Source organism: Neopsephotus bourkii, unplaced genomic scaffold, assembly GCF_033783945.1.
Source record: "Neopsephotus bourkii isolate Nb327-2 ecotype Australia unplaced genomic scaffold, CSIRO-AGI_Nbou_v1 NB_973, whole genome shotgun sequence".
Taxonomy (NCBI): domain Eukaryota; kingdom Metazoa; phylum Chordata; class Aves; order Psittaciformes; family Psittacidae; genus Neopsephotus; species Neopsephotus bourkii.
In genome coordinates, this window is record NW_026901467.1 from 644,725 (window position 1) to 767,101 (window position 122,377).

General features: G+C 41.3%; 1 protein-coding gene across 1 annotated transcript; it reads left to right on the plus strand.

Moving 5' to 3' along the window:
• The first annotated feature begins 42,568 nt into the window (after positions 1-42,568).
• Positions 42,569-95,550, plus strand: NPSR1 (neuropeptide S receptor 1). Its single transcript, XM_061359411.1, has 9 exons — positions 42,569-42,932; positions 53,149-53,281; positions 79,694-79,797; positions 80,096-80,189; positions 84,521-84,722; positions 92,325-92,401; positions 92,830-92,919; positions 94,879-95,059; positions 95,176-95,550. Exons 1-9 carry the CDS (start codon positions 42,786-42,788, stop codon positions 95,267-95,269), a joined length of 1,122 nt encoding a protein of 373 aa, XP_061215395.1. The 5' UTR covers positions 42,569-42,785; the 3' UTR covers positions 95,270-95,550.
• The last annotated feature ends 26,827 nt before the right edge of the window (positions 95,551-122,377 follow it).

The following is a 122,377-nucleotide window of genomic DNA, read 5'->3' on the forward strand; positions in this document are numbered from 1 at the left end:
GACTAGAGAAGTGGACCCGTAAGCAGAGATTTCAGCTAGACACCAGCCCCCTTTTTTTCTCATTTTAAACCTGCTTTTGGGGGGAGGAGTTTTACAAGCCTGTTTTCTCATGCAGTGGAACAGCAACATCACTGTGGGCAAAAGAAAGGATAAACAGAAATGTGCACAGATTTAATGTTTAGATTTAATTGTAAGATTTTTTAAATGTGTAATTTTTAAGAACCCTACTTGAGTGTTGTATGTCAACAGATTCCTCTGTTTCAGCACTGTATTTCACACTCTCCTTTTGACAACAGTGAAATATCTGCCCTTTCTCTGACTTTGCAAGCAATTGTACTTTTCTCTCCCTTTATCCATATTGTCATGGAATGAATAGGAAACAAGAAAGTAACCAAGCTGTCAAGTGACCTTCCTTCCTCAGGTAGTTTCACTCCTATGTTTTCCAGCACTGCAGCTGAGAGAGATGCCCTGTAGCTATTCCTTTCTTTAGATGTCCTGGAAGGAATGAATTGCTGTGAATTCAAGCAACAGGCTAATCTTCAGCTTAGCATTTAAAAGCTGAATGTCCAGTTTGAGTTGTCATCTAGACTGTCTCCCTTGGCTAGGCAAAGAAAGGTAATTTCAAGGGTGATCCAATACATCCTAAAAGAGAGGGTAAATTCATCTATAAAACTCTCTTTACTGAAAGCAAGTTAAATTACTAATTTTCTTAGTCCAAACGTTTCATTTCTTATCAGGTTAGACTTAAACAGGATAAATGTTTGTTTGGCTTAGGAGCCAGCATTTCCTGGAAGTGGAAATGTTCAGTTCCTTCAGTCCTCAAGCTTTGTTAGGCTACATCTGTCATAGGTGAAACCCAAAGAGTAACCAGTGAGGCTGCTTCATTTACCATATTAGTGGGAAAATAAGCATTATGGCAAAGAGTGGTAGAACAAAGGATTGTTTCTGATTTTCATTTCAGGTTTCTCTTGAACTTGCACCACTATCATCAGCAAAATAAAAGCTTATATAAACTCAGCAGCAGCGCAAAAATCCCTGCACCTCAGTGCTCTTAGCCTTGCCCTCTCCTTATCTAAATGGAGGTGTTAGTATTCAATTATTGCCACTATTTTTGGCACTCTTTCACTTCAGCAACACTTGTCCTTTCAAACACAGACTATTAGAAATGACAAAGGCACTGGGCAAGATTTTATTTTTTCCTCATATATTTTCTTATTGTACAATAAGCCAATTTCAGGCAATGTTAATATGTTAAAGTCCTACTTTAATACAGGGTATGGATTTGATTTCCTAACCAGGATACCTGCAAGAACAAAGATAGATTGTCTGAGGCTGAGAAGATACTGAAGAACAATACAGAAGAGATGAAAACAGTAAATGTGATAGGTTGCTTTACAGAACTCTGGAGATAATTTCATTCTGACACACCAAGGCCTTGGCTGTGAGGACATAAAAATGAATAGCTAAATCAAATCGACGTATTTCCACATCATGAGTCAGGGCTATTGGATAGGAAAACAAGAATGGGTTTAAAACACAGAACTGCCATGGAAAGAGTGCTTATTCAACCCTCATCTCTGCACCTAAATGGTGCTTTCTTCATGTGCTTTCTTCATGTGCTTTCATGGTGGAGGTTTGGGTCCAGGCCACCTCAAAGATAAAGGGGCAAGTGCCAGGTTCAGCTCTAGACTTAGTTTTCTTTCTGCAGTTCACTTTTTGGATCTCATCTTTTGGTTTCAGCTCAGATTTTTTCTCCCAGTAAAGTCACTGTAGTGATTAGAGGTTACATTGCAGTCATGATAGTCCTAAGAAAGTCATAAAGGTCCTAAGGAATATTTGTACAAACAGGTAAGAGGAAAAAAAGTAGAAAAAGGACTTCTGGGCACACAAACCCTTCTTTCAGTCTCAAAGCCACAAATCTCAAGCTAAACTATTATAGACAAAGTTGCTTTGGGAATGGTTTACTTATGGCAAGAGAGTTGCAGACATACCCAGCACTGGGAAAGCAGGAGTGTTAGCAGTGGAAGAGGGGAAGTCTTGAGACCAGTGGGGTAAAAGAAGACATGAAGAGTTTTAAAGCATATATCAACAGTAGATTTGTATAAGCAGAGGTGCAGGAGTATAATGAGTAATTGAATAGCTACCACTCTCCCTGATATGCTGCAGAAGATTACTTAATCTGTCTATATTCTGGTCTCACACTTCGAAATGGGAGATAGTTTATACATACCTCCATGAGGTGTGAATTAGGACTCATTAAAGGCTGCGAGCTATGTGCACTGAAATGTCTTGGATAAATTGTTTTTAAAAGCCAAGGTAAATGCAGAGGTACTCAAGTAAGTTGCTAGGTTTCTAAAAGGAAACATGTTGATTTTACATATTTGTTTTTCTGAATACGGTGAATTCATGCTTTATTTTGCCTTACAGCTTACACTGTGGCATATGCTTTACTGATTACAGGATGCTGAGACTGCAAAATTCATTACTTAGAGGGGAAAGGATATTTGCAGCAAAGGTAAGAAAACTGGTTGGTTTTAAATTTGTCTCGCTGCAAGTTCAAAGTGATTGGGAAGTTCAGAGAGCAAACCTGAGCCTTCTTGCTAGCAAATCCACTTGTAAAGGCTGAGATTAATGAGTTTGTTGAGAGTCCAGCCTCAAAGCTCTTTGTTAGGTAGTATAGCTGTGCAAATATTGGAGACAAATTTTAACGCTTCTAGGCAGGACTCTGTGGGCTGATCCTTTAGCAGTCAGACTATCCTCAACAGCCCTGCAGTGAGAAGGCTTTGACCTGGATATGTGCATCTAACCACCACAGCAGTCTATTGTTAGTAACTGCTGTGAGGTAAGAATATTGTAGCCATTTGTATGAGCTGTTCCTGCTTTTGCCAAGATTTTGAGCCACATGGAAGTGTTTGGTGCTGTTATGAATAATGGTAGTGTTCTCTTGATATCAGGTGTGGGGAGGAGGGGGACAGCTTGTTGGCAACAGCTCAGGAAGGTAAGCTAATGTTTTTCCAGGAAAAATTCCTTAGAAAAAAATTACAGTGCCTATGGGTCATTATGGCAGAGCTGGAGGTGCTGGTCAGAGGCAGTACAGCGGTAGCTACCGTGGCTAGCAAGCATCTGCGAACTGAGCTATGAAGTCCATTTTAAGAAAGATTAAAACTACTCTTTCCTTTCTGAATAATGTGATTAGCCTACTAGTGTCAAACAACCCATTAGTGTTTCTTTCTCTTAATGAATTTGGAACCAGAGTCTTTTTAAATGAGGTTATATGGGCACTGTGCACTACTTGCATGCTTCTGGATCAACGTAGACTGATGGGCCTCTAGAAATTATTATAAACCTGGGGACAAGGTGAGTTACGAACACCTAGGTGTTACAAGCAGCCCCACTGAAACCTTCTTGCACCAAGGTGTTTGTTGTTCATTAGAAATAAATGCAGTTCTGCCCACCAACAAAAGATTTCCCCCTTCCTTTTGTTAAGGCTATCTGCTGGTGTAATTGAGCATAGGCAAATTAGAAATAAACTACCTTTCTCCAGTCATCTGTCTGTAATTTGATCCAAACACCTGAAGGTATGTGTCAGCACTGATAATTAGATACATGGGCACAATTTTCTGTAAGACTGTTGGTGGAGTCCAGGCAGTCTGCCCCACTTCAGACATCAGTAGACCACCAGAAGGTTATACTACTCTGGACCATGGGTTGGAGTCCAGATGATACCCTAGAATATTACAGGGATGCAGCAGGCAGTATGAGGCATAATCGTTGCTGATTGCTTCATGTCCTGAGGGCACAGGGCTGGGGCAAACATTCATTAGCCACATTCATTAGTTTTAGGGTTTTGGTGCTGCTCCATCCCATTTTCACAGCACTCATTTAGAGCGTGCTGCTTCTGGCAGTTGGTCAATGAAAGAACTGATGGGATCAATAGAAATAGCATAAGTTTAACTAAAAAATGAAACTGGTGCTTGGCAGGAAATATGAATGACTCGTGTTTTCTTCAGGTCAGGTTTTAAAGGTATTTAGGTGCTTAAAGGTACAGGTAGGTACTTGGAAGATTTTTCCAAAGTAGCTATATGCTCAACTCCAATTATTTTTTAATGAGACTTACATGCTTCTTTATTTCAAAGACACCTGATAGGAGCATGTGTGATGGTGAAGTACTGAAGGGCCTTTACAAAACTGCTATGATATTACTATTGAAAATGGGACTTCATCATTTAAGCATTACAAGACTGATTTAACATTAAAATGATCTGTAGATTGTATTGATGGCTTTGACATTTTAGTGGGCTTATGGTCTTCAACACTGAGTAATCAATCTGGAAAAAATAGTATTTTCTATTCAATCAGAAGAATAATTATACCTTATAGATATGGGCTGCAATTACGCAACTGCAGGAGTGTGAGGGAGGAGGAAAGATGTGCTTATCACAGAGTGAGACACCAGAGTTTGTTCTGAGACAGCTGCCGGGAGAGCCTGTGCCTTCATGCTGTTGTCAGAGGAGAAGTGGACCTCAGGTTTAAAGTCTCCTTTCAGTGTCCTGAAGGTAATGTTGCCAAGCACATGGACATGGAGCTTCGCACCAGGCTCCTGCCCAAGCATCTGGGCTACAAGAGCGCATGTACCTGGCTCTTCTTTGCTGGTCCAACATTGCCTTACTTGGAAGGTGTTTTGAGATATCCCACTGAGTGAATCTACTCATCAAGAGTCGCCTTTGTGCAGTGAGTTCTGTGCCAAAAATATATGAGCCCAACTGTGTATGGGTTGGGAGCAAGAACAGTCAATGGGAATAGGCACCTTTTCAACCAAGGAAGGTAGAAAACTCTGGGTATCCTCATAACAAGGGACTGTGACAAGTTTGCCTTTGCTCATCCACATTCATGGTTCATTTTTGGCTCTCACATGCACAGAGATAAGCACGCATCACTGTCTCTCCCTGGGGAGCTCCCTTGCATATGCCATTTCCACGACTGCAAATACGAAGTTTAATGCTAGACAAAAAGCTGTGTTGATAATGATGCCAGTAAAAGCTATGGCTTTTTAAAAGCATAAGTGTTTTTTCAAATGATAAATGATAAGCAGTTATGGAAGTGCGGAGGGAAGGTAGTTAAAAGCAAACTGTACTGATTGAAGATTAAAGTGTGAGCATACATGTGAAATGGTGTGCATTAGTTTGGGTTTAATTCTCTTGGAAGAAGGAGATGCTGATAAAGAAAGTACCGAAATCTGAAACTGAGACAAACATCAGCATGCAGCTGAATAATAGCACAAAGGGTTAGAAAGAACAGATTGATAATGGTAATTGATGAGATCATAACCATGATGGCAATGTCTTTGATCACTACTTTTTTCTGATGTGACTCTGAAGCCATGTGCCACGTTTTGACCTTGGAAGTCTCATTCTTCCCTAAAATAGGGGGGAGAGGGGCTGTAATATTGCATCACTGTACCTAATTACTCGGTTGATAGGTTAACTGGCGTGCAGGATGTGGTCCCAGAGGTGGCAAGGTCTGTGGTGCTAGCGTATTAGTACTGCTTATGTCTGTATGGAGTTCGGTGAAAATCTTGATTTTGCAATAAGCATACTATCCAGGGTGGCTGAAAGTATTTGTGCAGAGGTCAGTGAATGAGCTGACTGGTGTATAGCCATAAGCAAAAAGAAAACTGAAAGCAGAACTGTGGATCTTGTTAAATCAAAGCATTGCAATACTGTTCCAAAATTACATTCTTCAAAACCTATCCTCCTGTGCTCTTGAAAAACAGTGCAGGACACTCCCATGATTAGTGAAACAGTTTGGTTTTGTATAAAACAAACTGTTAGTAATACATTTATGTCTTGACCAAAGCACAGAAATCGGGGTTCTGTGTGCCAGGATGTGTGTATGCAATAACTGAATTCAACCAAGATAATGAAAAGGTGCAGTTTTGAAAGGAAGATAACAAGACTTGAATCTCGTGATGGTTTAGCTGATGCCTTTTGTGTTTTAATTCCTTTTGACATTTAGTACAGACCAAACCTAGCAATTGCCTATTCCTGGTTTGCTCTTTTTGTCTGTTATCTCACAGGGACTGTCAATACAGTCTTTTGAAATACTACAATGCAGAAAATAATTTTCCTACGTTTTCAGGGGTTTTTTTTCATGTAATTAGACTTCAGAAGAAGTGCAAAACATTTCCATAACAACAGTCCAGTGCATCTTTTTAATTCCAAGCACCAGGGAAGATCTCTTCCCATCTCCAAAGGACATGATTAATATAATGTTGTTTTATTTATATATACAATATGCAGTAGCTAGCAGCTTTTCATACAGTTAACACCTGAGAACCTGGGCATCTGAAAACAAGCAGGGCACTGGAGATGTGTTAATCTTCAGGCGGTATTGCTTGAACATACCGTGAGATAGTGCAGGTCACTGATCTGTTATGTATTCACATTACTAGGAGGCTGGTCTGAAATTTAACAGGTATGTGTAGTATACAGTTTATAAGAAAAGGCCTTTGCATGTTCACAGGATAATATGTACTGGTAATCTCTGCTTCTTGGCAAGATGGAGCAATAAACTGTAGCAAGAAATGTACATCCAAAACTGGAGTTGAGCCCATGATCATCTATCTATAGGCCAAAGAAATGAGCAGGCAATGGTTTTTGAGATGTGGAGACTTCTGTCTAATGCTGCTGCTTTGAGTGTCCTTAGCACTCACCCAGACAGGATGCGAGCCTCTCCATTCTCTTGTGAGAGCAGAAAGTTTACTTCCTTTTGCAGAGGGGTGAATGGTCCCTCATGGTTTTTATTGACGCTGAGATTTGATGCTGACCTTATGGAACTGAGAGGGACTTTCTGGTGGTAGTCCAGCACTGAAGTCAGCAACATCTAGCAGTTTCCTCTAGAAGATGATTTAATTTAACATGGTAATCTGTCTCCTGGGTTCTCCTAGAAACTAGTTCCACTTTTCTAATTCCCCAATGATTATAGATCTGGAAAGTTTTTCCAGACTCTGTTTGCTCACTGCCATTTTGAGTTCTTTTGCTCTTGTTCCAATGTCATTTTACTTCAAAAGCTCTTTTTTTTTTTTCTGGTGAAGAATTGGATGTCCCTTTCCTCCAGTGTGATTACTGAAAGTAATCTTATTCTCTCCCAGTTGTGCCCCAACAGTTTTCAAATGCTTGAAATCAGGTGTGATTTTTCTACATAAAACACAACCAAGAGTCGATGGAATAAATAACAAGTAAAAAGTGTTGAACAGTGCAGTGGAAGAAAGGATATATGGTACCATTATGATCTGTTTGATTAGTTCTTCAGTTCTTGGCAGGAAGATTTTCAGGTTGGCCAGACTTCTAAATTAATTCCTCTTTTCTGTCCTCTCTCTCCTTTACCCTTTACCCCCACACACTGTGTATCATGGACTAGAACTATATTTCGGTACCACCAATTAAACACAGAGGGTAGTGTTTTCATTTGGATCAGAGTGCAGGTTTTGTACCATGGAATGGTCTCTTTGCTTATAAGCTGTGATGTTTTAAAAGGAAATTAAGGTGGAATATATGCTGGAGTGCAGTACTTCATCCACAAATGGGCATCCAGACAGGAGGCTGGACTAGAAATAGTCTGAAAAATAAGCACAGTGCAATCTGGAAATGAAGCCCTCAGGACCAAATGTTTCACTCCATGGGTCCACCCCCATGGTTCACATTACTTGTTACTGCAGATGTAGTCTTAGCCTTCTGCACCTGTCTGTCTGTCTGAGGGGATGGTATAGATAGATGTACCTGCATGAAGCTTTCTTCCGCCCTTATACTATCTTTGCATTCATCTGTATGCATCTTCTACAGAGAGTTTATCCTACCTTTAGACAGACAAAACTATCCAGAGGAGAGAAAACTGGCTGTTCCTCCCCAGTATGAATGCAGTCTCGCAGAAGAATGTCACTGGTAATCAAGACTAGGAGCCAACAATGCATTCACCTCCTTGAAACGGATTCCTTTGGATGGTATCCCTTGGTTACCTACTGACTCATAGATACCAATCTGGGGATAAAGAAGACTATTGTACTAGTAAAACCTACACTGAGATAGGTAGATTAGTATTTAAAAGCTCAAGTTAATATGACAGATTTAAACCTTGCATTTACATATATTCACTTTCTTTCGTTGGTGCTGTAAGCCTGAAGATTTGTCTTTAAACCTTGCTCATTAGCTTAAAAATGCTGTCTTTTAACAGGAAGAATAACATACAAACTGGTTATATGCCTTCTAGTCAGGTACCGTTACCAGAGCTTGGAGGAAGAATGGGTAGCCTTTTCAATAGTGGTTCATCTCATTCAAGATGAGCTTTGGCTGTAGTCCCTGCATGGGGAGAGGTGAAGAACAGGGCTTGTGACTGCGGTGCATAGGACCTGATTCTGCATTTACTGTACTTGAGGTGTTCTGACCTGAGAAAGAATGGCTACATTTTGAATGAATATTTGAAAGATAGAAGACTTGTATTAGCAGCTGATTAATTACTCTAATACAAGCCATGGCCTGTGCCTCTAGCCCAGCAAGTGAATCAGCAGAGTCTAAATGGATGTTTAAGATTCTGTGTGGGCAGGAGTGGAAGTTCCTTTAGCAGTAATGGCAGAATTGTTCCTGGTGTTAATACAACAGTGAAGACAAGCCTGAAGCAATAACTTTTTATATTTGTGTAATCTAGCTTCATTGTGGAATGACCGCCACTTCCAATGAAAATGAATTCCAAGTACAGTACTTTGTTGGTTGACTGCAAAATTATATTATGCTAAATCAGTCCTTCTTTCTTCCAGTTTATCAAGTTTATGGACTTGGTTATGAAAGGGGGATGAGTGATAATGGAGAATATGAACAAGGAAGTTGTATGCCTCCATGTATACTCCTGTTCATGTAACTTCTGCAGATGTAATTCATCCATGCATACAGAGAACATAAGCTGGATGATTGTATGGCTCTCTATAAAGCATCTTACTTACAATTATTGCCCAAGGTAACATCACAGTTAATTTTTAGACTCTTGTACAGCTCTGTCTTTGGACAAAGTGTGTTGTGTTTGACACACTAAATCTCTGCAGATTTTATTTCATTGTTAATGACAATTTGCATAAGAAGTGGAGATACTCTCACTTTGTTGTCATGTTCATTGCAGGGGCTTGTGACAAAGACCGAGATTTGTGTTTCTAAGAACTCTTCTGAAAGTGGGCTTAAAGAATAACGAATCCACCACAGAAAGTCTGATTGGCAATTCTTGAGAAACTGTTTCTTTCCACTACTTGATCCAAAGCTTAGGTAGGGAGTCTGTGGTATCCTGCCTTGAGGGAGTGCTTTCACCCTCTGTAAACCTGAACTATTTGTGAAATTTGATGCGAATGTGAATATGAACGCACTCACTCCCATGGGGATTGTATTTTTCTTGTTTGTTTGATGTACTTACTCCTCCCTGAGCACTGGTTTGCATGCCTTGCTGACACCCAGATCCTGCAGGATGAGCCCCATAGGAAGGCAGTGCTGGTTGGCGCTCACCTCTGACAGCTCTGGAGCAGTGGTACACACTGTTGAATGGAAGGCAACGGGAGCAGGGTACTGATGTCCGATCTCTAAGCCAGCCCACAGGAGTGAAGAGAGGCCTGCACAGCACCCACTATCATGGCCCTCTCCTGTCCTGGGAATGAGGAGGCATGTGGGAAAATAAATGTTTCTCCAGGTACCCTGCCTGCTCCTTATCCAGTTGGGAATGGCTTCACAGGAGATGCATGAGGTTGTTAAAGCAGAGACTGGCACACTTTCCCCAGGATACAGTTCTGGTTTCAGCTAATTCTTTCTTGTATGCCTTTTAGTGCAGACTATTAATTTGGAGGCAACTGTTTCATGAATTGTTTCTTCCCTTCCTGATAAAAGATTCCTTTTTAGCTGCTTTAATCCTGCCAGATACTGACAGTTCAAAGGACAGCTTATTTTCTTGCCTTCAGAACAATCTGAGGGATATAACGTTCAGTGATAACACAGCTAGGAACTCCCGAAGAAAAGCAAGAGAGAGTTGGGGGTGAGGGGGTGCAGAAGAAAGCCAAGTGACACATTGAAAGTGGTTTTTCCAAAAGATCCTAGCTGTCCATGGGTACATCTGAACTGTCGTTGCAGACATGGCATGGGAAATGTCCTCTTGTTTCTTTCACCCAACCACCACAGCTTTGATTCTCTGCAGTTTAGAAATGTCTTCTCATGAAGACCTACCTATAAGTTCTACATACACTAATGATGACAGCAGAATTGCAAAGAGCACTGGCTAAATATTGTGAGAGGGGATTAAATACAGGCTAGCTGGGCTTTGATTCCCTAAGTCTTTTTATTCCCTGTTTCCCCACTTACTGGATGTGATCATTTGATCCTAAGCTGTATCTCTTCTTGGAGTGCATCCTACTGCAGACTTTGTAGAAAGCTTTGCTTTCTGGCAAAGCTCATGTGCAGCATTCTGGCAAACATCCTTCCTTTTATTCAAAGTAAATACAAATGAACAACTGCTACTGACACCATTTCAGCAGTGTTACATCAGGGTGACCTGATGTGTAGGCCACTCTTATGACCTCAAAAAAGATTAGGCCTCCATTAAAAGAAAATCACTAAATTAATGGTTCTGCCATCCAGACAGAAACTTTCCTTGTGTCTCCTGTGTGTTACTGTTGTTAAGTTCACAGATAAACCCCAGGATTTTCAGAAATGGCAAGTGCTTTCTGAATGACGTGGGTTGCATTTAAGATGACATTTTAAAAGGACCTAATTCTCTGTGTTTGGCAGCACTTCTTGGAGAATTAGGCTGACCCCAAGAAGCTCAGGCTAAACAGGGAAACCAGAAGAATCCAGTTTCCTATAGGTTTCTCAGACTGACATCCAAATTTTGTGTAAAGCTTTCCTCTCTCCCTTGTCCTTAGACAGTGACTTCATAGATGTGAGAGTTCTTTATTTTTTCGGTCTTTCAGTTCCTTGTTTTCAGCTGGATGATATTTGCTTGGATCCAGTGCCTTGAATTTGACTTCTGGTTTTATTTTCATTTTCAGTGTTTTATAAATAAATCCATGCATTTATTTTTAGTGCAGCTATTTTAAGGAGGTTTATCACATGCTGCACAAAGGGACGCGCGGCCCTGCTGTGCAAGTCATCTTGCAAAGATGTGCTAGTAAATGCATTTATAGCAGTGGAATTCATGTGGGACCCTGTGGGGGAGCAGAAATCATCCGTATGAACCATCTGGAGTGAGTCCCTGACTGTGAATGACGAGTACTGGATGCAGCAGTGGTTCCAACGTGCTGCCAGGGAAGCTGCTCGCTGGGGCTGGGGCATCATTTGTGGCTCCAGCCTGGAGCATCAGACACCTCCATGGGGATGGCTGAGGCCATGCTGGGACATCAGCCTGTGAACATCAGCCCACAGGAGCAGTGGTTTTTGTGGCCTTGAAAGGCAGGGACACAAAAGGATGTTCGTACCCTCAAGGCCCTGGCAGCATCTCTAATGTCAGTAAGACTCACAGAGCCATCAATAGTTTGGGATTTGTGGATAACATGCTAGCAGTAAATGAGGTTGAAATTTGCTAAAGAAATTGGCCACCACTGATAACTTACCTTGATCAGATTAATGCATTTTGGGATGATAGCACATGGTTACCTCTCCTTGGAGATCATTTTAGGGGATAGATGCAGGCAGCCATAGCCTCTGTGTGTATGTGTGTGACAAGACAGGATGAAATAATAGTGGTGAGCTGCTTATATGTGGTTATATTTGTATTTCATTGCTTAAATGGATAAGCCCTTCTGTTTTGAATTTGGCACACTGGTGGTATTAGAAGTGCCTTATAATGCTTTGTCTTTCTGAGTCTTTCTTCCAAGGATTATCAGGCTGTATTGCTTGCTCCCAGCTGTTGTTTATTGCTGTACTTTGCTAAGCTGCTGTACTGCTTCACCCCAGAAACTGCTGCTCACCAGTCTCTGATAGAAGTGTCCCTGCCATGCTTTTATACCCACCAGATATACATTCATTTCACAGAGCCTCATAGTCCAAAAAGTGACACAGCACAACCCAAAAGGATGTTCAGGATGGTTCATAAGTGAATTAACTGATTTAAATCAACACAGTCTTCACAGCATTGAAAGACTTCAGTCTGATCTTTAGCAGTTCATGTATTTTTCAGCCTGGGCCAGAACATGAGCAGGCTTATGCATCTCTAACTTCACTCTGCATTATGATTCAATCTAGCCAAAGAGTCATATTTTAGTTGAGGGATGTTAGTTATTTCTGGTTTACTGCTTTGTGTTTATTCCTTTTCTTCACTGGTTTCCAGCTAGGCATGGAAGAAGAATTGCTCAAACTGCAGAAGAGTTTGTATTATGTTTCCTCTAGCAGAAACACCATATTTCTGGCCAGTATTGTACACACATTCACACACCATATTCTTTTTTTTGTCCCATTTTGCTGCCTTAAGAGGTACAGATGCATTTGAAGGAATATCCAAATGCCTTGAGGCATAGCTGACTTCCAGCCTTGACTTTCTGAAAGTTCACGGTAATGAAATTAAGTAATAAGGTGCCTGAGAAGTATGACATCTAGGTTGACAAGGAATTTTTGCCTGTAAGTACAATGGACCAGTAGGGGTAGATCAGTTGGCACTGAAGACCTCACATCCAAGATGCGCACATTTCAGGGTGGATTGGTCTGTTCTGGTCCTGTGGAATCCACATCTGTCAGCAACTCATGTGCCATGGAGGTAGCCGTGGAAAGCTTCTTACAGAAAGTCTCATGTGAAAGACTTCCAGTTTGTGTTTTCCACAAGTGCTCAGCCACATGAACCAAAGCGTGGTAACTGGGGGCAATTGGGAAGTTCACTTCAAAAGGGCACTCTTGATCTGAATTAAAGGCTAACATAGACTCACCTGTAATCTTTCTCAGACTGTTCTGGATGTCTAGTAAGTAGTTTAGGAAGCTGCTCTACAAATCTGAAAGCTCTACAGAGGGCTCATGTGTTACTTATCACAGTGCTGGCAAAGGTATTATTTTTCACAAGCTAAATGTCCAGTTATGGCTCATGTAGTTGATTTAACCGGTGATAAAATTCATTGTGTGTGTGTGTGTGTGTGTGTGTGTTAGGGTTTTTACAAAGGACAATTTTCTGCAGTCGAGCAGCCCACACAGACTGGTTGCTTGAAAGCCAAATTACTGTTTATATTCGAGTATCATTAAGGGCATGTAAAAACTGAAGGAATTTCTTAAGACACATGGGGAAGAGAATCTGCATTTAATGAAATTTGCCAGAGGAAGAAAACTCTGGCTTATGCTTTCTGTGGCGCTCATTCTGCAATGCAATTGCCAAGAGGGTCTTATGGAACTGTGATCCAGAAGCAAATGGATCAGCTTTAATTGTGTTTTCCTGTGGAGCAGAAGCACAAGCTCAAACACCAGCCTTTCTAGACTGAAGCTTTCATCTGTTTTATACTGTGGGGTGTTTTCCCCTAGCTGAAGGTGAATAGATGTGAAGAAAGCCTTTCAAATGTGTAAGAGCTGAGCGAGGTGGATGGAATGCAGGAATTGAATGAATGTTTTTGTGCTGAACTTGCTGGTGTTTTGTGGATGATTACAGAAGTCATGCTCTTTGTATGTTGTGGTCTGGGTGGCTGGAGGAAGGTGAGGGCCCCATTCAGGATTCAGAACATTAAATTGTTTCCCTACTGGAAGCTCAGCAGGGTTTTGTTAATAACATCTGTAAAGTCAAGATCTCATGCGCAAATTTAGATGGTTCTGACACCCTATGGTGACTTAAAAAAGGTGAAGTTAGCTGGGAAAGAAAGGAAGCAAGGTAATACATTTAGTGTCAGAGATAGCTTTTCAATAAAGAGAAGGAGCCTGGGTAATGGGACAAGATGCTCTAAGATTTTGTCTGGACAACTGTGTAAACTTCAGAGTCTTCCCTCCTGAAAGACAAAGTCAGACTGGGACAGTCCAGGAGGGTTGATGAGGGGACCAGTAAGCCTGATGTCCATGTGGAGGACATTGAAAGAACATGGTTGGTTGGCCAACTGGAATAAAAACTTGTTGGAACATGATGTCTGTAAATACCTAAGAGCACCAACTTCCCAGTCAGAAGGAAAAGTCCAAGTGAAGGAACAAGAGTGGCACATGAACAAATGGATATTAAAAAGCCAGGAATAAAGTTTAAATGCAAATTGGATTCCCTGCCATCAGAAGCATGAGGTTCCAGACTGGCTTTCTGACAGTAGTGGGGGCAAAACCAAACATGTCTAAGAGCTGGATAATATTTGTGAAAGGAATAGTGTGACACTGTACCTGCAAGAGGAGGGAACAGGATACAATATGGGATATCCTTTCAATTTCTATGTTCTGATACAGAGCTGTTGGAACATGCTAGGAAAACAAAGGCAAAGTTCAACTTGTGCAAAAGCAGATTTTCTTTATAAAAAAGCAAGTAAGTTTGGCTTCTTCATTAGGATCACATTGTAAATGTCAAATGCCACCAAAGTAAAGGCAGTGTTCTGCTCTTTACTGATAGAAATGCATTATCCCAAACAGAGGTCAAATGATAGCTATGCTCTTGCCTGGGCATTAGGTTTCTGTATATTGCACCCTTTTTCATTTGCCTAGAATCTTGCTTGAGACATGTATATGCTATAGCAATGCTACATGTTCCTGTAAACAGGAAGGTTAATTATTGTAGCAACACAGATGAGGCAATGGAGCATGACTGTTGGGAGTGCAAAGGGTGAACAGGTAGATAACAGACTAACAACTGAGAGTTTGTAGCCTGTCAGAAAACCAAGAGTTCTACGCAAACTGCCTGCACTATTGTGTGCTGGGGATGTGCAGGCTGGAAATGGCCAACTGTAGCAATCAAAGGCACATGGTTTAAGTTGAACACATGCTGCTCGTAATGACTGAGGCTTGACTGTGTGCTTAATGAAACAGAGCATTTTAAAGCACAGGATGCAGTGTTTGAAGGTTTGATTACATATATGCAGGCAGGAGCTATGATCTGGTTTCTGTCTTGAGTAGCTACAGCTGGAACCTCCTAGATGCTGTTGAGCTACCAAACATGCTAGATGATGTCCAGACAAGGTTTTACAGTTGAAGATGGTCTTGAGGGAAGACTTTGGTTAAAGGGGACTGAGAATGTAGGATTCCTTATCAGTGATAGTTAGTCTACTAATTGTGGCTAGTGGGTAAGCATTTGTCGAGCAGTCCCTGGTGCGCAGCTTCCGTGGCTCCAAGGACTCCAGTGCATTAAGAGACACTGTAGAAAAGACTTATACATTAAAAAGAACTTAATACATATTTATTATTTAGTTTAATAAGGGTAGATTATTGTAAAAGATGGCTTTCCTTTCCCCTCCAAGACCTCTGCAGTGTTTTGCACTCTTAGTATCTTCAGGGAAGAGTAACTCACAACACAAGTACAGTGCAGAGAAGGTTGTACAATATTAATCTGTATTGTAGAGATCTTTCCGCAAATAGTACCATGGAAAAAGTTCCAAAATTACTATTTTAGGCAGGATAACAGACTTTACCTTTGACACTAGAGGAAATACAGTTCAGTGTGTTACATTGCTCACAGGTGATATTTCGGTGATTTAAGCACAACACAAACCAACTCAGTAAACCTGCTAATGAAAGCACTCCTGTGATTAAAATTGCTCAGTAAAGTGGTCATGTGGAAATTTAAATGGGAATCATGGTTTGCAAAAAGCAAAGAAAAAATGCAAAGCTTTTTTGCAGTATTGGTTTCAGGTGAGTATAGCGCAGAACATCAACAGGTACAAGTTTGAATGTGGTGGCATTGTCCCAGCAGGCCCAGTGCAGTTGTTGGACTTCGGACTTCGATAATATTAGTATTGTACTGCAGTGGTCTTGTGCCTGGGATTATTCCCTGAGCTGAGGGGGGCAAAGTCCTCTGCAAGAGTGTATTCTCATAAGGATGCTGGAGAAGACAGAAAGATGAGAGAATAGCCAGCCTTCATCAGGGCAGAAGTGAAGTGCTCCCTCCTTTCTACGCTGTGTGCTTGTAGGACCCCAGGTCCCTTTGAGGAACTGCTGTGCTATAGATACCTCTATGAGCAGGGTGCTGGAGTGAGTCTAGGCTGTCCTTTGAGGAAGGTGAAAATGAGGGCTGTTTAGGCAGCAAACCTCGATATATGCTTACAGCATAGCAGGTAGAATGCCTCATGGCTTAGTAACAGGTGAGTTTGGAAGGCACTGAGCAAGCTGCCTGCAGGGTTCCCATGTGCCTGGGGAGGAGGCTGTTGCTCACCTGAGATAACCTTGATAATTCTGCTGAAATTAAAGACCAACCCTTTATCCAGGGCTGAGTGAGTCATGGCATTAGAAGCTGCTATCTAATGGTCCTGAGCTTACCATCCAGCAAAGGGTTAAAGCAGAAAATCAGTGGGAAAGCATAGTTTTGTTTGAACCATGGCAGATCTTCCAAATCCAAACCAGAAAGAAAACCTCAGACACATTTAAAAAGCCCTCAAAACTTTTTTATACTTGAAAGTGGTTTTTAGTAGGGATTTTGTTGGGTTTGGTTTTGCATTTTTTAAAATATCTAGTAGAGATTACTTTATAAATCTAGGCTAGGAGCAATAAATGGAAGGCGGGGGGGTGCAGAAAAGCACATGGTCACCCTTTGCCATTTGGAGAGCTGATTTTTCACTCAATCTACCTCTCTGGGCATGAAAGGGAAGAAATCTTGTGTACAGCACTGGATTTGAAGTAGAAGGACCATGCACAGATCAAGACCACTGTGCAGCACCTCAGAGCTCTTTCTGTTATCTTGCAAAAATACACATTCCTATCCCTAATTCAGTTGTGTGAAAAATTCAAGCAGACATCTCTCCCACCTCCAGTTAATTCATGAAATGATACTTGCAATGTATGTTACAGCAACAGTTGAGCAACAGTGAGGGAGCGAATGGAAAGGAAACATTCCTCGGGAATGTTCTTTGACAGTGCTAAAGAAACCAATTCATGGTTAAGTGAGGGAACCAGAGGAGCAGTCTGCTGGTGGGAAGACTCACTCAAATACATCAACCTGAGAAATCTGCTGCATTAGTCTTTTTTTCAAACCCTAAGCAACTCCTTCTTTCAACAAGTTCTTGGTTAAATCCGTATCCAAGAAGGCTACTGCAGCACAAGCTTTGTATTTCATGGTCATTTAGTTGCATCTCATAGTCACTACTACAAAAAGTGCAGCAAAAGACCTCCTCTGTCCTCTCCTAGATTTGGTCACTCTAAGTGTTCATCAATCAGTATGTTCATCAATCAGTATCCTGCAAAACAATTGACCCTATGCTATTAGGACTTGATACTTTGACGAAATGCTGAAATTACTAAGACTTGAGATGAGTAACAGTGACAGCAGTCATTACCATCAACAAAAATGAAGGGAAGGCAAATTTCACTAACTGACTATTTCGCCTCAAGACCAAAAAGAATAAATGTGTTGTTGCAGGACAGAATGTTCTCTTGGCACTAAAAATGATGCACTTAAAATAAGAAGGAGTTGTTTTCCTTTAATTTTTCGAAGTTTGAATTAGTGCACTCTCTCCTATCATTCTTAAGGCATGATATGTATGTCTCCTTGAAAAAATAACTGTGAAATACCACACTCTGTTGTATACAGTGTGTATACGCTACTGGATACAGTAGTCTTCTATGTTCCTTTCTCTCTTTGTATATCTTTGGTTGGGCAGAAACAACCATGTGCAATAGATTGTTCATGCATTTTGATGGTTTTACATGATGGTGCATTTGATGGTGCATTTTGGTGTATCTTCTGTATCTACATGCGTATATGTAGATATTAGGTGGCCTGCTGTTGCCCAGGAAGATGGAAAATCATTACAGGATTAAAAAAGCATTCTCCTTTGTGGGTCCTCTGCAGTGACACTAATGTTTTTTTCAGTTGATGTTCATAAAGTTTTAGGATATTGTCCTGGGTTTAGCAGTAGCAGTCAATTTTTCCCCTTCTTGGTAGTTGGTGCAGCATTGTGTTTTGACTTTCAGCCTGGGAACAGTGCTGATAACACCCATGTTTTCAGTTGTTGCTCAGTAATGTTTACCCTGACCAAGGACTTTGTGAGTCTCATGCTCTGCCAGGGAGGAGGGGAAGCCGGGAGGAAGCAGAGACAGGAATCCTGACCCAAACTGACCAAAGAGATATTCCATGCCACAGCACATCATGCCCCAGTGGGGGGTAACTGGGAGTGACCCGGAAGGGTAAGGGGTCTTCTGGGTCAGACTTGTTTTTCAGCGGGTGGTATCGTATTCTCTTCCCTTGTTATTTTCTCTTATCATTGTTGTCATTGGTGGTAGTGGTGGTGATTTGTGTTGTACATTGGTTGCTGGACTGTTCTTGTCTCAACCTGTGGGAGTTGCATTCTTTTGATTCTCCACCCCATCCCTCCAGGAGTGGGGGGGGGGGTGGGAGAAAGTAAGAGGGAGGAAAAGGGGGGGGGTGAGAAAACGAGCTGGCTGGCTGGGTTTAAACCACAACAGATGTTAGTGTCTTGGACACAAGCAGCATTTTGACACATGCAAGTTGCCAATGAACTCAAAATTAAGGGGAGTTTGAAAGATAGACATTTGGTTATGTAGGTTGTTTTGGGTTATATTTCAATAAAAGAAGGCTAAAAGCCCTCATAGTTTGTCCTACCAAATGACTTTCAAATTAAAGCATGTTTAAAAGACTCTCTGGGCCTGTAGATTTCTGCCACCCTATAAAATATCTGGCTGCCACATAAAATGTCCTGAAGTACGTATCGCGGAGCAAAAATGAGCATGGAATACCAATGAAGGAATTATGATAGTGCTAAATCCTGCTAAAACAGCAACAAAGATTCTCCAAGGTGAATAGTGCTATGGGGAACTTCGTGGTATTTTATTAAAAGGTCAGTTATAACCATTCAGTTGTTTCTTTTTCTGAAGCTTTATAAATGTCATTGAAAAATGATGAAGAGCAAACACTGTATGAATATATGCATTTCATTAGATGTGCATAGTGGTCGCATAGTAGTCCTACTCTCAAATTTGGGCAATGGTAGCATACAGTTTGGTCTAACGCACATAAATGAAGAGAGAGATACTTTGCTCAGAGAACAAAAGTAATGACATCCACAATCGACATTAAATATACTTGACCTTGAAAGTACAGATGAAGAACTGGAATTTCTTTCCTCTAATTTTAAGATTTCATGAACTGTGCAGAGATCTGTATGGAACAATGCTTTGAACAAGTATCTGACAAATGCATTGCAGACTGACCACAACTCAATAAACAAGAGATCACACTAACTTTCTGGAGCCATCACTGAAATAGCATGATCCGGGTCTATCAACTAGCAAAAATTCTTCTTTCAGGTCCAGCTATGTAAGAGCATGTTGCTGGCATCTAGTGTTGTCAGTGTTTCTGAGGTCTCAAACAACTAAGTAAATAAAAAATATATGTTGCATAAGACTACTTTATTCATCTATGAATTTCTCAAACACATTTTTAGTTGCAAAAGTCTTTAACTTGTGAAATTTGAACATAGTCAAAAGGCCTCTTTTATTTCCATTTTAAGTTCCATCTTTCTCTCTTGGGTGGAATAGGGATTGAACTTGAATCCATTAAATATGAATGAACTGAAGTCTGAGTTGAACCTAAATAAATAACGATTGAACTCTTTTTTCTGTTCTGAAAGGCTAAGCCATATTTTATAAGCTCAGCCTCTGAATATCCTGGCTCAAGACATCCTTACAGGTATCACTCTTCTGTGGAAACTGTATGTATCGCTGAGTTCAGTAGAAGTAAGATGTCTCCTTCAGTCTGCACTTGGGTAGAGCCACCATACACAGCCCTCAGAGCACTTAATAAGCCTTGCATAGCTTTCACAAAGTCCTTACCTTGTCAGGGTGCATGAACATGTCTTTGCATTTTCATTGAAGTCAATGGAACTTCAAGTCTTCTGAGATTCCGTTCATAGAAGTCTTTGCTCAGTCATATTCAAAACCCTTGTGTGTGCTTTCACACAGGGTTTGGTTTTCCATTTTCAGTCTTGTAAATCTGGGCTTGCTTATGGCCCTTAGGTTGGAAAACTGCAGAGCTCTGCAGTCCAGGAGGACATCCTGTTCTCTTCCCTCCAACTTCATTGTACATTATGGGGCACGGAGACATTTTCCCTCTGAACATCTGAGACAAGTGACACAAAACTTTGCAGCCCTGGATCGTGTAAGCACAGCTTGTTTGGTAGACAGTGGAAGGAGAGCAAAGGACACTCTCGGAAGTCCTATCTCCTGGTTCTTCTAGCTGATTAGGAAGCAACATGTTGAAACACAGGACTGAGAGTAGTAGCTGTTAACTTAGTGTTAAAGAAATGATGACAGACCATTAGTGTTAAAGAAATAGTGACAGATCAGCAAGCATTTTTGTCACACTCTTTTGCTCGTAATAGGGTGGGAGGAGAAAGAAATAGAGGGAAATAGCAGAAAAGAAGCAGTATTCCATTTCAGAAAAATGACAAAAAGGCTATGTTTGCATTTCAGCAACTTATTTCAAGATTGATGGGTAGCTGAAGGGTCGCTGTTGACTTATGGCAGTATTTGACTATTGCCCTGAATTTATGTTGCTTGGCAACAGTAACACACATTAAGCAAAAGTGCAGCACACCTCCTGGCTGGTCCAGACTGTATCCCTTCAAAAATGCAAACCGGTATGTGAGGCAGAGGTCAGATCTGTGGCCTCTACCAAATTCCTTGTAAAATTCAAGTGCAGCTGCTTCTCACAGAATTAAAGGTTATTTAAACTATATTTCTTTGCCAAAAATACTTGTCATAACATGGGGAGTACCCTTGCTTGTCTTTCAAAGCCATCAGATGCTTAGCCCATCTTGTTTTGTTACGCCTCTCTGCAGGGCACAAAGCACTGTGTTACACAAACTCTGCCAGGATGGAGCTGCATTTGATGTGCTTTCGCTGTGTTCTTGGAATTTGTCATTTACATGGCAGGTGTGGACTCAAAAGTTTCTCTTCGTGTTAAGGGACACTTGTATATGTATAAAGAGAGTCTCTACCTATGGTGGGTTGACCTAGGCTGGCTGCCAGTCATCCACTAATACGCTCATTTATTCCCCATCCTCAGCAGAACAGGAGAAGAAAATACAATTAAAAAGATCATGGATTGACATAAGGACAAGGAGATCACTTACCAGTCACTGTCATGGGTAAAACAGACTTGACTTGGTGAAGAGCAACTTAATTTATTGCCAATTAATAACAGAGGAAGATAGGGAGAGATAAACCACAGCCATCTCCTCCAACTCCCCATTCCGTTCTTCCCAAGGTCAACTTCATTCTTGAATCTTCCAATTCCTACCCCACTGCTCCGGTGGCACATGGGGATGGGGAATGGGGGTTGTGGTCAGTTGATTACCTTTCTTTCTGCTGCTCCTGCCTCCTCACACATTCTTCCTGCTCCAGCATGGGGTCTACCTACAGGAGACAGTTCTCCACGAACTGCTCTAGTGTGGGTCCTTCCCATGTACTGCAGTTCTCCATGAAGTCCTCCAGAATGGGTGCTTTCCACAGGGTCCAGTCCTTTGGGAATGGAATGCTCTAGCATGGTGGGTCCCCCATGGGCTGCAAGTCCTGTAGCAGTACTCTCTGAGCAGGGTATTTAGAAACAGCCCTGGGAAAGCTGTGGAATGATGCACCCTTCTGTCTCTCTGCCATTGGTGGCAATGCGCTGCCTGAAAGGACAAATGAGTTACATCTGCCACTTCCGATCAGTTCAGAGTGGCTTTCAAGGCTGTATTGAAAGCATGTCTCCTTGAACAGGAGAGGAGATAAACTTCAGGAACTTTGAGTGGTGACAGCTTCAGCAGCTGAGGGTAGACAGAGGAAATAAATACACATATAGCTTCTGTGAGGGGAAGAGAAGGGGTACATCGCTTCTCAAACAACTATTTGAAAGCATTTCAAAACTATTTAGTAGAGTTGTGAGCTGAAAGGGAACCGCAGTTGAAATGTAGTAAGGAATGCAAAGTCTTAACATTTCTCTCCCATATGCCATTGCATTAACATATAATTAAACCACTGCTAACTGATTAGCTTATATCAGTGAATGTGGAGGAAATGGAAAAGGAGAGAATAATGACAAAACATTTATTCTGTATTTGGTTTACAAAATGAGAAAGCTGTGTAATAGTTTAATAAGACATTATTTCAGTTATAATGAACTAAGCTGTATTTGCATGACAATGCAGTGCAACTTGGGAATGCTCTGCAGACACCTTAAACATTTCATGAGGAGATAACTTTTAAACAGTTAAGGTCTAAAGCTCTACACTTACACCAGGCCAAAGCCAAAGTCACAATGCCAAGACCACTCATTTGAAGCTTTCTGAATGTCATTCCTATTACTCATTCATTAAAAAACATTGCCTTTCATTAGAAGCAGGACTGAGCATAGCACTTGATAAATCAGAACTCTTGTGATTCAGTCTGAGGGACTGAACCCTCAGTTTTGCTTGGCTTGCCCCAAGGCAAGTCGGGTATGTCAGGTTAACTTAGAAAATCAACTTTGTAAAAAAAAAAGCATTATCAAAGAGTAAATATTTGCCATTAACTTCTGGGGGCTTAATTCTGTGAAGACACTCAATAGACAAAATTATAGGAACAGGACAATTGCTGTGAAATGCTAGTAAAAAACCAAACCAAACCACACCAAACTAAAAACCAAACATGGTTTTCCCCTCTAAGTGAATCAGGAATACAGTGAGAAAGAGAAAAGAATGGGAAAATAAAATGACTCCAAAAGTAATGTAACAGTAAAAACCTGCAAATAAAAGGTGCTTCTTGAATATGTTCTTAATCCAACATAGCTGGTGGAACAAGTCTTTGTTTGAAAAAATACTGAAAATATAATGTGGTCAGCCAGAATTCATGTGGGTATTTTTTGTTTCTTTGCTGCAGGAGGGTATTGTTATACCTTAATATTGTTTTACAGTTCTAAGCTTCTCAAGAAACTTATTAAAAGGAGCTGGTCAGGAAGACAACTGAAAAGATGGTGATTCATGATGTTAGATTTAGATTAAACTTTAAAGTTATGACAAAGTGGCTTTTAAACCAATGGCAGAAATGCAGTTCTATTTTAAAAATACAGTGCATTTTTCTGTTGACACTGTTTTCATTGTGCTCATTCTTACCCTGACTTCAGAAAGGAAAGGAGAACAAAACAGGAAAATGGAAGCTGACTGCCAGTCAGTACATCTTGTTCTTTGGGAAGGGCAATTGTGAGAAGTTATACAGTGGCTACAAATACAGGCAGGGGAGAATTGTCAGGAATGTGCAAAAATCTATAGCAAAATAAAAACGATTTTAAGAAATGCTATAAAAACACTCAAGCTTCTTTTTTTTTGAATTGCTGGTATGTGATACTTTGTAATTGGGTGTTTTCTTATTATAAGGCAAATGCTCACCATCAGACGGCTATAAAATATACTGGTGGTGTAACTGCATAGGTGCTGGGTTTCATTGCAAATGAAAAGTCTTTGATGAAGAGCTCTGCAGCTTATACAGCTTAAGTTTCTTCTGGGGAAATCAAAATACTACCAGAGTTGTCTCTCCCTAGTCAAAGACCTGTACCTACCTACGTGTACTGCTCTTGTAAATTGTCTTTGGCAACTGTATACTGATGACAGTATGGCATGGTAAGGGTTTAGAAGTTGGGATTTTCTGATGTCGTGCCAAGATGCTTTGGTGTGGGATGTGCCTACACTATGGATAATGGATGCCAATGCAGCAGTATATAAGGGTCTTTAAGGAGCTCCAGAGCAGAGTATGTGAGGGAACAGGTCAATCAATAAGGAAGACTTTTACAGCTGCCCAAGTACAGACAGAAAGGGTTCCCTGTTATCACCAGAGAAGACATTATGTTTTTACTGTGCAGTAACTGTACCGAGTGGAGGAAGGACAAAGCTGTGACATGCACAGTCATTACTGTAAACGGTACATTAACTAGTATAAAATGGTGTTTCCAAATATTTTAATGGTGGATTTTAATTTTTAGTTTGCTTGTTTCTGGCATGAGAAACGAATATTTCTCTGACCAGTTCCTGTTACCGTTTTAAGTACATGGAGATGTGAAGAAGGATATGTATGTCTAAAATCTGGTAATGTTCCTGGGTATGAACCAGCACTTCAAAAACTGCTGTTCTTCAAAGGATGAAATTGTCACCCAGCTGAATTTGGTGGAAGTTCTGCCTTAGATTTCAGAGGCCCTTTACATTTTTTGAATTTTGAAGTTTGAAGATACTTCATGGTTTTATTCTTGATCTCCCATGACATGTAGGTAATGAAGACCAAAAATAGTTCTCAAGTCCTACCCATGAAAGACCCAGAAGGATGAGGAAGTTTACTTAAATAGGAAAGACATAAATGGTGCCATGGATTAAAATAGGTTTGTTGTTTTTTTTTTTTAATGAGTCAGGAAATTGGTATGAAGGTGATTTGCTGCAACATAAAACACAGATTGAATTTATGGATTGGATATTAACCTGGAGGTTTGTTCCATCTATATCCTGACCCAATATAGGAATGGAAAAGCTCTAAGTTGAATACATTTGAAGTGAATCCCTAAAGAGGGAAGAGGGTCTAGGAAAACATATCCCCTTCAGCGCAAGACAAAGTCAGTAAGTAAGGGTTAGTACCCCATTCTATTTTTTGCTATCAGCAAAGTTCCCTCTAAAAATGAAATATTTGTATGATGACCTCTAACATTTCTGTGCTGCTTCTGGTTGGAAAAGAAGTCAAATATGTACATAGGTCGTGACTTTTAAATGAAATGGCACCACATATAAAACATATCCTGAGGAATAGCTGGAGAGAATTACTATAACATTTTGCTACTGGAAAACAAACCACTATTTATTAAATTAAAACCAGGATGCATCAGGTATGTCTCTCTTGCAGGAAGGACACTGACAACAGTGTCACTTTACCTAGATAATTTCAATCCTGTTAGGACTACCAAGCACAGATCACTTTTAAAGCTTGGCATAAATAATAAATGGGTGATTAAAAACCCCAGAGGAGGATACAATAAATCTCATTGTCTTCTCTTTGCAGTCTGTTGTTTTGTGCAGCTGTTCAGAGCATGTAAAAGTAGCTACCATGTGGTCCTGGCTGTGTTTTACATGACTTTTGTAGCATCAGTGTAATGAATTGATCAAAGCACCAACTGATGGAGAGATAATGTCCGATACTTGAACTGTGGACTCTTCTGTTCATTGCAAAAGCCCTTCCGAATGTTGCACTGGATTATTTCCAGAGTTGCAGACAAGGTTCCAAGCATCAGTGGCCAAAATCCTACAGATTCTCATGCTGAGTCAAGCAAACATTGCTGCAATAATTTTCAGATTGGTCCAGCTGCAGTTGCAGCTGGATTGAGTTAGCTGGAGAAGTACCTACCATAGAGCAGATGTGCCAAATTGGCCAGTATCTATTGGTCTTCAGCTATTTGTGCACAGAAAAATGTGCTAAAACTGCAATAGTTGGTCATTATTCCTTGTTCATATCATTCATTGTCTATGGCTTCAACTGATATCATAATGGTAGCCTAAAAACCTCCTGAAACTAGTTTAGTATAAAGACATTTGAAAAGCTGCCAAAGAAACCTTACTTGAACCTATTTCTCCTCTGAAATACTCGTGTTCTTACATCCTGTGGTGTCATGTCTTTGAGGGGTAAAGATTGCTCATTTTTGATTATTTACACAAAGCAGGATGCACTTTCCTTAATTGCAACAAGAACAGGTAGGTAATTACAAACGTTTTCAGACAGGCTTGTGAAGAACATAATTTTTATTCCATTTTAAACTTCAATGGGTTCAGGGAATTCACATATGCCTGCACTTTTCAACTTCTAAGGGATCAGTGGGAGTACTAAGAAAAGCAAAGCAATCATCAGAGGCTTAAATTCACTGAAGACAATGCATGTCTTCACAGGAAAAGCTTTATGGGGTCTTCACACTGAGAAAGACTAGCGACTTGCATCAAGCACTAGAAAACAGTTTCCTCCTTCAGGCTATTTCTCATTTGATTCATAAAGTCTTCCTTTATTTCTGTGCAAAAACCAAGGTTATCTGCTCAGATTCATTACATGATCGAGTTTGAAACTCCATTTTATGACTAACATTTTGATGTTAATCTCTGTAGCTGCTTGGATTTGCAGCATTTAAAGACAGAGTATGAGTCAAATGGCTTTCATTGCAAAGACTGTCACATTATTGTAGATTCAGGCTAAAACTAATTTAATGAATGAGGATGGTTTCTGTTTGTATCAAAGATGTCTTCCGACAGTGAGTTACATTACCTTACATCACCAATGACCAATAGTAGGAGCTAGTTTTGCTAAACCAAAGCATATGTATGGATGAGAATGCGAATGAAATCCATGGTCCCTCTTGAGCAAAGAACAATCTTCCAGTAAGAGAGAGCAGGTGCATTTGCATTTATCTTAATAAATGGAAATTACCTGGGGGCTGTAGATGTTTAAAGTTATCTGTGGGAAATGTCTCAGCCTGTGCCAGCCCCATGGGGTGTTTTGTAGACTGTAGGACATCTAGGCAGCTGATTTCTACTGCTGAGGTGACAAAAATGCGTGCATTGTAGAGGAAGGGAGCCAGAACGGTACAAGAACAATGTAGCATCTGACTGGCATAGAGAAGCTAGAACAATTTCTCCTCCATTACCCTTTCCTCTATAACTTTTCTCCATTATGTTAGCTGTTACCCTAGAATTAGAAAAAAAATATGAGCATGTCAAAAGATCTGTCTCCTACCCTTGTGGCAAGACAAATTTATTCCTAAACCCTTTCTGATTGATGTTTCATTACCCATACTAGAAAAGCCCATGGGATGGGCTTCCGTTACATCCCCAGGCAATCTGCCTCAGAGATTTTCCTTGCCTTACTATTAGAGAGGCCTTTTTCCTCCTAATGTCCACCTTAACATCCTTGTTGCAATTACTGTCCATCATGTCTTGTCCCATCCCATGTTGATGGATTTGAAGACTGGTTAATATCTTTCTCCACTCATTTCCTCTCCTGGTTAAACAGTTCTTCCATATCTTTGCATAGGCCACGTACCCTAAGTTTTTGATCATTAGTACTGTAAGAGTACAAATGTTTTTATTTTAAATCAGTGCAAAAGTTACCATCTTAATACAACAATTGTGCTATATTTTAGAAAGATCAAATCCTAATGGCCCTATGAACAGCACTTTTGATGAAAATGCCAAATCTGGAGTTTTCTTCAGATAAATATTGAAATTGTTATTTAAGGTAATGTATATGCATACACACACACACATATATACACACATTAAAGGAACCCACATACATGCAAAGATAGAGACTAAAGATATAAATTTCATATTTCATTCCTGAGTTTCTTGATTTGTTGCTATAGTATTGCATAAAAATGAAGGGTAAAGAAGAAAGGTTTACCTGTAACAGCTCCTAGATGTATTTAAACCTCCTAAAGCAGTTTTTCATGAGCAAGAGCACTTTAGTGGATGGTGAAAATGAATGCTTACAGGAATGCCACTAATGCAGTCTGAAATGAATGCTAATAGGGTTTATTCTGTCAGTGATATTTGTTATCGACTGAGATGCACCTATGTGTTTGAGAGCCTTATGAATGTCCCTGAAAACATTGCTTATCCTGTAGACTTGGATGAAAATCATCATAAATGTCATCTTCCTTTAGATCGTGACACACCAGAGCAGTTAAGAATATGCTTAATTCTGAGTAAAAACTTCAATTTCACTACGTCAGTAAGAAACAAATATGTACTTACTATTAAGCACATTTTAAAAGGTATTTGCTAAATCACAATGCTATTTTCAGGTGGCTTCTTTTTCTTTAACATTCAACAGTACAGTGCTGCCTGATTTATTGCTTGTTACAATGCATCTTTCAGTGCTACCTTTCATTCTCCTTTATTGTTCAGATGTGCGCCGCTGTTATAAATAAAGCTGTTGTGCGAGTAAGAAAGAACAATTGCCTCCAGCCAATATCATTGTATGTTGTCACTACTTTTGTGAAGGTTAAAGATTAATGCTTAAATAGGGTACTTAATAATGTTCACATTATATATCATGTATCTTCTACTCGCTAGATGATTTTTTCCTCTTTTAAAAAAGGGAAGAGGTGTTACTGAATAAGAATGCCTGCAATAGCTATTTGAAAACTGCTGCAGATGCTTCAGACTTTTGAAGTTTGGACCTTTTACTGAAGAAACGACGGGCTTGTCTTGCTTTTCTCCCATTTGTTAAATAGTTTCTTTGGAAGAAGAGCTCATCTTGCCTTGTAATGCCTCTTTACAGGTAAAGGAGGGGCTGTCAATGTTAAGTTTCTTGCAGCTGAGAATACTGAATTTGTAAATATGTCTGGATTTAAGCAACACTGTGTTTCCTCTTAGCTCAAGTATTTCCTTGTTCTGCTTGCCAGATTTTAAGATATTTGCTCTAAGCCCTTAACTCTTTCACCACATTATATATGGAGCCTACCTGCCTAAATCAGTGCTATCTGTTGTACTAGCTGGGTGGCATATAGGGTAATAGAGAACAGTGGTGCAAAGCCTAAGTCCTCTTGTAGATTCATAACTGTGCCGACAAAGTTGGTGTATCACTGCGCTGAGTAGGATCTATAGATGAGCAGATGATACCAGCAAACGCCTGATTTAGGAGACACTGCCTTTTATGGCACTGATATGTTATAGACAGTAAAAAAGATCATTACTGACTGAGAGGCAGAACCTGCTTGAAAAACCAGCTGCTGCTAAAGTAGGAGGCAGGATTATCTTTTACCAAAAAGCAGCGATTTATTTGGAGGACTGGCTCTCACACACATCAGGCTTAGTGTGCTTTTTCTGAGTCCTGCAGAACTACACCAGAGCTTGCAGTGTCTCTGAGTTTAGGAAAACAAAAGCTCACAATTTTTTGGCTCTCAGAACACAGCTGCTCAGAGGAGACCTTTGGCTTGTCAATTTGTGCAAACATTTGGAAAGTGGAAGAACAGGGATTGTGGGAGTGAAAGGAAGAAAGTATCCATGAAGCAGAAATCCTGCTTTTTAACTTTCTCCTTTACAAGGCAGAATAATGAAATGTGTCACTGCAGCAGCTGGAAATACTTGAAGGTGTAGGTATAGGATCATAGAACAGTTTGGGTTGGAAAGGACCTTCAAAGATCATGTACTGCAACCCCCGGAATATGCTCAAGGGTATGAGACAGCAGAAAACTCAATGATAATGGATGACTGTGCAGTAGTGTGACTAATACTGTGGTGAGTTTTATGTTACTTGCCATTTGTGGCCTTCTTCCAGCTTTTTGCTGGAACCACGTGGACAGGACTGGTGTAACAGACGCCTATAATCACCTTGAGAAACACATCCTACTGCCGCCTGAACCCATAGGGAATTTTCTGTTTGTTTCAATGAACAGCATGTGGGGTTCCTGCTGGGGATGCTGGCATGTGGCTAGATGAGTGCTGTTGCTGATTTTTAAACATCTGCATAGTTAGTTTTCGGTTCTCTTTTTCACAGGTTCCTGCTGTAAGAGTCATGAAAAACTAGCTTTTCCTCAAGACCCTCCTCTGTCAAGCCTCTATTAGTTCTGCAAGGTAATGCACAAAAGTTTAGCTGGGATTTAAATGCTGGCTTTGTCCTCAAACTTCCACATGAGTTTGGAGACAAGCGTGATGACTCATGCATAGGCAGCAACTGATTCCTGCCTTCTTAAGTCTATGCCCTGTGTGCTTTATTTTCAGACAACCCATAACATTAAACTGATCTTAAAAAGTTATTTGAGGGAAAAAGTGTTACAGTACTGCAAAATACTAGAATCTGATCAGAAGCTTGCAAGCTGACGTATTCAAGGTTTCTTATCCCTGACAGTGGCAGTATGCTTCTGGGAAAATCACTGGTTTTGGTAGCATCGATGTACCTTATGAAAAAGGCACTCCACAGACCAGTTATGCTCTTTATTCTTTTAATCTAGTTACGGGACAATGATTGTGTGCAAATGGAATTTAGTTGTATCTCTTCAGGCTCGGGATCAAACTGAGCTTTCACAGTGAGCTCAAGAAAAAAATCACTTTGGTTTTGGTCTCCAGAAAAAAAGGTATGAAAGAGGTGCAATGTTTCATTGCATCATTTTCAAGTCACACAGTGCTGCCTTTTCCCCACTGTACATATACATGGGATACATCAGGGCAAGCTTGGCAATTCATCTACAGGAGCGGATTTGGTTTGCTCGGACCCACAAGCAAGTTCCTTGTCCCCAGAGAGTCTGTCCTGTTACAGCTGAAACCCTGTCAGCAGCAGTCATTAATGAAGTGTCATTATGGAGGTAGGTACATCATCAGAACATGGCCACTTGGGCACTGTGGTGACTTCATAACTTGGCTGCTCTTGCACATATTACCATAGGTGGCCTTCAGGATGCTCCATACTGTGGAATTAGCAGTTGCCCACCACTTTAATTTGAATTGTAGGTGTTAAATTGTCAGGTTAACTCTTCCATTTGAAAGGCAGCAGTAAAGGTGCATAAACCACAGATAATAGCTGAACACATTGTTTATCCACTTTATAACATTCAGGAGGGACATTCCAACATGGTTTAATGGTCTATGCTGTAAAAAAGCATTTAAAAGCCCAGGAGCTATGTTTAAGATGCAAGTGGTCAAAAGCCTTAATGTACCTGCCACTTGAACTACATTCCTAACCCTACATGACTGTGTTCCCTAAGCTGGAAAACTTAAACCTGACAGGGAACACCCTGACGGGACTGGAGGTGACCCTTTTTACATTGTGAGTAAAGGAGCTGAGCCCAGGTGAGGAAGGTGGGAGGATGCTCCCCTTTCCCCCTCATCCAGCTCTTCTGATGCAGGAACAGACTGGAGGAAAAATAGCCTGCCTCTGTCCTGAGCTCACACCTCCTCTGCTCACCATTTACTAATGGAGTTCCAAAAAGTAGCTTAGGAGAAGAGGTGTAAAAGGTGATACGGGTACCCAGTCTCAGGTAGACTAAGCTATGGGTACACTATGATGTCAGTTTTGCACAGGTACCCCAAAGGTTTCACTATAACTTATTTAATGTAATTAATGACCTAAGACTGAATATCTAGAGAGTCTGGGATGAATTAATAATACATACATTCTTTTTTTTTTTTTCCAATTACAAAAATGGAATGAGAAATTGTACATATAGGTATGCATAATTTACTGCTCAGTCTTTGGACTCTAATCTATTTGACAGCCTGGAACAGTGATTTTAAATTCACCTATTCCTAGTTACTTGATCTGCTCCCTTGGCTGTCTTAACCTTCCTCAAACAGAAGAGATTTATCTTTAGAGCATGTTGGGATTTGAACAGAGCAAATCAGATGCTGACATGACTTTTTAAAGTGCAATTAAAATGTATGACCAAGTCACACTCCCATACCTTTTAAAAAAAAAAAAAAAGCATTTTATTACATTAAATATTTAATCCAGGACAGTTAATCCATATTTATCTTACAGGAGGATGGCAGTGACTGTAAAATTGCAGGCCACTGATCCTTTCTTTAACTCCTTGGAGAAGATATTAAGGGCCAAAACTGCATTATAAAGTTCAGGCAAACACTCCTCAAAGTAGAGCAGTGTTTAAATCAGTACACCAGATCATCCAGTATTGAGCTCCACATTGTCAGATCATCCAATATTGAGCTCCACGTTGTCAGATCATCCAATATTGTTCTACACTCCATCCAAGACATGTCAGTCCCTGGCATGCTGACTATCTGACTATCTGGTAATTCAGTAGGTATACTGTTTGCTTTTTTTCTTTCTTACCTGTGCTGTGCTGCAGAACTGACATCTCATCCACCCGACCACGGAACAGAGGTGATCATCAAAAAGGGTAGCAGAAGTTGACAAGCATTTGCCTTAGATGTTTTGCATTTGGAGATTGAAGGAATGAGCCAAATGCAATATAGGAAAATCCAGTTGAGGTCCTGGGCTTCTACAGAGAGATGCTGTGCAGGAAAGTCTGTAAAGTTCTTCGTTAGAGCCTTTGTTCTTGATTGCTTCTTTAGATCTTACTCTCAGTTTGCCGTTCATCACTTCTTACCCTTCTGGTATGGGATATGCACAGGCTTTTAATTTTTTTCATAAACTAATGCTGAATTCCCATAGTATAGAATCAGCCAGGTTGGAAAAGACTTTTAGGATCTTCAAGTCCAACCATTCCCCAGCACTGCCAGGGCCACCACTAACCCATGTCATTGAGGGCCTCATCTACTCAGTGTGTAAACACTTCCAGGGATGGTGACTCCAGCACTGCCCTGGGCAGCCTCTCTACCTTTTGATATACATTTATTGGGTGTCAAAAGCTTGTGCAGGCTCTGAACCGTTTAAATATCTACTCATTTTATATATATATATATATGTACGTAGGTATGTATAAGTATATATACATACACACACATATATATATTTAAACATTTCTGTGTACATGTATAACATAAATTTATGTATAAAATTTGGTGGATATTTCATTTAAATAAAGGTACAGTGTAAGGACTGCTGGTGCTGAACTCCTCATAAAGGGAAGGTGCTACAAGAGTAATAAATATAAGTATACTTATATTTACAAGTATAATAAAAGCATTCTTGTAAAATAGCTTTTACAACACTGCTTGTTTGCTATAAGTAAAATTAATCAGTTTGGGGTCAAATACTCTTGAGAAAAATGTGAACAGGAATTTTTTCATCTTCATGGTTTAAATGGATATTTTATTGGTTTTTTAAAAGCCATTTTTTCAGTAAAGTATCTATTTCATTTAGACTTTCATGTTAATGCTGGAGGGAATTTAGACATGTCCGCTGGCATTTTCATCATGAAACAAATAATGGGTGATTTTTAATTCTTTTTTTTTCCTTTTTTGTTGTTTCACAATGGCCATGGATTGCTGCTTTGCGGAGAGAGAGGGAATAGAGAGAGCCAGGCACCAGCAGGTTTCCCATGAGATGCTCTAGTTTGTGTCGTTCCTGTCATAAAGTGCAAAAAGCCATTTCCAGACTTTCAGACCCTGAGGCAGTGCCAGATTGGTTGGATTTTAATCTGAGCTCTTTAAACATCAGGTCTGCAGATAAACAAAAAAAACCAATCAAACAAAATCAGTGTGTGTGTGTGTGTGTGTGTGTGCACCCTTCAGTTTTTTGATGATGATCAAGGCCTCTCATTAAAAGAGTAGTAAAACCTTTTAGGCATGAGAAAAAATGAACCAAGGACAGATCCTTAGTGATGTCTTAGCAGTATTTTCTTAGCTCCTAACAATAGATTCTCAAAGTTTCCTAAAGCAGACTCCCTTTTGACATTTCAAAAGCTTGTTAAATTCCCTTCAGCAACTCCTATGAAAACAATCTTAAATTACTCTTCTTTTAAAAGGAAAAGCTGTGAAAGGAGAAATCATCATACATATTTTATTTCTGCAGAGAAATAAATCAAAAGCTTTACATACACATGAAATTGTTTTGCTCATCACCTTCCCAAAGAAGAGAGACTTTAATTAATCCTTGCTCTGAGAAAGATATTAAAGCCTCATCTAATCCCCAAGCAGCAGTTCTTATAAAGTCAGGAATCATTTTGCATGCTCATAACCACAGAAAACATTATTTTCTCCTAAAGCAGACTGTTCTACAAAAAGCGATGAATGCTTCAAGTGCAGAGATGTGTTGTTTTTTCTTCATTTAACCTCTCCCTGGTTTGATACACATGGGGATGCAATAGCAACCTTTTTTCCTTTAAATTCTCTTTCTGTTTCAAGGAGCAAAACTAAGGAACTCTTCAACAATTTTGGTCTTTTTAAAAGTTCTGAAAACTTAGCTCTGAGCAACAGGAGCAACAAATACCTCTCACACTGATTTCGGGTTTGTTTCTAAGGACTTTAGAAATTAGATATTGTATTAGCTATTTTGCATAATCTGCCTGCACCACTGGAAACTTTTTGCACTCCTGTTTCCTAGATGGTGCTTATTATTTTATCCTGTATAGCCTGATTACAAGAACAATATGACCTGTTTCAGAGGTATGTTTGGAAAAAGACTGGGAATTTCTTGCTTAACTGACGGAGATATTGTTTTGTCTGTATAGACAGTAAATCAGCTGTTTATACATACAAGCATATAATCAGTAACATGAAGAAATCAATAGCCAAGTGGAATCAGCAAGCCAGATCATCAGTTTACATGCTTGGGCACAACTTGTATGCTGAACAGAGTTGAGCTCATTTATTTCCATGAAGATCTGGCATTGCTTGTCCATAGCTTATTGCAAATAGAGCAGTTGTCCTTGGCTAGATAGCAAAGGCTGCCAGGGTGTAATGTGATCAACTGGGTAATTGTACCCATTCTGAAAGCAGCAAAATACTGACATTTCTCTGAGCATTTGTATCATAATACTTACATTTACAGTGGATAGCAAAAAGTCATTAGAATAAGATACCCAAATCATTGTGCACATCTTATTAAAATGATGAAAGTCTAAGAGACACAAATGTCTATGAAAATCTGAGGATATAAAAATACTGGTCTGAGTTGATTTGCCCAGTTACAATTTGCTGCATGTTCAGTCACTAGGGAACACTTGCATCAAGTGTATCCAAAACTTTATGTCAGTGGATAAAGTTCACGGTTTTATTTAGACATCACCATTTCTTTGAACTGTTCTGTCTGTTTCCAAGTCAGCATGTGCAGCAGCCCTGTTACACTCCTCTTTCTTCATTGGATTGGTTTTATTTATGCAGAAATTGAAGTTAGTGCAATGGGGCTCGTAATGTAATCAGGAACATTAATGTACCGCCTTTGGTAGTCTAAAGAATCCCAAACAACATCCAAAGAAGTATGCCTGAAAAATGTATTAGCAAAAGATGATGGTATTTTGGAAATGAAGTTCAGGATCACATCAGGCTGACTAATTTACATCTATAATCTAGGCTAGGAAGAGCTTGTTTGCAGGAGACTATTTTTCTGTATTATCTGTCTAATACTAAAAATAAAAGTTATTGTGTACAGTGTACCAGCTCTGGATTGCTGTTCTGGCCAACGTATGTTGTTAAGCACTCTGCTTGTGGCAGTATGCAGCAACATATATCAGCATGAACAAAAGAATAAAGACTTCATTCACGTGAGCTCCCTGATGAAGCTGAGACAGTTTCTTCTGTATTTCTTCCCTTCTCCCTGCTCCCTCTCCCTTTTCCCTGCTCTGCAATCCAGTGAATGCAAAGTAAATGCTGGCACAACGCTGCTGGGATTTGTATAGCACATCCCTCTTACCTCCTGACAACATACATCATTGTCCTTTAGGAAAATGACCTGGAACACAATTGCATATTGTGGCCAGTATTATCTTCTGATCCCCTATACCAGTTCTGACTTGGGATACGTTTCACCTGCTAACAGTTTTGGGTATGGTTTGGTTATTCTTTCCCCATTTGTGTCTGCGCACAGCTTTTGGAGGGGAGAGCAGTGTGTGAAGTGTATCTTTCCCTGGAGATCCTGAAAACTGAACTTCAGTAATTGAGGAAGTTACACTGTTCAAACTTTCTTCAACTTGCCTGTTAGTGGTAGCAGTGGAGTACATTTATTTTACTCTACCTTAGGCTTTATTAAAAGGAAATTGGATGTAACTTGTCCCTCTTCTGCACAGTGGCTTTCTTTATTTCTCTGTATTTGTGTCTGTGTGCAGGCAGTCAGAAGCATGCCTGCTACTGCAAAGGATTTTTCGTCTAGCCCTATATAATTTCTTTAGCCTTTTTATAAGTGGAATTAAGCCAGAGAGCAGTTAGAATTCAACTGACTGCTTCTATATTTAATAAATAATAACCCTGCCATGAAATTGTAATTGGCAATAAAAAGTCCTGCAATTCATCTAACAGCTTTCCACCTCCGTTGTAAATCCGTACTTCCACTCTGCTGCTCGTCGCCAAAAGACAGAGTGTATTCATCACTTCAGATACAAGTTCCTCCATAGCAAAGGAGAACTGGGATGCAGGCATTTTAAATTCTCCCTTCCCACTCTTCCTTTCATTCTCTTGCTTCCTTGTGGGCACAGAATTCCTCCTTTTATTTTTCACCTACATTTTGGTTTTTGATGTTTTTTTCCCCAAGCTTTTAGTGTTGATGGATTTGACTAATATTTTTCTGGATCACCCTCTTCTCTTTCTGTAGCATCTGTAGCACCATTTGATTGGAGACTAGTTCTGGCAATATAGTCTTAAGACATGTTCTAATTTGCCATGTTTTTAACTTTAATTTTAAACTTTACCTAGGTTTGTATTTTTTAGCCTCTTCTGCCCAACTCATAGCAGAAGTTCAGTTCACCGTGAACAGCTCAATACACAATAATGTGTGGGTTTACCTTCCCCTGCTTTGCAAAGGAAGCTCAGCACAATTTTTGCTCACTGCTGATTTCATCAGTTCACATTCAGCACCCGTGGGCCATAGTGTTGCAAGGTCATACCCTTCTTTCAACACAGGATTAGGTCCCTGTTTATAGAGGGTTTCTCAAAAATCATAGTTGAATGCTTAGCTTACTCCAAGTGCTCTCTGTGCCCAGAGTGGGGGATAAATACACAGACAACAGAGTCCATGCGGGTGAGGAATTGCAGCCAGAAGGCTGTGAGTTTGTTTCACACCTTCACTTTACAAAGCTCTTCCTTATGGGAAGGGGGATCATGTGGCCAGGGCCAGAAAGAGGATTTGCAGAGGAACATGGAACTCATCTTCCCTGAACTCCAAGCCTGTGTCTTAGCCATTGAGTTACTCTTCATGCCCTGCAGAAGAAGTTTATCAGCTCCAGGCATCCTCTGCACTCTAACAGGGGAGAAACTCCTAAATCACTGAAGGCTTCAATGGAAATAATGCAAATGACATTTTGTCTGCAGCCACCAGAGTTAGCAGACAGTGGGGTAAGGCATGGGGGGAGAAGAGTATTTCTCTCCCAAAGCAAACATGATGTGATATCCACACACTGTAGTCTAAGATGGACTAACAGCTGGTTAGTACAGGACAGGAAAGGGCAGGACAGTTACGTTTGGAAGGGACCTACAATGATCCTCTAGCCCCCAGCTGCTGTTAAATTGGTTTTAGTTGAATCAAACATGTGCAAAGGGAAGAAAAATGTCTTTAAGCAACAATAAGAAAACTGCATTGAAAAGAGTTCCTATTTATATATGTTAAAGGCAATACCTGTCAGTGTTTGCTGTTTAAAACTCTCCAAGAAGATGGCTTGTGGAAATGCTGAACTCAGTTTTCCTCCAGTGACTTTCCTGTCCTGTGTGAAATAGAACTGTGGTGCTGCTGAGGCTCTGGTTTGTAGCTCAGAAGTCTATATAAGTGAACAAGCTGCTGATGCAAGCTGTAAACAAAATGTGAACTAATACCTCTGTCTGCCCCCCCACCCCCCCTTCAATGTGCATTAGTGTTCACTGTAGTTAACTGAGACCTTAAGCAGAGGGAGGAGGACAGGACATCCATATGCCTGGTGTTTTGTTCTCTGTGGTTGCCCTGTTAATGAGCATATGGTCTGCTGGTCAATGCAGCCGGGTGGGCTGGCTGTGTGCCCGATGGATGTGATGGGAGCCTGACAGGGCTCACCTGAAGCCACCTTTTCCATTTGGCAGCACAGCTTTAATTTCTGAGCTGTTCTCCCTTTCCAGCTGCAGCTCTTTGAGAAGGGCAGACGGTGCCTTGGCATTTGGAAGCGGAAAGTTTTGAAAGGAAAATCTTTCTGGTGCCGATGTGAGCTGTGAATTTATTCTGCCCATCTACAGGCATCCCTATGCGTAACTACTTGCCAGGACCTGATGGATGTCATACATGTTGGCCACCTGCTCAGCTCCTTTAAAGCAGAAATACTCCAAGTGACTATGTTGACTGCCTCAGTGTTTCATAGGAATGCGTGTTTATCAGGCATCTGTTTCATTTCATGGGGCTTGGCTCTTTTTTCCCTAAAGCTACTTGCAATTCCAGTCACTGAACAGGAAGCAATCCTGCTCTGCAACAGACTGAATGAATGAAGAATCAGGCCCTTGAAGTACCTGGTTTTCTTGATGGTTCTATTGAAGGGAACAGAGCAAAGGGATTTGAAATTTCAGTTCCACTGACAGTTCCACTAAGACAATGTTCATATTTAATAGCATTCCTCTACGTGTTTTCTTCATCTGCTTGCTTCTTTTCAAAAAGAATTCCTTAAGGATTGCTTATTCTTCTGCAAGAGTTTCTTAGCAAAAACAGATAAATTGCTGTGTATCCTTTTTGTAAAATGGACCAATTTGAATTGACTATAAACAGCAGCAAAGATGTGAAAAAAGTCCTTCTTTTCAACTTACCTATGGAAGAGAAACAACATGCTCATATTTTCTCATTCCTATGATAAAAATGTTCTGTCTTTTCTATGATTCTGGTGCTTTACTATGGGTGAAGTCTAGATTTTTGAGAAAGATCTGATCCAAAACTTAATTTAAGATGAAGAACTCATTTGCTGGCAGTCTGGGGATCTGTTTCAAAGCTGGATAGACACTGATGAGTCAGAGATCAAGGCTGGAGCCCAGCAGAGAGCAGTCATCTCATTCAGTGATGCTTTCAATGTTTCAAAATTTGAGTTTGCTCTGATTCGGGGTGAAAATCAAACGCACATTTCTGAGCTCCAGCTGCCAGCCTTTAACTCCAGAACTCAGGAATTTGAAGAACCAGTGAATGGAACAGGCTGTGGCATGAGATGACCCCATGTGGTGCAGTTGAGACAGTCACAAGTTGAGTCTTTGCAGATTCACACATTCCTAAAGACCAGCTGAGGCTGGCAGTGTCAGCATGCTGTGCCAGGCTTCCAGGCATCACCTCCTTATCCTGCTTTGGGATACAGATCCTGAAGTAAAGAGCTTGGGAGTGAGGTTGAAACCAGCTTCTGAAATCTTGCTGTGTTCCCTGACTCTTCAAATCCTGAGGTACAGCATCTTCATTCAGAAAGGTGGAGAATGGGAATCTAGTAATTGTGTATTTATCTCACGAAAGAGCGTTGCTATTTCAAGTCTTTGAAGACTGAGAAACTTGATGTTGTCTCCTCTGGAGGGGCTAAGAAGTATGTCTACATGTGAGTGCAAATGTGGTGGGGGAATAGTTACATCCTAGCTAAGGTATATATGGAGCTCCCTGCATTGCACACAGCTGTGGTCTCTAAAGAGTCCAGAAACCCAGGTGCCTCTTCCCAGCCTCAGCCCAGGCTCTGGGGCCACTTGCAGCCTTGGTTGGTTCCAGCTCCAAGGGCAGCACTTCACTCTGTGTATTTCCTACCCATGCTGAACAGATCCATGCCCCTCCAGAGGCACAGCACCAAAAGAAAACAACATGTGTGCTAAGCAGCTTGTAAGTGAAGGAAGATGAGCTTACGTGAGACAACAGGAACTGTGTCATTAGTGTGTAATTTCTGCTCCATCCTTGCTCAGTAGGGATGCAGGAACACAGCTCTCCAGTGGTCCTGAGCTGCCAGAGGCGGCAGCTGAGCTCCACTGCTCTGCCCCAGATGTTCAGCTCCTGGGAAAAAGGGCTATGCATTGGGAAGAGCAGACTGACATCCCTTTTCCTAAGCCAGCATTTATAAATTCAGATAAGCATGGATCTTAACAGAAAAACAACTAACTTGCTGTTCTTTTAGAAGTAAGGAATATCTCATTCTCTTTCTTCCTGCAGTCCCATAGCATTATTTCTTCTTTTCACTGAATAGGATTATGCCCAGCTACTCCAGGGTGTAGGAAACTCCAAACAGCAAAAATCCATTTTGTTTTTCCAATTTTACCCCAATAATAAAGATAAATCTGCTATAAATTTTCTGCTAAAGTAATGCAGACTTGAGCACATCTATTTGTGCCTAATCTTTTAAATAATTGGACATATCAAAGCATTTAGATTTGCTGACATTTTGCAAATCATCATCATGCACAAGAAACAGTGCCACATGACATTTTCTGTCAGGGCAGATAAAATAAGGAAGTGCACAGCATAGGAAGGACTATGTATTCCTACAGACCCTCCTCCCCTTGCTGCTGGGTTGAGAGCAACGTGGCTGTGATTGCACCTCTGCCTGCCACAAAGTGTCCACTCTGTCCTGTTCAAAACGACCCATCTCCATCCATTGTGTTTCACAGCTGCTGTGCAGGAAAGACCTGAGTCTCTGCATGAGGAATTTCATGTTTAAATAGCTAAAATCAGTATTTGCACTTGGGCTTCAAAAACTTCGACTCATTGCTCCTTTTTCCCAGGAGTACCTGCCTTCAGTTGTCTCGTCCTATCAGTCTTCTGGTTTCCACAGTTGTACATGGTTTCCTCTTCTTGTCAGTCAGGAAAATCATGCCACCGTGGGGCGATACAAGATATGTGTTGCAGGTCTCCCACCATGTGTCTGTACATGGAGGGTATGAGTTTTGTTGCATTCCAGCTTTCACTGTAGCCATTTACAGTCTCAGGTTTTCTGGTCTTTTGGTAAGGCTTTATTTAAGAAAATTAAATTTGTTGAGACCAACATAAAGGGAATGGCAAATGAAATGGCATCTAAAACAAGTCCTCTCAATTCCTCTTCCAAATAACCCACTCTTTTTGCTTAAAGAGTATTCTCAAAATGGCTTAATCTTTCCTACTTCTGAAGTATGCTTGTGCTCTGGTGCAATGCTAAAGTGTGAGTTGAAAAAATGACATAGCAAAAGGTTAAGAAAGCAGCATCAGATTCTATTACACATATTTTACACACAAGGAAAAAAATATTCTTGGAATAATAATTTGAGAACATTTTATATTAAAGCAGAGAGAAGACTCAATTTCTCTCTCTGTAAAACTGTCTCAACCTCTTCACCACTGAAAGTTCTTGGAGACTTTGCAACATCCTGGCTGATGAAAATAACAGTCACCTGTGGGAATCAATCCATTTTCCTTCCTAGAGGATTGCTGATTGATCTCCTCTTCCTTCCTAGAGGAATTGCTAGGATTTGATCTTGCCTTTTACAGGCTCTTTAGATTCAATCATTAAAGTCTTTTATTTTGCCATTAATTTCAGAGGTATTCAAACAATTTGCTTATCCATCAAATCCATGCCTCTCCAGCTTAGAGACAAGGATGTCGTGCAGGATATGTGTGAAATGCTTCAGACTGATACCGGGAAATAAAGGGTTAACATTGTGCCTGCTTGCGTAAGCAGTGGCTGTGCTTGGTGAAGCAGAACCGTAGGAGTTAAAGTTGCTGGAATGGTGAAGCGGAATTGTAGCAGTTACAGCTGCTAGGCAGAATTGTAGTAAAGATTCATAGCTTAATATTGAAGGCATTCTTGTTCAAATAGTATCTTTAGAAAGAAAAGGAACAAAAGATAGCCAGAGTAACAAAATTTACAAACTTGACAAGTTTCTACTTTAAGATACATAAAACCAGCTTGTACCGAACCTGACGTTTGGAAAGGAGCCGAAACCCTACTGACTCTGCGTGAAAGCAAGAGGTTACTCGTGGTGATGAAGACGAACGACCACCACCAGGAGGCACTGCGCAGGCGCACCAATGGGACAAATGCCAGAAAACCAATTATAATACTAGACAGGAATAGGTTTGGCATATGTATTAGGCATGAAGCAATCTCATGTTTAGGTAATTATTACATGTAATATAAACGAACTGAGTGGCAAAGGGGGGCGTGCATGCTTTTGGAGGAGAAACCCCCATGCGCCTCAGCGCTGAATAAAGCATACCTACTTTACAACTCTAACGAGTTGTGGAGTCCGTCCGCGTGTCAGGACAAGCCCAGGTAGATGACATCAGTCACTCTTCCCTTATCCACCAGTGCTGTAATCCTGTCATAGAAGGCCACCAAATTTGTCAGGCACTATTTGCCTTTAGTGAAACCATACTGGCTGTCACCAAGCACCTTCTTACTTTCCATGTGTGTTAGCATAGTTTCCAGAAGGATCTGCTCCATGATCTTCCCAGGCACTGAGGTGAGACTGACTGGTGTGTAGTTCCCCAGGTTCCTCTCTGCAAAGGAAAGTGTGAAGGCCTATTTGTGATATTTTTTTTCTTGGTGAAGGCACCTTTACAAGTCAGATAGATAAACACTTACAGAAACTGTGGTATCTTAAGTCTAAAAACCTAATAGGGTTTTGCTAACACAGGTGCTTGTATATAGATATATCATAATCCTGCAGGTAATTGACATCAAAGTGGGCTGAGCCAGGGTAAGTAACCAAAGTTGCTAGTGGAATAGCCAGGCTCCTGAACTTAAAGCAGGAAGGATGTCCATGCTGTCCCAGGTGTGCCTGACTCCAGAGCTGACACCTTGGAATGCAAAGCAATCCAGTGTCCATAAGACACATGGCTGGATGCATGCGTGCTCCCTTTCTTACTGGCTGCTGCTCCTGCAGCATGTAGGAGCATGTGGAGGGCTGTCGTCAGAGTTGTACTGAAGGAAAGCTCAAAGGGACAATGCCAGCTTGGCTTTTCTGTTTTTTTAACTCTCCTATCACTCAGCTGCACCGAAGCCCGACACCTCTGGCAGCCAGTGGTGAAGCAGTGAGAAGCTGGTTTTGTTGCTGTTCTTTTACGAGAGAAGCCTGGCTGCATTAACTCTTAGGGAGACAAGCACCTAGACATCTCGAACAAAGCCCAGTGATGGAGGTCGGCTCCACAGAAGGCAGCAGCAGCCCCCAGGGAAGCACCGTCTGGCTGGATCTCACCCTTGTCACCTGCACTGAAACGGTGACTTTCACTGAAGTGGTGGCAGAAGAGGAGTGGGGATCCTTTTACTATTCTTTTAAGGTATCCTTCTAAAGTGTGCATTACTTTTCTCACATGCTTGCAGATCTAGTGCTTTTTCAGCACCCCTGCGGGGAGGCAACTGGGATTATTGAACTTTTCTTGTCTAGATATGGGTGTTTCCCCCCCCTGCAAAGACAGCAGGCAGCATGTGTGAGGCATTTACTGAAAAACAAAACAGTTGTAGGAATTGGAGTTCAGAGTTTCAGGTCTCAGTCAATTGTATCCCCTTCCAAGAGGGGATGGTGCTGTTTTTTTCTGTAGAGGTGCTGTAATTATACATGCATCTTTAATCAAAAGCTTGTCTTAGTTTGACACATCCTTTATGTCATTTCTTATAACCATCATCTTGACATAAGGGATTTCTTTTCCATTTTCCAGCTGCAACAAACACTACACAGGTGAGAGGGGTTTGTGTTGGTTTGGGGGCTTTTTAACCACAAAGGGCAAGCTCTAATTAATTGGTATGTTTGTTTTTAACTTGAGCAGGGGATAAAGAGTCTCTGTAATGCTGCTGTTAAGAATGCACTAGATGAATCATTTAGTAGTGAATGCTGTTGAATGACATGGGAAGTGTATTCACTTATCTCCAAAACCAAACATCACCCCCTGCAATATGGGAATGTAGGGAAAAGAGGAGCTGAAATTCATCTTTCCTTCAGATTTCTGTGCCTGTTGTCAATTCTATTAAGCAATGAATTAGGAAATTATTAATTAATTAAGTTATTTGTGCTGCATGCCATGTATCACTCTACTGTTGTGGCACATTGTACAAGTTAAGTTCAAGTTACTACAAAGTCTGACAAGGAGTACCCTGCCATTCATTCTGGAGCTCAGGCCCAAAAACATCACTTCCAACTGGAAAGATACAGGCACTTAGCTCGTTTGAGAATATGTTAGGTAAAAGGGTGTATGTTCAGAGGCAGTTTTGATTTCTGTGAGATCGTTCGTGCTCTGGCACAATGCAGAGGAAACAGTGGAGTTACAACAGGTTTCCATACCTGTTGAGGAAAAGCTTCAGTGGTAGCTCTACAATTAACTAATGAGAGCCTCTTTCAATGTATCACTGATACATTTTTTCCTTGATAAGACAGTATTTTCTTATCTAGGATTTCAAGGATGAAAATTTTTTTTTTCCCCTCTTTTTTCCTCTCCATGTTAGACTCCTCAAATGCTCTTGATTGATAAAAATCAGAACTGACAAGCAAAATATTTTTAACAACTTTCTCTTTATCTCCTTTGTTCTTTCCAAAGTTAGTGCTGTGAAACTGAGCAATGTAATGGGAGCAGTATTTTATAATGGTAAAAGTGACAATTAATTCTGATTAGAAAGTCCCCAGGCAGAAAAATGCTCATTAATAAGTGAGATTGAGTAAATTACAATAATTAGGAAACCATGGATAATCATGCATGCTCATCCATTGCTAAAGGAAACTCGATTTTGTTAGCTGAGAGCTTCTCATTAGGCTTGGACTCCTATGTTGGAAGTCTATCTATCTCTGGCACACATAGCATGAACTTTATGAGGAGGTTCACTGATTTCACATCAATTACTAGCTGTTAATAGGCATGGCAATATTTTGGCTGTGGTGACAAGTGACAGCTGGTGCTGCTGCAGGAAAGGAGGGATAAAGCACCTGCTCTGATGGTGTAGGGAAGACAGGGCTCCCTGCCAGCAATCTCAGCGCTCTGTAAAAGCTTCTCATGTAGACGGTGCTGCTCATACCTGCTGACTCAGTTGGCTGTCCTCCACCAGCGCTGCCCACATTGTGTCTGTATCCTTGCAATCTCCAGTAAACCAAGGAGCATCTCCTTCTTCTGCACAAGGATCTGGCTAAGCAGCTAAAGTAATAAAAGTTTCAACTTGGAACAGGCTGAATGGATTAAAGACCAGAGCTCAGTGCTCAAAATGTAGCTACAAATGGGGGTTTCGGTCTTTTATTGGGATTTTCAAACACACTGTAGCCCGTGGCTGACAGTAAAGGCAGCCTGGGTGAATGGCCACAGCAAAGGTTGACCCCAGTGCCTGCTTGTCAGGAAGCAGGCAGGACATACAAGCTATTTCTGCTTGTAACCTGTCTTACCAAAGCTGTCGTAGGAAAACATGATTCAAGCAGCTAAGTGGCAACAAGGGAGTGATGCTCACCCTGCATCTGGAGCAGTTCCTGTGTTAATGACTATCAATTTTGCCCAATTACAGCTACGTAGGGTATTTCTCACAATGCTTGAACTATGGGAGCATGAGCTGTTTCTTCTTCTCCTCCCATGCTTCAGAAAGACACATAAGGAAGAAATAAGACAGGACACATATAGGGAAGAAGTTCTTCCCTGTGAGGGTGCTGAGGTCCTGGCACAGGGTGCCCACAGAAGCTGTGGCTGCCCCATCCCTGGCAGTGTTCAAGGCCAGGTTGGACACAGGGGCTTGGAGCAAGCTGCTCTAGTGGAAAGTGTCCCTGCCCGTGGCAGGGGGTTGGAACTGGATGAGATTTCCCACACTGTGAGTGCTTCTCTGCTGCCTCTCTCAGAAGCATTTGAGTTTCTGTCTATTCCTGTTCATAGCTTAACAACTAAATCCCCACTGCTCCTGATTAGAAAGCATTTTGTCCTTTCAGTTCTATTTCTTCTCTTTATTAATTTTGGCTGGGAAATGGAGCATTTCATCCACTTGGAGGATTGCACAATTCCCTTCTGATAGTCATTACCAGAGCTCCTTGGCCAGCTGCTCACCAAGTCTTTGCCTGTAAGTCTGCTCTGGGGACACAGCCATGTGTGCTAGCTAGGCTGGGTCTTGGCATGCAGAGTTGCAGCCTTTGGGGCAGGACTGGGTGCACCTACACATCACTGAGTATGGAAGAGGAGCTGGTGCATGGCAAAGGCACAGGCTCATCCCCATCTTCATTATACACATCATATACATTCATGTCTTGCAGCTGTGTTATGGCAAATGGCCCCTGAAACCTAGACCATATTTCTTCCTGTATGCCTGTACATGAGGCATCCAGGTAGGTCACTGTCTTAAACCACAAGAAGTCTTGCTGACGGGTCAGCACCAAATTCAGAACAGATGTTCAAAGGGGTATTAACTACAGCTCCAACCTCCCAGGCCAAAGGAGAGTTAATTGCATCCCTTTACAACCTCTTCTGTAAGAATTTAGTCTATGCGTAAAAGGGCTTTAAGAAGAGTGTCAACTTCCATGTGCCAAAAGCAGTAACCTGAAAAGAACAGAGATCCTCTGAACACATGTGGCCTTCCTCTGTTCTAGGACCTTCTTAACTCTACAAACCTGACAAGGTAGAGACCACAAACCTGCCTGGAGAGAAGTTAAAATCTCAGAATAGGTTTGTGCTGGTTGTCCACAGGGTTGGGAGGCTTCACCAGGCCTGGAGGAGACATCTCCGCTTGCCAGGCCCCCAAAAGACCCAAAGCTTCCCCAATGGTAGGAGCATGTGCTCCCCTCAGAGGGGATTGAGTAGAGGTCATATCTTTTTTAAGGGGTGTGCTGATAAATAGGATGTCCTACTTTTATGCAGTAGAGTAAAGGCTGGAGTGCTCAAAGGAGAAAAGTTACAGCCACTGTTTCTTTCTTGGTGATACTGTTCTCACCATCATCTCCTGCCTCCCAGGAGAGAGGGCTGACTTCCATCACCTATTACATTTTCTCATTGTGTTTTCTGCTGTGTGGAGCTGAGCCCTCACCTGTGCAGCAGGACACAAAGGGTTTGTAGTTTACACTCAAATTTGTTTGGGAACCCCATCTCTCCCCTGCGAGGTGGGAACCCCAGCCACTTCTCCACATGTTGACATCCCCCTTCCTCTGGCCACAGAAAACCTGGTCCCTGTGCCATGCAACATCACCACAGTAGTGACGCTGAAGTGCTAGAGCTCTTAGAAAGAATGTTTCATTAGAAGGAAAGGAACATCTGTTCCTCAGAAGGAACAAACCAATCGAATCCACCACAACTGGTTTTATACGTATAATCTGAATTCCCGTGTTTGAGGAAGGACAGTTTGCCAGTACCACACTGGTAGCACTGCTTAGGCCTGCATGTTTTAGCCCACATAGCTCAGATACTAAACAGGACTGCATAGCTATGCCAGAGTAAGCACAAATCAAAGCGAATGTGCTGCTTATCCACGGAGCCTAATGCTCTTGACAAAGGTCAGGGCTTACCATCTTCAGCAAAGGGCTGAGGAGACCAGTTTGTGGAGACAAAGTTTGCATAAACTTGTTTTATAAGACTTCCAGGTATCAAGGATTTGGCTCCAGGTGCCCTCAGAGCCTGTTTAAGTCAGAATCTGATGTTCATCCAAATGCAGGAGCCTCTTTACCTCCTGGAAAGCATTTACCTATGCTGTTGCTTATTCTGATTTTCAATCAAACCTCAGAAAGCATGCCTTCATTGAATACACAGTAGAAAAATAATAATGGGTGCTGTAAAATTTCTGGAGTAATCTCTGCAAATGCAATCATACCTTTTAGAAAAACAGGCATATCAAATAATTCATAAATAACTTTACAGTCTTTCAGTGGTGGGGAGAGGAGAAGAATTACATCTACACAAATAAGGTGTCAGGAACTCCTGAAAACAGCCTCTGCAATGTAATGACTGTTGCTATTCCTAAGATGCTGTGCTGAGAATGTAATAGCTGATCTCTTTGTGACACTGCTGCTGCAGCATTGGCTAGGCTGGCTTCATCTAGTAGTTTAAATGCAACACAGAAGTGATCTGGCTGCGTGACAGCCCGACAGCTCTGAGCCAACTGATTCAGGTGGTTTTATACTAGCAACCCTCAAACTTCTGACTCCATGGTCCACACAGCCTCAGGGTTTGTATTTGTCTGCCTCTCCTACATAAACATGCCTAGCAAGGACGATGTCTCCATTTTTCTGAGATGTTTTAATTATACAGATTAGCTATACTTAACCATTTTACCTCTTTTCATGTTTAAACCAGCATTTGACAGTTTTGAAAGAGCTATCCATATAATTATGCATGGGCCATTGAGTGACCTGATACTATCTCTTCAAGTTGAAAATGTTCAAGTAAAAGGTAGACAGGTACACCATGAAAAATGTATCCACCACAACTACAGGTGCAATAGCATTATATACACAAGCTCATACAAAACTGCATCTCAAGTTCAGCAGAATAGAAAAAGTCAGCTGGAGTCCCTTCCAGCTGTGCCTTGCTTCCAACCGTAAGGACCCAGGGGGAAGTGACTGTTGCCGGCACCTCTGACACGATGTGAAGGCCTTGTGTGGCAATGCATCCCAAAATGACCTGTAGACATGTGCTGGGAGGATAACACAACCAGTGTGAGAAAGCACCTCAGTAAGGCAGCCTCTGTGCAGGTGTTATGAAAGCTATCAATCTGACATGGCTGGTGCCATTGAAATGGGAAAGCAAGTCCCAGAGATAAATCTGCGGCTGAACTAATATTTATGCACTTTGAATCAGGCTCAATTCCTATTAGCAACTGCTCTGATATCAGGCAAAGGCTTCTGCACCTCAAAACCTGAGCAAAAGCACCTCTAATGGGGTGGGCTATCTGTTATAGTCCCATTCCACAGCTGCAGCTGATGCCCCCAACAGAGGGGATACATAATGTGAGAAATGAGTGAGCAAGGGAGCTGTATGGGGAGAACAAGAAGGAGGAATGGCATCATGGCCCCAGGATATACCCGATGGCTCTGAAAGATTTAACTATGGTCTTGATTAAAGCTGCTCTCAGGGATGATCATTGTCACAAATATAAAGCCTCTTGCTAGACTTAGCCTGGATTCAGAAATTTTGATAGACAAAATAACAGGCCTCTTTCTTCTACAAGCAAAGGAAAATGTACACATTCGTCAGACAAGTTTTCTGGCTTATATTTCACCCAAGAAGAGTCTTGCTTCATTGACTAAAGCTCGTTTTAATCTTAAAGCAAATTAGCAAAACATGAGTATGTGCTCGAGAAGTCAAGCACTTCCATGCTCCAAAAGCAGCAGCCTTGTGGAATAGCAGTGCATGCAATGGTTGTAGTCAAGCCAAAGAAATGCTTTTGACTTTGATTTGTTCTGTAACCTTAAGTAAGTCACCAGCATCTTTAATTTTTCTATTCTAAAAGAACTGGTGTTATGAGACTAGTCTCTCTCATGGCATTCTTATGTAATGTAGTTAGCAATGCCCATTGCAAAAGTAGCCCTTGCCCAAAGCTTCTATGCAGGGGTTCGGGAGGTATTATTAGTTTGCTTTTTATCCAAAATGCCTCAGATGTCTGTGGAATGTCACTAAACAGTGGATTTTTTGTAAATCACCTTGCTGAGGATTGTCACTAAAAGGATTTTTGTTTAATGGACAAACAGGACATGAAATGAAACACCTGTATGTTAAGCAACCTTGAGATGCTGAGTAAAAGAAAACTATAGAACGTGCAGCTGAAGTGAAGTTCAAGGATCAGTCAGCTATCTGTCTAATCTAGTAACTATTTTTAAGACTTTCACAGATGGAGCTTTCACTGACTCAATCTATCTATCTATATATATACATACATAATGTATATGTATATAGTATAACTTAAGATGATGAACCAGAACTCTGTGCTGTGGTTTTGGTTCACTGATTTTTGGTCAGTCTGCAGTGGATCTGAAGAAGAGACTATTCTTTCTTTTTACACCATTCTTTTTGTGTCTTCAAGTTCATATTTTCCTGCAGTCTGCTTTTTGCTAGATTAAGCAGCTTAATTCAGTCAGTTAATTCAGTCTCCTGGATATATCCTCTAGACTGCTGTCAACTTATTGCTCTGTGTCTCTTGAAGCACTGAGCCCAGGAGTGGGTGTAGTAGAGTGGCTGAATACAGTGGAAGGATTAGAGACAGCTGTCAATCTGTCTCATGAGGGTGGTTGTCACTCCCATGGTAGGGTGACATTATTAAATCAGGTTCCACTTGTGGGGCATTATGCGTGCTGCATGCAGGGGGCATGTTTGGAAGACTCATCCAACTCTATACGATTACACCCACTGCTCTGTAGAGTCCTGCACTTGTCCTTTGTTGAACAGTACTTTGGGGTTTTTTTCAGTGCATGTTTCCAATTCATCAAGATAATTTTGAATTCTAATCATAGCCTCTGTGAAGGCCTTTATCACAGTGGGTAACCCTTTAATAGCTACAGAAGTTTTCATCATGCTAACACAAACTGAGAGAGGCTGCAGTGATTTAAGTGGCCTGTTATTATAACTCCTTAATCCCTAAGAATGAGCTCTTTTTCTTTTCTCTCTAAATGGCAACGACCACAAATATATTAATAAAACTTTGGCTTTGTTCTTTTATCTATGGCCTTTAAAACTTACCTTTCCTATATTCAGCTTTTGCATCTTTTCAGTTACCTTTGTAATCTGATTTAATTGTATATTTCCATAGAGGCTTAGCCTAAAATTGCTTAACTGTACAGCACTGCTTTTTAACTTGGCAGGAGGGGATTTATACTGGCTGTATATGCTGTGCCCCTATGTTAGGGAAACACCCCTCTAACACAGTCTCTGTTGCTCCAAAGCTATTTCTTCTGTGGGAATCATAAGAAGTTTTGAGTGTCAGATCCTTGATCTGTTTGTACCTGTATCAGTATAATATAGGACTACAGAGTTTCTTCAAGAAAACACTCTCCTGATTTTACACCAGAGACAATGAGAACAAGTTCTGCTCCTCAGTTGTCTTCATGTGTTAAAGACTTTTTCTGAAATGGAAAGGACAAACTGAACCCTGAGGAAAGGCCACTGATTTCAAGGATAAAAGTGATGTGAAATCATATGTTTTTTAACTGCCTTCTAAAAAGACACTTCCTTCCAACTCCTGTACAAAGCAAAGCATCCCCATAAAAATAGCTCCACATGTCTCTGCCACATATTTGATAGGTAAATTGTTTCCAATAAATTCAAGAGATTTGCAGACACTCAAAAAAGGTGGAGGTTTGGGGTTTTTTTGTCTAAAGGCTAAGTATTCAGCCCATACAAGTTGTCTTATCTAGGTCATTCTATAATCAGTGGAAACAGGCCATCCTAAGGTAAGTAACTCATCTCTGAGACGCTGCTATTATCTAGACTACGGGATGACAACTTAGAGCAGTTCTCTTTCTTTAGAGCTTTGCAGTTAGGTGACATGACCCAAACGGCAGATTATGCTGGGAAGTTGTCATGCTGGGAAAAGTGAAACAATCTAAACACAGCCTTCATTGCATGCTTAAACTAATCTCTGGGTTTAGGCACAGAGCACAGCCTCGAAATGCTCATACACGAGGTTTTGCCTTCCCTGCACACCCACATAACCCACAGGGTAGTGTGGCTACCTACCTTGAACAAAGCTGAGGCTGGTTCCCACAGGTGGCTTCCCATCAGAGAAGGGACCATGGCTGCTGGCCAGGACACTGAGAAGAGCTAAGGCGGCACTAAAGCCCATGGTAGAGCAAGAAATTCCTTGCTCCTCTTCCTCCTTTCCCTCCATTTCACCTTCCCTTCCTGCACTCACAGCTGAGCCATTTTCTCTTTGAAGGCAGCAGGAGCCCTTTTTTATGCTCACACATGAGAAAATCATGGGTTAGTGGCTGCCAAATGCTTTTAATGAGTGCTCTCCCTGGTTTCTGCTCCATCATCAGCCCAGTCAGGTAGGCATAGGTCTCACCAACAGCCTCATAATGATGCCCTGGGGTCATTTCTGTAAGGCCAGCAGTGGGGATCCCTCTTTAACTGCAGCCTTTGCCCATCTTCCCCATTTTTCACTAGCTACCACATTATGGGTTTGGTGTCAGGAACTGGAAGATCCCAAACTGCATTGACATAATCCAAAACTCATCCCAGTTTCTAGGATGTGACTCCAGGCAACTAATACACCTGAAGCATTGGAAAGCCACAAGAAGGTAGAACAGGGGGCTGAAGGCTCTGCTATATTTCTCTTATGCTGGGGTCTGATCGGGAGCAGCTGGCTCTGAGAGAAGGGTCCCTTATGGAAATTGAGTTTTAACTTTATCAGTTCTGCTGAGACAGATAAGCATTTTTCCTCTCTTCAACTCTAGTAATAATGAATATAGTATTGCTGTTGGATACATTAGGATTTTTATTTCCTCCTGAGTTTTTCTGCTTTACATCCTTCAAACCTGTTCCTGTGAAAAATACACTCTTCTCTACTTGTCTTCACAGAAGAACAGTAGAATCACATTCCATGATGCTACATAGAGCTTTACATCCTTCAAACCTGTTACTGTGGAAAATACACTCTCTCTACTTGTCTTCACAGAAGAACAGTGGAATCACATTCCATGATGCTACATACAGCTTTACAAGGGACAGGGTTTTATAAGTGAGAATTTTACAGAAATGAAGAATATTTTATCCAGGCTGACACTATGTTCACCAGGCTCAGAGCTGGCTGGTTGCTATGGAGCAAACATAAACTTCACACTAGCATGGAGGGGGAAACCTGCAGGGTGGCCACTGGAAAGTGATTATCCTGCATCCAGCAAGGGTTTTGTTAGGCCAAAAGTAGGGAGATCTGGCATATGTTCACAACACAAGTAAATGCAGATATATACACCCCTGATCTTGCAGCCTAAGGATCCTGACTCTTTGAGAGCACAAATAGCTTTTCTAATTCCTTTCTTTTCATTGTAGGCAGTACCACTAGGGGACGTTTTGTCATCACGTATCACTCTCTATACGATTTTCCTTACAGTGGGTCATGCTTGCTTTTCAGTCTTGGTGCATATCTAGATCATGGAGTGAATGTTTGAATTTCATAGGGCTTGTGAATGACCCGGACTCACTGGAGCTGGGAAAGAAAGAAGTATTTATTTCCCTCATTTCTCCAAAGGAGCCCATCTATCAATATTCCTTACAGAGTGAGGAAGCTGGTTATTTCACAGCTTGCTGGAGCACCATAAGAAAACAAGGCTGCCTCTCACTTTAATGTTATGTGCCAAGCACAGATACTGCTAGTGGGTTTGTGAAGATAGAAGTAATATATAACCACTGCAGTCAAAGTGGAATGAATATCACCAGCAGTGAAGCATGTTAAGTATTTGCTGAAAGAACGAGGATATCTTTTAAACTAAATAATTGAAATCTATTGTCAAAACTCACATTTCACTCCTCTTTTCCATTCTCATCTCATTTGTCCTAGGATAACTGACTGGCTGAACCCAAGTCACCTACCAATACACTTTTCTTTCCCTTCTCTTCAATGCAGACAGAGCAGCTGGTGACTCTGTGGATTCTCTTTATTGTCACTATTGCTGGGAATGCCATTGTGCTCTTCTCTACCTGGAGGAGGAAGCGGAAATCTCGAATGACCTTCTTTGTTACACAGTTGGCAATCACAGGTAGTGTATGGAAGAGATCACTATTAAAATGACAAATAAGAAAATGCAAGTTGAATGGTGAAGAATTCAGTTGCCACCTAATGTCCAGTTGCAGGCTGCCATAAGACAGATGGATGGCTGCTTACCTCAGGGCTCATTCTGCCTCCCATCTGAAAAGATGTTGCTAATTGTAGTAGGGTCTGCATCAGATGCAGCAGCTACAACTCATTGATTTCACTGAATCTTATCTTCCAGTCTGAACATTCATCCACATTTCCCCAGTTGTTGTCATGGAACTGTTTAAATTAAACTGTTTTAAAGTTATTATCTTGTGTTTTTCTACTAAGCCCCTTTCTAAAGTACTTCATAAGGGTATTTATTGCTCCATCAATTATGTTCTTGCATTGGCAAGTGAAAATTACTTCATCTTGTCTGGTTTAACCAAGTTAGGGAAATATAACAAAATGTAAAGGTGGAAAGGAATGCATTTAGCTTTTTTTTCTGAAAGGGGGAAGGATGCTGGTCCAAGAACTTTGCAGTTTTTAAATGAAATGTAAAAATGCACAGAAACCAGGTTTGTAGAACTTCAATCTCAGCAACTAGGAAAGGAAAAAAAGAGCATAAGCAGCACATTGTTTCTCTGTGGCCTTGAATGGGCTAAATCTGTGGGGATTTAAGTTTCCCAAGGGAAAATATGTGCTGTTTCTGTAATGGCGTCCTGCTACTAATCCCAGCTTACAAGAGAGCTGAGTTGTAATTTTTTTGTGTGTAAGATATATTCATATGCTTTCTGTTGATTTTTTTTTTTTTGTGAGCTATGTAGGAATTACAGCACTTTTCCACTACTTAATATGTGATTTCCCATACTCCTTTGATGTCTGTTGCGTATCTATCTGTTTAAACTGGAAAACAAAGGACTGCACACCCCCACTGTCAACATGCATTCTTTGCAGGTAAATGAACTCCTGTTCATAGTCTCAGCCATGTCTGCTCAGGAGCTTATCCTGTTTTTCAACACTACTCTCAGTTGAAACAGTTAGAACAAGTTGTGCAAAGTGATGGAAAGGAACTGTCTCATAACTACAGGTGATGTAAGAATTGTTGCAAGGTGAGGAAGTGAAGGTTTGCAGTGACTCTTCTTCTGAAGTGCTGGCAGCTGGTTTTCCTATTTGTCTGTAAGTCACTTGTAATTCACTTTTTATCTCGATTGTGACTATCATGTCACTCCTTTCACGTACCAGTGATATTGTCCATCATGTAAGGTGTGTTGATACAGCCTCACAACACAGTTTGGAAGCACCAATCACAGATCAAGCATTACAGTGTTCACAGGAGTCTGAAAATAGACAGTCCCTGCTCAAAGAGCTCCCAGTCCTAGACTGGGATACAGAGGATGATAAAAGGTAGGCAACAAAGCAGTAGTACAGGGAAAGAGCAGAAGAACAACTGAAGCCACAGGTGGACACTATCCACTTTCTGTCTATCAGCAGCAGCAAGCAGAATACTGGGGGCAACTGTCATAAGAAGGGCTTTGGAAGAGAGAATGGTGGAAAATGACCCTGTCTGTCTGGAACAGAGCACACAAGGGCTGGGCTTGCTTCCAGAGCAGGGACACAAGTAATACATATACCATCACAGTAATAGAAGATGGGTCCTAATAGGAAGAGCTCAACTAAACAGCAAAGGATCTTTTCCTAGTAAGAAAACAACTGTATTTGCTGTAGCAGAGAAAGAACCAGCATAAGGACATGGATGTTCAGGACAAGGAAATAAAACAAGAGCAGACAGAAGTGTCCATAACAGGATAGCTTAGGAGAAGACTGGTCCACATGAGGTGAGCTGGGATGAGGCTACTCCTATTGCTGTGCTGGGTAAGCCCTGAGTGGGAGTTTTGATATTTTGGACCCGTAGGAAAGGCTGCTTTTTGGATAAGAATGGAGGTGGATAGAGAGCTATTCACTAGGGTTTCAAATACAGGAAGGGAGGGGAAGGCATTGCAAGTGCGGTTTTGAGGGAGTTGGAATAATCAGTGGCAAAGACAACAAGGCAAATACCCCATTAGAAGTGAACAACAAATAATGTATGCAGCTGACATTACAATATTGAACGAGGTCCATGCTCCATTCACTGATTCTTCTGACCTTCCCGTTCCTAAAATTATTCCTGACTTTTAAAATCAGAGCTTCAAAGTGCCTGAGATCAACAGTCTTTCCATTTCATGTTATGGAAATAGACATTAAAAAATCACTTGGCATTCACATCTGCAATGTTAAAAGAGGTAACACCAGCTTGAACAGCAAAGCTTCTCTCAAGCAATGTTGACTTCTTTTGCGATGCAGGAATCAGAACTTTAATTTATCTTCCTGCACCAAGAGCTCCTGTCAGTATTTTGGCACAAAGAAATGACTTCATTCCTGAAATGGAGCCATTTCACTTTCTTATCTTCAAAAAATATTAATAAGAACAAAGCAAGCTGGCAACAGTCATCATCTTTTCACAACAAGTTATGAGGTAGATGTAGAATATTATGAAAACACTGGCTTGTCACATTGCTTTGACATGCCAGGCATATTTAAATCCTACCAACTAAAGCCTAATCTCCTGGCAAACAGTTTCTGCTTAGTCAATATTACTACTTCTATCTATTTTGATATTCTTAAAGTATTTATTATTTCTGCCCCAGTAGCATAGAGAAGAATAATGGATACAGTTTTATCAATGCAGGCATTTCAAAGCCATTAAAAAAGTTTTTGTCTATTGATCTGCAGCTTGGTATCTGAGTAGTGTCCCCAATTCTCATGTCTTCCCACTAATGTAGTACCAGAATGAAATGAAAATACAGCCTTCGTGTTAGAATAAACAAGGTATTCAAAGCAAATTGTGCATAATACATGAATAGGAAATGAGCACTGTTGTTCTCCTTGACTGGTTGCCAAGCCAGATGCAGTAGAGACGTAGCTAACTGATTGAGGCTCCTTTCAACACTGCCAGAATGGAGTGGTTCAACCCACTCAGCAAATGTAGAGATAAGAATCGTACTGATCCCTCACTACACCATAATTGAACTTGGTGCTCGAGGCTGCAGGGATCTGTAGGAATGTGAGTAACCCCTTCAACTTCAGTATGCTTAAAAATGTTGCTGAAGCCTGGATTCAGAATATTTCATGTCGAATATATGCCCATACAATGCCTGTGTCAGTACTACATTTATGTCTAACTCTCAGCTCATGCATAAATCTCTGAAATTATCTGAATATTAAGCACTAGGAAATCACTTAAGAGTTAACAGCTGAGTTGAACAATATTACTAATCACTCAGCATCAGCTAATTTAACAAAGAGGAATATTGCCATATTTGCCTTGTGTGCAGTTTGCTTTTGGGCATTTTCCTTTATTGTAAAAATGTTTTTCTTAAAAACAAGCTTATCTGTGAAGACTGAAACTAAAATTCAGTTTCCTACAGATTTCGATCTCCAAGGCAATTTAGTTTCTCAGAAACTGGAAGCTCTGAAAATTACCCTGTGAGGAGGGTATTTCTAAACATCTTTTCCCAAATAGATTTCTTTTGAGTTTAGCACAAGTTATGCTCATGGCATAGCTATCTCTCTTGGCAGGAAATTTCTCACATCTTCCCCTACCTGATGTCATTTCACATAACTTGAGAGTCTTGGTGTCTTTAAGATCTTTGCCTTTTGGAGATCAAAGAGTGGGGTCTGACGGGTAAGCTCTCAGATGCAGTATTACACTGGAAAGCTTCAAGCAAAATACAGTTGTTTTCAGAAAAGATGGTTTTCCCACATATTTATATCCATTTAGATCACTTTATCTATATGATCTACCAAATAAATACCTTCTTAACTCTACTTTTCAAGAGTAAAAGCAGCAGACACGAGCCATACTCAAATACTATTTGAGTATCATTGGACAAGGAATGTAATTCATTGGTTAAACAGTCCATTCAAACTGTTATTATTTGACCAATTCAAAAACCAATCAAGAAATATATTTTATCTCTGCTAAAAAGTATTTTACTTCTCATTATTCTTCATCCAACTTCAACTGCTGCTGACAAAGGAATGTATTTAAGTTCCTTTAAATGACCAAACATGCATAGCTTATTGAGGTTTTTTTCACCAACAGTAATATCTGGAAAGTTGGAGGTGGAAATGTTATGGCCATTAGCTCCATGACTTTCCCCTCTTTCAACACAGAAATCAGTACCTTAAGAACGCTGTTAGATTGTGTGCATTGTTAGGGGTAGAAATACATGTAGGCACTTTACTGCATGCTGAATTTAAGCCATAGGCTGACAGACTTAGCTGGAAATGTACGTTCACTTGGGTATTGCTGTGGCTGTAATGAAGAGAACAAAAAAAGATGGTAGCTTACATATAAATAGAAAAAAACCAAAAGATGACTTATAAAAGTATTTATCTACAGTCTATATGGTGATATAAATACCAAACCTTAAGGGATGATTTGAGAATGACATTAAAAAGACAAGGAGGTATTTTTAAAAGGATATTTTTATATCGCTACCGTATTCTTCAGTTGCTACAGACAGCTGGATGATAGGAAGCTTTGGGCTTTAAGCAATTTTACACTCATTTTGCTTAGTGTTTAGTAAAAAGCCAATATGCTTTCCACAAGAGGGTTATGTGAGCAAATAGGTGGAATTGGGCCCTGCTAAAGCAAAGATGTTTAATTTCTGTGCTGCTTCTGCCCAGAGAGAGCACGGTTGTAGGACTAAAACCAGCTGTGCTCTGCCACTGACTTCTGGGATGGCTTTGGCTAATATGACTGAAGGCAGAGTCTGCCAACTAATCTACTAATTAAACGGTACTGAATAGGTGCATCAAAATCTACTACTAGAACAGCTAAACATGAACAAACACATTAGAAGTTGTCCTTCCTTTCTTCTTCTTCTTCTCCTCCTCTTGTTTTTTCCTTACACCAAAACCATTATGACACTGACAGCTTTAATGGACTGTGCCTGTCCTTCAGTGTTTTTCTTCCTTGCCTCTGTGACTTGAAGGAATGAAGATGACTTGTTACTCCCTGAAATGAACAAAAACTTAATATAATAACACCATTACCAAAATTAACTGATAATTGTATCTGTTACAGCTTTTCATCTGGAAAATGGAACTTGTAATATTCCTGCATATCAGAGAAATCATACATAGGAATTCATCAGTTTTACAAGTACCTTAGACTTCACAGTTATTATGAGCATTGGAAGTTAATTGCATAGCGCCAATTAGCAGCTAACTCAGCAAGTCACCTTAATGGAGGTGGACTGCTAGCAGCCAAAGAGCCCATAGATCTCCCACTTGTACTGGAAAACTCACGCCTTGCCAGCTGAGTCTTGGCTGGAACCTGCCATCTGATTTACATAATTGCCCACCCCAGACACAGAAGCCTGATGCAGAAAGCTGAACTGAAATAGAGTTTATTTCAACAATTCACAGAAATCCGTGGCTTTCTTCCCTTTCCGCACCTTTATTTTCTGCTCGTGTGTGGGAAATGTCTGAGGAGAGGTGAGAAGCATCAGTATCCTACCTGCAGAAAGAAGACTTAGAGGAAGTTACAATTGTACTGCAGAGTTCATTGATAAAATTGAGAGAAGGATATCTGCATTCATGATGTCATAGAACCACTTGAGAGTGTAATTAATGAAATAATGTACGGTAAGAGAAAAGTCTCCAGTAATGCATCATCCTCATTCTACACTACATGTTCCCATCACTACCAAAAGAGATAAGTCAAAATTAGGAAGGGTGTCACTGACACTGACATTTGCCTGAGTCCCTAGTAGCATCTAAAACCCCCAGTTTTGGAAGAAGCCTGATTCTGGAACACCAGCTGGAATTCCAGCAACTCTGCAAATCACCTGAGTGCATACACAGCTTGAGAGCTAGGGAAATAAATAGATTATTTCCACCTTTCCTCTGCAGGCTAGAGAAACCTAAGCATTTAATACAACTGTTCATTTTGCATTCACAGAACAAATGAGAATCAATTTACCAAGAGCAAAAATAGTCTCCAGGAGTAAACATGACAACATTAACATTACTTATTCAGTGTATCCTATGAAACTGTGTCAAGTTGTCTGGACTGGGAGTGAATAAGAATATCCACTGCATGGCTGTATTAGCTGCCTGAAGAAGAAACAATCATTTTCCATACATATCCTGCCAAAAAGACTAATTCAGTAGCTGGAAAACAATATGGGACTTATTTTAAGTTAGGTATGGATTAGTGTATCCCCCAAAAAGAGAGACATGATGCGGGATAAGATATATGTGGTTGCTGCCTGCAATACTCTGTGGTATCATGTGGCAAACCAGATTGGATATCCATTGCCATGTCTGGCGATTCAATACCTCCTTAGCAGAAACTCAAATTCTTCTTTGAACTTTAGCTTAGATTTGAAGATGATTCATACTACCCTAGATCTTAATGAGTAACTTGGACACTGACGATACACAATTCCAGTCTGATATTATGAATCATGCTTTACTATACTCTCAGGTCAGGTTTCTTATGTGAAGAGCCAGGAATATTTCTGTATTTCTCTACATAATCATTCTTGTCTGCATATACAGTTAGTCAACACAAGACTCAGTCTTTCCCGAGGAAAACAGAAAATATCCAATACATGCATCCCTTTTAAAATGCATTTTCTCCAAAACCAAGGTAGATGGGGTAAAGAGTGGAATAACCTCAGGAGTCAGGCAAGGAAATCAAGAGTGTGCATTAGCATGAAAACTGAGTGACAGAAAAAAGCTTTGTGTAAAGGAGACATGGTCTCTTTTGGGGTATCAGGACCTCTATTTCACGGTGTTTGGTCACACAGCCAAAGAAAGATGACCATGGAAAACAAAGTACAGTTCGTGGTTTAGAGGTGAAATCATGAAGCTAAAGGTCTCACATAAATAACTTGGCATCTTAAAAACACATTACTCCAATCCAGTCTAGTAGTGTAGGAACAGTGAATCTGGGACTGGCACAAACATTAGGTCGAGTTACAATTTCCTTGTGAGGTTTAATGTAAAAGAAACTGGTTTTGGTTCAAAATGAACTCTCCTTGAAAAGGTAAAGTTACGCTCCAACAACACCAGGGCTCTAAGAAAAAAAGGTGGCCTTCAAGGACTGGCAATAAACTTGTGTTCTAAGGCAGTTGGATTGACTTTGCCTTTTATGTATGCAGAGACTTGGAGTCAAGGAAGTGTGTAAGACACAATGGAGCTCATCCTAATGCAGTAGCCACAGTGTTTTAGTCTAACATACGCTACTCCAAAAAGCAGGCTGGTTACTGCCCAATGAGGGAGCTCTTGTGGAGGTGGAATACCCCAAAAGCAGAGAAATGAACTACGGCTTTTCTGACAACTACTTCTGCTTTAGTTTCCAATTCCAAATGAAATTCAAGGTGTTTTTAACCAGCCTGGACACAAGCCTGTGTACTTTATGTTTTGACTAATGCTCACATATTTTTAGGTACCTTCTAAAGGGCTCACTGGGGAGTCCAGGGCTGGGCACCATATTCATGTTTGCTGTGACTATCCATTGTAGTTCACTGCAGTAGGGAACAGTAGCACTGGCAGAAAACCAAAATAAGCTTAAATGTATCTATCTATAACAGTAGAATGCAATGTCCCTCCCATTAGTGGAAATATAAAGATAATGAGCTCTCCAAATTTGCTACTGGAAGCAAGAATGGTCATCCACTTAAAAACCCTGTAATGACTGTTATTTATATAGCCTACTTTAATCTTACAAACGCAGGAACAAGTTGTCTATGATTCATGGTTTGTAATTAACGCAATCACAACCCACTACACAGACATCCTTAAACCAGCATTTCTGAGCCTGTTGTCTCTGAGCACTGCTCTTCAGACCCCTTACAGGTAGCAAAAATCGCTCTGCAGCACAGCTCTGAGTATAGAGCTGAGGTCCACACGGGGAAGGAGAACTCCTGAGAAAAATCCCTCTTCCTTCCTCCATGAATAGCATCTTCGTAGTGTACTTAATTGTTCTGGAAGAGGACACAGTGTGTTCATTGTTCATAGGTGCTCAGAGTGGGATTTTCAGTGCCTAGTAATATAAACTGTATCCCCTCTGCAACTGCAAAACAGCAGAAACACTCTCCCATCTCGCCAGTATCTCCAGTACCAATTTCAGTGTAGGATATGGTAATGTGTTTTTTTCCACGTTACACAGAACCACCTGGGACCCTGAAAATTTATCAGCAAAGAAGAGATGCCCTCATTTCATCTGCATCTCAGTCACTATAACACTCTCAAGACAGAGAAATCCTTTTTAACTTTCATTTTGTGAAGCCATGATATATTTTCAAGTAGAGCGATGGATTCCTGTACTAAGAATTTGAGTCTTTCCTGATACAACATTCAGGGACTTAACAGACTTTAGACCACAAATACTCCTGCTTCTAAAGCAGAGAAAAGCTAGCTACAGTACACCTCTATGTATTCAATATAGTGCAAAATGGTTATTCCTTTGCAGTGTATATGTGTGTTTAAAATTACAAGCAGTCACCAGATTTCTGTTCCTAAGTCACCCAGGAGTGCCTTTTATTGCCATCCCTAAGGCTTGGGCCCCTGGTCACCCACAATAGAAAAAATAACTCCTATTTACCAAAATTCACCTTAAATCATACTTCTTTGAACTAAGATGGAATCAGTCACTGTTTGCTTTTCCTGGGTAATAAGTCATTTCTGATAGGATTAAACTATGATGAATGGACCTGAGATGCCCTATCTATATCTAAAAGCACCATCCTCTCATTTCATCAGACACACACAGCCTAAATGTGATTCCACTTATCCACCTACAGCATTCCACATAGGAGATCCACATTTACTCTTCTATTATTTTAAAAGGAGCTGTCATTATTTCAGATCTTTGCATACAAATGCTTTTCTGACTAGACATCTGTGTGACTAAAATGAAAGCATTTCCTTTCAGCCAGTTTTTGCTGGTAGCTCTTTCCCCCCCCTTTCACCTTCAAAGTAATTTCTCTTACCCTGCACAGGGACCCGCACTGTGCAGCTAAATTACTGCTCCATCACAGCTCTGCTGATACCAGTAGGGCTGTGTGGAGATTATAAAAGTTTGCCTGGACAACCGCAGCACTTTTGTGTGCTGTAAGACCAAAATGCAGTGTAGTCTGAGCTTGTATGCTAGAGTGACCAAGTGGGTTTTGAAAGAAACAGCAAAAAGGACAATGAAATTCTAATCTTAGTAATTCTTCTAGTTAGCCTAGCAAAGTGGGAATTAGAGAAATAGATTCAGACAACTCTTTTTTCTTATAGCTAAGTGGTTGAGTGCTTTGGTGACAACCTACGTTTGCAGGTCTTTGAGCAAAAGGGACCTTCTTCACCTAAGGATGTCACTGTTATTTAGGGCATCACACCTTTTGCTTTATAGAGCATCATTTCTTGCAGGGAGGGTGGAGGGAAAATGCTCTGTTAGCTTCTTGATGTGTACAGAAATAGGTCTGAAAGAAACATATGGTGCAACATCAGTCCTGGGAAGCAGAACGGGACATAACTATCATAGAGATAAGTGGATTAAGTTTTGTGATTGCATTCTTGCACACTGGTATTCATTTTAGGGGATTATTCATAACATCTATTTTAGGAGCCTCACTGTAGGTATGTAAAATATGAAATCAATCTTCCTGTGCTCCATTTATAGCCAATAGAGAAAAATACTCTGAGCTGCCTTTAAGTTTCTTGTGCAGAAGGATTCAATTCCTAATTTAGATCCCCAAATTTGACTGTATAAATCCCTCCAGTGTTCATATGTCACCAGAAATGTCAGAATTACCATTAGTTTTTGACAACTAAGAACTTAATCTTCCACTGTTTCTACCAGGCCTCAGAAGTCTCTGACTCAAACCCATCTGCAAACACAGAGAAGATAGTTCTCAGTTTATTGTTTGTTGTTAAGTGCAGCAAGGCAGATCAACATATTACCTGATGGAAAATTCATGATTCTTTCTTTTGTGCTCAACACTGCTTATAAACACCCATCTGGAATTTGTCCAGACTTCTCTGGGCTCTGCCCAAAAGACAGTTTATTCAAGTGGGGTCTGGAGTAAAAAAGTGTAGATGAAGGGACAAATGTGATTCCAAACTTGAGCTGTAACACTACAGCTGCATGATTAACCTTAAAGGAGAGCCTTTGCAGGGCAGATGACTGCTATGCCCCACTGCATTAGCACGAAAAACAACCTGAAATTAATGAGGGATGCAATGGGGATATGGATGCATTTTAGCAGCTCATTCTGGTTTTGCACATATTTAATACACAAGTACACAGAGTCAAGCTTTGTCAATGTTAAACTGAGGTGACTAAACTACATAGTCCAAACTTTGAAATCTGAAAGAAACTTGCACATACATCATTTATTCCTCCACTGTTGTTAAGCTAGGCAGACAGTAGGAAGAGTGCGAGAAGGGTGAAGACTTGTTTCCCAAGAACGTGAACAGTCAAAATAGGATGGAAATTAAATCTGGACAAACCTCCAGACATTTCACTTCCAAGTCAGACGTTCTGCTTCTTCTCAAGGAACAGGGATAACAGCACTGAAAAGCAGAGGTGGCTGGTTGATGACACTGATTTCTTAGACTAAGAGGTTACTTACAATGAACAGAAGCAATTCTTGCAAGATGTTTGTACTTTCATTATAAACTAGAGAAAGAAAATGATAGACAAAATATTATCTGAACATGACAGAAGCCTGCATACTAGAAATGAGGAATAAGAGGTTTTCAGCAGGAGGAAACACTTTGCTTTGAAGCTGTAGAAACCTGAAGAAACATGATGAAGAAGAAACCAACCCCAAACTACTTTGTGTGTGTGTGTGTAAGCACTTTTATGAAGTCATTTATGAACTTAATAAATAATGTTAACAACAAATATCAGATTCCATCCACTGGATGTGCCAGGACAGCTTTTTATCTGCTGTTAACATTACCTGTGGGGGTAACACACCTCTGCATTGTAAGACAGTGTTGTTTCTATGAATTGATGTTTTCTAGCTTTGAATGGAAAAGCTGATTTCTATCCATTTCGTTCCCAGCTCATATAGGCACAGAAAAAAACAGGAACTGTGGGAGGGATGGAGAGCTGTCTTAGAAAATGGCTTTCAGAGGCAGGGACTGTTTAACACTAGCTTCCTAATGTGTTATAGGGTTGCTGAAGTTACTGCTATGTTACTATAAAGTCCAGAAAAAAAACATTTAAGGTAATTTCATTCGTTCATTCATTCATTCATTCATTCAGTAATTTCATGCTGCTTCTTAGGAAATTATCTCTCCAGATATTTGACAAGCCAACTGAAATACGCAAAATGTCATTTGTGCCTCAGTCTTCTTTGTTTTAACAAAATACACAAGGATATCTTAAAATCAAGGAGATGTTAACTCTTAAAATCTTTACTCAAAAAACTACAAAGCCATGGACATGTGCTCATGGAAGTCAGAACACACCTCCTGTAAAAGGACTGAAAAGTGGCTTCTCTCAGCCCTAGCATGGAATCGGGTGCCACCATTTCTGAGGCTAGCTTTATACATAACTCTGGGAAAATGAGACTCTTTTCAGTGTTCTTGTTCATCTCTCTAAAAGGAAGATACCATGTCACCTCTTCCATCTTTCATTTACAGAAGCAATTTAAAGTTGGGTTCCTGGATTTCCCTGACAGAAGCACTTGCAGGCACACAGCAAGCCTGAGACATTTTGTATACTGAGCTTGTTAGGTGGCACAGCCCATTTAGAGTAAGCCTCACAGTACTGGCTGCATGGAATCCAAAAGAACTGTACTACGGCACTGATCCATTCATGAAATGCATGCATTTCCTATCTCTGATCATATTCTCTGATGAGTTTTTACAGCATTGTGATGCTCAAACTCCCTCTGAAACGTCAAATAGGTTTCTTTGTGACAAAGAGTTATTAGCGGCAAATCTCATTGCTCTAAGTCAGAAACTCTCATGAAATTTTAATGCACAAAAGACAACAGAATGATAAATCTACTCACCTGAAATCTGTGCTTTGCAAAGGTATCTAATCTAATATTAATAAGTGTCAACCTCATCAGCTGCTTGTCAACCTAGTTTCTCTGAAGGGTTGTCTCATAATGTTATGTTGCAGAACCTCACCTCAAACACTGAAGTTTCTTACACAAACAAATCAATAGTGAGTCATGTACCTTTGCAACGTGGCTATAAGTAATGACTGTCTCCCTGCATGAATATGCTGGCACTTACAGCTTGGTAAGTTAACTGGAACACCACAAACATGGTTTTCATCAAGTACCTCCCAAATGCTCAATTTGCCTTCCATGCAGTAAGTGAACCAACTGTGTTTGTTCACATTACAGCACCATTTGCACTCCTCAGGTGTTTCTCAAAAGCAGTTATTGTCTCTTCTACAGCAGAAACTTGTTCAAACAGTAGTTTTGAGTTGTGTGGGCATGCAGCATCTGGGATAACAGGGACCTGGTTGTAGAGTGGGTGAAACAGAGGTTCAATGTTGGCCATCTGACGGATAGCTGATGGAAATCAGCTTTAAAGTGTTTTCAGTGTCTGGGGCGGGGAAATGTGAGCGTATGCTGCCTCATATTTTCTATCAGCAATGGCATTAAAGAAACATATTGCACTCTGAAACTATGTTACTGTAAGCACATAACATCTCCAAAGTCATGTAGCATGGAGCAGCTAGTTTGCTTAAAATTAGACTCGAGCTCACTGAGTACTGTTTTCTGTCGGGTACAGTAGAATCATAAACTCCACCACTGAAAATAACTTTTAAGTGCTTTTCCTGGGAGGAACACTCACTCTCCTATCTAGACCAAAGCTATGGAATTATCAAATATCATCATTTAGAGCTGGGAGTGGAGGATGGGGAAGGGGGAGGTGGAGAGGAGGAAAAGAAGGCGATACAATTTAACCATTATGAAAGGGAATGTATATTCCATTAAAATACCAAAATGGAAAAATAATTTCCCTTTTGGGGGAAATCATATGCCATTAAATTGTTATTTGGGATAAACATCTTGAGGACAACTGAAAAAATCTATAATATGCTGACAATTTGATGCTCACTAGATTAGTGCCTGTTGTCTGTGTGAAGGTCTTAGATAGTCCATCCTTTATAACTGCAGTTTACTGAAAGACTTCTTAGGCTACAAAAGCTGGACCCCATAGACAGTATAAAGTTAATTGTAGTTTGCAGCAGAAACAGGCAAGACAAAAGATGAAGAGAATTACAGCAAACCTTGCAGCCATCAAAATCTACAAGGAAAAGAACACATTGAACCAGGGCAGCTGCTGTGATGGAAAGAGTCCCCAGCACATTACGAGGGCTGGCAATACTCATTCAGTTTCTAGACACTACAGCAAGTACCATTGCTCTCCTCTACCTGGGGAAAGCTGCAGGCCCCCTGCACAGGGTCTTGTTTTGGGGGAAAGCACATCCTCAGATGGACTCCCAATGCTTTAGGTAAAGGAGTAAACTCACATGTTTGAATATTGCATGCATGGATTTTGCTGAGCGCGGGATGACTTCAGGATAGAGGAAGACAGCAGTTCAGTGGATCCACAAACTAAAGCAATATGCCACTTCCTCAGTGAACATCAAGGATGACTTTAAAATAGCTCCATAATTGTTTTGCTGAGTGAAGCACCCATAGCACATGGGCACAGAAAGCTCTCTTTGCCTCTGTGGCCTTCACAGCTCTCCGAGAACCCAAATTTTTGGAATAGACTCACATTAATGGATGAGCCAGAGCTCTGTTGCAGGACTGGGCATCTCCAGAGCCTCTGTGGTTTGGGGAGACTCACTGGTACATGGAGATACTTCAGCATCCTCTGCAAAGGATCCTTCTGTAGGAGATGAGAGACAACTCCAGGAAGAATATATGTGCTACCTGTCACTCATCGAGCTTCCCACATTCAGACACTCGTCTTCTTGCACTGGAGGGAGAGTCAGAGTCAAATGGAACCAGTGACTGACAGCAGAGACCAAGCTGTCAGTCTGCAACTGGCTCCTGCAACAGCACATCTCAGGATATTACAATGCGTTAGAAGTACTAAAGCACTTCAGCTTGCGTAGTTTAAAAGTTATGAGCACAAAGGGCATTTGCCTTTTAATAATGTTTTTATGAGCTGCCTGAGTGCTTTGCAAGCAGTTCAATATCCACTACTGCATACCATTACTGCTTTGTTTTCTAGAAGACTGCTTGGGAAACACAGGAAAGAAAATGACTGTGATCAAAGTGAAATTACAATACACAATCGCATTTCTGTGAACGCTCTATGCAGCTAATACAAATAGACTGGAAACAAAATTGATTCAATAAGATTCACCAGAAAAACGAAGCAGTGCTTCCAAAACCATGCCCCTTACAGGTATGGTTTTAAATAACTCTGTGCTTCTCTTACACGGCTTATAACATCAATGTAAATTTAAAAGGGTCTGGAAAGGGAAGGTTTTTGAGTTCTCTCATTGGACCTCATTGTGCAGATAATATCAAAAAGGATTTTGCTCTTGTTCAGGACTGATTGATCATCCTTAAAAGTCACAAACAAACGGGCTAGCTACTCCTGCAAGATAGCATTATGCATAATAACTCTATTTCCAGATCCTTAAACATCCACTCGTTAGTATATCAAATCCCTTTTCAAATAAGTGCTTTGGCAGGTCAGCATTGTTTTCAGCAAACGATTCCACAATGCATTTTTTACGTTTTGCAGAAAATGTTCTTGAAAAGATAGTGATATTATAAATTCACCAGGTTGCTGGATTTATACAGTCAGTGGCTTATGTTATCTATTTCTCCTAAGAGGTTGCTAAATACATTCACATCCTTTCTTCGTCAGCCATTCATTGCTCCAGAAGCGGAGAAAGACACTTTAATCTCTGTGAAGATTTTCTCACAGAGTTACATTTTTGGTGTGAATTGTAAATAAAGATGAAAGTTCATATTCATTCACTATTTTAGAAGAGGTTCCAGTTTCAGAGGAACTTTGCTAGGGTACTGACTGAGAGGGTGCAGAAAAGACACAAATAAATTGATTTTAGCTTTCGAATGAGAGTTGTTGTTTTCGCTCACTACACTCATCAATCTCACTGAATTACCTGAAGGGAAAATCCACATTTCTGATACTCATCTTAAAGATCCCCAGACCTTTGTGGTCAGAAAAAGAAGCCAGGCACTTAGAAAAATAACTGGTTTCCTGTATGATTTTAGCATGCCAAAATATCACACATCATCCAAAGGCTCTTGGCTCTGTTGAGAAACTTTGACTCCATTTTAGCAAAGATCTGTCCAGGTCTCAGAGGCTTTATGCACCCTCATATCAGTCTGAGGTTGAACTTACTGGAACCCCAGGGACGGAATCTGCACATCCATCACTGTCAGAGAGATCTGACTTGGCCACACTAGCAAACATCTGATGCACCATGGGCATGTTCTGCCATGCCCCACAGACACGGTGCTGTGGGACACCCAACACACCTTGTATTTATATTAGTAATGATGTTCTTTGGGAAAACAGAGCAGCAGCATCCTTAAGTCTAGTTGGAAAAGCATTAGTCCTGTTTAATGTATCTTCGCATAAATTACTTTTCTCAAAACAATCCATTTTTTGGACAAGACAGAGTACAAGAACTGCTGATTTTATATTCCTGGCACACACATTGTGGCACAGGGAAACATGAAGGGCAAGAGGTGAACTCGGGGTTTTCTTTGGGGCCCCAGAGCAAAAGCAGACATTAGGATGGCTGATATTTTGATAACCTTTCGTGTGTCCCAGTTGTAGCCCTGAATATGCTTTGTAGATACACTCAGCAGCCAAAGGACTGAACTATGCGGTTTTTTACATCAGCAGCAGTCAGCTTTTGCTGTGTCAATTTATGCTCATTTATAGGAAGGCTTAATTCTTGTTTTGACAGCTACAGAATTGTTCTGTGGTCCTGAAGGACTGATTATGGTTTTCTTACCTTCAGCTCATTTCAGACATTCAAATCCTAATGACAGTTGTGCTATGTTTGGTTTTGGTTTTAATAAGAGGTGCTCAGCATCCAAGCTGTATAATCCTTTGGGTCCAACAATTCAGCATTAAGGGCGGAACTGGATTTCTTTCTGAAGTGCTTAGAAAACATATTGCCTCTAAATTATATGGATTCCTGTTTGATTTCCTGTTGAACTGCAAGCAGAATTGTCTGGCAGAAGGTATTCTTATTTTGCAATTATGCTATGTGAGAGTTTGGCTTCTGTTGATAAACAAAGGTAGGGGTGTGAAGTTTTCTATGTGGCTTCTTCATATGCTGGCAGTGATATTGAGAGACAAGATTGTATGAGCACTGTACTGCCAACAGTATGGCCATAATGGCTATGCTTTATTTGGAATCATCATTTAGGATCTTATTAACTCCCTTTAAAAAACATGAGTTTAAACTTTTGACATTAAATATACGAATACATCATTAACACCTTTTAGTCTATCATCTGCACTGCAGCATTTCTAATTGCAATTGAATGGAAATTACACTAGAAATAGCCTTTGCAGGCTTTAAAAAACTAAGGAGGTAGAGATACTATTCTATTCCTTTCTTGCATATTAAAACAATTATATTTATTTATTATTCTATTCTAGATTGTCTTTGTGCCAACAAACAACAATAGAACACTTTTTCCCATCTTTTCAAAAGGCTGTAAGACACAACACTCAGCATTTTCATGCAGTGCTTCCCCCCCCCTCCGTCAATCTGTATGACTCCTATTGATGTGTTTTACAGGTTTTCTGTGGAGTGTAACTTCCTTTAACTCTATTCCCTAGCTGGTTCCCAAACGCTTACAAAGGTTTAGCAGGATTTATGGAATTTAGGTCAAAGATATCACATATGGCACTACAGAGACTTAGTTGTTCTAATAAAACCGAATGCTTAGGAGCCCATTTTGGCCAAGGTCAGCCCAATTACAGGACTGGGATCCAGACCATGTGTAATGAAACCTTGAGCACATTCTGACATTTCAGTATATTTAATGGAAAGTAGCTCAGTATACAATTGCACGTGCAACCGTTTCCACATGATGATGTTTTTACAAGGCAATTCTCCAGCAAATCTTACCAGTATGCTTTTATCCATGCTATCAGCAAACACCAGAGGAGACAAAGCAGGTACAAAAAAAAGGAATGAACATCATTCTACTGTTCTGGAATTGCAGCTCAATTTTTGCCCAACCTCAGGCTTGCAGTATGCAATATTCCTGCTTGAGCATCATGGTAATTTGATTCACATTTTGCCACAGGGGAGGAAAGAAGGCTTACCATTCCTATTTAGACTAAAGTATCTGTATCAACAATATCTGAGCCTACTAAGAGAAGATTGTTGGAAGTGCAGATATTTGGTGACTAAAATGACCAGATTGCCTGAGCTACACCAACAGAAAATATTCCCAGGATAGTCCCATTTCTTTAGATGAGAGTAATCACACAGCCCCTGTTGTGACTGAATATGAACATGCAGACCTTAAAATACTTGAGGTAAAAAGTTGCCAAAAAAGAATCAAGGGGAATCCAAAGGAACTAACAAAAGAAACTATGTACAAGATATTGGGGAAGGACAGAATTAAAAAGGACTTTTTTGGTACTTGGTATCTTAGAAGGTATATGTCTTCTGGAAAACACTAGAATTACAAGCACCACTGGAAATAAATGGTCAATGGATTACAAAGAGTGTGATTTTAATGTCCTTTGTGGAGGCATATCCTCATTTTCCAGTGCATAGTTAAAACAAGCTGATCCATAGTAGCTTATCTTTGCATTACACTGAGGTCAGCCTCCCCATGAAGGTTTCCCCCAGATACACATTACTTTTATTTCCTTCTAATTGTTCCCGAAGGAGAGATAAATTAATGAGTAACATTTGAAATATACTTTTCCAACAGTTAAATAATAGTGATCGAACACTTCTTCATGGTTAACTTTGATTTGCAGATTCAGGCGTGCGAAAGTCATAAGTCCATATACCTAGAGAAGCTTCATTCAAAACCTACAGCCACAGGACTCAATCAAACAGGAACCTTAGCTATGGTTTTTGCAGGTCTGCATTTACCTGTTGTGTGAACAGTTGCTGAAACTCTTTGTCCGCACCTTTGTGGGAGGAGCCAGTTTTTCCGAAGGACTGAAACCATCAATGATGTGGATGACCTGGTATTACAAGCCAAGTCCTCCTCCTTGCTTATCCTCCATTGCATTTTATGTGCTGCTGCTGTTCCAGTTGTATGCCCTGGTTTAGTGGGTGCTGTGCTCCCTGTTGCATCACTGCTGGTTCAGTCTAGCCCCCTGTGCCCTCCCATCTGTATCCCACAGCAAGTACAGGGTAAAAAAGAATGGTAGGAAGAGATTCATTAATCAAACCAAATTAAACAAAACCTTAATGCCCTTCACAGTGGCAAGGCAGGTTGAATTCTAATTCCTGGGGACCTGTTAGGGAATCTGTTGTAAGTGCTGTTTGTTAAGAGGTTAACACCGTGTAGTACATGCTGTTTTTAGCCAGTCACCTTGGATGAGTTCTGCAGTGAGGCTGGAGCCTCACTACAGCCACCTTTTAGAATGTCTAGCTTAAAAGGGTCTGCCTCATCTCAGAAGAGGAGGGAACCTCAGAGAAGGAATGTAAGAAAGGCAATAAATAAATAAAATGCTCACCTGGTGCTACAAAAGTTCCTGTCACTTCCTGTGAGCCAGAAAGTGAAAAAAAGCATCATTCCTGCCACTGAAGAAAGCCAGCACAGCTTTAGCTGAGAAGGTGAACAGGTTTCCCCTTGACAGTTTTCAAGTGGGTTTTGTTTCACCCATTGCATTTTGTGTTCTACACCAGGCTGCCAGGCCTGAAGAGGAAAACATACGGTAGCTGCACAGTGCACATCACTAGTACATATGGCAAACCCGCTACCTCCTGCGTGCTCCAGCACAGCCACTGCTGCACAATAAAATGCTTGTAGGTGCACTGCATGATGCCCACAGGAGCTTAGTACACCTGCAGGTTTTGCTCGCACATCTTCCCCCTGCTTTGCCAAGAATTCTCTGACAGAGAGCTGGGATCCTTGCATTATCCAGGCACAACCACATCTGTTCCACATCAGCACTTCTAAATGAGTAAATTCAGGGTGGACAGGATCATGGCAGCCCCTGGGGGTACCAGCCACCCACTCTATTGGCCCCATATCCAATATTGTGCCCAGATGCTCTGAAATGCTGGAGCAAGGGGCTGCAAATAACTACAAATGCAACTGGAGGGATTGTGAAGAGGATAAGTAGGCTATCAGAGGGTGGAAGTGTGAGGGTGGTTCCTGCCCTAGGACCTTAGCACCCATGAGTACCCCACATGCTGCCTCTCACTGCATGGAGAGGCACTGCACAAGGCTCCTGCGGGCTGAATGTAATCATTTTAAAAGGCATCTTCTAGACATCTTGCAAGTGTCTTGTCCTACAGGTGCTCACAGCAGGTACATCACCTATGTCACTATCAGCTGCTGAATGAGAGCAGAAGGCTGGGTGCATTTTCTAGCTAACAGGGTCACAAAATTACTTCTAGTGCAGCAAATACTTGCAAAGCCATGTGTGGTGTTTGCAGTGGAAAGCACAGACTAAGGGAAGAATGGGAGTAAGGATGTAATGAAAGCAGCTGCAGGGTTGTCTGTGGGAGGCAAGGCAGCTTTCCCTGCTCTCTGTCCCCTGTACTTGTCCTTGAGCCAACCTGCTACTTCAGCAGCCCAAATTTAATCTTAATTGCTTGCATTCTCAGCTCTGTAATAAAATCAGCTGGGGGTTTTTACTAACTTGCAAGGCAAGTTCATGGCACTGGCTCTTATTAGCTGATGTGATACAGAGAAGCAGTGGTTGCCTCATCACTTCCAAAATCACATACCTTATTGCTGTAATAAGGCAGTGATGCCATTTTTGGTTTACAGGGTCTATCACTCCATTGCAGCAGGTGTTAGTAAACTGCTGCTTCTGAGGATGTGCCCTTTGGGCATTGGTAGTGAAGGAAATGCACATGATGAGGTCCAAAAACGAACTACATGAAATGCTCAGCCCTGACTAGGAGCTCACACTCCCTGTCTTACAACACATTGCTGCTGCTGCTGTGCCTTGTGCAGCTTGGTGCCGTCAACAAAGCAGAACGAAACATCCCTCATTAAAATAGAATCACTCTGCAAGCGACATGAAAAGAAGGATGAAATTTCAGTGAGAGGCACAGCTTCACCAAGAAGTCATGAATCACCTCATCCGGCTTAATAAGACTGTTCTCATCAGGGGAAATAAATGATCAAACTGCAGCAGAGATGACGTGTGGAGCTTTTTAACCCACCACTGCTTACCAGCTATCTGCTTTCCACTTCTGACAGGGAGGACATCCAGCATCTTCAGAGTAAGTGTCTCTAAGGGAAGAGTGGTGTCAGAACTAATAATCAAACAATAGAGATACTTTCTTGCTGATTTGCTAGCACAGATTTTTGTCTTAACCTCCTTAGCTGAAACGAAAGAAATATCCTGAAGTCTGCACAAGGTACACCCCTTTGGCAATGCCATCAAGACAGTAAATTCCTGTGAACAGATTAACTGAGACAGTTGTAACCTGTCTTTATTCCCATGCCAGATCTCTAATTACCTCCATTCATTTTCTATAATAGACTTCTGTCTATGTGGAGGGCTTTTTTTTTGCCACGGAGATTTGTTTCACTCACAGTAACAGCAAATCTGCATTCAGATTTGACCCCTCCAAGGGCAGGTTTTGATTTTTCACCCCCCCCAAGGGCAGTTTTTCTTGGTCATATGAGGCAGCATCCACCACCCAAGTTGATGATGTAACCACCTCCTGAACCAAGCGATTCCTGTGTTCAGATGCCCAGAGGCAATGCAGGCACTCAGTCATGCCCATAATAAAATAAAGGGATTTTGCTGAGCACAATGGAGTCCTGGGTAAAATTGGTCTTTAGGGCTCAGGATTTTCACAGGTTGATTCAGTACCTGCCACATTCTCCAGGCACAGATGCTGTAGCACTATATTGAGCGTGTTTCAGTCTACCAACCTCCCTCTACTTTTCCTTATTATTGAAATCTCATGGAACTTCTCTTTTAAATTAGTTTCTAGAAACTCCACCTCAAGAGCAAACTGCTGCCATCCCCATCACACTAGTGCCACCTCTTCTCTTCAACAGAGTCATTTTGCCTGCATCATTTTGTGAGTGAGCATTTGGCTTATGTTAAAAGTCACAAACTGTCACTTGCTGCTGGTTTTGTTTTCTATGAAAAGAGAATATATGTCATTAATTGATTTTCTGCCTATTTTTGTGAGGAATTAAATGAGCTTATAACCACACAGTTGCTTAGCAATGCAGACTCAGAACCACAGCACATACATCACTTCTTAGTAAGAAAAAGAGGATTAAGAAAGCAGTGGCAATGACACACAGGAGTGAAGGTTGATTAGCACTTGTTTTGGGACCAAGCTTGGTGGTAGTTGGCCCATTCATCAACGGAACATTCATCACTAAAAGAACACTAATGTGCAAGCTGTGAGCTTAGGAAGGAACAGTGAGGTTACCAGTAGTAATGAGGACACTGAGGTTTAGAGCAATGTATCAGCTGTGCTGGTTTCCTGTACCTGATACTTACCTCTTAAGACATCAGTGGTGTAATCCAGTGGCATGCACTGAGGTGTAAGCTTGTCAAAAGCAACCAGGGAACATGTGAGCTGCTGATATCATGTCGTTGAAATCGGTTGACTTCTGTACACTAACCTCTATTACAGCAATTTAAATTACATGACAAATGAGGATTTCAAGATGTGATCGTGGCTGTATTTGTGTCTGAGATGATACATGGGTAAGGAAGATTCATCTACCAGTGACTAAAGCTCTGCTGGTAATTCATGATCTATGTATCAGATTTACAGCACTGGCACACAGGGTCTTTGTGTGAAAGGGCACTTGTAGGCTAAAACAGTGTTGTGAAGGTGTGAGAAACATGAAGTCAAGCCCAAGCAGTAAGAGAATAGAATAATGAGCACCACATCCATTGTCTGAATCACTAGTGAAGGTTTGCATCAGGTACATGTGGCACTAACTAGTCACTGGAGCTTGCATGTATGCTTAGCACAGGAATAACCAGTTAGCTGACTGGAGAGTGAACAGAAAACGTTGCACAGAAACAACAGCCTAGAGTGTATAGGGCAGGGAGCAGGAGCACAAATTGTTTGTTATAATTTGCAGGTTTGCTTCATTTTTGCTGCCTAATCTCCTGCATGAAGCACGTTATTAACTTGGTTGCCCTATGTAAAGTAAACTGTGTCTGCATGATGGATTCTCTAAAGGTGTGCAGTTGGGTCAGACTGAGAGAGTCTGGTCCTTTGAAGAGATGGGATAAGAAACACCCTCTGGAGCAGGCAAGTAGGAGAGCAAAGGAATGAGAAAAGTTGGTCTGGTACTTGGTAGGATCACAAAGATGAGAGATTTCTGAAGCCTGCAGAGGGCATGAAGACATTGTATGGGAGAAGTATCTATAATTAAAGGGTATTGAGGAATCCAGCTCATTTGGCAGGCACACACAGCTGGCTTTGGCACACAGATGTGTGTGGTGCTGAGGGGCACAAGCTTGGAGGAGGGGATTCTGAGCCCTTCACAGCGATCCAGAGACTCAGCACAGATTGCTCTTAAAAGATACCACTGGGGGAGCAGAGCAGAGGTTGTCAGCACAAAGAAGCTATGAAGTTTAAACCTTGCTTAAAAGCCTCTGCAGTCACTTGAAAAGCCTCAAAGAGCCTCGAGGGAAAGATGGCTTTGGGTTGTTGTTAAATGTTCACAAATACTTAAGGCTAAAGCTATGTTGGTAGGTAATGCCATGCAGTAAGAACAGACCTGTAGCATGCCAAAGATGGACCTAGTATCCACACTGTGCATGCCCTGGGTTTAGCAGTAGCAGTCATTTTTCTCCTAGTTAGTATCTGGTGCAGCGTTGTGGTTTTGACTTTTGGCCTGGGAACAGTGCTGATAGCACCAATGTTTTTAGTTATTGCTCAAGTGTTTAGGCTGACCAAGGACTTTGTGAGCCTCATGCTCTGTCAGGGAGGAGGGGAGGCCGGGAGGAAGCAGAGACAGGACACCTCACCCAAACTGACCAAAGAGGTATTCCAGACCACAGCACGTCATGCCCAGGATGTAACTGGGGTTACCCGGAAGGGCTAGGGGATTCCGGGGTTGGAGGAGGTTGGTGCTTGGTCGGGCTGGGGGGGCAAGTTATCTGTCGCCTGGTTATGAGGTGTTGTATTCTCTTCCCTTGTTATCTCCTTTATCATTACTATTATTGGTGGTAGCAGTAGTGATTTGTGTTACACCTTAGTTACTAAACTGTTCTTGTCTCAACCCGTGGGATTGGCATTCTTTTCAATTCTCCTCTCCGTCCCTCCAGGAGTAGGGGGAGGGCAAGAAGGGGGGGTGGGGGGGGGAGTGAGTGAAGAAGTTGCCTGACTGGTTTTAAACCACAACAGTGCCTCAGGGGGTGGGTGTCTGCTTTAGCTGAGTAATACCCCTATGGTCCCTCAGCCTGAGCACTGGCTGGCAGCTCTATGGTGTGGAGTGCATGAGGGGCACCCCTGGAGAGCACCTTTGGGTTGAGCATCAGCTGAAGTGAAGGCTCATTCCCCTGCGGCTTCTCTCTCCATCACCTGAGTCAGTGAAGTGGGGGCCATTCACACGCTAAAAACCACATTCCCAATGCACACTAATGTTGCCTGATGCAACATGAGCATACACTGGAAATGTGCCTTCAGGCCTGCTCGAATTGCTTACACCCAACAAGTACTCCTGACACCATCAGGACACTGGCTCATCTCTCACCTCACCTGCAGGATGCACCTTCAAAGCACTGTACTAATGCATTGGAAAGGGATAACAAAATGGTGGAGAAAAGAGGAAAATGAGGAGACAGAGGATGTGCCTTCTCTTCTCCCCTCTTTTCCTCCAGAAAGCACTGAGATGGGCAGGAGGGAGAGCAGCCCCCACACCTTCCTCTGCTACAGAAGCTGAACCCCTATTTACCACACGCTTGGCGGATGCTCAGACCATCAAAAGCTGGAGGATACCCTGAGGTGAAGCTCTATTGATGTGTATTACTTTGAACCAATGAATATTTCATCACTGGAGAGAGAGAGAATATAAATCAATAATTCAGGAGTAAGGAAATGGAAGGAATGGGTTTGAACCACTGCTGGAGGATGCATTTCACTTTTTGAAACACTTAAAATCTGTGCTTTATTCGAAGACCATCGTAATTCTATCCACCTACAGTCTTTTCAATACAGTCTTAAAGCCACTATACTCATCAGAGGAACAATCATCCCATCCCTCTAGCAAATAACCAACATTTAGCACAAGATTTCAAACCACAAGCTTCCTTCTGGAGGTCATCTCTGATCCAGCCTCCCTCTAGAGGCAGGGGGAGAGGGAAGAGAGAGAAAACAGGGCTGGGAAACACCGGGAGAGGAAAGAACAATTTAAGAGTTCATAGAATGATCACCATCACAAAGAGGGAGGCAATGTAGTTATGTGCAACAGCAGTGATATTTTGCTCTGATTTCATTTTGAACTAAGCCTTGAAGAAAACAAGGAGATAGAGGATTGAAGAACAAGAGGAGATAAAAGATTACTGATACAGGAAAAATAATGCTAGGCTGCTGCTTCTGAAACTTTAAGCTGAGATCTCAGTTTGAAGTTACAAATATCTGGAATTTCTGGAATTCCAAAGGGCTTAGAAGAAGCTCATTTTGCCAAACCCATTTCTGATTGCTTGGAAATACTGGCTCAAACTATTTACTGCTCACAAAAATATGTTTTGAAATCGTTGTGACATCTTGTTTCCAAAAGCTTGCACTTCAAACCAAAACCTCCTGGTAATGGGGGTTAGAATGCCTTTATTGCACTAAACTTTAGGGCTAGTTTCTGAATGTGTAAAATGTTGATATCAAAGTGAAACGTTTTACCTCACCACTCTACTTTGTTTTTAAATATGGATTGATGCTCCTTTTCTATGTGACTTGTTTTTCTCCTGACAAATGGCACAAAATGTTTTTCCTAAGCTGCTCTCACCCTTTGTGGTAATCTGCCCAAAAACAGCAACATGCTGTGTTACTGGAAGTGGCAGGACACTGGATTGATGCACATTTTCTTCCATGGACAGCACTTAAAATGTTTATCCTATCCTACAGGGAGAGAACTTCTTTATTATCTTGGTTTTAAAGACAAAATATCACCCATATGTACCACCAGCTTTTTCAATTCCTTTGTGAAACTTGCACTGCTGTATGTGCTCGCTTGTTCCACAAGAAGCAGAACAAAGGCTGGAACATCTCCTTAGATTTTCCCACACACAAAAAAAAAAAAAGCATGGCCTGAGGTGTGTTTATTTTGGTGAATGCAAGAGTACATGCAGAAATAGGTTAACTTTAAGCTGACAAGGCAGGGTTAGATATTAAGTAATTAAGTTTGTGAATAAAATTCTGACAAAGAAGTAGCATTTGGATATCCCCCCTGGGGTTTTCACAGGAGACATATTTCTTTTTACGGTGAAAGAAAAGACAAAGATACAAAGTCATCAAATAATTCAGTATCTGGCACAGCTGGGATCAAGCTGATGCTCTTAGACACCAACCTACAGCTTCTCCAGTGCTGTATTTTATTGATACCCCATGGAAAACCTGGGGGCTTTTAGCAGGCAACAGGATCAAGCCCACCAGGCAGTACCCTCCACATCCCTCATAGACAAGCCTGAAATGTTTAGGTGTATGTGGGATTAACACCTGTAGATGATTTTTTTACGCAGCTCTACTTCCAAAAAGCAAATTGTTATTTGAGGAGGAATTGATCTTTGTTCATTTTAAGCACCTTTGGTATAGATGTGGCTATAGACCAGGACCTGCATCCAGTCTAGGGCTGATGTGGCCACCTCAGATGGTCACCTCACATCCCTTTATAAGGAACAGAGAGAAAAAGGCACTTTAGGGGTGCAGCACATCCAACCAGCCAGCTGAACCGCTGCCCAGAAGGTATTGGCAAGTCCTGCTCACAAGTAACGACTGTGGGCTCTGATGCTTAGAGGAATCTTGCCCTGTCTGAATGGACTGGTGTTAAATTAAGAGAATAAAATAAACAAACAGAACTCTTAAGTGCTTTCTGAGGCTTTCCCAGGTGCTCTAGCATCTTGGGCTAACCAGTCATGGTGTGACTGCCCTCAAGACTGGGTGAGCTGGTAAGTCCTGAGGGTCACACATGTCTCTGTGGCTCCTCTGCAGTCATGTGTTTGTTTCTTTTAATGCTCCTTCAGTTAATTTTCTTTGCAGATTCATTCACGGGACTCATAAACATAATGACTGACATTATTTGGCGCTACACTGGAGATTTCATGGCTCCTGATATCGTTTGCAGAGTCGTTCGCTACTTCCAGGTATAGAAACGTCATGCTCCCACGTATGCCCAACCTTGTGCAGCTTTGTGTAGACATTTTGTTAGCATCAGAAGCGCTAAATGCTGAAAGTGTTCATTTAAAGTCAAAACAATTGAATTAAAGCACATTAAATCTTTGTGGACAAGATGAAGATGAAAATACATTGAGGGCTTTTTTATTGCTCTTTCCATTTATTTTCACTAAAAGTTTTCAAATATCCCTAGGTCAATGTTCTTGGTGACATTGTTTTCTGCAATAAATGTGTCTCAGCTGCTGTCTCATATACCTTCTGCCCCAGGTGGTCCTTCTATATGCCTCGACTTATGTCCTCGTGTCGCTAAGCATAGACCGGTATCATGCCATAGTTTACCCAATGAAGTTCTTACAAGGAGGTAGGAGAATTTCTGCACTTTGCTATTGCTGTAGATATTATTGGGTAGCTTTTTTGCTTCAAAATTTGTAACCTTTCTGCCATGAATTATTCATTCCTGCTATAGCAACATTTAGACTCAGGTACAGTTTTCTAACTTGCAAAGTAGCTGAGGTTTCAAGATTTATTAAGCCCTTCACAGTTTTTATAAGCATTGTGTTAGCAAAGAATAAAATATCATTTTAAAAAGTGTAGAGGTTTCCATTATCTCCCAACATTTTTAGAAGGTTATTGTGGGCAAAGGCTATCCCTCTTACCAGACCCACTCTAGGAGCTGCAACAGCTATATTGTATGTTTATTCACATTTAAACATAACTTGGATTGAGAGTGTAGTACTGAGAATTCATGCAATAGTCTGATAGAACTTCAAAAGCTATAGCATGTAAGTCTGGATATCTATTGTTTCTTGGAATGTTTTCTATTTGTTATTTTTACAGCACTCAAATATATGCTGGCAGCTTAGCAGTACAATTTAAAGAACATGATTTCTTTCCCACAAAGCCAAAGTGAGACATTAAGTATGTTGCACTGAGTGAATAAACAGAAGTAACAGGTGGGGAGGAAAGGCAGTGCTTATGAGAACCATGAGGTCTGGAAGAACCACTTTAATCAGATGCAAATATCATTCCTGATTTGGAGTAATAATGGCTTTTGCCAGCCTGCTCTATTCAGGGGATCAGATTAATGGTCCTTTCTGGCCTTAAAAGCCTATGACTCCATCACAGTTGAGGCAGTGGTGCAGCTTTGGCAGATGTGAAGGCCTGAAAGCTTCAAATACTTCTGTGAAATTTAGCCTCCTATTCCCCAGGGTATGGGCTGACTTTTCCAGAAAGGGGAGATTGATATCAAGGTTTTCTCAGCTGCCTTTGGGGGGCACAAAACATTCTGCAGCTCCTGCTGATGCTGTACCAGGCTGGGGAGGTCGAGCTGTGCAACAAACCCACTGGCATCTCTTCTTCATACATTGAACAGGAAAAGCAGCTCCTGCCTGGGCTTGGTAAAGAATTTGGTGGTTAATCTGTGCAAAGCACTTCGAAATCAACATAAAAGCCCAACAGCCACCTCAAATCTTTATAAAAACCTTTTTTTTTAAATTCAGTCTCATTCCCTATACCTATAGTATATAGATGTTTCCTTTCTTTTTCACATTTTCTATACCTATCCCATAAAAATGTTTCCTTTCTTTTCCCCATTTCCTATACCTATACCATAAAGAATTTCTGAAATACTGGAAAGAGCGACGTTGCACCCAGCTGAGAGGCAGCAGAGCAGAAGGTCATGAGCAAAGATAACACTGACAAAGCCCACATGGCTCTGGCAAGGGCTGGCTACACACTGATGGGACAAGCAAAGACCATGTTCAAAGGGAAAAAGGAGCAGCTGTAAATCCAAAAGAAGTATCTAGAAGTGTCTAGAGAGGTATATTTACCATAGCAACTTCCTGTACCATGCATAGCTTTTGCACCCAGATATTCCTAACAGAGGTGTCACGGGCCTTTGGAACGCCCTCTAAGCTATTCTGTGTACAGAGAACAAAGACAACCACATAACTTTCTCACTGGTGATGACACGGAGAAACCTTAACAACAGTTCTGAGTCAACCTGTAGCTAATTTTGTTCCAAATTGTAAAACTCATCCCTCAAAATGCTTCAACCAAGAAACAAGAGTTGTTTCTCCTTTCCCATTTTAAAAATGATGTTCTGATGTAGCTTTGAAATACCATTTTGGGGAAAAAAAAACAAATCAAAACCAAAAATAAACCAAACAACATTTTGTTTTTAAGACGTCAAGCAATACAGTTGGGGTTGCTGGGGTTCTTTTAGGTGCAATGAGCTATACTTTGCATGGCTTCTAAGAAAACAAAGTTCAACAGTTCAGTAGTTTCTATTTACTTTGTGAACACATAAATGACCACGGAAAGGGCAGATGTGGAAGAATTCTACATTCTAATCCTAACGCTTCTGCTGTATGAGGCACCTAATTCAATAACCAAGGGGTCACTGAAAAGCAAATAAATAAAGATCAAAAAGAAAAAAACCTGAAAAGTTACAGCAGAAGAGATATTATGAATATTTCACCATGTTGAAAGGTACATGCAAACAGTACACAAACTAAGCATTAACAGAAGTGCTTAAGTAAAAGACAAAACCCAAATAGGTGTAGACTGTCCCTTGCCTGGCTTTGAGCTGCAGATCACACTGAAGTCCATCAGATTGATGAGATTCTGGATGCAAAACTTTCCATTTAAAGAGCAATGTTGTTTTTAAAGGAAAATACTGAAACTGGTTGAATAAAACATTGTATTTCAAAGCTGTCATATATTTGATTCCATTTATAATCGGCACAGCTCTAGTTATATGATTTGCTGGCATTTAGACCGTATTAGAGCATTTACAAGAAAACAATATAAAAAAATCCCTCTGCTTGCAAGGCAGGCAATTAATATTAGCCTGATAAAACAAAAAGCTGCTTACCTAAGTGCTATCAGTGCCCTGTTGTCCTGGGTTCAGCACTGATACCATTCTTGCCCAACTCAAATTGAACACTTCTCTCAGAATTATTCTACAGTGCAAAAAGAAAGCATATTATCCAAGTATAATCTTTTCCCCTTAGAAATACACAAGTGGGCCCCACTGAGGCTTATATGTATGTAGTTTAAGCAGCTACCTCACAATCCAAAAGGCCTTTCTGTCAGGAAATGTTTTGTGACAGTCTTAATATTCCTTCTGCTAAGTTTTTGTTCTGCTTTGGGAAACTTTACAGCTCTCCTCTGCCTATGCAATATTTATAGATTTAATCTAACCATCTCACTTATGTAGATGTCATCAGAGTTCCTTTAAGCCCTAGATTAGCAAGATTGTATTTTGTTGAACGTGGGTAGCATTTAAAAATGAGCAAGATAAGTGAATATTTGCAACCGATGTTTTATAAAGCATAAAATTGCTTTTTGAATGTTTCGCCCACATGCTTTCGTATTGCTCTTTGAGCTTCAAGGAGGAAAGACACTTGCCTTGATATGCATAATTTAAAGTGATTTTCTATTTCACACACAACTTTGGGTATTTTGTAGGACAATAAAGTATTTCAGCACCAAAGCTTCCCAGATCAAAAAACCTGCCTCCATCTGTTTCTCTCACAATCTGACTCAGGAGGAATAACTGCTGCTGAAATCGCTGGTACCCTACAAATCAGCCCTTTTCCCCCACACTTTTTGGCTACAGCTATCTGGATTTGAGCCGAAAGATGTACATTTGTGAAAATGAAAGCCTCAGGGCTGTCAGCTCCAACTTATTGATTTGTACAAAACCCCCTTGTTGCCACCAGGCATCATTTAGTTTTCCATTAATTTTCTCCATGTGGCAGTGGAGAAGGCCAAAAATCAAGGGGAAGCAGTAGCCCTAACTTGCCAAGTGTTTTGGGATCCTTCATCTCCTGTTCTTCACTGTAAGGACCAGCAGGATCTCCTAGTAGATGCCTGTTGTGGCAGGTAAAACAGGGCTGAGCACTTGAGCACCAGCATCTGCCCTGTCTCAAGGTTAGCAGTCCACACTTAACAAGACTTAGACATACAACCATTGACAGGAGCTGCGTTTGGTCCCTGCCATGATGCAGAGAACTGCAGGAGATTCACACGCTCGCCAGAGCCATGTTTGTTTGGGGCAGTAAAGTTGCAGCTGGTTGTGCAGCTTTGTTTCAATCCTGAACTGAAGCATTTTCTCTTTCCTGATAGGTTCTTACTTCAAGGTGCATTAAAATGTTTAATTTCCATTCTAAGGAGGACATTTCCCCCATCAGTACATCCAGTATGCTCCAACCTAGTTTACGCTTTAAGTAACCCTTACTCTGTCATCTGTAGCATAAGGGCTCCTTGTTTTCTATCTCTCTGTCCTACTGACCTTCACTTTACTGTGCCATGGTAAGAGTGTGCCGTACGTAGGGCAGGCCTTCAGTCCTTTGCATTCATTCATGATGTCTTGCTGGCACAGAGGAATCATTTACATCTCTTGTTTCTGACTTGCTGTCCCTGACAAGTGTCTTCCCATAGTGTTTTCAGATTCAATGGGCCCTGAGCATCTTTAAAGAATACATGTAAAATACAAGCCTGTAACAACATGACTATTTATCATGTGAAAGAGATGAAATCCCCATTCTCCTTTGCAGTCTTTTCAGCATCAGCACCAAATTTCCTTTCTTCACCCAGTTTCCTCCTCCTTCCTGACTTTCTATCAGTACTGCTACACAGGGCCAGGCGTGCCCACATTAACACTATCTGTTTGATTCTGTTGCACAGAAAGACAGGCAAAAGTTCTTATTGGAGTGGCCTGGAGCCTCTCTTTCCTGTTTTCCATACCAACTCTGATTATTTTTGGGAAACGGCAGCTCTCCAATGGGGAAGTGCAGTGCTGGGCTCTCTGGCCCGATGACTCCTACTGGATACCCTACATGACAGTGGTGGCTTTCCTGGTGTACTTCATTCCTCTGATCATTATCAGGTAAGCCTGAACCACAGTCAGCAAGCATGCAGTGAAAGCTGTCAAGTGTGCAACCAGCTTAATGCTTTAATTTCTACTCATTCATTACAACTTCATTTCCACACCTGCCTTGCAGCTGCTTTGGTTTTTGTCAGATAATGTACAGGTCACTGTACTTGCTCTGCATGTTCTCCATGCAGCATTACTAGCCAGAAACATTATCTCTGAAAGAAAGGATTGAATCTCTAAAGTATGTCCACTTATCTCCGAGCTTCAGGCATGAAACATATCTTTAAAAACTCAGGATGAATGTCTAGTTATTATGACAAAATGTAATTTTAATAAAAGAACAGGAAAACTACACTCAACACTAATTAAATTCAAATTAACTGTAAGTGCTCTCAAGCTTCCTAGTATTAGGAGAGTGTTTCTTCACCAGGATGGGAAAGAAATCTCCAAGTGTCTGAAGCTACAAACAATTCCTGAAATACAGTCAAATCGAATCCTTCCCATTCTGAAATGGGAAAACTGGGCTGCAAATATTGGAGACTGGTTTGCCCAAAATCACAAAGATGATCTGCAGCAGAATCAGTTTTAAACTGAGGTCAGTCAATATCCCAGGCTGTGCTTAGTGATCAGTGAATTTTATTGCCTCCCTCTGGGGTACTGCCACTAGCTGCTGTTAAACAAAAATTATCTAGCCATGAGGAGCTACCAATACAAAAGGAGCAGTCAAAAACAGATGTGGAAGGGGAGTGAGGCTTCTTAACTGGCTTGAACGGCTGCCACTGGCAGTAACTTGTTCTCTGAGCCCTTTACTTTCTTTCCCTTTTATTCTCTTTCAGTAGCAAGGTTACAATAGGAGTGCTTGGTGTTAATTTCTTCTTAGTGGCAAAGTCTTGCTGAGACTCTTCCTTTTCCCCATAATATGGTGACGTGGTGTTAAGGCTGTGAGAATGGAGCTGTGTTTGCATATCCCTTGGATACCTTTCTTGTTCCATCTGCTTTTCCAGCAGGTGATGAGCCATGAGACTCTTATCTGAGTTAACACACCAAATAAGAGTGGGTGGGGGCTTATCTTTTCTAGGACAAGGCTACATAAGCTAAATAGCAAAGGCCATGTTGCAGTTTTAGCTCGTATCCGGTAGTTGTGCTTTGAAGTTTCTTACTGTTTAATCACAGGTATTAGGCTCTGCAGCTCCTAATGAAGCATGTGGTGCTTGAACTCATCTAGCTGACAGGTTGGACAGGGCTTGGAGCAACCTTGTCTAGTGGAAGGTGTCCATGCCCATGGCAGGGGGTTGGAACTGGATGAGCTTTAAGCTCCCTTCCAACCCAAAGCAGTCTGAGATTCTATGACTTTCTGATACAGATTCAACACTGAGCAGTGTTGCTCCCTAGAGAGAAGGGACAATCTTTATACTTTGCTCATAAGACATCGATTTCCTAACTTTCCTTTTCTTTGTGTGTGTCAGAATGCACAGATATAAAAAGCAAAATAATGAAAAATTCTCCTTAAAGAAAGGACATTATAGCAGTAGGGAAAAACTAGTCCCAGGTTGCCCAATTCCTCTTTATTCCTAGACAGGATCACTTCTCTTTGTATATTCTCCTATCTCTTAAAACCAGTCTAGTTTTAAATAAAGCAAGAAATATTCTTGGGAACATGTAAATAAAACTGTGGGTGGATCTGCAGCCCAGCACTAGCAGCAAACAGAATGAACACACAGAGAAGAGGCAAAAAGTAACTTAACTGTGAAAAGAAATAGCAGAAAACTTCGAGGTTTGCTGCTTCTATGACAGGAGTTTTGTCATGAGTTTTCTCAAGTAGCTAGCAATCAGGATATTCTAGGCAGCATTTTAAGCGTTTTAGGAAAAAGACCCATAGCCTGTCCAGTTATCACAGAATCATAGAACATTTTGGGGTTGGAAGGGACCTTCAAAAGTTGTCTAGTCCAACCCCTTTGCAATGAGCAAGGACATCTTCAATTAGATCAGTAGATCAGGTCCCCATGTGTGTGAAGCAGCTCTTCCGCACTCACACTTACAGATCACATGCTTCCTATTGCAGATCAGCCACTCTTTTTTACATGGCATATATACTTGTTTGGTCAGAAAAGGCAAGTTACATAACAACACATTTTTTTAGAGCTGCTGACATTATGCTCCCCTCCCTCCCTGTCAAAGGAAGGTATTCAGACTTGATCAGCTCTGCGACTTGCTTTACAGTAAATCCCCAGAAGCAAGAAGGCAATGAAGAAATGAGGAGAAAGGCATGAAAGCAGCATCTCATGAGATTGCCCTGACAGCTGAGACATGAATAAAGCATCCTACATTTTTTTATGGCTTTAACCTTAAGCAACTTTCACTAGAGAAGTTTATGGCAGGGCAGGAATTTGTAACATTGGCCTTGGAGCCACAGGGCAGAGCAGTGCCCATTGCCTGCCCAAACACATTGCTGGTTTCAGCATACACTGAGACAAATGCTCTTATGCTCTTGCCAGCAGAAATCAGACTTTTGACAGGTAATGTATATATAAAAGGCAGGTAATGTATATATAAAAGGAAATCTATAAACAAAACTGCAACAGCCCTGAAAGATGTAAATACTCAGGATATCTGTTCCCACCACTCCTTCACAACTGGAGAATCAGCAGTTACCAAACAGCCTGTGGTTCTGTGGTGAGTTATTTATCTGATTATAATACAAACAAACAAGACCTGAATAACGGAAAGAAAATGAAAAGCTGTGATTGGATTTTTAACCCTAGCATGTGGTTATCTTTGAGAGCTGAGAAAAGGGGAGAATATTTGTTCTTTTTGTGTAAAAGCTCCCCTCCTCCCCACTCATTGGCACCCAGGAAGAGCCACAGATCCTGCATCAGGTTCTTCTTCACAATGCTTAGTTTGTCCTGTTCTTCCCTTTTATTTAGACGAATCCAACCCTTTTTCTACAGTTGATATTGTCAACTTATCAAAACACAGAAAATTCAGAAAAATTAACTGGATACCTGCAGTAATTATTTCTCTTTTATTCTGGGACAGGTGTCATCAGCTACAACCATAATCATTTCTCCTATGCTAAGATATACCAAGCAAAGCTCAAATGGTATCTGTGATAGTTGAATACCTCCAGAGCATTGCTGAACAGAGGTTAAATACAGCCCAAATCATGGTTACAGACAGCCAATACGTGCACTTGGGCCCCTCAGGTCCTGTGACAGGGACACAGGAAAGCTACTGGGTTTCTGTTCTGTATCACTACTGTGTGCCAAACCAAAATTAAATGCTGGCACTTGAGTATCCAGAAATTCAGAGTCTTTTTAGCTGTTATTCACAACTATCAAACATATTTTTTATATTTTAACCTGATAAATGTAACACATAGGCACTTATCTAATATAATTCCAAATTTATGTATATAAAAAAAAAAAAGAATTGCAGAAGTTCTCTTGAATCACAGAATATCCATCTGCTGTTTAAAATCAAAACTCCAAAGAGAACATTTGCTTTGGAGCAGCAGAAAAATAATTAGATGAGAAAAACCAGAATCAGCTCAAAGGAAAAATATGTAACTAAACCCAAGACATTGCAATGAAATAAAAAATAGATTTAATAGAAGGTATTTGTCTGAATTCAGTCAAATAAAGAGAATAAAAAGACTATTAGTAAAAATGCCAAAGGTAATTTTTTGAACTTGATTAAGTGAGCATGATCATTTTTGCCTGCAATTTCCATTTCTAACTAGAAAAACTTAGATCTTGTGCATATGTTCTGGTATCTGCCCATCTATTCATTTAGCCATTACACATGCTTACAATGGTTTCTTTAGATGAAGTTAAATATGCCTTTTGTCTTTGGATAAATAGTACTGCAAATTAGCTACCATAAAATGACACAGCTGCATCACTTTTGCACAAATAAAGTACAAGGAACAATAGGGAATACTGGATGATAAATACAAGCCATTAGCAGGGGGCTTAAGTGCACTTTTTGCCATGGTAAAGCTCATTTTACTAGCATATACTAAGGCTGGGTGGGACAATATCATAATGCAATCCTTTATTTAAAAATAAATTAAAATCTATTTTTAAAGAATGGGCAGATCAGTAACTCATGTGATTGTTAATATCAACACATAGCTTTTCCAGGAGACATTGTATTTTCCAAACCTAAAACCATCTATGAACTACAAATGAAGATGGAGTGGGACTATTCACGTTAGCATTTGTATGACTAACCATAAGTCAGTTATTTACATGCATAAAGAATGCTGTAATTAAAAATGGAGCTATATTAAAAAACATCATTAACTAATAACATGCTACAATGAACATGCATCTTAGTCCTTCAGAACTTGGATCAAGCTACCAAGCTAAATGGTTTTACAGATGCAAAGAATTTCATTTGCTGAGATTCATCCATAGTCTGAACCATATTCCTATATTTTCCTGCCACCTCTCCAGATACACATTTATCAGGGCTAGAAAAATCCCTGCATTTTTAGATCAACAGCATGTCCTCTCTATCCTGTGGTCTTCAAAGCCTGAGCAGCTCCTTCTCAAAAGGGCTTGGATTATCTTTCCATCCAGGTTTGACTACTACACTTAGGCTGCTTCTTTCCCTTCATTAATTTCTTGCCTGCAGATGAGGGGCCACAACAATATCATAGTATGCATTAAAGAAATTACAGCATGTGTTTATATAGCCCTAGAAATCCTCTATGCACTTACAGACACAACTAAACCTAACAACATCTGGACCTAACGAATTGTACATCACATCTCCCTGTGCTTTCAGTGGAGACAGGAGCATACAGAGCACAGGCATGTTACATGTATTGGGAAAGGAGGTTTGTGGAAATGTGTATGCTCTGCTTTCACATCTTGGCAGTGGAGGCCGAGCAGCTTGATACTGAAAGGAAAGAAACAAGCATTATGATACAGTCAAACACCCTCCGGTCCAAATGAATACCAGTTGTTATCTGTCCCTGCTACTCCTTGCTCATCTGCCACTTCATTTTCCATCAAGTGGGAATTTCTTCCCACCTTCTGAGATGTCACAAACCACCATGTCCTCCTCCAGCTGCCTTTTATAGAAAGAAAGAAGCTATAAATGCATTCTGTAAAAAACCATAACTGCTTTTCCCTTGTGAGAAAAACACAACTTCTGTTCCATAAGTGCACAGTGCTCTCTTTTTATTGTTGTGGCTTTGAAAGACACACACAGATGCCTTTTATGATCTTAAGCTTTGGGTGGTGTATTTATGGAAACTCCAGTTTCTTAGCTCCATGCCAGCATAGCTAGGTTAAAGAAAAAAGAAGATTAGGCACTAATAAGATCTGGAGTCAGAGAGATCAAAGCATAAAGGCATAATTGCAGCTGGCAAAACAGTTCCTGGCAAGTGTTCCTAGGATGACAAGTGGCTCGTCTTTCCTGACACCCACCCTGAGCAGCTTTATACCACCTCTGGTGCCCTCCTGATAAGGAAGGAGGGATCCAGCTATAGAGAATAGAAAGATGAACAGGGGCAAAAACACCACTAGAAATCTGCTATGTTGGCAGCACTTTAGAAGCTACTGGATTAAACCAGGAATTAAACTTTCCCCAGACTTTTAAAAATGAAGGATTTAAATGAAACAGCATGTAAGCTCATATGTGAAATGCCAACTGAAGAAGACAGCCACTATAGCGGCATCTGGTGAAAAGGATGCTCCTATCAGACTCTGCAGCCAAGGAGACAAGATTCTTGGAGCTGGAGTGAAAGAAAGTGAGGAGCCTGGCTTCACAACTCAATCCTCGTGGCACTTGGCTGGAAGCAGGGAGTCTGACTGTTTTGACTACGAGTTAAGCTCCTTCGTCCTGATGCTTAGGCAACTCTGAATGTGTCCTACTGGGCACATGCAGGCCTGCAAATAAAAAGGTCAGGCTAGAGGCTGAAGGCTAGGGAGAAAATAGAGACAGGACTTCAATAAGCTGGATATTTCTGGAGAGGACAACAATTATTGTTATAATGCATTCTACTTCATTGCAGCAGTCAAAAGAGAAACAATACGTGACTTTTCCACCACTGTCGGTACAAAGGGACACTCAAGTGCACTAGCTGGTAAATAAACAGGTTCTTGAAAAGACGGGAGATAAAGGGAGAATGTTGAAGTCAGCCGGGAGCCATACTGAACCTTTGAAGGGATTAAGGAGGGCAAGCTGGAGGTCGCAGCAGATGCATACAAAACCCTCACAGGGCAAGTACACTACTGCTCTGCTGCACAGCCTACACTGCATGTTGTATTTCCAGCTCTCACCTACTGAGACTGGAAACCAGATGGCTCAAACTTATGCAGAAAGGAAACCTCCAAGGCACACAAATACTGTCTTTACAAATGTGTCTATTAGTTGAGGGTGCTGTAAGAAAGACTCCTGTATCAGTGTGAAAGCTCTAATAAGAATGTCTCTTCTGATAACAAAAATAAACCACATGACAGTAAGACGCAGTTTTGTCTCTATAAAACACCCTGAAGTAATCTCTCTAGTTGCACCTTTTTCACAGAGTCATCACTAAGGCTTATGGCAATTAATAGTCAGGCTGCCCCAGGCCCCCCAAAACGCTGCAGTGCATTGCAAACAGCACACGAGGACAATTTCTGTTGTGATGCTTGGTTTTCACATCAGGAAAACATGGCAACCTGAGTGCGTTAATTGAAATATCTTGAAATTATTTCTGTCTTCCTTAGCAAACTAAAAAGGAAAACACCAGTCAAAAGGAGGCTGTTGCTTAGTGATTTTAGCTGCACATTATATATGCTGGAAGAAGAAAAGGCCTCCTATTTTTTTTATGCAAAATGCTGAAAAGGTAACCTCCTCATCCTAACCTCCTCATCCAGGACATGGGTTCAAACAGCTCCTCAGCTTGAAATAATTATTTTTACCAATTCTATATTAAATAAATTGAATTCCATGTTTGCTATTGCCTAGGGAAAGGTCTTAACTATCCAAGGTAATTGTGGACTAGGGAACTTTTTATCTTTCCTGTTAAGAGTGTGTGTATATTCCCTTCTAAATATGGAAATTGTGATGGACCTGGTTTGGAATCATCTGACTCCTCCCAGCTACCTGATGCTTCTGTCCTTGATTTACATTCCAGGACCTTGGGGCACGAAAGCGAGCACCAAGGTACTCAACTGCATTTCTCATGGATTTTGCCCCTGTCAAATTCCCCAGGGTACCATTTTATTTGTCAGCTTCCTACTCACAAAGTAACAGCAAAGAGAAGTGTACAAACATCAATATCTGGTCTTTCCTCTTGCTTTCCCTTTTCCAGAGCTAGTGTCCTAGGGCTGGTGCCCAGGCAGATTTGGCTTCAGCTAGCTCAAAATCCCCAATGACCTCTTGCCTGTGAGATCTTGGCCAAATCACTGCATTCCTCTGAGCCTCTAATTTGACATCTACAATGCCAGGACAATAATCACAACTTCCATCCTGAAAACTCTTCAGATCTGCTATGCAGTCCCATCACCTCTATGAGATCTTTACACATAGATAACAGTATTCATAGAGCATGAATGACTGGGGTGTTAGTTAAATTTAGGGTGGCTCGTAATACCAATGACTCTTTCTCTTCTGTAGTGTCATATACTCAATCGTGATTCGAACCATCTGGATGAAGAGCAAAGCTCAGGCTGTCATTATATCGACCTGCCCTGGTGAGTCTCAGCACACACGTGTCTCCAGCCTTGTGATTCAAATATGGCAAGTCTCCCCAAATCTGGGAATGCCTGGACATGGAGTGTTGCACCCATCACTGCAGTGGAAATTGGGTTTCTGCAATTGCTCCTCCATAACTCTTTTCTGCATTATTTACCTTCTTTCCTCTGACACTAAATCCCCTTTAGCGAAAAAAAACCAAAAAACATCTGTGAGAAAATAATTAAAAAGCAAAAAATCCTTATTTTAGAACTAGAATCCTTATTCCTAGAACTTTGCCCATTTCCATAATATTTTTTTTCTAGACTATACTTACACCTACAGTTTGCTGTGTTTTCACATGCCCTTGAAAGTCTGGATTTTGGGCAAGATCAGAAATTCCTGGCTACAGAAAACTCTTTTACTAGCTGACCTGCTCTTTCCCCAGGTGGCAAAACCTCTGCTGGCTGCACCAGTCGTGGGTTCATATCCAAAGCAAAGGTTAAAGCGATCAAATACAGCATCGTAATTATCCTTGGTAAGTGAAAAGCCCCCACAGATGGTGGCTAGGGAGGATGTTGACATTTGGAAGCTGGTTTTCCTCAGCTACTTCCATCATCAGCACATAATGTGCAGTAGATGGCTCAGAGGACTTTTACCTTGACCCCCTCTTGCCTTCTGACCTTGTCCTTCCCCTCTCCTGTCTCTGATAAGATCCTGTTTTAGGCATCTGACATAAGCCTCAAATGAGGTTATAAGCGTAACATTTCACATGTATAAAGAAAATAAAGGAGGGATATTGCCTAAAAGGAACAAAGGAAGAGGTCATCTCCTTCCCATTCAGGCTGCCAAAATACTTGGTGCCTGAGTTGTCTTTTAGGCTTAGAGACTGTCTATGGTAGTTAGGTGCTGGGGTGGTGCAAGGGACAGGAAGGAGAGGAGAGGGGTGCGTTGCCTGCTGAGATGGAAAGGATGAGCTCTCCTTTCCTGACTGGGCAACAGATGACTCAGTGCAGGAGTCCTCCGTCTCCCAGGGAGATGACATTATTCTGATGGAATTAGGAGGATGACATTCTATCTGTATAAATAAAGGCAGCATCACACAGGGCTTGTGATTAGCTGCCAGAAACAGGCAGGAAGGCGACCGAAGCTATTTATTCCTGAGGGCTGACAGCCATCCCCTACCACTGAAAAAGAGATCGCTCCTCTTTCCGAGGACACACAGAATTCAGATTGGATGATATTGTAGTAATAGTTACTGCTAAGGTGCTTAGCTCACTGTTCAGTGAGACAGGGGAGAGGCCAGTCTGACTCATACTGTTCAGAAGCCCAAGAACAACTTCTCTGTGTCTGGGCTTTTCTGCATGGCAACCAGAGAAAGCTTTGGCCAGAAACAAATACAGCTGAAATGTCACCGGATGTTAAGAGCTGACCTGGATGCTCAGCATTTCAAAGGACTGGTGATATTAGGCACCCACCACCTCTTGGTGTGCAAACAGATCTAGGCACCTAACACTCATGGATTTCTTTAAAGCCACTCCAAGCTCTGCATAGTCAGTGCTATGATCCATGCACTGACACTGTGCATTGCAACTCTGCTGGTATCTGCTCATAGGCGCTGCCAGTTTGCTTACTCTAGAGAGCAGGAGAGGGGCTTACCTCTTCCTTGCACATTCAGTGGGTGCTCAGCTAACTGCCAAGGCAAAACCACTGATCACTGTGACAAGAAAACCAGCACAGGGTCACCCTGCTGTCCCATTTGGATGTCTGACTTCACAGATACCTGTACATCTGCAAACCAGGTACTTCGAGCTTAGTTGACTGCACTGTCTGTCCCAGCTTTTCTGTGTAAACCTTGAGGGAAAAGCCTTATGAAAGGAGATCACATAGAAATTTGTGAGGAACAGATTCATTCCCTATGCCTGCAAATAAAGCTAGATCTGTGGTCTTTTTCTTTCTACCACTGCCAAATGACACGTTGGTCTGCCATAATGTGGTGTGAAAGGGTGTCATTCCTTGCTCCTGGAAGTCTAAGAGGCTCTGTTTTAATAGGTGGCTGTGACAGCAGTGCTGTCACGGAGAGGCACTTTGGTGGTGTGTACATTTAGATTGGCTGCTCACTCAGGGGACCATTAAAAGAGCACTTCACTATAACTGATGATGTTTTAACTGGCTACCTATTTACCCTTTATGTGTTGTGTAGTGTTCAAAAGTGTCTTGATATGTCTAGAGGGAGCACTCTAAACACTTAGAGGAGCACACATAATATATTTTATGGGCATTAAAATAAAAATAAAGACAAATAAAGGCACAATCTAATAACTATTCTCTTAAATAAGACCCTGAATAAGGAGAGATGATTTTTTTTTTGCATGAACAAATACTTGTGTGTTATGGATTTGTGTGTTATGGAAGTCTCTCTATGCGTGTGTGATTACCTCTCTAAATAGCTGAACTATTCAATGTCAAGCTGTTCCTCTCTCTGTCTGTCTTGCAGCATTTGTTCTCTGTTGGAGCCCTTACTTTCTTTTTGATATCCTGGACAACTTCAAGATACTCCCTGAGACCAAAGAGCGCTTCTATGCATCTGTGATCATCCAGAACCTGCCAGCCTTGAACAGTGCCATCAACCCCCTCATCTATTGCTTCTTCAGCAACCGCCTCTGCCCCCCTTTTGAGTAATGCTCCTTTTATGTCACTCTGACTTTCCCCTAAGAAGGGAGGGAACACATAAACACAGTCCATACAACTATTTTTGCCTGGTTTAATCCTAACCATTCCTTGTTTTCTTTAGGGAAAGAAGAACTCAAAGGCTGGGTGGAACTTCCCGGGATAGGAGCAATGGAGGGCAGGAGATGCAGGTCCTGTCCAAACCAGAATACATCTAGCACAGACAATGCTCTGCAAAGCCACACTGGGACCTGTACCGAGGAAAGCAGAATTCCCCCTTGAGCCACTTGCATCAGAGATGGACATTGAGTGACAAGAGCTTGCATTGTGCTGCTCTTGAGCAGCACACATATTTGGGATCACCAATGCAGCTTCATCAATTGCATGCTGCCAGTGCCAAACTCAGTGTGAGGGGTTTGCATGCCGATGTTGGGAAGGTTCATCTTTGCCCTCTGTTTTTAAGCAAGCTGTAATATATATATATACACGTGTATATATATACACACCGTCTACTCAGAGTCTTCTCTATTTTTCAGGAGTCATTAAAAGCCATCTATGCTACCATCTGGCTCATATAAAGGGTACTCACAACTAATTGCAGAGCAGGGACCTTGCTTAAAATGGAAACGTGGGCACTTAACAACAGGAAGACACCACCATCGTTCTATGTAATTAGAGTGGTCTTTTGGGGACCTTACGGGGGGAGCTCCTACATGGGGCACTTTGTCAGCACAGACCAATCTCTCCATCCACACAGCAGCACCTACCTGACTCTTGCCCTGTGGAAATAACCCATGTTGCTTAAATTACGCAGGGAACTACACACATCTTTATACAACCTCAGAGGTAGAAAAAGACCTGAGTGAAACCATTAAACTCAAAGTATATTTAAGAAAAATCATCTGTTTATGGCTCAGTCTTAAGAACTCATTGTAGGGGTCCATAAAGCATGGGCAGTCAGGCAGAGCTCCCCTGCATGGCACCAAAGCAGTTGGGCATCCCTTTCCCCCAGCCCTTGGGGTATTATCCCATCCCACTGTTCTCAAGTGTAAGGAGAAACGTGCTCACCCAGGTTCAGTGGATGGGTGGGTGATACTGACCTCAATGCTCATTATAGTGCAAGGCAGCTTAAAGTGCTTGTATGATAATACACTGTAACCAGCTGTATGGCAAGTATCTTTGTTTCCAAAAATATCGTTTATTACTTAGGTGGAGTCAGATTAAATGTGGGTTTTTTTATTATGATGATTCTTTGCAGTAAGTTTGTTCTCTGCAAAACAAGAACTGAATAAAAATTATTTATAATTACCTAGATTACAGAGATATCTTTTCCTAAGTAGGAGATACATAAAACCATGGTGCTTTATGTTCTCTAGAAAACAAATAAGGTATCACTTATTACTTGAAGTTCTGTTATGCCTCAGTTTTGGTGGCTGCTTAATTAAAACCATGAATCTAAACCAGCTTTTACAGCAGTAACCTTGGATAGACTGTATATAAGAACTAGACAACGCTTCCACGTGGGTATGCTTTAACTTTCCCAAAAGTAGGCTGCCCAGTTTAAGCCTCATTGTGACATAGATTTTGGTTGTTAAGTTTTTCATCTGACACATATACAATGGATAACCAAGTTTTGAACAATTAATGACATTTGTAGCCTTACTACCTGGAAATGAGATAACATTTCTGAGCAGTACTTTGATTTGCAAATTTAACATGACTCAATCCCACTAAAATTTACATATTTTTCACTGGGGTTATAACATGAATTATGTCATCTAAATTAAACATATGCATGAGTAAGTGTAAGACTCTAGCCTTAAATGAAGTCATTATTCATTTATTTGCAATGAAACAGTCTTCTCATGTCATTCATTATCTTATTATGTACCATTTACATGTTGCTCATACCCTTTTGCCTCTGGACATGACTGTGATGGCCATCCTCATATGAGGATTTTTCAGTATAAATGGCCTCACACCACTTTCACCTGTATCCCTTCCCAACACTTAAACACAGAAATGATTTCTCATCCTCTATCCTGCTTTCTTCCTGTGCAGGAGATAGCATTTTATTATCTTTTCATACTCCCTAAAATTTTCTTGTAAAGAAACAGAAAAAAATCAGAGTTTTTCCATCTCCCATGAGAAAGATTTAGGGAATTTCATCTAACTCCAGTAGGTTTCTCATTCATTTTCTGCATCTGCAATTTGTTCTACTTCTGTTGGCTGGTGCTTGAAGGTGACAGAATTGGTACAAAAAGAACCCACACCTACAAAGAGATTCTGAATGCAACATGAAGAGGGTACCCAGCTTTTTCTTTCATGATAGCCCATGAAGAATAGTGTTTTTCATCAGCTGTAACACTTTGAGATGCATCCATGAGATACTTCTGACATCCCAAAGCAGCCAGAAATATTTGTATGTATGACTATTGGGACATAAAATCCTCTACGATAATAAAGTCCTGTCTGATTATAGAATCCCAAGAAGAATGAATCAGAATCTCATCCTTCAGAGAAGTCACATCAAATAGCACAGGACTAGGATACTTTTCAAAATTACACATTAATTCAAGGGAATAGAAAATGTGCGCTTTTTGTGACAGTTTCAAATAAAGCCTGAATGAGAAAGCTGTTTAACTTGCTCTTGGACATTTTTTGATGTAATTTAAAGTTCAATTCCCTTAGTCCAGATTTCCATCTGTTGCTAGCACTGTTTTCTCTTTCATCTTGGTTTTGCGTTTGAAATTTCTGTCCCTTTTTTATTTTTACTTTGAAAAAAAACTAATGCAAGACAGCAAAAATTAAGCATCCGAATCGTTGGGCAGGTATACTCTAATAATGCAGTGGAATTATTCCACATTGCAACCATGGAAGAAGAGCAAAACAAAAGCATTTTGCATCCTCCTGCATGCTGCTGACCAAGCATTTAGAGGTGTAGACCTCTAAATTATAATAATAATAAATATAATAATGATAACATAATAATAGAATAGTTAGACCATCATGAGACAGGTTAGTTTTGCCCTACTGATGATGTGTTGTTGCAATAGTAATCCTCCTCAGTACAAGAGGAACCGCAGGTTCAGACCCCTGGGGTGTGCGCATGGCTGAGGAACCACTGGTGCGAGGCTACCATCTGCGGGCTTATGACTGAACGCCTCTAAGTATCCTGCCTAGACACTGCCTGTGCTACTGCCTCATCGGTCGCTTGTGATTGACTCTGGAGATGACAGTCTTGTTCAGAATGAGTGGTTGAAGGTCTTCCTGAATCTTCGTTAGCAAAGACAGGCCTTCCTCATAGGAGAGGAAAACTCCTATCACCAAACCTGGGCTGATGGAGCTCGTCTGGCCTTGTATGGGCTTCCATTAGAGAAGGACACTCTTACAAAACCTACGACCTGAGGAGTTTGCTGTCACCATCCTAGCTAGCCAGGCCATGGCAGTCAAACCTCAGGTGTAAAGGGTGGGGCCAGTTCTGCACAAGCTGCACTTCACCTAAAAAATCCACTGCGCAGGCTGGAAGGGCTTACTGTCACTTGTCTGTTTGGACAGGCGAGGGTCGAAACGGTAGGTGACAAGGTGCAGGGGAAGGTGCAGATCCAACCTTGCATGCGGGCGGACCAGTGCATGGGTAGCTCAAAATTGCTCAGGAGATGACAGTCCTGGTCAGACACTCCCTGATTACCTAAGCACCATTTTTTCCAACCAGATTTGCATATCCCACTTGCCCTTGGTCATCATGCTTATAGCAAGCATGGTTAAAGCCTTCCCAAATCTTTGCTCGCGAAGCCAAGCCATCAATCAATCAATAATAGTTATAATTCTTATTATATTATTATCAGTCAAAACAAAAGGAAGACACTGTCTGGTTGCTTGTAGGTTTGGAGGGGTTTTTTTGGAATATATCTATCATGGGAAAATAATTAGACCTTTAGATATGATGCAGGATGTTTTGACTTCACACACCTCTAAGACTTCATTCATGAAGTCTCATACTCTACAAGTTACCTAGACATTTAAATATGAATAGTTTTAGTTGGAATCAGGTACATAAATGTCATTACAGAAGCGGACTTAGCACAATAGGTTTTTAGAGTACTGGCTATTGCAATTATCAGACCCCTACTGATAGCAGTCTCTAAGAAGGACACGTAAGCAGAAGAAGCGAAAGTAAGTCCAGTGCTTTTCTAGATCAAGTCCTGGGATTTGAATATCAGAAAGATTTATAACTATTCGAATTTCATATTTCTTGACACTGCAAGGTGCAGGAAATGGGAAAAAATCCTCTCAAACCACGGATCTCTATGTGAAACATAGGAACAGATGACTCAACTGAAAAGAACATTTTCAAAGTGACTTTGGAAGAGAATTTCTCAAGATATGAATGCTTTGGGGTAACTCTGACCTGCAATAACTAGGAATAGTCTCCCGGCACTCTCTTTACAAGGAATACACTTGCCAGCAAGTTGCCTAGTTCTGTGTCCCTACAGAAAGTTCTACCTTGTGCTTGTGCTGATTTGTTTCAGACAAGAACCCAGAAGGCATCACTCTACCTGTCACTTCACCTTACCCCTCACAATGGCTGCATGTACTCTTCAGAAACACTTGATGGAAACAGAACAAATACAAGAGGAAGAAATTGCAGAAAGCACATCAAAAAGTGTATATACGCTATGGGCACAAGTGCCTTCTTTCAACAGAGGAATGATTTCACAGATAAAAATAAACCACTGCAGAAGCTTTCTGTCTTCACCTTCCAACCCAAAGCCTGGTGCTTACAGGAGCAGAGATTTAATTCATCAGCCTTGGGAAACATGATTGATTTGGGGAGTAAATGCAATTTTTAGTGTAAGGTAAAGTATGTCTCATATTCTTTGGTAAACTGTAATTTATTTTACACAGCATTCAATTTAGGTAAGCATTATAGCTGAATGGCTCATTGGATAATCTTTTGTCATGTTTGATGGCATCTTATTCTAAGTACGCGTAAAATATGGGCATAGAGGGTTAGCCATATAAGTGCAGGCATGATTTTACAAATAGACTTCACCGATTCCTCTGGCTGGGTTGGTTATAGTGGTACCTAATTAGAAGCTTACCTGTTAATTTAAACTTGAGCAAACCAAATGAAAATGGGCTAAAATTAAGCAGCTTCAATAAATGCAGCAAAAAATGGAGAGAGTCTGAGGCATCGCATAAAAAATATTGCATGATCTTGAAAACTCAAACAGCAGAAATGAGGTGAAATGCACCATGCTGTGTGCTAATAATCAATTGCAGCAAGTATGAGAAATCCTGCTATACACTGGGAGCTCATCAGCTGGAAATATCTGAACAGAAGAAAGCCTTGAGTATGTTCATTGGCCAGACGATGCCTTCTTGCTGATGACAATGAGGCCAGAAGGGTCAGGGGGCTAATATGATCCCAACATGGACATAGTGGTGCGTTTGTGAGAAGAGCTAAGGCTGAGCTAGTGTCACTGTTGCCTTCTGTTGAGACCACTCTGTGCAAAGCAAGAGATAGAAAGACCATGGTAAAAAGCGTCCTGAAATTTTGGCTTGTTGGGACTAGTAAAATGGAAAGCCGAAAAAGTGTATTTCTGCTGCCTGTTAATACAACAATGTCAATAGGAAAAGGAGGGACAGAACTACTTAAAACACACAGTAAACCTGCAACAAATCCTGTCCCCTGGAATATTCTCACCATGAATAAATGCAGCAGACACAATAATCAGCCTGCCCAGACCTTACTGCATTGTTCAGGAAGAAGCTTTCTGGATATAAAAGAGTCCTCTCAGCTTGTGCTGTGGCTGCTTATTGAGATCTAAATGTAAGGCAAGGCAAGACTTTCTGTGCAAGTTTTTCAGGGGACCAAGAGCCGGTTCCTTTCATTTTGAATCTTGTTGATGACCATGCCTCTTGCAATGGTGCAATGAGAAGGGGAACATTTGGAGAGACAGTATCTTCTTACCTCAAGCTGATGGAGCTGGAAAAGTGAGTGAACTTATAGGCATGAACATGTTCTCCCCATCCCTGCCCTACCAACTCACATCACAGGTTTCAGAAGAGCACAAGGCAGCAGCTGCCCCTTTTGCTTGTGCTCAGGCTTTCAGGTTGAGAGCAATACTGATGATAGTGGAATTATACAAGGATTACTGTTTGAAGTATAATCCTCTCTCCTCTCTAACTAAGGCACTGTGGCTCATGCTGTCTGGTCTCACACAACAACCTCATGTTGGAGTAGCAGCCTACAGCCATGCTGGCAGCTTGCAGACAACGTGGGTCCATTCACGAGTAGCCACACTACTACCTTCACATGGGCTCATGGCTTTACAAAGAAGTGATTGAGAGCCTGTCATCAGACACACATTTATGCCTTGTGTGACTGGAAAGCTGCACCTCCTGGGCACTACAGATTAATGCCAAAGCGGAAAATTCCTGTAGCCATAAATTAATAAAGTGTCCTTGACTTAAAGGATTTGGGTTCCTTAAATGCATTACACAGAAAGCTAAAGAGAAGTCAGACTCCCTTGATCATACTAAAAGCTACTTTATGAAGCTACCATAGAGTAAGAAAAGAGTTTAAAGTGATGAAGTAGGAAAATATCACCAAGTCCCATTTGGAGCCCATGGTTTAATGGCCTCATTTGGGAGAGAAGGATTACTCCAATAGAGGTTTTAAACACCTAGGCAGACTGATTACCAATTTGTAGAGATGTAAGGTAGGTGGAAGGTTTTGATAATAATTTAAAGGAGACTCAGAATTATGGTGTTTGTAAAACACCACAGATGTAGGATAATTCATACAGGAAAGTCAAATGCCATCATTTTTTCAGGAATACTTAACTATTACCTGCACATCCTCTAAAAATGGGGCTGTTAACATGGTTATTTCCATGGGACAGGGTGTAGTGTCATCTGGAAATATTTATTGTCAAACAAACTCCTCCAACAAACTGTTATTTTTGAGAAAGTTTTGATTTTGAAGAACTTGCACACAAAGAACATCTTCTGGATCAAACAGAAGAGGGGGGCAGCTCAGCACAGCCATGGCGTAGGAATGCACTTAAGCTATGTCTTTTCATACAGCTTCCCAGATCCAAAAATCCTGGGGCTATACATCCAGGTACTAAACCAATATTCACTTTTTCTGATCAGAACATCTCCAACAGCAAAAAAGGAAAAGTAAAGGAAGAAAAAAGAAAAACAAAGACATTTCATGCAGATGAGTTTAACCTAAGTAAAAAGGGGTAATGTGGCTCTGCCTCACTTTTCCTGAAGAGGATTTCTTGGTAAGCAAGAATCTTTGTGATGTATCACACCATATGATTATGGTAAATGCTCCTTTCAAACCCCGAAGACATGGTTGAGATACATAATTAACAACATATGGAGCCATGCTGTTAATATGGTCCACAGAGGGACTCAGTAAGACATCTGAAGGGGCCTGTTGGGAACCCAGCATTACACATTTAAACCTGTTTAGTATTCTAAGCCAGATTCTCCATTCATGCATCTCAGCAGGTCTTTAGCAGCTTCCGTGGAAGATACAGAAGTTTTTATTAGATCAGGCCTACGTCCATGTATCAAGGAATACACGTGTGAGCCATTCTGAACCATGATCAATCATCAGAAAACAGGCATAATTATAATTTTATAATTATGAGAATAATTGCAAAGGATTAGTAGTCTACCCATCTGGAGACTTTGCAAGAGCCTAAAGGAAATTAAGCTGCTATATATTGGAAGCATCTAATTAACTTAATTTCTTTTCTTAGATAAAGCAGCATGAACTTCAGTTCACATCATCAGAGGAGGCCTGTTGCTTGATGAATAAATATTACCAGTAGATCAACCCAGCCCTACAAAAGAGGAAGACCCCTCTTGCTGGCCTCAGTAGGAGTTGATCAGGCTCTGTTCAAGGAGAACACAAGACCTGTTTAACGTGTATACATTTACTATTTCAGGCAGGACTGAATTGATTTAACTGCCACCTCAAATCAAAATGACATTTAAAAACAGGTTGCAGGGACTTTTTCAAGTTGGCCAAGCAAAATGCTGACAGAAAATAGTGCACGTTGACAGACTTACCTAAGAAAATCCTAAGAAATAGGATGGGAGAAATCATTTAGATGGTGACAAAGGGGAAAGAAAAATAATGCACATTTCCTAGAAGCGCATGTAATTCCTATTCCTTGAAAGATTGCAGTGATACCCAGCTGAACTTTAGTTGATTCAAATTACAATACAGGCAGGAAAATCATAGAATATCAGCAGTCTTGAAAGTGTGTATCTGATGACACTCTGGGGCACAAATTCTCCAAGAACATTGCATGAACCTTAAAAATGTTCTTGAAATTGTTATGGGCTCAGGAGTGATACAATTCTTGGATCACTGAGTATGCTTAGAGTCACACATATAGGAACCAAAGACAACCTGAGGGATAACATAAGCATCTCCCTACTCAGGATCAGAACTCTGCTGAATTTCACTGCTTCCCACACCAAACTGGGAGTAAGCAGCACAGAAACATAGAATCATAGAATCATAGAATCACAGAAAGGTTTGTGTTGGAAGGGACCTTAAAGCCCATCCAGTTCAAATCACCTGCCATGGGCAGGAATGCCTTCCACTAGAGCAGGTTGCTCAAAGCCACATTCAATTTAGCAATGAATGAGGCTCTATGAGCAGACAAAGGATAACCCATTAAGTTCCGTAAGACGTGTTTCAAAATTCCTGATAGACAAAAAGTCTTAAAGTCAATAAATTCCTCTATCCTGCCTTCAGAGTGTGACCCGAAGTCATAGACTTGCACAAGCAGGTCTGAAGTATTTCAAAAGTAAGGGGTCTTCATGAAGAGTTTGGGGAGTCACTGTCATCTTCTCTTTTGCACCCTGGGGAAACCTTGGTTACTATGGGGTAAATGATAACACATCCTTAGACACCACTTCTGCATATGTGCCACCCTTAGGTCTAGGTCACAGTCACACCAAATTTGATATGTGCCTTTTTAATAAAGTAATGGCTTTTGGGCAAAAGACTCAGCATGCCCAATTGCTTCACTGTTTGCCAAAGAAGCGCAAGCAAAAGGTGAGCTTCAGTGTATTTCCTCTGCCAAGGCATTCTTTCTTAAGATTCATGATACAGCAATCTGATTTTAATACTTCTATGGTGTTTAAAACCACCCACCACTCCATCTCTGCTTCACAAAGCTGATATGACTCAGATAATTAACTCAAGGACAAATGATTATCAAGCTACAGGACATTCACCAGTAGAGTCATGAAGCCCTTTAAACAGATAACCATTGCTTCTATAGACTGGCAATCTTTATGTGAGTAGTTGAATTCAGTTCATGATCTTTCCAGCCACCAGCACAAAATGCATGACTGTGGTTTCCCAGACCTCCTCTTCTGAACTACTACATTAGCTTACTCTGAAGTTTGAATTGTAAGGATTTGTGAAGCTTCTGCTGCTATCTATTAAAGCGATTTATGGTTCACTCTATTTCAGGTGGCATACCTGCAAGCAGAGACAGAAGTGGCACTTTCAAGTCTTTTAAAGGATTGCTGAAAAGGGGGGCTGGGGGTGTGGAACAATGAGGCTTTTTTAGTAGAGAGTGACTCTCAGGAAAGGTTGTTTACTGCAGCACACAGCTACCATCAGAACAGCAGCACAACATTGTAGCATATCAAACCCCCACATTTAAGGTTTTCTCCCATCATCCTAATGTAGCACCATAAATCCCTTATAGAACACAATATCCTACTGATAGCAGGGATCCTCTTTCCGTCTAATTCTCCAGTTCCAATTGCTATGTAGACAATGGATGTGAGGAAATGTGGGGTAAGTCCCCACAACTGCCTGTGAGGCACAGGCTTTTGTCCTCTGCCAGGACAGAGGAGACAAAGAGGGCTTTGAGGAATCACCTTCCACTGAAGGCCCCTTCACCAGGGCTTTTGCAGTCACTTTGCTACCAAGGGTTATGCAGTCTGAAGCCTGTAGGCACACCAAAAAGAGTGTGGAGAAATATCGTTGATCTGTCTCAGTACACTTACCCCTGCTATGGAAATATAAAGGAAATAACTTCTGCTAAACTATGCAGATAAACATAGATGAGGGTTCAGTGGTCACAAAAGCAGGACAAAGACACTCAGTAAATTAGTCCTAAAGAAAAGGTGCATTAGTATAGTCAAACACCAAGCAATACATCAAGGAGAAAACAAATAGCCATTCTCTCTAGAGAAAGGGGTGCTGTGGCTGGGAAGCCTGAGAATAAAGAGGAGCTGGAGAGAATAATGAATGGACAACACAACACTAGCACCCAGTGTGTTCAGGGGATCAAAGGTGATCAGGGAAAAGAAACAAGGGGCCGTTTCACACACAATGGGAAGGGCAGATGTGGAAATCACATCTTGCTCAAAAACCTTCTACAAAACTTGTATAGGTTGCCAGAAAAGAGCCTTAAATGAATCTAAGGATGGAAGGAAACCTCCTCTAGTAAGAAACGTCAAGATAAATCTCTTTTGCTTAGAACAAGATTACCAGTAACAGCACCTAAGAACTTTCATGGGGAGAAAAAGAACAGTGCCAAAAAATTAAGTTTAATGGAGCAAGGCATTACACATCAGTGGTACAGAACTAAAGCCTACAAGTCAGACATTAGGATCACATTTTAACAGTGAAAACTTTTAACTGGTGGAAGGAATTGCCATGAAAAATACAGGATTCTTCATTTCTGATGTCTACTAATGAAAGTTGAGAAGTTCCTGGTTTATAAACACGATTCAACACTCCTTCAGTTTAAAACCCTTGAAAAGCATGGGTAATGTAAAAACCAAAGGTAAAATGGTTGGCCAACTTCCAACCTGGTTTTTGCATCCTTGGTTTTGGGTAGAAACAAACTCTAACATTGATTTGATATTGAATCAAGAAAAAAAGAGTAAAACACCCAGGTATCTTCTAGGACACGCTGAAGTGGCACAGAGAAACAAGCAAATGGGTTATTCACTCTGGGTAAAGCAGATTCCTAGCCTCACCCCTGCAGGACACAGAGAAAACAGAACATGCTAAAAGAAGGGGTGAACAAGACCACAGCTGGGTAGCAGGAAGAAAGTTGCAGAGCTACGAAGGGGATCTCATTGCCCTACAGCTCTCAATGGAAATTCTTCCTTTGTGTTCAAAATGAACACACAAACACTGCTTTGTTTTTCTGGGAAAAGGCCAGCATCTGGACAATGTTGTGGTAACATTTATGCACTGCTGGAACAGTTGCCCAGAGGACAAGAATAAGATATTTAAAAGCAGAGGTATAGAATGGACTGGACACTCCTATCTATTTTGTCCCATAACCAAAGAAGAGAAAGCGTTGGATTCAATCAGAAGGGCAGTCAACTTGTAAGCAACCACTGTAAATGCAATATTATAATTAGCATATCAATATTTGGAATTCATTTCTCCACTCTAACAATCACTTAAAATCTTTATGAACTCTTCAATGCTTGACTGAAAGGAGCAGCATCTGCTATTACTTTAGTTCTGGATGGGTTTCAGATTAGAAACAGCACAATTGCACAATTTGCAGGTAGAAAAATATCACAGGTGGGATCAGAAGGAAATTCCATTTCCTGCAACATACAGCTGTGAATGAATGCCCTGTCGTATATTGCTTTGGCATGTTTCCTTTTTCCTTTGCTGATAAACTCAGCCAAGATTACTGTCCTGGTAAAACAGGACACCAGGGGAGATGGTCTCTAACCCTTCTGAGTGTGTCAGTTCGCCCCTTTCCTATTCTAGCAGCCATTCTGGTTTGATGCAAATCTTGGTACTTTGTAAGGAGCAAGTAGGAAGAGAGTCATTTTTCATTTTCACAGCACAGCACAATGATATTACCAATTGCAAATTTAATCTGCAATGTGGACTGCTTATAGCTCTACAGCTGAGTCACCGTGATTGCTTGGATCTGCTTTTGTAATTTTGAGAAAGATTTATTAAAAAAGAAAGAAAAAAAAAAGAAAATATATAGAAAAAAAAAGAAGAAGCAGCAGCAGTGGGTGAGGGAGGGAAGGACTAAACTGGCTCGTTGGTGCTTGGCAAGCTCTTGAATCTTTTTCTCCTGAATGGAGGATTAGTGTGCATTAATCCTTCCTGAAGCCAGTATATTCAGCAGATTCCCATGGGGAACACGGTCCGCAGTGACTATTGAGATGTTCTGCTTCAGAAAAAACTTGACAACTACCCTTGACTAAGTGCCAGCACATCCACTGACAGCAGTGGAGCAGGCTGCCCCTTGGGAGAACCTCAGCAAGTGGTATCCCAGCATCCAGGGCAGCAAGGAAAGAGCTGTTCCATCCATGGCTTCAACTGTGCTTGAGCCATCCCCAAGAGACAGCCTCCTTTCAAAAAGACAAAGACGTGCATCAGCATCTCATGCATGGGAGTGCAAACACAGGAGTTACAAGGGCAAGGCAGGCTGGAAAGGGTCTTCACAACAGTTAACCTATGCTAATTTTTCATTCCAGAATTTAAGGCCTGAAACTGGAATCCCACAAAGCAATGGCAAAGTTTTGCTATCAACAAAAATAGAGAATTAAGACTGTTTTAATTTCTTTTAATTAGAACAGGAAGGTAATACCATAAACGTTCATGGGGGTTAACAACCTCCCCTTCAACAGCACCCAGGTTTAGTTTAAAGATATTGCTCTGTATTCACCTTCAGGCTCAGAAGATGGTATTTTTTGTTCAACAAAATAGATGTGGAAATTATTCATTTTCTGATGAAATACTGGTGGCTGAGGCAATGAATGCTTGAGGGAATTAGTTTACATGCACTCATTCATGGTCTGCATCAACCAGACTGAATGTCTTGGACTTCCTTTTTTTCTTTCACTAAACAAGACATTTGGAGACATTTTGAAGGTTAATTTAGCATTTCTCAAATGCCACCCAAACGCTGAATGATGAAGTTTATCTCATTTCTTTTTCATCCTCCATCACAACAAACTGTTAGAAATGTACTCAATTCTCCAGGCCACAGTCGCTACAAACCAAAGGCATCTGAAAGCATGAGCTGAACTCCTGGTTGCATTAGAATAAACTTCACTTCCTCAGGTTTCTTTGGTTTCTTCAGCTTCATTATTTCTCCAGAAGATAGCAACAGGGCAGCCAATTCCACCTACACCTCCATGCACTTACAGGGCCAAGATGCTGAGAAAGAAGGGGTGGGCATCCTAACATAGCTTTTTAGGCCAACAGCTTGTTAGGTCCTTTGGGTAGCAACTCTCTGTGGGGTTTGAAGGCAGTGGACTTACTCACAGCTATTGAAGCCGATCCAAAGGACAATGGGAAATCAACCTACATCCACCTTGATGGATCAAATCTGCACAAGGATCACTGCAAAGGTGCCTATATTCAAGTGCAAAATTGCCTTCACCCTGGCAAGCCTGGTTAGACACCTCCACCTGACACAAAACGGGAGGCACCAGGAGCAAACTTTTCATAGTACCCAAATTCCTGCCTCCCTCACACACAGTGGGTATCCTTCTGAGGTCTGAACACTACAGACACACAAAATGAACCAAGATATGGGTGCTCCAGGTCATTCTTGTCTCTGGCTAACCTACAAGAGAGAGAGAGACAGGTCCCCGTGCCACCCCACACTTCCCCAAAGTGAGTCATCTCATTCTGCACAGTATGTATTTGTCACTGCACTTGTGCACTAGACATTAGAAGAGCTGATGGAGTACTGTGTTGACCTAGCCAGAACTTCCCACCGTGAATCCTGAAGAACAAATTCACTGCTGCCAAATCCCCAATGAGGGTGGAGAATTTTGATCCAGAGGTTTGTGAAACCACAATTCAGCTATTACCTGCTTGCTGTTATACACCTTTCAGTAGTCAAACAACAGCAGGTCACCACTGGTACAAGAAAAAAAGTCAGCCTTACCAGGGTATACAGTGACCTTGAGCTGACTTCTTCCTTAGTCCATATGGAGCAGGGGGAAGAGTGAAATGGAGTCAACTTCCCAACACATCAGCATCCATCCACATTTAATTTCTTCTGCTGCTGAACGTGATCTTGTTTTATTGAGAAACACCAGCCACAGCGAGTGAGCTCTGAACTGCTGCAGTGAAACAATAGCAGGAGGAGGGGAGGGAAGGCATTCAAAGTTACCAGAAGGAAAACTGCAATTTTCCAATCAGCTCAGGAGCGAGGGTTCGCTGGCACTGCGACAACCACTACTTCAATCAGCCTGCAAAGGCTATTTAATTCCCTGATGAGCTCAGGCAAATCTTTCCTGTTCACTCAGTTCCTCAGTCTAGTGTCAACCACACATACTGCCATAGCTCATGCCATCCACCCGTGATCCCTGGAGATTCTCCACCCAAGGACAAGTGCACATATGAAGCCCCTTTGTTGATAGCATGGAAGAATCGTTTTAAAACTAACCTAAGACCAAACATATTAACAAAAATGCAATAGCAATAAAACGGCTTTACGAGGATACAGCTTTGGAGTCAAGGAGGCTGATATTGTCTCTGTGACTGTAATTATTTAATAGGCACTTAAAGTAGCATTGTAATTGCTCAGCCCTCACTGTAACCATGCCTTGGAATTTCACAAAACTAATAAAAACACCAAGTAAAGTGTCATTGCAACCTATGTGGCCTCCACATGACATACGGTCCCCTACCATGCTCTCACAAGATGGGCTAATAAAGACAGAGAATTTGCCATGGGAAGGTTGGACCCCAGAGGATGATGACTGTGCCACAACCACTCATCCATTTCCCATCATGTGGTAAACTCTGAGTTTGACAACTCAGAACTCCCATGGCCCTTTTTTTAACCCAGTACAAATGATGGGGATGTGGTTTATCCCCTGCTCGCGTTCTGTTCTCAGCTGCCAAGGCAAGAAGGGGGAAGAAGAAGGAGCATGAGCACATTTTTAAGAGGACAGCATTGCTTCTTGCTGGCTGCATTTCTCAGAGTGAGCCAGACACTGCCCCTCTGTGCATCAGGTCAATATCCTGCAGATACTGACCTGATCATCCACCAGGAGAGCTCTAATCCAGAGGGTACTTCAAAATACAACTTTATCCCACCAGTTACCCTTTCTACAAACGGTTGTGCTACTGCCTCTCAGACTCCATCTTCCTGCATTCCCTGGGACATCTGCTTCAGGAGGATAAGGTTTAAGAGCAGGCCAGCTCTTCAAGGCCAGGTTGGACAGGGCCTTGATCAACCTGGTCTAGTGAAAGGTGTCCCTACCCATGGCATAGGGGGGTTGGAACTGGATGATCTTAAGTTCCCTTCCAACCCAAATCATTCTGTAATTCTGTGCAGGGAAGTTAGCTTAACATGGTGGCAAGTGGTTAATTGAGTTGTCTATAACATCACTGATACCAAAACCATGTTTCAGTGTGTAAGTATTTGTGATGCCAGTCCAGCCCATCAGTTCCTGTGCCCCACCAGCCTCCAGCTACAGCACATTCTATGCCCAGGCAGAACAGCCTCCAGAAAGCAAGGGAAACCCTAATCTGAAACCATGAGCCTAACAGCAAGGGCAGGGGCACCCCAGGCATGTTGCCAAGAAGCTCAACACAGTAAGCAATGAAGGAAAAGGGTGTCAACCACCTCTGCCAGCCAACAGCAAGGTTGTTTTGCTTTGCCACAGACTGTGATCTACATGGGATGCTCAGATTTTCCCCCTCACCTTTCCTTGCAGCAGTGATGGATTTTCTTAGGGGCTCGATGAGCTCACCAAATAGCTCACACAATCACTTGCAGAAAGGGCCATCATCCAGCTTGATGCATTTAACCCACAGAGCCAGAGGGCCAGACCCACCACCCTGACCTCAGCTGGAAGTCAGTCCCAGTCAACATAAGCAGAAGTGTGGCTGTAAAAGCAGATTCTTTTACTCAACTTTAAAGATTAGATACCTTTCTGAAGCAATTCCTGACCTTCTAAAAATGTCATTTTTATCCATTCAAGCAATTTGCAATACTAAATTTTAAATATTATTCAGAGAAATCCTTTGTTCCTTTCAAAATGCCATTATATTCATCCAGGCACATATTTTTTTTTTATATGTATGCCTGTTTTAATTCTATTTTACTGTAGTACTGAAATCAAAGTGCATAACCTTTGACTACAATTTGAATCCCTCTTTAACAGCTTCACTTTGAGACTTCACACTACATTGAGCTTGCTCTGGTGCCCCAAGACTGTTTCTTGTCCAGACGTAGGAGTCAGGGCTGTGCTTCCCAGCCTCCTCGAAACCCAAAAAAGAGCCCCATGGAGAATGGCTGGGGACACTTCAGGACACCATGGCACAGCTCAGCCATGCCTGGGCGCCTGCCTGCTCTTTGGAGCACTGATGATGCAATATTCCAGATGCAAATACAGCTGTGCAGATGCATGCAAGGTGGCTTTTCATCTGACCAGCCAGGATCCCAATACCATTCCAGCTCAGAGTTATGTCCACCTAAACACCAAGGACCAGCACTGCTGCAGCTACTTCACTTTTGTCATCTGAGCTATTGAGATAAAAGCTTTGTACCTCTGCTTTTATGCCACCTACAATCTTTAAATCCCTGACTGCTCAATATGCTCTCACCCTTTTAATCACCCCATCCTCATTTGTACATAGGCAGCAACAGCACACCAAGGACCATCCATAGTGTTGCAGGTTACTGGGTCACCCCCAAAACAGGCACATGCCCCTAGCTGTACACCAGGGCTTGGGAAAGAGGGGGTTTAAGATCAGCCTAAATCCAAAGAAAATACAGCAGATTATATCCAAAGTGGTAAAATCCCATTATTTGTTCATTTACATTTAAAGTGTCAAGTATTTTCTGGGTTATATGTTAACATCTCATCTAGTTCTATAACACACAGAGGGCAGTATTTTGATGTAGGGACCTTTAGGTTACAGTAAGCTAAGTTTCTGTAGTTACCAGAGGAAAAAAACTACAGAGAACATAAAAAGCCAATAGAAGTTAAGCATAATTTTCTAGAGCTCCAGCATGCACGCTTTATAGAGATAAGAGCATATCAAACATTGAAGACAAACTCCAGCCATTTTGGACCATGCCTGACTACCCATTGATTGAAGCTGATGATGTGCATTTGGTCACTTCAGTATTTCCAAAGTCCTCATTGCACTGAGCTTCTTTCCTGACCATTTAGCAGATACTAGGCCATGATGCCGGCCAGTGAACAGATCCCAACTAGCATCTACACTCTTGCAGCCAGTCTACTGTAATTTAGGATTTGCCCATGGCAGGGGGCTGGAACTGGATGATCTTTAAGGCCCCTTTGAACCCAAACCAGTCTGGGATTCCATGACTTCTAGGTGCTAAGTGTCCTGGACGAGCAATACTCCAGCAACTTCTTCAGGCGCCTTTGCTTTTCTTCCAGGATTTTTTAGACCTATCAGTGTTAACTGTTGGCAACACGCGAGATACAGTAACGTTGTTCTCTCTCTTTTGACCTATTTCTGCAGCCTAAGGTTTTCTTCTCACACAACTGTATTCTTCTCTTCGTATCTGAAAACGTGGTGGGGAGGCTAAGTAAAAGTAACCAAACCTTTACCTTAGACAGGGTTATCTCGGACACAGCTATAGCTTCACCCTACAGTACAAGCTCTTGTCATACACTTCCCTCTCCCTGTGCATGTGTATGCAAAGCTGGTGACTACGCAGGCAATAACCTATACTTATCACGTACCTTATTTATCATGTTTATCATGTTCTTCCTCTTCCCCTCTTAATCAAAACAATCTTAATATAAGCTTGATCAGTTGTCATTAAATGCTTATAATCTTTCATGTGATGGGAAAAGAAACCCACAGCTTTAATGTGTAATTTGTCTTTCTGCAGCACAAGAGCTCTCGGGTGCTGGTGGGGAGAAGGTATTCAGCCATGGTCAGTTCTCTACCCAGGACACATTCAGAACTTAATTCACTGCTTAGCCCCAGAGATGCTCACCTCCAACATCAAAACCAGACCTCACTTGTCACAACAAAGTCCAACACTTCAGGCTTTAGGCTGTGGCTTTGCACCATGAGGCAAGTTTATTGCAGGGCTTTTGCTTACCCTTTGCTTAGGGTTTCCACCATGCACGTTTCCCTCACCTTCAGCTCTCAGCGGCTGGCTGCTCACATCCACTCCTGTGCTTAGGTTACACAAGCACTTTGCTGGCTTTAGTTTCAGCAACACACTAAGCATTATCTTGATCAGCTCCTATGTCCAGCTCCCCATGCAGCTGCACAAACACCACAGCTAACCACGGGAGAAAGCAGTGGAGGGGAAGAGGCATCTAGCACGTCTAGCAGTGACCAGCTATTTGGATACACACATGCCCCCTGACCACACAGCACATGGACACAGTTGTGTGCATGTCTAGGCACCAGAAAACCTACAGATGTGTCAAAGTTAATCCCTCCAAAACTAGCCAAATTTTGGCACAATTAAGCACAAGCCAAAATTAAGGTTGTGACAATTAATTTACTCTTTCTTCCTGTGTATAAGCATAACATGGTATAGAACAGAATTACTACCACAAAGCATATTTTTTTTATACACTACACAGAGCAAACTACCCTGATTGATTCTTCTTCATCAGTTTACCTTATCCCAAGTGCTGAGTGTATGGCCATGCACCTTCTTTACTCCACACTTTTCAGATGTGCTGCCTTTGATTTTTACTGCATACCCATCATTGCACCATACATTTGCATCAATGAATTTATCTCCCTGGCACTCTTGTGAAGGAGCCCATCCCTCCAGCCCTACAGGCACAAAGAAGTTTCACACCATCTGGTCTAGATCTGTATGTTATGTCAAACCTCCTAATGGATTCATGGGCACCTGCAAGTACTCAACACCCTTTACAGCGAATTCCACTTGGGTCAGCAAAGAAAGCTGGGGCTGAAGGAGTCTTGTTCACCCCTTAGTTTGGCTGATTTAGCTAAACTATCAGCAAATAAAGGGGGTAAATAGCTGAAACTCACCTTAGCACATACCAGTGTCTCCCCCAGACTGTGGTCCTCACCACATCAAACTGAGCCACAAATGCAGACACATCTGCATGCTTCATGTCTTTGCTGTCCCCAACCCAATCTCCTTGGACTTGAGCACAGCTCCAGACCCACAGAAATCCCTCAGCTCCATGGCTTGTCTTTCAATCCTGCGCTAATGTCTGTGGCTTGACACATGGTTGCAAACCCCACTGTTCCCTCCCAACACCTCTTGCCCATCACCTTCAGCCAGCTCAGAGGGACACCAACTGCATGACTTACCTGCAGCCCCCTCAGGCTATTTGCTGTGCCCTTGTAGGGAGGATGGCAGTGACTGCAGTCGCTGCAGGCCAGATGATGACTTGCATCAGTAGTATTCAAACATTCATCCCCTGCAGCTGATGCTCATCACACCTTTGCTGACTCAGCACTGCTCAGGGAGGGATGGATGTGCTCTGCAAAGGCTGCAGCAATCATCTCTGAGCCTCTGAGGTATGGTGCATGCCATGAAAGGGGCAGGGAGATGCTTCGTCTCCCTTGAGCACAGCCTGTGGATGTAAGGCAGAAGGGATTTTCTTCTGTAAAAAGCAGATGGGGATCATACGTCAGACTTAGGCTGGTGCAATGATTGTATCTAATGGATACATTGTAGGCATCGTGATACCTTCTGAAAGGTCTCTTTCTTCCTCTTATGTGCAGAGCTGGGGGAAAAAGCTCTGAAATCTGAGCACTTGCCAAAGGAAAAACTGGTAGCCCTATGAACAGTGAAGCCTCTTCTCCATTGCTCCCCCTCCCCTTTACCACAATAACCCCCTTTTCCCTATATACTCACTACATCTGCCCAGCCAAGAGACAATAGCCTTACAGTTGGGGCAGAGGTACTCAAGCATCTGGGTTCTGCTGGTTTTGCATTGGGGGGGTAAGGCTGATCTCTCTTGCTTTCCTCCTCCTGCCTGCCAGTTTCACCAAAGCCTCTAAATAACTGTCCTTGAGAGATCTACATCACAGAATAACAGAATGGTTTGGATTGAAGGGACCTTAAAGCTCATCCAGCTGCAACCCCCATGCCACAGACAGGAACACCTACCACTAGAGCAGGTTGCTCCAAGCCCCTGTGTCCAACCTGGCCTTGAACGCTGCCAGGGATGGGGCAGCCACAGCTTCTCTGGGCACCCTGTGCCAGGGCCTCAGCACCCTCACAGGGAAGAACTTCTGCCTAAGAGCTCATCTCAATCTCCCCTCTGTCAGGTTAAAGCCATTCCCCTTGTCCTGTCCCTGCAGGCCCTTGTCCAAAGCCCCTCTCCAGGTTTCTTGTATCCCCTTTAGGCACTGGAGCTGCTCTACGGTCTCCCCTTAAGGAGCCTTGTCCAGGCTGAACCAGCCCAGCTCTCTCAGCCTGGCTCCAGAGTAGAGCTGTTCCAGCCCTTGCAGTATCTCCATGGCCTCCTCTGGACTCTCTCCAACAGCTCCAAGTCCCTCTTGTTTTGTTGCCCCAGAGCTGGGTCAGGACTGCAGGTGGGGTCTCCCCAGACAGCAGCAGAGGGGGAGAATCCCCATCAAATTTAATTTAACTTAGTCAGGAGCTCCCAAGCATTTGGTAGGGCTGACAGAGAGGGGCCGTAATGCAGGTCCAGCATCAAGGGCACTTTAAACCAGTCCAGGGTGACTCAGCCACTGAGAAAAGCTGGTGCTGACTGCCTGTGTCTTCCTCCATGACGCCTTTTCTCCTTGGTTGCTCCTCTAGTTGTGTGATGAATGAGATTATGTACCCAGATGATGTAAAAAACAACTTATTTTGCCACGTGAGTTTCACCTGGACCAATTCCAATGGTCGACTGCACTGACTGCATGGAAGGTCATGCTAGCACACGAGCTGGCTGCGGGAGAATGACTCTTTCAGTGGCACTTTAGTTTATGCTGGCTGCCATGGACGTGGAATTACAGCTGTAGCCAGAATAAATCCTTCTGCCATTTTAAAACCACTGAGCTGGGAAAGCCTTTAGAAGAAGATTGTATTTAACATTCCTGTACCTGTACTTTGTGTGTGTTCTCTCAGAGCTAAATAGACCTTTTTTCTCTTCAAATATTTGCCATTCATTTGATTTTTAATTTGATTTTTTATTATACATACAATGAAAAACAATGATTTATTAATGTTTTCCTCAAAGCAAATGTGGTTGCTGTGATTCCTCTCATTCTTTCAATCTTTCTCAGTCAGAGAATAGTTCTAGGAGATGATGTCTTGTACAAGTTGTGGGGTTTAGGCTTCAGTAGTCCTGAGGAAATAGAAAATCTCTACCTCAGGGAAAGTTGAGTTTATGCTCCTCTATATTATTCCCAGATCAAATACACGTGCTATTAAATGGACAGCAAAGTTTCATCCAGCGATGAGACTGAATCCAACCATTCACCAAACAAAGACTGAGAAAAATGGGCTTCTGGGTGCTGAAAATGTGGACTAAAGCCTAAAGCAACCTCCCCAAAGTCACTGGAGTGGCACTTGAATGACATCTCACCTGGCAGCGATACCTGTTACAGATGAAATCTGATTGAATGATGGTATGTCAGCTACACAGGTCAGTACGCTCCAGGGTGACAGCACACAGTATGTGACTTTCCCAAGTCTGAGTGTGTCTTCTGGATGGAGATTGCTGGTTGCTAACTGTCATCCATGTTCTTCCCACAGCCATGGATCCGGTAGTCATACAGGAATAAATGAAGGTCATTTAGACCACCTAATTCCAAGGGTACAAGTAAGGTTCAGAAAGATTTGCTGCAATGCACATCTGATTGTGCAGAAATAATAGATACAGAGAGTTCAGCAGAGCCAGTAAGGGACTTTGGCTCCTTCCCTTTTACCTTAAAATGGTCTCTCTGCTCTGTTACCCTCTGCTATCAGCTCAGATGGCAATAGCAAAGGGCAGCCTGAAGTCACGCTGTGCCATAAGGAAGAAAATATGCCAGGCTCTCAGGAGATCAGGAACTGATGAAGAGTGTCTGCACTGTTCACCCTCAGCTGCATTTCCAAATTGCATGCTTCCCTCGTCCTTGGTTCTTACAAAGTGTGACATGACCCACCAAAACCAGAGCAGTGTGATTCTATAACGCTGCCAGAAAACATGTAGCTTTTTGGTCACTTTAGCAGAGGAAATGGCTTTGATTTGGTAAGCTTTCAGTACAAGTTGCTTGTACATTTTCTGTGTTTTCTCGTCAGAAGGAAATATAGCCATTTACAGAGTGATAGCAGCACCACAAAGTACATCATTTGTTATTTATTTGTGAAATGTACATACAGGAGCACACAGCAGGCAACTTTTGATCATAAGTCACTTGCTCTGCACAGATGGTATTTAAGTCCCTTTAGAATCATAGCATCAACCAGGTTGGAAAAGATCATCAAGTCCAACCGTTATCCCAGGACTGCTAAGTTGCAGAGTGGAGTGTTACCTATAACTCAAAAGCATTGGATGAAGCACTATGGTAATAAAGGAATTAAAAAAGAGGGGAAACAGTGTAAGGTGTTAGGGAACCAAGTCCTGTGCCTCACCACACTGACAGCAATGATGGCAGTACCCATCTGTTCCCCAGAAGGGTCTAAGCTTTCTAAATGACTACTTAGCATAGCAGAACAACATCCTCCTGTTTCTTCTTCAGTGACTTGTCTCAATGTGCTTTAACATCAGTCTCAGAAAGAAAATAAACAAAGAGCCTCAGAGCAAGATTGTGTAATTCTTCACATGGCAGCAAAAAAGCAACTATGAAGCTCTAGTCCTACATTAAAAGCAGAACAGCAGCTTGAAGAAGTGCTCATTGAGGATCAGATCATCTTTCTGAAACTGAAGATTTCCTTCTCGAAAACACTTCTGTAACTACTGTTATACAGATAGCCTGGAGTAAACTACTAGTAGGATGCAAGTTTCTCTCCCTTTCTGTTCAACAAAATCTGAGGTTTCAAGGTTTGCTTTAAGTAGCTAATTCCGAGTGACTGGCTAGAGCAGAAGTCACTCGACGACTGCACACCCTAGAACAAAGGCATGCAAAATCATTCATGACTTCTTGAAAGCCATTCGTTCACCTCTTCTGTGCTGAAGTTTGTTCATTATGCTCCCAGTGATTCACAATCTAAATAGTCCCTCATTTTTCTGCTGCAACCTTGAGAAGAATCCTAATTTTAAAACGTTTTCTATAAAATGGGTAATATATCAGTATTTTGAATGCAACAGCCATGGCAGGAAGTTCTTTGATGTCCAGAGCACCTCCTCTGTGGTTTTCTACTTGTTTACATACATTAGATGGATCAGATGGCACTCCTTATGAAGGATTACACCACAATACAGTATATAACATTTGTCCAAAGGGCTCTTAAATTGAAAACTATGGGAAACTTGGTCAAGCCACCACTAGGACCTAACACAGATGTCACTGATTCATAGTAGCTTGAATAAATCCTTCAGCAAAACATTCTGGATTTGATGACTATGTTAGTAGCAACATACTTAGTCCTCACTAAGAATGAGTCTAGCTCCTACAAGATCACTAGCTCACTAGAAGGCAGCATGGTCTGATCATAGCTGTGATGCACCCACTTGAGTCTCTATCATTACAGCACAGCATAGCAGGTGCTTGGTAGCTAATTGTGGTGAGCTCCTGCATCACATAAATGAGTTGAGATCTCTTACATATGGAATTTGTAGCCAACAAAGTTATTTTCAGACCATATAAGCAAACACAAATGACACGTGTGTTGGGTTTTCCTCTGTCTGTGTAGCTTTCTGTGAGGTCCTGAGGATGATGTGTACTCCAGGTTTCACCTTGTCATAATTCCAGGCTCAAAAATGAACCACAGAGCAATGACGACAGACTACCCTGGCAGAGGAACACCAGTTAACGTGGACAGCTTCCATCACTTCGTTCATTGGTGTAAGCCAAGCATTTTGATCAGGTTCAGAAAAACCAGGTTACATTTGGGGGACACAAACACCTTCTCAGTTTCAGCTATGAAATTTTGCCCCATTCTATTCTGTTCAGTTCCATCCCATTTCCCAACATCAGAGTGAATCAGAGTGAGATTAAATAGGCCACGGGGAAAAAAACCTCCCAAAACCAAGAGAAAACATTTTTAAACCCAGCCTGACTTTATAGAAACTGTGTTTCCTTTCAGCAGTGCTGCTGCCGCCCCTCCACACTGCAAGTACTCATGCTTTTCAATTTGTTACAATTGGAGCTTTATTGCTTTGCTACCTCCTTATGTGTACGGACAATCTTACAAAACCAAATCATCAGTGCTGACAGGTTTCTTTCTAAATTCAATTATCAGTTCAGTTGCACACTGAAGGTTCAAAGGAAGGCAATATATGCCATGGGCTGCTAATCCAAAGGTGTCTTTACAATCCCTCTTTATTTCAGTCAAAAACCTAATGGGTGACACAAACCTGCAATTATTCAAGTAAATAGCCAAGACGTCATTATTTTAAACATCACTTACAGATTCTGACTGCACCACTTGCTGAATAACATTGGATTGATTTTAAGCATTGAGGATAGTAAACTCTAAGGTTAAAGTGCTGAATAAATAAGTTGTGGGATACAACTTGCTTTTGATCACCTTGTTACCACTTCTCCCTTCTCAAAATATTTATTCCTTTTAAATTATTAGTAACACAAAAACGGCTAAAAAGCTTCAGATCCTGTATGCAGCAGCTTGTAGCACATTAACTGCTGGCTAAATCCAGCAAGGATCTAGAATGAATAAAACTAAGGTTAAGGAAAACATCTAGTCGTAGCACTTGTATACAACTTGTGTTCTGAGTTGGCCTTTGAAATACTTCAGGAATGTGACGATTTCTACTCTATTTGGCTACTAAAACTTGATTCTAACTTCAGCTTATTTTTATGAGCAGTGGATGATAAACTTCTCTAAATATAGATGTTACATTTTCATAATCAGAATCAAAGACAAGCAAGGCATCAATAAAGCCATTCAAGCACCATCATAAAGCTAATTCAGGAAGAGAATAGGAGGCATCCCACTCCGGGGTATTTTCAGCCTTTGCTACCTTTCTTTAGCTAAGTTAAAGAAAAAAGTTGGATTTTGAGAAAGGGTTACACTATAAAAGCCAATACTTCAGAAGAGGCTCGGATTTTTTGCAGAACTCAGGCAGACACATCTACAGCAAAACACCAACCACTTGCAAATAATGTTTGCCAACTGCATCTTAAGACACTCCAGGGACACGTAGTCAGGGAAGCTGAGCAACCAGTTGCTCAGTAACATGAAGATGAAACATCTCAGGTGTTTAAACACAGCACTAAGCAATGAAAGTGAGAATTCGGTGTGTTGGCTTTGAAAATAAGCTTGGTCACAGCTGCAGAATGAACTCAAGTGACTTGCTTCCTTTCAGATGAACATCAAAAGGACAGAGGTTTTCCCTTTAGAGGTTGTCCTGTTGCAGACTCAGTATTAGCTTTAAATGAGATCCAGTAAGAGTTTTCATATTCTTCAGGCTAACAGCTGTCCTGCCAAAGATGCAAAGCAAGCGCTACTTGCCCTCAAGAACCAATTTCTACACTGATAATCTTGACAGGGTAGAAGACTGGCTACAGTCTACAGGCTACATTATCTGCCTAAATCCTCAGACAGACAATGAAACCAGTTTTAATCATTCACTCTGTGTTCGATCCATATCTCATCATCTATTGGCAATAAATGTTCTACACATGCTGTAATAGGAAGCAATAAAGTTGAACTACTACATGATGAACCCACTCAAACAACTGCTGATTTCAGACATTAAACGGATTTCATCACTGAAGGAGAATTACAACACAAGACTAGAAACAGGCTGTTTTGCTGAGGGAGATGCTGCCTAACCCTGTAAATCCTCTTACTCCTCTGAACCAACCCAACAGGTCAGCTTGAAGTTTCCTGATGGATAGTTTATCATAGTGTTTGACTACTGAAGTAGAAAGGCTTATGTCGTATATATATATATATATATATATATATACAGCTGAGAATTTATCATAGCACTGAGAGGTTTCACTGCCCAAGAATCCCTGCACAGATGACCAACCTTCAGATTAGGAGTTCTGCATGCCATTTTATGCCCTCGCTCTTAATTTCACTCAAAGTATAATTATTCCTTAACATCTAAACTCTATTTTTACTCAAACACGGAAGTCTTCCCTCGCATCACAGGTGCCATCCTTCTCTTTTCTCAGATTACAGCAACAAATAAAGCTTACATTGGGGAAAAAAAAAAATAAATCAGCTGCTGAAATTACTCAGGAGCACCTTATTCTTCTGGGTTTAAAAATACCATGTTGTTTTACTGCAGTCCATCACATGACGTAACATAGGTGAAACAGCAATTTATAGACACTACGCAACAGTGCGGTCTGAAAACGCAGTCCCTAAACCCTAATTAGTGTTTTGTAATTGCCTTCCTGACATACTTGCTTTTGCTGAAGTTAACTTCACTTGGAATGAGTCCTGTATTGTTGACCTCAATGTTTTAATCGTAAAAATCCAAGAGATACTAATTTAGTTTCACTGTTTAAGCAGAAGGCAGCAAAAGCAAAGGCAATTTTAAATGGCAGATGAGAACAATGAAGCACAAGGCTGAATAGGACTCAGCATCTTTTGTTTCATAAAGGTGCCTTATGTGGTCCCCACACTAAATATTATAGTTTCACAATTACCAGAAGTGTGATACTGAATTGTAACTGTGCCCACTGTACTGAAGAAACTGCACTCAAAGCTGGCAGTATTTCAGATTCTAACAGACAAACCTGTATGATCCAATATTACTAGAATACAACAGAAACTGTTTTCAGGTACTAAGGTATTCCAGTCCTCCGCCTAAACTATTTCAAGGCCAGCACACTTTTAAAAATGGACCTCCCCGAGTTACAGATTTATTGATTAAGAACTTGAAAATGGAAAAACAACTTTGCTGCGAGCTAAGAAATCTCATACTTCCATTTTCTGGTTCAAGTTGCAGCGATGACTGTAATGTTAACATAATGTTAACTCCTGTGTGTAAAATGTTGTGTTATTTAAACCAAAATTCTCTCAATTGGAATTGAGAGCAAACTACTCAGAGGACAGGAAATCTGTATCATGATATACCCAACTCAAGAATTCCCATGTTTTTTTCCCACAATCATATAAAGCATTTTTTTACTTCATATTTTTCCATTACTAGATTGTGTCATCTTAACATTAGATCACAATAATTATTTGGGTTTAAGACCAGTTCAAAGAAAGGGACAGTGTAGTATCTCTCAACATCAG

Coding starts and splice junctions, on each gene's coding strand:
- NPSR1 (XM_061359411.1), top strand. CDS start 42,786: ATGGAGGTCGGCTCCACAGAAGGCAGCAGCAGCCCCCAGGGAAGCACC. Junction 53,282..79,693: donor TACACAGTTGGCAATCACAG/GTAGTGTATGGA, acceptor TTTTCTTTGCAG/ATTCATTCACGGGACTCATA. Junction 84,723..92,324: donor ATTCCTCTGATCATTATCAG/GTAAGCCTGAAC, acceptor TCTCTTCTGTAG/TGTCATATACTCAATCGTGA.